The sequence below is a fragment of the Coenobita brevimanus genome, chromosome 31 (genome assembly GCF_032717465.1).
Source record: "Coenobita brevimanus isolate Jiangsu-jjx chromosome 31, ASM3271746v2, whole genome shotgun sequence".
NCBI lineage: Eukaryota > Metazoa > Arthropoda > Malacostraca > Decapoda > Coenobitidae > Coenobita > Coenobita brevimanus.
Window position 1 is genome coordinate 26,695,680 of NC_136984.1, and position 108,363 is coordinate 26,804,042.

Here is a 108,363-nt window from a genome sequence, read left to right on the forward strand (position 1 = left end):
AGGTATAAAAAATAATGTCACTGTACTGGATACAATGTCATCATATTCACCGTACAGTGTTTTAACTCCACCAGTAAAAAAGATGCATTATTTTTTTTTTTTTTTTCTGCTCCCAGGTGATCATACCTTATCTCTCTACTCTTCTCACGTTAACTTGGCATAAAATTACCAACTCTTCAGCGTGGCTATTGACTTATAGCAATGGATTATCAACAGAATATGATGCCAGCCATGTAGAAGTGCTATGAAAAGGATGCCGAGCTGTATCATTTTTTATTGTCATTGAGCTGCGTGAAATAAGCTGCAAAAGGGCTAATATCTGGGCCAAGTTAAGGTGAAAGGACTATAGTGGTGATGGAGTTAATGAGGACTATATATAACCCTCTTTAGTTCAGAAATTCTCCTAATCTGCAGAATATCGTCTAAATAAAGGAAAAACGAAATTTACGTGAAACATTTATAGTCGCAAAGATATTACTGGTGATGTCTTAAGTACTTACTAACCTAATTACTACAGTGCAATAACTACATTATATGCTCTTCTTGCCAGGTCTAGACGACCTTAGCAACCCTAGAATGGATTATTGAACAGCAAGGTGTCAGATGTGGGTTTCATACATCACTATGGCTTTTATTTTATTTTCATTTATTTTCATTTCTCTACCGGTTGAGTAATGGACTCAAGCTGAAAAAGTTTATTACTTGAAAAATACTATTCATCGTAGCTCATAATGGGTGAGAACTGCTGATGCAGCATTTTCCCCCTCAAAATTAGGTTACGAAATTTAGTATAATCCCCCCCCCCCTACATTTGTACTGAATTGCTGACAATTGCCAAAACCGTCTGGCGGTTGAGCCCAGCCTACTAATGTATTGGTCTCTGAGTCACTCATTATAACCAGGAGAGAACTGGGCCAGACTGGAGCCCACAGGGCGGCTCCAACAATCTTTCCCTGTGTCTAACTGGATGCTAGGCGATGTGTTCCAGGGATCTAAACCATATTCAGATAGAGTCTTCAGTGAAGTTTTTATAAATACTTTAAGATTCTTTGCGAATACGCAGTCAGATTCTTGAAATAATCTATAGGATTGTCTTCAGCCATTCATGTTCCTTTCAAGGCCAAGAGCACCAAAGGGTCAGGCAATACACAGCTTGGCTTTTCTAGTTACAGGGATGAGAGAAACAGCCACAGTGTAAGCTTCATTATTAACCACATTATTTATAGTATACATTTTTTATCATTATTTTTCCAGGAACAGATGGATCGTTTCACAGCCTGCATCAATGGACTGGAATAATTAAGGACAAGAGTAACACCTTCAGTCCGATGACGTATTTTGCTGTGTATTCTTGTTGTCTTCAGACGATTTTATTCAGCTGAGGTTGACAACCACACACACACACACACACACACACACACACACACACACACACACACACACACACACACAAACTACGTCACGATACAGGATGCTGAAAGTCGTCTCTCCCTGGAAGACCTTCGACTGGATTCAACATAGTTCCCTGCACATCCACCCCTTCCCCTTCACTACCACTAGGTCATATTTTATTCTTGACACCTCCAGACGATTTTACTTAATTTGGGAAGGACGTGTCTTAAGGAAGGAGTTAGAGAAAACTAAGATCTAACTCTCCTTCCTTTTGAACAGTCTCTCCAAAAGTTATATAAAATCATGTGGAGGGAGGAAGAAAAAATATGGATTACCTCATCGTTTGTGAAGTGTGTAAGATAAAAGGATTGTTCTTAGATATATCCAGTTCTTTAATATTATAGCCAACTTTTTTTTCCTTTTTTTTGCTTCTCTATAAGTCTGATTGGATTAGGTAATTTTCCTACTTGCGTGCTTCCTCTTTGCACATTTTTAGATCCTAGATCGCCCATTGCTTACAACGGATGAAAAAAGTTAGGGTGATGATCATGATGATTAGCCAGAATTCGTTATATATTTGTCGACTGAAATGGAGGAAAGAAGGGAGGTTCCATAATAACAACAACAACAACAATAATAAATAAAAATAATAATAATAATAAGATAATGATGATGATGAGGAGGATGAAGATGCAGATGAGGATGAAGAATCCCCTGCACACACCACACAAGTCTGTGTATTTCTTCATCTGCTCCTCCGTATTACTTCCCAGCCAGAACTAATCTATCACGTCCCTCAGTCTAACGACGTTTAATATTTCTAAATTTTTTTTGCTACTTTTTTTTACAATTTTATTAAGCTTAGTGGGAGAAATAAGATTGAGAAGGAGTTAAGAAGACTGTTTACAATCCCTTCACTACGAATGGTTTCTCCAGAGTTAAGATAATCGCTCAGATGTTAACAGGAACCAAGTAAATAGATTTGGGCTTACGTTGAGGGATAAATGAACTAAATCTATGATAAATTTCTGACCAAGGACATATAGAAGGTAAAATATAATGGTCTGTCTAGTATCATCTTGAATTTGTGTGTGTGGTGGTGCTGCATTCTTCTGTTGCTTTGCTTGGAGTGTTCCTATGTTGTTTAACAAATATAATCTTATTGCAGTGCTCATGTGGGTATTATTTTCCTTACTGACTAAAACTCTTACAAAAATTATTGTAAGCGCACGCACGTGTGTGTAATAAGATAGAACCTGCTAGGATATGTACTGAATAATCAGGACACGTAATTCAGAAACGAACATGAGGAACTAAGTACAAGGGAGCCATGACTCGTACTGTACTGCTAAAACTGCCGATGACACTGTGGACAAGTCTTCAGTTTTGGACAAAAATTTCTAATGCACATATTAATGGTACAGTGTCTAACCTTTCTGTGTTGTTGCTGAATGAACGCCGTAATGTAGGATGCAGGTTAATTGCATCTAGCAGTTACAGTGTTCCATAAATAGCTGTCAGTGACTGGAAATCTGAATCTTCGACCTACAGTATTAACCCCTCAGAACCGAGTGACTTATCTTGGGGGCTATTCTTCGTGCTACAAGACTTTTATTACACTCATTTGGGTTTGTCATACTGAAGCACTTCATTATAGCTATATTTAGGTTTTCTTGCTCAAAAAGGTCATCCTCAACTGAGTAAAATCTTCGGGAAATGGCAAGAATAAACAGAAAAACACAACCCCTGCCTCATGTGTTAACGATAGGGCCGTGAATGTCCTTGGGAATGTTATGGTTAAATGGCAACAGGTATAGAATGCTGAGTGTAAGATTTATTTGATATAGATGTCATGTTCTCAGGACTCGCCAGTGCTCAGTGATCCCTTTGTATCAGTACGCATAAGACACGATAGAGGGAGGACCTGGCACGATGCTTCATCTAACCAAAATAACATGACCTGACCTAACCTATCCTGACCTGCCTAAAATTAACCTAACCAAGCATAAAACAGCCTAACCTAACCTAACCGAAACAATCCCAGCCAAACCAAACCTCAGCTAACTTCCTTAACCAAGCCCAAAATGACCTAACAACTTAACTGAAACTTCTAATTTAACCAAAACTAACCAAGCCAAACAACCTAACTTAATTCTCCCTGTAATTACAGTATGCCTTCTAAAAACAACCACTGACTCTCTCTCTCTCTCTCTCTCTCTCCACACACACCCACACCCACACCCACACACACACACACACACACACACACAGGTAGATAGATAGATATATAGGCAGACAAATAGACAGACACAGATACAGTATTAATATTTCCAGATTTTTTTTTTTACCTTAATTCAGGCTCTTTCAGTAAGAGGGTTAATGAAGGCTATCATAACTCTTGTCACTCTACAACTCTGATGAAAATGGTCTGACGGCAGCAATAATATAATATTAAGGAGAGGTGGGTGAGTTAATGCCAGGTCTATCCAGATGTAAGCCACCTGAGTCTTAGAACTGCTGCCACCTTATATTTTTTTCTCCTTTATTGTGATTTTCTTTGTATGTGCTTGGGAATAATATTATATGTCGTTAGTTACAACGATAGGAAAAATTTTTAGAGTCACCCATATAACGGTGTCTTTTCTATTTTGCTATGTAGAGGTTAGATACAGTTTTCATTGACCTCTTCACTACCAGGGGGTTCTACAATATAGAGTATACTCAATAATCTCCATCAACATACCCATATCCTACACCAAGCCTTCATTCTCCCATCATCCCCAGACATCACGTTTTGCTCCCCAAACCTCGCCCCCACAACATCCTGGAGAGTGGTCAGAACCCTTGGCACTGACCACCTCCCAGACATCATCACTACCAAAACCAGAATCACCACAGCTGGCCACAGACACATATGCGCTAATTATAAGAGAGCCAAATGGGAGGCCTTCACAACTGAAACAGAACAACACTTTGAAACATTAAACAGTACATCCATCACAATCATCAACATCGCTGTGCACACTTTCAATACAGTTACCCAAAATGCAGAAAAAAGACACATCGCTAGAGGCAACAGAAAGAAACAACCCCAACATCACACCAGAAATTCAAGGCCTCATCAGTCAACTAGACACATTACGACACTCCCCAGCACCCCATACTCAAGACACTGCATAACAAATACAAGCACTCAACACTCATATCAGAAATAAAATATAAGAACAGCAAACACTAAATTGGAATAATTATCTCCAAACACTTGATCACAAAACAAACACTAGCAAATTCTACAAAACACTAAACAGCATCACACTCTCCAAAAGCAACACTACAAAATCACACGCTGCTCTCACAACAGCAGACACCATACCTTCAAACAAACAAGCAAACACCTTCATCAATCACTTTTCACATGTCATCTATCTAAACCCTCATCGCGACTACTGACGTATCATTGGACACAACAGACAGTTCCCCACAGACCCAGACTTCGCACCTTTCACTTACAACAAGACGAAGTACATCATTAGCAACCTTAAACACTCATCTGCCCGTGGACCAGACAACATAAGAAACATCCACCTTAAACACCTTTGACCACAAGGCATAAAAGCACTCATCAACATATCAAACTGTGGCTTCTCACATAGCGTAATACCCAACATCTGGAAGCATGTCACTATCATCACTATCCCCAAACCCAATAAAGACCCCACGTTACCTTTCTCACACCATCCTATCTCACTCCTCTGCACCCGTTCCAAAGTCATTGAACGACTGGTATTACAACTAGTTACACCTCACACACCCTAGTCCCATCACAACATGGTTTTAGGCTGCCACACTCCACAAACACTGTTCTTACAGACCTTACACAAAGAGTTTTTGATGGTATCAATTCAGCTAGGCCACCATATAGAACACTCCTAGTCACACTAGACATCAGCAAAGATTTTGATGCCATCCCCTGCCACAACCTTACAAACAAAAATATTCAACACAAATATGCACAATAACACAACAAGATGGCTAGCTAACTATTTAGCAGGAGATGTGCCATATATATATATATATATATATATATATATATATATATATATATATATATATATATATATATATATATATATATATATATATATATATGGCAAAAATTTGAAGCCCATTCATATGTGACATACTTCGGCGACCCCACTTTTCAACACTTTTCAGCTGCTCTTTCATACAGGAAAAAAAAAAAAATAAACTAGAGGCCCCCTCCGCCTGGGGGATTCATACAAGCCGCGAACCAATACACATCTAGCGAGGCTCGGAATATAACCTTGACCTTGACGTATTTTCAGCAAATTCGAACTCGTAGGAGATTTTCATCCCTACTACACACCGTAAAACATAGTGATGATAATTTGAAGCCCATTCATATGTGACATACTTGACTTACTTTCACCAATTTCGAACTCGTGATCCCTTTTTTTTTTTTTTTTTTTTTTTTTTCCCTACTACGCTCCTGTAAATTTTTGTGATGATATCTTGAGCAGTTGCAAAAAATATCTTCCTAACACACACACACACACACACACACACACACACACACACACACACACACACACACACACACACACAAACCGAAAACAACGCCAGCTTCGCTATCGCGGCTGGTAATGAGGCACTTCTTGGCCTTAGAAGTGTTGTCTAGTCCTGGCTCAGTCTGTATACATTTTTGGTGGTAAATTGACCAACGGTTTTTAAGATTTTACAGAAAGAATGGAAGTTGTGTCTTTCAGCAAAGTCCTCATAGCTGGAGATCAGGAACTCTAACAATTATAGTCTTCTAGTTATTATTAATCTCCAGCTATTACCATACTGTAGGTGGATATCTTTTTATCCATCATTATTTTCGTTAATATTGATCTCCACCTATTATCATAGGTGAATATCATTGTTTTCATCATTCCTTTTATTATTATTATTATTATTGCTGTTGTTGTTATTGTTATTATTATATTTATAATTATTATAATTATAAATATTATTATTATTATTGTTATTATTATTGTTGTTATTATTATTATTATTATTATTATTATTATCATTCTTTTTCATCTTTTCTTCTTCTTCTTATTCCGTCAGTTTTCGTCTGCGATTTTCATCCTACTTAGGGATGTACAGCACCATGCCCCTGTTACACTGACTCACTTTCAGTGACCTTGTCCTACTTTTCAAGGTATATAACAGTTTCAAAGATAAAAAAATTATCAATTTTCGTCATCAGCTTACTTCAAAACTATTATGATTATACGAACATGGAAGGAAATTCCGTGATATACAAGTAATTATTTTCTAAACATTTGTTTGGAAAATTCTGAAGGTCATTCATGCGTGATGTTACGATATTTGGGACCCCCCGACTTTCAACAATTTCCAATTGTTCTTCCATAAACAGTAAAACAAAATATAAACTAGAGGGGAACTCAGTGGAGTGCATCGCTCCGACAAGGGCAATGTAATTTCTAAACTACTCTTCATAATGGTTAAGCTTTCCTATCATTGTTTAGGACGTTGCAAAAAGTGTTTTCCGGATCCAGAATCTGTAATACTATCCAGATCGGTCTCAAAAGTTAATCGATTGTTCCCTGGGACATGGACTATCTACCCACAAAATTTGGTCCAAACTTCACTTATAGTTTTTGAGTAATCCTGCGAACAGACAAACTAACTAACTAAGAAACAAACAGGGGTGAAAACATACTCTGTCGGAAAGACTGAGGCACTTCTTGGCCCTTGAGGTTTTCTCAGGTCCTAGGCCAGGTGTGTATTCTTTATGATGGCAGTTTGACCAATGGTTTCTGAGTTATCCCAAATAACAGTATTCTCATATGTGAAGATCAGTAACAGTTCCTGACAGTTACAATGTTCTAGTTATTATTATTATTATTATTATTATTATTATTATTTATTAGTCCATCACTTCGATTTCCATCATGCTTATTAAAGATGTGCAACACCATAACCCTATTACACTAACCTATCTCCAGTGATCTTGACCTACTTTTCAAGATCATAGGTCCAAAAATGCCCATAAATCATTAATTCTCCACCTCAATTTACTCCGAAACTATTCGAGGTACATGGACGCTGAAGGAAATCCATTGAAAAGTTTATTTTCCAAACATCAGTACGAGTACGAGAAAAAAAAATCCGAGAGTCATTCGTGCATGACGTAACAACATTTTGAACACCACAGTTTCCGATACGTTTCATTTTTTTTTTTTTTTTTTTAATGCAGGAAAAAACAAAACATAAATGACACACTTCTTTGACCTTAAAGTTTTGTCTGATCCTTGACCAGATTTGTATATATCTGGCGGCAGTTTGACCAATGGTTTTTCAGCTATTACAAAAAACATAAAATCAGCTATTTCCTCATTGGTGGGTATCAGTAACTGTCTCCTACAGTTAATCAGTCTTCTAACTGATCTCAACCTATTACCATAGGTGGGAATCTCTGTATCTATCTTCATTTCTATTATTATTCCGTCACTTTTTGTCTCCAATGTTCATAATACTTATTGAGGATGTACAGCATTATGGTCCTATTACCCTGACCCAATTTTAGTGACCTTGACCTATTTTTCAAGGTCACAGGTAAAAAAAAAGTGAAAAAAATCATGAAGTTTGAACCGCAGTTCACCACAAATCCAAAAGAAATACATGAACATGGATGGAAACCTTGTGATAAAATTGTTTCCTATTATTAGTGTGAAAAAATGAAGGTCATTCATGCGTGACATTACGGTATTTGTGACCAGGACTATTTACCAGGACAGTCTACCAGGACTGTCTATATACCAGGTCTATACACTAATGGTGGCAGTCTGACCAAGGGTTTTGAGTTGTTACAAAAAACATCATTATCTTAAGTGAAGGAAAGTAACTGTCTCTGACAGTTACAGTTTTAACGTTAGTAGTAGTAGTAGTAGTAGTAGTAGTAATCTCTGCCTACAAGACTATTGTTTTCACTGGTATTATTATTCTCGCCTCAGGGTCTCACAACGATTCAAGGAGAATCGGAAACTGTGCAAGGAATCTGAAAGGTCCAGGTTACGTGTCCTGACATGGGCCATTGTGATAGAAAAAATCCAACTCTCCCCAATGAGGTTAAGGTTATTGTAAGAAATTATAGCAGAGACATGCATTCTTCGACACCTTTGTCATATCCCTTGTTGAAGTTACACAAGAAGTTGCCTTAGGGTCTTCAGATCTTGTTTATAATAAACATATCTTACAACAAGGGAAAGCTTCCTTATTATGGTAACACAGTAGAAATGCATAAGTATCAACATTCTGGCCTCACACTCTCCCGATGATTGCAGAACCGGAGACTGCGCAAGAAATTTGAAGGGCCCCGGCTATGTGTCCTGGCATGGACCATTGTTGATAGAGAAAAAAATTTCAAATCTCCCCAGTGGGGTCAAGGCTACTAAGAAACATTAGGTGGAGACTAGCGACTGTCAGTAGGACAGTTACAGAGTTCTAGCTATTGTTATCATCTCTCCCGGACGGAGTCGGACGACGTATTGTTTTTGATCAAGTTTGTTTCTTTGTTTACCTCGTCCAGACTGAGTCCACGAAAAATTGTTTTTGGTCGAGTTTCTTCATATGTTAGCAATATTATGGAAAAACAGCTGAATGAAATTACATGAAACTTTCAGGATAAGTGGGCACTGGTCCCAAAAGAAAGTAATTAAATTTTCGAGGTAATTGAGTTACCATTAAAGGTCAAAATCAAGGTCACGGATTTTCAGAGGGGTATAACTTGAAAACAGTTGAAGACAGAGATACTTACCATTATGAACATACAGGAACTCGTAATATGAACTTTCATTTGGCGCCAAGACCTCTGACCTTGAATGATCTTGAAAGGACATACTCAAGGTCATGGATGTTCAGGCGGCTATAACTCGAAACCGGTTGAAGATTACTGTTACCTAGATATGGGAAGTCTCAAATGGGCTTTCATGTGGTAGCATAACCTTTGACCTTGAGTGACCTTGATAAGTCAAATGCGAGATCACGGATTTTCAGAGGGCATAACTTGAAAACATTTGCGTTGTTGTTGTTGTTAATACTGAAACCTCCACCACCCTTCTCACCACCATGTGCAGTACACTCCAACTCAACCACCACCAAAACCCTCGCATGACCCCAACCTAACACTCTGAGAATCACCACCGTTCAGTTCGGAAAAATCTCCACCTAATCTCTCTCAGCTCCTCAACAGACCCTTCACCTTCTCACCCTCCACCTTACCCCACTATCACCCCTCCGTTCACCATCCCAGATCTCCCCCTACATCACTATGACCATCACCATCTCCCAGTACATCACTATCACCACCACCATCTCCTTTATCACTGTCACCACCACAATCTCCCCCTCCATCACTGTCACCACCACCATCTCCCCCTCCATCACCATCACCACCACCATCTCCCCCTCCATCACCATCACCACCACCATCTCCTCCTCCATCACTCTCACCACCACCATCTCCCCCTCCATCACTGTCACCATTACCTCCCTCACACGACCTTTCCAAAAAACTCTAAGACCCACCACCCACCACTTCGCCACTAACTTCCACCACCACTAACTTCCACCACCACTAACTTCCACCACCACTAACTTCCACCACCACTAACTTCCACCACCACTAACTTCCACCACCACTAACTTCCACCACCACTAACTTCCACCACCACTAACTTTCACCACCACTAACTTCCATCATCACTAACTTTAACCACCACAATGAACACCACTATATTCGACTATTACTAACTTCCACCATTAATTTCCATCACCATACACGATCTACTAACACCACCACCACCTGTCATCACCTTCACTACTTCCACCAATACAATAAACATCAACATCACTATCACCAACTCCACAATCACCACTATCCTCCAACCTCCACTATCCTCCACAACCTCTCAAGTCTCTTCCAAGTCCAACCAGATAATGTTCCGTTATGTTCCTTAACCAGAACTCCAGAAACGGTGCTTCACTCTGGAGATGTTCAGCAACATGGGCGCTACCATGGCGAACTTCTTTCCTCTGTACCGATGTGTTGCCTACAAACTGGACTGGGTAAGACCTCGTGCTTCTGTTGGTATCTGCTGGATTACCCCCGGTTACTCACTCATATACAGCCTAAAATTTTTACTCTTATTTTTTATCTTATTATTAACTCAATGACGATTTTTTTTTACTTCATGACTGCTTTTTAACCCAGATTTTTTTTTCCCATGACTGTTTATTTATCCCATGCCTACTTTTTTTTTTTACCCCATAATCCTATAACTGTATGTTTACTCAATTACTTTATTTTATTCCATGACTATTTTTTACTCCGTGACTTTTTTACTTTATGACTTTTTCACTACATGACCATTTCTTTCCCCATGGCTATGTTTGTTACCTATGAGTGTTTCATTATTCATTCCAAGACTTTTATTTTTTTCAATTCAGGAAAGAGTTCTGTCACCTTTAAACTGGACAGCGTGATATAAATTAGGTGTACCTGTATAATTGTGTATATATCTTTGTGCAACACAGTAATCTATTCTTTAACTCCGTCGCTTTCTCTTTCCTAAACTGAATAAAATTTTCTTTAGGTATAAAAAATAATGTCACTGTACTGGATACAATGTCATGATATTCACCGTACAGTGTTTTAACTCCACCAGTAAAAAAGATGCATTATTTTTTTTTTTTCTGCTCCCAGGTGATCATACCTTATCTCTCTACTCTTCTCACGTTAACTTGGCATAAAATTACCAACTCTTCAGCGTGGCTATTGACTTATAGCAATGGATTATCAACAGAATATGATGCCAGCCATGTAGAAGTGCTATGAAAAGGATGCCGAGCTGTATCATTTTTTATTCTGTCATTGAGCTGCGTGAAATAAGCTGCAAATGGGCTAATATCTGGGCCAAGTTAAGGTGAAAGGACTATAGTGGTGATGGAGTTAATGAGGACTATATATAACCTTCTTTAGTTCAGAAATTCTAATCTGCAGAATATCGTCTAAATAAAGGAAAAACGAAATTTACATTAAACATTTATAGTCGCAATGATATTACTGGTGATGTCTTAAGTACTTACTAACCTAATTACTACAGTGCAATAACTACATTATATACTCTTCTTGCCAGGTCTAGACGACCTTAGCAACCCTAGAATGGATTATTGAACAGCAAGGTGTCAGGTGTGGGTTTCATACATCACTATGGCTTATATTTTATTTTCATTTATGTTCATTTCTCTACCGGTTGAGTAATGGACTCAAGCTGAAAAAGTTTCTTACTTGAAAAATGCTATTCATCGTAGCTCATAATGGGTGAGAACTGCTGATGCAGCATTTTCCCCCTCAAAATTAGGTTACGAAATTTAGTATAATCCCCCCCCCCCTACATTTGTACTGAATTGCTGACAATTGCCAAAACCGTCTGGCGGTTGAGCCCAGCCTACTAATGTATTGGTCTCTGAGTCACTCATTATAACCAGGAGAGAACTGGGCCAGACTGGAGCCCACAGGGCGGCTCCAACAATCTTTCCCTGTGTCTAACTGGATGCTAGGCGATGTGTTCCAGGGATCTAAACCATATTCAGATAGAGTCTTCAGTGAAGTTTTTATAAATACCTTAAGATTCTTTGCGAATACGCAGATTCTTGAAATAATCTATATAGGATTGTCTTCAGCCATTCATGTTCCTTTCAAGGCCAAGAGCACCAAAGGGTCAGGCAATACACAGCTTGGCTTTTCTTGTTTGAGGGATGAGAGAGACAGTCACAATGTAAACTTCATTATTAACCACATTATTTATTGTATACATTTTTTATCATTATTTTTCCAGGAACAGATGGATCGTTTCACAGCCTGCATCAATGGACTGGAATATTTAAAGACAAGAGTAACACCTTCAGTCCGATGACGTATTTTGCTGTGTATTCTCGTTGTCTTCAGACGATTTTATTCAGCTGAGGTTGACAACCACACACACACACACACACACACACACACACACACACACACACACACACACACACACAAACTACGTCACGATACAGGATGCTGAAAGTCGTCTCTCCCTGGAAGACCTTCGACTGGATTCAACATAGTCCCCTGCACATCCACCCCTTCCCCTTCACTACCACTAGGTCATATTTTATTCTTGACACCTCCAGACGATTTTACTTAATGGGAAGGACGTGTCTTAAGGAAGGAGTTAGAGAAAACTAAGATCTAACTCTCCTTCCTTTTGAACAGTCTCTCCAAAAGTAATATAAAATCATGTGGAGGGAGGAAGAAAAAATATGGATTACCTCATCGTTTGTGAAGTGTGTAAGATAAAAGGATTGTTCTTAGATATATCCAGTTCTTTAATATTATAGCCAACTTTTTTTTCCTTTTTTTTGCTTCTCTATAAGTCTGATTGGATTAGGTAATTTTCCTACTTGCGTGCTTCCTCTTTGCACATTTTTAGATCCTAGATCGCCCATTGCTTACAACGGATGAAAAAAGTTAGGGTGACGATGATCATGATGATTTGCCAGAATTCGTTATATATTTGTCGACTGAAACGGAGGAAAGAAGGGAGGTTCCATAATAACAACAACAACAACAATAATAAAAATAATAATAATAATAATAATAATAATAATAAGATGATGATGATGAGGATGAGGATGAAGATGCAGATGAGGATGAAGAATCCCCTGCACACACTACACAAGTCTGTGCATTTCTTCATCTGCTCCTCCGTATTACTTCCCAGCCAGAACTAACCTATCACGTCCCTCAGTCTAACGACGTTTAATATTTCGAAACTTTATTTTTTTTGCTACTTTTTTTTACAATTTTATTAGGCTTAGTGGGAGAAATAAGATTGAGAAGGAGTTAAGAAGACTGTTTACAATCCCTTCACTACGAATGGTTTCTCCAGAGTTAACATAATCGCTCAGATGTTAACAGGAACCAAGTAAATAGATTCGGGCTTACGTTGAGGGATAAATGAACTAAATCTATGATAAATTTCTGACCAAGGACATATACAAGGTAAAATATAATGGTCTGTCTAGTATCATCTTGAATTTGTGTGTGTGGTGGTGCTGCATTCTTCTGTTGCTTTGCTTGGAGTGTTCCTATGTTGTTTAACAAATATAATCTTATTGCAGTGCTCATGTGGGTATTATTTTCCTTACTGACTAAAACTCTTACAAAAATTATTGTAAGCGCACGCACGTGTGTGTAATAAGATAGAACCTGCTAGGATATGTACTGAATAATCAGGACACGTAATTCAGAAACGAACATGAGGAACTAAGTACAAGGGAGCCATGACTCGTACTGTACTGCTAAAACTGCCGATGACACTGTGGACAAGTCTTCAGTTTTGGACAAACATTTCTAATGCACATGTTAATGGTACAGTGTCTAACCTTTCTGTGTTGTTGCTGAATGAACGCCGTAATGTAGGATGCAGGTTAATTGCATCTAGCAGTTACAGTGTTCCATAATAGCAGTCAATGAGTGGAAATCTGAATCTTCGCCATACAGTATTAACCCCTCAGAACCGAGTGACTTATCTTGGGGGCTATTCTTCGTGCTACAAGACTTTTATTACACTCATTTGGGTTTGTCATACTGAAGCACTTCATTATAGCTATATTTAGGTTTTCTTGTTCAAAAAGGTCATCCTCAACAGAGTAAAATCTTCGGGAAATGGCAAGAATAAACCGAAAAACAACAACCCCTGCCTCATGTGTTAACGATAGGGCCGTGAATGTCCTTGGGAATGTTGTGGTTAAATGGCAACAGGTATAGAATGTTGAGTGTAAGATTTATTTGATATAGATGTCATGTTCTCAGGACTCGCCAGTGCTCAGTGATCCCTTTGTATCAGTACGCATAAGACACGATAGAGGGAGGACCGGGCACGATGCTTCATCTAACCAAAATGTCGTGACCTGACCTAACCTATCCTGACCTGCCTAAAATTAACCTAACCAAGCATAAAACAGCCTAACCTAACCTAACCGAAACAATCCCAGCCAAACCAAACCTCAGCTAACTTCCTTAACCAAGCCCAAAATGACCTAACAACTTAACTGAAACTCTTCTAATTTAACCAAAACTAACCAAGCCAAATAACCTAACTTAATTCTCCCTGTAATTACAGTATGCCTTCTAAAAACAACCACTGACCTCTCTCTGTCCCTCTCTCTCTCTCTCTCTCTCTCTCTCTCTCTCTCTTTCCACACACACACACACACACACACACACACACACACAGGTAGATAGATAGATATATAGGCAGACAAATAGACAGACACAGATAGAGTGTAAATATTTTTAGAATGTTTTTTTTTTTTACCTTAATTCATAACTCTTGTCACTCTATAACTCTGATGAAAATGGTCTGACGGCAGCAATAATATAATATTAAGGAGAGGTGGGTGAGTTGATGCCAGGTCTATCCAGATGTAAGCCACCTGAGTCTTAGAACTGCTGCCACCTTATATTTTTTTCTCCTTTATTGTGATTTTCCTTGTATGTGCTTGGGAATAATATTATATGTCGTTAGTTACAACGATAGGAAAAATTTTTAGAGTCACCCATATAACGGTGTCTTTTCTATTATGCTATATAGAGGTTAGATACAGTTTTCATTGACCTCTTCACTACCAGGGGGCTCTACAATATTGAATATACTCAATAATCTCCATCAACATACCCATATCCTACACCAAGCCCTCTTCCTCCCATCATCCCCAGACATCACGTTTTGCTCCCCAAACCTCGCCCCCACAACATCCTGGAGAATGGTCAGAACCCTTGGCACTGACCACCTCCCAGTCATCAACACTACCAAAACCAGAATCACCACAGCTGGCCACAGACACATATACACTAATTATAAGAGAGCCAAATGGGAGGCCTTCACAACTGAAACAGAACAACACTTTGAAACATTAAACAGTACATCCATCACAATCATCAACATCGCTGTGCACACTTTCAATACAGTTAATGCAGAAAAAAGACACATCGCTAGAGGCAACAGAAAGAAACACAACCCCAGCATCACACCAGAAATTCAAGGCCTCATCAGTCAACGAGACACATTACGACACTCCCCAGCACCCCATACTCAAGACACTGCATAACAAATACAAGCACTCAACATTCATATCAGAAATAAAATATAAGAACAGCAAACACTAAATTGGAATAATTATCTCCAAACACTTGATCACAAAACAAACACCAGCAAATTCTACAAATCACTAAACAGCATCACACTCTCCAACAGCAACACTACAAAATCACACGCTGCTCTCACAACAGCAGACACCATACCTTCAAACAAGCAAGCAAACACCTTCATCAATCACTTTTCACATGTCAGCCATCTAAACCACCATCGCGACTACTGACGTGTCATTGGACACAACAGACAGTTCCCCACAGACCCAGACTTCGCACCTTTCACTTACAACAAGACGAACCACATTATTAACAACCTTAAACACTCATCTGCCCGTGGACCAGACAGCATAAGCAACATCCACCTTAAACACCTTTGACCACAAGGCATAAAAGCACTCATCAACATATCAACCTGTGGCCTTCTCACATAGCATAATGCCCAACATCTGGAAGCATGTCACTATCATCACTATCCCCAAACCCAACAAAGACCCCACGCTACCTTTTGCACACCATCCTATCTCACTCCTCTCCACCCGTTCCAAAGTCATTGAACGACTGGTATTACAACTAGTTACACCTCACACCCCCTAGTCCCATCACAACATGGTTTTAGGCTGCTACACTCCACAAACACTGTTCTTACAGACCTTACACAAAGAGTTTTTGATGGTATCAATTCAGCTAGGCCACCATACAGAACACTCCTAGTCACACTAGACATTAGCAAAGATTTTGATGCCATCCCCTGCCACAACCTTACAAACAAAAATATTCAACACAAATATGCACAATAACACAAAAAGATGGCTAGCTAACCATTTAGCAGGCAGATGTGCATATGTGACGTTTGCCAGTCAGTCATCGAACATCAGAAACTTCACAGATGGCATCCCCCAAGGATCTGTTTTGTTCCCTACTCTCTTTAACCTATACATGCACAACATACCCACACCCCACACACCACAAATACACATAGCTTCCTATGCAGACGACATAACACTTACATGTACACACCAAGACGCAAACACAGCGGCACACATTCTCCAACCTTACCTCAACACACTTCAGGAAAGGTTCACCACAAACTGGCTCAAAATAGCTCCAGCCAAATCTACAGTCACTCTTCTCACAAACTGGACAGCAGAACAGTCACATTCCACACCTTACAATAAACAACACTCCCGTACCACACATACACACACACACACACACACACACACACACACACACACACACACACACACACACACACACAATCCTTGGTGTAACATACAATACATCAGTGTCATTTAAACAACACATCACAAACATTAAAGATAAATTTACACCAAGACAGCGCCTTAAGGTCACTTGCCCATGCAACATTTGAACACAACAAAGAAACCACCACCACAGTATACAAATAATATATACTTAAAGTAATGAATTATGCAGGCCCTGCTTGAACTTCTAACCTCACTAAAACACACTACAACACTCTACAGACCATACAGAACAAGGCCCTAAAACTAGTCGCAGGGTGCACAGCTACTACAACCACAGACTACCTACACCATGAAACCAATGTCCTCAAAGTCAAGGATCATCTAGACATGAGAAGCACCCAAATTCTAGCTGCAGCCTCCAGAACCCCACACCATCCACTACACTACGTGGCAGCACATCCACACACACCAAGGAACATCAAAACAACACTCAGCACACGATATCATACACCAATACTGTTATCTCTTCCCCCTCGCCCACCTCACACAAGCTTCCAGAAGGATATCCATACTCAGATCACTCGCTGCTCCATTCAGTCACTTAAAGAGAACACAGAGCTGCAAGCACGGCCTCCTGGTATCCACCCTTCTGAATCCTATATCCCTCGTGAGGACAGGGTCCACCTGCCCAGGCTGAGTTGTGGGCATCATCCAGCCCTCTTGAGTTTTCAGAAGAGGCTGGATGACTCTGTCACTGATACCTGTTCAAGATGCAACACAGCACCCCATACTATTAAGCACATTATGGAACACTGCATTGCACACAATCACCTGCACCAACAAAACAACATACACTCCTTGAGAGCTCCGTGGGAAAGCCCGTTCTCGGCCGTGGCCTTCCTTAGGAACTCGGGGGTGTTTGGCCAGACTGCCTAGGGAACAGCTACTACTATTACAGTACTAAAGTGAGCAGTATTGACGAGGAGCGTACATGTGGTGGTGCTGTGCCCCTGGATGTAGCAGCTGCGGCGTCCACCCGGGAGCCAAACCTCATACTAACCTGCACTTCACGTGGAAGAGGTCCTAGTCCAATCCTGGTGAGGTGCTGTCTACTGAAAGGAGTGCCATATCCCTCCACGATTTATGTACTGTACTGTTTTTGTAGGACGGTCTTACAGAAGCAGTAGCTTACCTGTGGTCGATGGGTCTGGTAGGCCGAACATCCTGGGACTAAGCAACAACAACTAAACTGAGTGAAACAGTGTGTCACCAGCAAGAGTATGATGTAAAAGGACGTTACTGTACTGACGGTGTTAAAACAGAGAAGTTGGTGCTAACCCTACCCTGATGCTAGGGGGCCAAATACCATCATGTTATTAACTCTTCTTATTTTACTCCTAATATTACTACTACTACTAATACCAATAATGCTTCTTCTTCTTTTCTTCAGAAGCATTTTTTCTTCATATGTGGTTAATTAATCAGGTTTTACCTTCAGTAATATTTAAAGACAACCCCTTCAGTACCATGGCTTTCGTTATGATCCAATTTCATTCGGCACTAATATTCAACTTTGTATACCTTGAGGTTATATTATTACAGCAAACAACCAAAAATGTGTCCTGAACTGTGCATTAAAATATATTACCTAAAGAATTCTACGTCGTTTGCACATGGATTTATATATATCTCTGTCACGAATTGGCGCGATTCTGTATCTAAACAAACTCGTGACATTGAACTTTGGTGGAAAACCACTAATTCTAGTGGAATTTCCACTGTTTATCACTCAGTTTAACCGTCCCCGTATTCACCCGATCGGGAGTGTTTTCAGAACATTTTTCACTGTTTCATAAGTGATCGTCCTTGCACGTGACATTAGCGCTTTCGCTGAGTGATTTATTATGGGTGTGTTTCACTCACTTTCTTTCCGTTAGCCGTTAGCAGTTAGCGGCTGGCGCCAGCCCTCACCTCGTTTGTTTGAATTCAGTCAGGATTAAGACGTCGATGAGTGCAGGTTCGTTTGGGCCCAGTGTGGAGCAGTGCTGCCATTGTCCAGAGAGTTCCTGAATCTCCACTTAGACAGTGATTCGGCGTAGAGGTTCAGCGTGTGTGGCAGCATTCTTCCTAAGTAATGACGTCCAGTTCATTCCACTCAGCCCCCTTTTCTGACCAGTATTTTCCTTTCGTTTTTCCTAGGCTTAAGGGTTTAGCTTTTGAGTGAGCGAGTGAGTGTGTTCTCCTTTTTAAATTCATTTGAGACTCATGTAACGTAAAATTTATTTCATTGTAATTAATAAATTTATAGTTCTTTTACTTGAGCTTAATGTAATGTAAACTCGTGTTTTATTTCTCCACATTAAGCTTATTTTAGTTACCGCTCCTAGTTTGTACAACGCTTTGTATTATTCGTAACTGGTACTTATATCGGTACACGGCTAGCACTAAATATCGTGCCACCGCTAGCACCAATAAAATGTATCGTCGCACTGCTGGCCACCAATTTAATGTATCGGTACACGGCTAGCACTAAATATCGTGCCACCGCTAGCACCAATAAAATAATGTAGCCGTTATGGAGTAGCAGTTGACTACATATTAAGTGTTCTGCTGTATAGTATAACTAGACCACCGTGTTGGATCGACGACACTGTCTGCAGTACACGTCAGCTACTCGCCGTCACTGCCCAACACTTCCCACCAAAGGTCCTCTGCCACGAGAAGGTGGAAGCTGGTCTGTTATTAAGTGGTAGCGTAAGGTGACAGAAATGAGCAGATTAAATCTCTCTTTATTGGGTACAGAATAATATAACTGCGACCCGAGAGATATGTAGGAGCGACACCACCTCCCTTTAAAACTGTAAAACAGCCTCTGACACTGTACAGTCACCGAGCGGACAAGGGCGCGGTGCTGAGGTCAGCTAAAAAGTGAGGTGCCGAGCATTACATATACTCTGGACTTATGCAAAAAGTAGATGTAAATGACAACTCTACTAGCACATTATACACCTCTATAAAATGGTATTAAGTACATTCACATATACCAACATAATAAATGGTTCCCCAGGACTTTACACTTATGCACTTATTCAGATATCTTTTCACTTCTCCTAACCTTCATTTTATAATTGAAACAGGGTGGCCCTTGTGGTCTGCCATCCACCTTCTTCCTATACCACAGCTAACAGCGAAATGATATTTGGTTGTTCATCATTCATACTTCATTACACACTGTTAATTATGACTGAACAGCTTTAAAAAATTATTATGTAAAATGTGTGATACTACACCTTCATATGGAAAAAGATGTTGACACCAGAACATCGCTCGGCCACACCATTGACGTCCTCGTCGACATTGTTGTCCTAACTACCGTGTAGCCTAACCAGAGTGTAGGGTAGCTAACTATTCAGGAACATCCACTTGCAATCCGCGAGTACAGACACGTGGTATCAGTGGGTTCCTTAATTGGCGCCTTAAATAGTAGCCTAAAACACAAACACAGGACAAGACCACAATAAGTAGAAGACCAACGCCAGGATCAAAATAGGAAGGAGAAAGGTATGAAGGAAGATAGGACTGTACATAAGGCTCTAAATCAGTCCTGTTCAGGTGGGAGAGGAAGGTAAGCTCCTTTAATACATGAGACAGCCTGTTCACATTCAAGGAAGTAACATTGAATGAAGGTAAAAAGGGTCGTAACTGGGATGAGAAGTTCACTGTCAGAGCTAGATGATGCTTGCTAGGCAGAACTGCTATCTCTTTACTGTGTAACTCACAAAAATCAGGTGCAATATAGTACCCCTTTACTGTAAGGAATTGATTCTGTGAGGCACAAATCACAGTTACATCCTCTGTCTCAGGAAAGTAAAAGTACTGTTTCGCATGAATATGAGCATGGAAAACTGACTTCAACTGAATGGGTTGGAAGGTGCAACGTTGCAGTGCAGAGGAAGTATTTGTGTCCAACAAGGCCCTCTTACACTCCTCTACCTTTAATGGTACGACGACAAAATGGAAAGCAGGACATACATGGAGATCAAGAAATGAGGCCTTACACTTCTCAAATTCATCCACAGTCGTTTCTGCTACATATTTCTTGTCATCTGAGACAACTAGCACCTCTGAACCCTCTTCAATAACAACAAGTGTATTATTAGCAGTAGCAAAAGGGAAGGAAATGAACCGCCATGCCTGGTATGTTACAGCATTCCTCATAGGTACCAATATCAGGATGCCTTCATGGGTCAACTTCTCATCCCAGTTACGACCCTTTTTACCTTCATTCAATGTTACTTCCTTGAATGTGAACAGGCTGTCTCATGTATTAAAGGAGCTTACCTTCCTCTCCCACCTGAACAGGACTGATTTAGAGCCTTATGTACAGTCCTATCTTCCTTCATACCTTTCTCCTTCCTATTTTGATCCTGGCGTTGGTCTTCTACTTATTGTGGTCTTGTCCTGTGTTTGTGTTTTAGGCTACTATTTAAGGCGCCAATTAAGGAACCCACTGATACCACGTGTCTGTACTCGCGGATTGCAAGTGGATGTTCCTGAATAGTTAGCTACCCTACACTCTGGTTAGGCTACACGGTAGTTAGGACAACAATGTCGACGAGGACGTCAATGGTGTGGCCGAGCGATGTTCTGGTGTCAACATCTTTTTCCATATGAAGGTGTAGTATCACACATTTTACATAATAATTTTTTAAAGCTGTTCAGTCATAATTAACAGTGTGTAATGAAGTGTGAATGATGAACAACCAAATATCATTTCGCTGTTAGCTGTGGTATAGGAAGAAGGTGGATGGCAGACCACAAGGGCCACCCTGTTTCAATTATAAAATGAAGGTTAGGAGAAGTGAAAAGATATCTGAATAAGTGCATAAGTGTAAAGTCCTGGGGAACCATTTATTATGTTGGTATATGTGAATGTACTTAATACCATTTTATAGAGGTGTATAATGTGCTAGTAGAGTTGTCATTTACATCTACTTTTTGCATAAGTCCAGAGTATATGTAATGCTCGGCACCTCACTTTTTAGCTGACCTCAGCACCGCGCCCTTGTCCGCTCGGTGACTGTACAGTGTCAGAGGCTGTTTTACAGTTTTAAAGGGAGGTGGTGTCGCTCCTACATATCTCTCGGGTCGCAGTTATATTATTCTGTACCCAATAAAGAGAGATTTAATCTGCTCATTTCTGTCACCTTACGCTACCACTTAATAACAGACCAGCTTCCACCTTCTCGTGGCAGAGGACCTTTGGTGGGAAGTGTTGGGCAGTGACGGCGAGTAGCTGACGTGTACTGCAGACAGTGTCGTCGATCCAACACGGTGGTCTAGTTATACTATACAGCAGAACACTTAATATGTAGTCAACTGCTACTCCATAACGGCTACATTATTTTATTGGTGCTAGCGGTGGCACGATATTTAGTGCTAGCCGTGTACCGATACATTAAATTGGTGGCCAGCAGTGCGACGATACATTTTATTGGTGCTAGCGGTGGCACGATATTTAGTGCTAGCCGTGTACCGATATAAGTACCAGTTACGAATAATACAAAGCGTTGTACAAACTAGGAGCGGTAACTAAAATAAGCTTAATGTGGAGAAATAAAACACGAGTTTACATTACATTAAGCTCAAGTAAAAGAACTATAAATTTATTAATTACAATGAAATAAATTTTACGTTACATGAGTCTCAAATGAATTTAAAAAGGAGAACACACTCACTCGCTCACTCAAAAGCTAAACCCTTAAGCCTAGGAAAAACGAAAGGAAAATACTGGTCAGAAAAGGGGGCTGAGTGGAATGAACTGGACGTCATTACTTAGGAAGAATGCTGCCACACACGCTGAACCTCTACGCCGAATCACTGTCTAAGTGGAGATTCAGGAACTCTCTGGACAATGGCAGCACTGCTCCACACTGGGCCCAAACGAACCTGCACTCATCGACGTCTTAATCCTGACTGAATTCAAACAAACGAGGTGAGGGCTGGCGCCAGCCGCTAACTGCTAACGGCTAACGGAAAGAAAGTGAGTGAAACACACCCATAATAAATCACTCAGCGAAAGCGCTAATGTCACGTGCAAGGACGATCACTTATGAAACAGTGAAAAATGTTCTGAAAACACTCCCGATCGGGTGAATACGGGGACGGTTAAACTGAGTGATAAACAGTGGAAATTCCACTAGAATTAGTGGTTTTCCACCAAAGTTCAATGTCACGAGTTTGTTTAGATACAGAATCGCGCCAATTCGTGACAGAGATATATATAAATCCATGTGCAAACGACGTAGAATTCTTTAGGTAATATATTTTAATGCACAGTTCAGGACACATTTTTGGTTGTTTGCTGTAATAATATAACCTCAAGGTATACAAAGTTGAATATTAGTGCCGAATGAAATTGGATCATAACGAAAGCCATGGTACTGAAGGGGTTGTCTTTAAATATTACTGAAGGTAAAACCTGATTAATTAACCACATATGAAGAAAAAATGCTTCTGAAGAAAAGAAGAAGAAGCATTATTGGTATTAGTAGTAGTAGTAATATTAGGAGTAAAATAAGAAGAGTTAATAACATGATGGTATTTGGCCCCCTAGCATCAGGGTAGGGTTAGCACCAACTTCTCTGTTTTAACACCGTCAGTACAGTAACGTCCTTTTACATCATACTCTTGCTGGTGACACACTGTTTCACTCAGTTTAGTTGTTGTTGCTTAGTCCCAGGATGTTCGGCCTACCAGACCCATCGACCACAGGTAAGCTACTGCTTCTGTAAGACCGTCCTACAAAAACAGTACAGTACATAAATCGTGGAGGGATATGGCACTCCTTTCAGTAGACAGCACCTCACCAGGATTGGACTAGGACCTCTTCCACGTGAAGTGCAGGTTAGTATGAGGTTTGGCTCCCGGGTGGACGCCGCAGCTGCTACATCCAGGGGCACAGCACCACCACATGTACGCTCCTCGTCAATACTGCTCACTTTAGTACTGTAATAGTAGTAGCTGTTCCCTAGGCAGTCTGGCCAAACACCCCCGAGTTCCTAAGGAAGGCCACGGCCGAGAACGGGCTTTCCCACGGAGCTCTCAAGGAGTGTATGTTGTTTTGTTGGTGCAGGTGATTGTGTGCAATGCAGTGTTCCATAATGTGCTTAATAGTATGGGGTGCTGTGTTGCATCTTGAACAGGTATCAGTGACAGAGTCATCCAGCCTCTTCTGAAAACTCAAGAGGGCTGGATGATGCCCACAACTCAGCCTGGGCAGGTGGACCCTGTCCTCACGAGGGATATAGGATTCAGAAGGGTGGATACCAGGAGGCCGTGCTTGCAGCTCTGTGTTCTCTTTAAGTGACTGAATGGAGCAGCGAGTGATCTGAGTATGGATATCCTTCTGGAAGCTTGTGTGAGGTGGGCGAGGGGGAAGAGATAACAGTATTGGTGTATGATATCGTGTGCTGAGTGTTGTTTTGATGTTCCTTGGTGTGTGTGGATGTGCTGCCACGTAGTGTAGTGGATGGTGTGGGGTTCTGGAGGCTGCAGCTAGAATTTGGGTGCTTCTCATGTCTAGATGATCCTTGACTTTGAGGACATTGGTTTCATGGTGTAGGTAGTCTGTGGTTGTAGTAGCTGTGCACCCTGCGACTAGTTTTAGGGCCTTGTTCTGTATGGTCTGTAGAGTGTTGTAGTGTGTTTTAGTGAGGTTAGAAGTTCAAGCAGGGCCTGCATAATTCATTACTTTAAGTATATATTATTTGTATACTGTGGTGGTGGTTTCTTTGTTGTGTTCAAATGTTGCATGGGCAAGTGACCTTAAGGCGCTGTCTTGGTGTAAATTTATCTTTAATGTTTGTGATGTGTTGTTTAAATGACACTGATGTATTGTATGTTACACCAAGGATTGTGTGTGTGTGTGTGTGTGTGTGTGTGTGTGTGTGTGTGTGTATGTGTGGTACGGGAGTGTTGTTTATTGTAAGGTGTGGAATGTGACTGTTCTGCTGTCCAGTTTGTGAGAAGAGTGACTGTAGATTTGGCTGGAGCTATTTTGAGCCAGTTTGTGGTGAACCTTTCCTGAAGTGTGTTGAGGTAAGGTTGGAGAATGTGTGCCGCTGTGTTTGCGTCTTGGTGTGTACATGTAAGTGTTATGTCGTCTGCATAGGAAGCTATGTGTATTTGTGGTGTGTGGGGTGTGGGTATGTTGTGCATGTATAGGTTAAAGAGAGTAGGGAACAAAACAGATCCTTGGGGGATGCCATCTGTGAAGTTTCTGATGTTCGATGACTGACTGGCAAACGTCACATGTGCACATCTGCCTGCTAAATGGTTAGCTAGCCATCTTTTTGTGTTATTGTGCATATTTGTGTTGAATATTTTTGTTTGTAAGGTTGTGGCAGGGGATGGCATCAAAATCTTTGCTAATGTCTAGTGTGACTAGGAGTGTTCTGTATGGTGGCCTAGCTGAATTGATACCATCAAAAACTCTTTGTGTAAGGTCTGTAAAAACAGTGTTTGTGGAGTGTAGCAGCCTAAAACCATGTTGTGATGGGACTAGGGGGTGTGAGGTGTAACTAGTTGTAATACCAGTCGTTCAATGACTTTGGAACGGGTGGAGAGGAGTGAGATAGGATGGTGTGCAAAAGGTAGCGTGGGGTCTTTGTTGGGTTTGGGGATAGTGATGATAGTGACATGCTTCCAGATGTTGGGCATTATGCTATGTGAGAAGGCCACAGGTTGATATGTTGATGAGTGCTTTTATGCCTTGTGGTCAAAGGTGTTTAAGGTGGATGTTGCTTATGCTGTCTGGTCCACGGGCAGATGAGTGTTTAAGGTTGTTAATAATGTGGTTCGTCTTGTTGTAAGTGAAAGGTGCGAAGTCTGGGTCTGTGGGGAACTGTCTGTTGTGTCCAATGACACGTCAGTAGTCGCGATGGTGGTTTAGATGGCTGACATGTGAAAAGTGATTGATGAAGGTGTTTGCTTGCTTGTTTGAAGGTATGGTGTCTGCTGTTGTGAGAGCAGCGTGTGATTTTGTAGTGTTGCTGTTGGAGAGTGTGATGCTGTTTAGTGATTTGTAGAATTTGCTGGTGTTTGTTTTGTGATCAAGTGTTTGGAGATAATTATTCCAATTTAGTGTTTGCTGTTCTTATATTTTATTTCTGATATGAATGTTGAGTGCTTGTATTTGTTATGCAGTGTCTTGAGTATGGGGTGCTGGGGAGTGTCGTAATGTGTCTCGTTGACTGATGAGGCCTTGAATTTCTGGTGTGATGCTGGGGTTGTGTTTCTTTCTGTTGCCTCTAGCGATGTGTCTTTTTTCTGCATTAACTGTATTGAAAGTGTGCACAGCGATGTTGATGATTGTGATGGATGTACTGTTTAATGTTTCAAAGTGTTGTTCTGTTTCAGTTGTGAAGGCCTCCCATTTGGCTCTCTTATAATTAGTGTATATGTGTCTGTGGCCAGCTGTGGTGATTCTGGTTTTGGTAGTGTTGATGACTGGGAGGTGGTCAGTGCCAAGGGTTCTGACCATTCTCCAGGATGTTGTGGGGGCGAGGTTTGGGGAGCAAAACGTGATGTCTGGGGATGATGGGAGGAAGAGGGCTTGGTGTAGGATATGGGTATGTTGATGGAGATTATTGAGTATATTCAATATTGTAGAGCCCCCTGGTAGTGAAGAGGTCAATGAAAACTGTATCTAACCTCTATATAGCATAATAGAAAAGACACCGTTATATGGGTGACTCTAAAAATTTTTCCTATCGTTGTAACTAACGACATATAATATTATTCCCAAGCACATACAAGGAAAATCACAATAAAGGAGAAAAAAATATAAGGTGGCAGCAGTTCTAAGACTCAGGTGGCTTACATCTGGATAGACCTGGCATCAACTCACCCACCTCTCCTTAATATTATATTATTGCTGCCGTCAGACCATTTTCATCAGAGTTATAGAGTGACAAGAGTTATGAATTAAGGTAAAAAAAAAACATTCTAAAAATATTAACACTCTATCTGTGTCTGTCTATTTGTCTGCCTATATATCTATCTATCTACCTGTGTGTGTGTGTGTGTGTGTGTGTGTGTGTGTGTGGAAAGAGAGAGAGAGAGAGAGAGAGAGAGAGAGAGGGACAGAGAGAGGTCAGTGGTTGTTTTTAGAAGGCATACTGTAATTACAGGGAGAATTAAGTTAGGTTATTTGGCTTGGTTAGTTTTGGTTAAATTAGAAGAGTTTCAGTTAAGTTGTTAGGTCATTTTGGGCTTGGTTAAGGAAGTTAGCTGAGGTTTGGTTTGGCTGGGATTGTTTCGGTTAGGTTAGGTTAGGCTGTTTTATGCTTGGTTAGGTTAATTTTAGGCAGGTCAGGATAGGTTAGGTCAGGTCACGACATTTTGGTTAGATGAAGCATCGTGCCCGGTCCTCCCTCTATCGTGTCTTATGCGTACTGATACAAAGGGATCACTGAGCACTGGCGAGTCCTGAGAACATGACATCTATATCAAATAAATCTTACACTCAACATTCTATACCTGTTGCCATTTAACCACAACATTCCCAAGGACATTCACGGCCCTATCGTTAACACATGAGGCAGGGGTTGTTGTTTTTCGGTTTATTCTTGCCATTTCCCGAAGATTTTACTCTGTTGAGGATGACCTTTTTGAACAAGAAAACCTAAATATAGCTATAATGAAGTGCTTCAGTATGACAAACCCAAATGAGTGTAATAAAAGTCTTGTAGCACGAAGAATAGCCCCCAAGATAAGTCACTCGGTTCTGAGGGGTTAATACTGTATGGCGAAGATTCAGATTTCCACTCATTGACTGCTATTATGGAACACTGTAACTGCTAGATGCAATTAACCTGCATCCTACATTACGGCGTTCATTCAGCAACAACACAGAAAGGTTAGACACTGTACCATTAACATGTGCATTAGAAATGTTTGTCCAAAACTGAAGACTTGTCCACAGTGTCATCGGCAGTTTTAGCAGTACAGTACGAGTCATGGCTCCCTTGTACTTAGTTCCTCATGTTCGTTTCTGAATTACGTGTCCTGATTATTCAGTACATATCCTAGCAGGTTCTATCTTATTACACACACGTGCGTGCGCTTACAATAATTTTTGTAAGAGTTTTAGTCAGTAAGGAAAATAATACCCACATGAGCACTGCAATAAGATTATATTTGTTAAACAACATAGGAACACTCCAAGCAAAGCAACAGAAGAATGCAGCACCACCACACACACAAATTCAAGATGATACTAGACAGACCATTATATTTTACCTTGTATATGTCCTTGGTCAGAAATTTATCATAGATTTAGTTCATTTATCCCTCAACGTAAGCCCGAATCTATTTACTTGGTTCCTGTTAACATCTGAGCGATTATGTTAACTCTGGAGAAACCATTCGTAGTGAAGGGATTGTAAACAGTCTTCTTAACTCCTTCTCAATCTTATTTCTCCCACTAAGCCTAATAAAATTGTAAAAAAAAGTAGCAAAAAAAATAAAGTTTCGAAATATTAAACGTCGTTAGACTGAGGGACGTGATAGGTTAGTTCTGGCTGGGAAGTAATACGGAGGAGCAGATGAAGAAATGCACAGACTTGTGTAGTGTGTGCAGGGGATTCTTCATCCTCATCTGCATCTTCATCCTCATCCTCATCATCATCATCTTATTATTATTATTATTATTATTATTATTATTATTATTTTTATTATTGTTGTTGTTGTTATTATGGAACCTCCCTTCTTTCCTCCGTTTCAGTCGACAAATATATAACGAATTCTGGCAAATCATCATGATCATCGTCACCCTAACTTTTTTCATCCGTTGTAAGCAATGGGCGATCTAGGATCTAAAAATGTGCAAAGAGGAAGCACGCAAGTAGGAAAATTACCTAATCCAATCAGACTTATAGAGAAGCAAAAAAAAGGAAAAAAAAGTTGGCTATAATATTAAAGAACTGGATATATCTAAGAACAATCCTTTTATCTTACACACTTCACAAACGATGAGGTAATCCATATTTTTTCTTCCTCCCTCCACATGATTTTATATTACTTTTGGAGAGACTGTTCAAAAGGAAGGAGAGTTAGATCTTAGTTTTCTCTAACTCCTTCCTTAAGACACGTCCTTCCCAAATTAAGTAAAATCGTCTGGAGGTGTCAAGAATAAAATATGACCTAGTGGTAGTGAAGGGGAAGGGGTGGATGTGCAGGGGACTATGTTGAATCCAGTCGAAGGTCTTCCAGGGAGAGACGACTTTCAGCATCCTGTATCGTGACGTAGTTTGTGTGTGTGTGTGTGTGTGTGTGTGTGTGTGTGTGTGTGTGTGTGTGTGTGTGTGTGTGTGTGTGTGTGTGGTTGTCAACCTCAGCTGAATAAAATCGTCTGAAGACAACGAGAATACACAGCAAAATACGTCATCGGACTGAAGGTGTTACTCTTGTCTTTAATTATTCCAGTCCATTGATGCAGGCTGTGAAACGATCCATCTGTTCCTGGAAAAATAATGATAAAAAATGTATACAATAAATAATGTGGTTAATAATGAAGTTTACATTGTGACTGTCTCTCTCATCCCTCAAACAAGAAAAGCCAAGCTGTGTATTGCCTGACCCTTTGGTGCTCTTGGCCTTGAAAGGAACATGAATGGCTGAAGACAATCCTATATAGATTATTTCAAGAATCTGCGTATTCGCAAAGAATCTTAAGGTATTTATAAAAACTTCACTGAAGACTCTATCTGAATATGGTTTAGATCCCTGGAACACATCGCCTAGCATCCAGTTAGACACAGGGAAAGATTGTTGGAGCCGCCCTGTGGGCTCCAGTCTGGCCCAGTTCTCTCCTGGTTATAATGAGTGACTCAGAGACCAATACATTAGTAGGCTGGGCTCAACCGCCAGACGGTTTTGGCAATTGTCAGCAATTCAGTACAAATGTAGGGGGGAGGGATTATACTAAATTTCGTAACCTAATTTTGAGGGGGAAAATGCTGCATCAGCAGTTCTCACCCATTATGAGCTACGATGAATAGCATTTTTCAAGTAAGAAACTTTTTCAGCTTGAGTCCATTACTCAACCGGTAGAGAAATGAACATAAATGAAAATAAAATATAAGCCATAGTGATGTATGAAACCCACACCTGACACCTTGCTGTTCAATAATCCATTCTAGGGTTGCTAAGGTCGTCTAGACCTGGCAAGAAGAGTATATAATGTAGTTATTGCACTGTAGTAATTAGGTTAGTAAGTACTTAAGACATCACCAGTAATATCATTGCGACTATAAATGTTTAATGTAAATTTCGTTTTTCCTTTATTTAGACGATATTCTGCAGATTAGAATTTCTGAACTAAAGAAGGTTATATATAGTCCTCATTAACTCCATCACCACTATAGTCCTTTCACCTTAACTTGGCCCAGATATTAGCCCATTTGCAGCTTATTTCACGCAGCTCAATGACAGAATAAAAAATGATACAGCTCGGCATCCTTTTCATAGCACTTCTACATGGCTGGCATCATATTCTGTTGATAATCCATTGCTATAAGTCAATAGCCACGCTGAAGAGTTGGTAATTTTATGCCAAGTTAACGTGAGAAGAGTAGAGAGATAAGGTATGATCACCTGGGAGCAGAAAAGAAAAAGAAAAAAAAAAGAAAAATAATGCATCTTTTTTACTGGTGGAGTTAAAACACTGTACGGTGAATATGATGACATTGTATCCAGTACAGTGACATTATTTTTTATACCTAAAGAAAATTTTATTCAGTTTAGGAAAGAGAATTAAAGCGACGGAGTTAAAGAATAGATTACTGTGTTGCACAAAGATATATACACAATTATACAGGTACACCTAATTTATATCACGCTGTCCAGTTTAATGGTGACAGAACTCTTTCCTGAATTGAAAAAAATAAAAGTCTTGGAATGAATAATGAAACACTCATAGGTAACAAACATAGCCATGGGGAAAGAAATGGTCATGTAGTGAAAAAGTCATAAAGTAAAAAAGTCACGGAGTAAAAAATAGTCATGGAATAAAATAAAGTAATTGAGTAAACATACAGTTATAGGATTATGGGGTAAAAAAAAAAAAAGTAGGCATGGGATAAATAAACAGTCATGGGAAAAAAAAATCTGGGTTAAAAAGCAGTCATGAAGTAAAAAAAAATCGTCATTGAGTTAAAAATAAGATAAAAAAATAAGAGTAAAAATTTTAGGCTGTATATGAGTGAGTAACCGGGGGTAATCCAGCAGATACCAACAGAAGCACGAGGTCTTACCCAGTCCAGTTTGTAGGCAACACATCGGTACAGAGGAAAGAAGTTCGCCATGGTAGCGCCCATGTTGCTGAACATCTCCAGAGTGAAGCACCGTTTCTGGAGTTCTGGTTAAGGAACATAACGGAACATTATCTGGTTGGACTTGGAAGAGACTTGAGAGGTTGTGGAGGATAGTGGAGGTGTGGAGGATAGTGGTGATTGTGGAGTTGGTGGTAGTGATGTTGATGTTTATTGTATTGGTGGAAGTAGTAAGGTGATGACAGGTGGTGGTGGTGTTAGTAGATCGTGTATGGTGATGGAAATTAATGGTGGAAGTTAGTAATAGTCGAATATAGTGGTGTTCATTGTGGTGGTTGAAGTTAGTGATGATGGAAGTTAGTGGTGGTGAAAGTTAGTGGTGGTTGAAGTTAGTGATGATGGAAGTTAGTAGTGGTGGAAGTTAGTGGTGGTGGAAGTTAGTGGTGGTGGAAGTTAGTGGTGGTGGAAGTTAGTGGTGGTGGAAGTTAGTGGTGGTGAAAGTTAGTGGTGGTGGAAGTTAGTGGTGGTGGAAGTTAGTGGTGGTGGAAGTTAGTGGTGGTGGAAGTTAGTGGTGGTGGAAGTTAGTGGTGGTGGAAGTTAGTGGTGGTGGAAGTTAGTGGCGAAGTGGTGGGTGGTGGGTCTTAGAGTTTTTTGGAAAGGTCGTGTGAGGGAGGTAATGGTGACAGTGATGGAGGGGGAGATGGTGGTGGTGAGAGTGATGGAGGGGGAGATGGTTGTGGTGACAGTGATAAAGGAGATGGTGGTGATGACAGTGATGGAGGGGGAGATGGTGGTGGTGAGAGTGATGGAGGGGGAAATGGTGGTGGTGACAGTGATGGAGGGGGAGATGGTGGTGGTGACAGTGATGGAGGGGGAGATGGTGGTGGTGACAGTGATGGAGGAGGAGATGGTGGTGGTGACAGTGATGGAGGGGGAGATGGTGGTGGTGACAGTGATGGAGGGGGAGATGGTGGTGGTGACAGTGATGGAGGGGGAGATGGTGGTGGTGACAGTGATGTAGGGGGAGACTGTGGTGGTGACAATGATAAAGGAGATGGTGGTGGTGATAGTGATGTACTGGGAGATGGTGGTGGTGATAGTGATGAAGGAGATGGTAGTCGTTCTAGTGATGTAGGGAGGTGGTGGTGATGATAGTGATGCTGGGGGGGGATGGTGGTGGCCATAGCGATGGAGTAGAAGATGGTGGTGATGAAAGTGATGTAGATGGGGATGGTGGGGACAATAATGACGGAGGGGCAGATGGTTGTGGTGACAGTGATGGACAGGGCGATGGTGATGGTCATAGTGATGTAGGGGGAGATTTGGGATGGTGAACGGAAGGGTGATAGTGGGGTAATGTGGAGGGGGAGAAGGTGAAGGGTCTGTAGAGGAGCTGAGAGAGATTAGGTGGAGATTTTTCCGAACTGAACGGTGGTGATTCTCAGTGTTTGGTTGGGGTCATGCGAGGGTTTTGGTGGTGGTTGAGTTGGAGTGTACTGTACATGGTGGTGATGGTGGTGAGAAGGGTGGTGGAGGTTTCAGTATTAACAACAACAACAACAAGAATAGTAACAAGTCGTGCCAGGCACAACAAACCTCGCTTGATGGCAGCTATTTTACTGCTCTTAAATACTGACTAGTTTCTGCCATTTAGTGTCAGTGCACAATTAAAGTCTAAGTAATCTCGCAAATGTTTTCAAGTTATGCCCTCTGAAAATCCGTGATCTCGCATTTGACTTATCAAGGTCACTCAAGTTCAAAGGTTATGCTGCCAAATGAAAGCCCATTTGAGACTTCCCATATCTAGGTAACAGTAATCTTCAACCGGTTTCGAGTTATAGCCCCCTGAACATCCATGACCTTGAGTATGTCCTTTCAAGATCATTCAGGGTCAAAGGTCTTGGTGCCAAATGAAAGTTCATATTACGAGTTCCTGTATGTTCATAATGGTAAGTATCTCTGTCTTCAAGTGTTTTCATGTTATACCCCTCTGAAAATCCGTGACCTTGATTTTGACCTTTAATGGTAACTCAATTACCTCGAAAATTTAATTACTTTCTTTTGGGACCAGTGCCCGCATATCCTGAAAGTTTCATGTAATTTCATTCAGCTGTTTTTCCATAATATTGCTAACATATGAAGAAACTCGACCAAAAACAATTTTTCGTGGACTCAATCTGGACGAGGTAAACAAAGAAACAAACTTGATCAAAAACAATACCTCGTCCGACTCCGTCCGGGAGAGATGATAACAATAGCTAGAACTCTGTAACAGTCCTACTGATAGTAGCTAGTCTCCACCTAATGTTTCTTAGTAGCCTTGACCCCACTGGGGAGATTTGAAATTTTTTTCTCTATGAACAGTGGTCCATGCCAGGACACATAGCCGGGGCCCTTCAAATTTCTTGCGCAGTCTCCGGTTCTGCAATCATCGGGAGAGTGTGAGGCCAGAATGTTGATACTTATGCACTTCTACTGTGTTGCCATAATAAGGAAGCTTTCCCTTGTTGTAAGGTATGTTTATTATACACAAGATCTGAAGACCCTAAGACAACTTCTTGTGTAACTTCAACAAGGGATCTGACAAAGGTGTCGAAGAATGCATGTCTCTGCTATAATTTCTTACAATAACCTTGACCTCATTGGGGAGAGTTGGATTTTTTCTATCACAATGGCCCATGTCAGGACACGTAACCTGGACCTTTCAGATTCCTTGCACAGTTTCCGATTCTCCTTGAATCGTTGTGAGACCCTGAGGCGAGAATAATAATACCAGTGAAAACAATAGTCTTGTAGGCAGAGATTACTACTACTACTACTACTACTAGTAGTAACATTAAAATTGTAACTGTCAGAGACAGTTACTTTCCTTCACTTATGATAATGATGTTTTTTGTAACAACTCAAAACCCTTGGTAAGACTGCCACCATTAGTGTATAGACCTGGTATATAGACAGTCCTGGTAGACTGTCCTGGTAAATAGTCCTGGTCACAAATACCGTAATGTCACGCATGAATGACCTTCATTTTTTCACACTAATAATAGGAAACAATTTTATCACAAGGTTTCCATCCATGTTCATGTATTTCTTTTGGATTTGTGGTGAACTGCGGTTCAAACTTCATGATTTTTTTCACTTTTTTTTAACCTGTGACCTTGAAAAATAGGTCAAGGTCACTAAAATTGGGTCAGGGTAATAGGATCATAATGCTGTACATCCTCAACAAGTATTATGAACACCGGAGACAAAAAGTGACGGAATAATAATAGAAATGAAGATAGATACAGAGATTCCCACCTATGGTAATAGGTTGAGATCAGTTAGAAGACTGATTAACTGTAGGAGACAGTTACTGATACCCACCAATGAGGAAATAGCTGATTTTATGTTTTTTGTAATAGCTGAAAAACCATTGGTCAAACTGCCGCCAGATATATACAAATCTGGTCAAGGATCAGACAAAACTTTAAGGGCAAAGAAGTGTGTCATTTATGTTTTGGTTTTTCCTGCATTAAAAAAAAAAAAAAAAATGAAACGTATCGGAAACTGTGGTGTTCAAAATGTTGTTACGTCATGCACGAATGACTCTCGGATTTTTTTTTCTCGTACTCGTACAGATGTTTGGAAAATAAACTTTTCAATGGATTTCCTTCAGCGTCCATGTACCTCGAATAGTTTCGGAGTAAATTGAGGTGGAAAATTAATGATTTATGGGCATTTTTGGACCTATGATCTTGAGAAGTAGGTCAAGATCACTGGAAATGGGTTAGTGTAATAGGGTTATGGTGTTGCACATCTTTAATAAGCATGATGGAAATCGGAGCCGGAAGTGATGGACTAATAAATAGTAATAATAATAACTAGAACATTGTAACTGTCAGGAACTGTTACTGATCTTCACATATCAGAATACTGTTATTTGGGATAACTCAGAAACCGTTGGTCAAACTGCCATCATAAAGAATACACACCTGGCCTAGGACCTGAGAAAACCTCAAGGGCCAAGAAGTGCCTCAGTCTTTCCGACAGAGTATGTTTTCACCCCTGTTTGTTTCTTAGTTAGTTAGTTTGTCTGTTAGCAGGATTACTCAAAAACTAAAAGTGAAGTTTGGACCAAATTTTGTGGGTAGATAGTCCATGTCCCAGGGAACAATCGATTAACTTTTGAGACCGATCTGGATAGTATTACAGATTCTGGATCCGGAAAACACTTTTTGCAACGTCCTAAACAATGATAGGAAAGCTTAACCATTATGAAGAGTAGTTTAGAAATTACATTGCCCTTGTCGGAGCGATGCACTCCACTGAGTTCCCCTCTAGTTTATATTTTGTTTTACTGTTTACGGAAGAACAATTGGAAATTGTTGAAAGTCGGGGGGTCCCAAATATCGTAACATCACGCATGAATGACCTTCAGAATTTTCCAAACAAATGTTTAGAAAATAATTACTTGTATATCACGGAATTTCCTTCCATGTTCGTATAATCATAATAGTTTTGAAGTAAGCTGATGATGAAAACTGATAATTTTTTTTATCTTTGAAACTGTTATATACCTTGAAAAGTAGGACAAGGTCACTGAAAGTGAGTCAGTGTAACAGGGGCATGGTGCTGTACATCCCTAAGTAGGATGAAAATCGCAGACGAAAACTGACGGAATAAGAAGAAGAGGAAGAAAAGATGAAGAAGAAGAACAGAAGAAAAAGAATGATATTAATAATAATAATAATAATAATAATAATAATAATAATAATAGTAATAATAATAGTAACAACAACAATAATAATAATAATAATAATATTTATAATTATAATAATTATAAATATAATAACATTAACAACAGCAATAATAATAATAATAATAATAATAATAATAATAATAATAATAAAAGGAATGATGAAAACAATGATATTCACCTATGATAATAGGTGGAGATCAATATTAACGAAAATAATGATGGATAAAAAGATATCCACCTACAGTATGGTAATAGCTGGAGATTAATAATAACTAGAAGACTATAATTGTTAGAGTTCCTGATCTCCAGCTATGAGGACTTTGCTGAAAGACACAACTTCCATTCTTTCTGTAAAATCTTAAAAACCGTTGGTCAAATTACCACCAAAAATGTATACAGACTGAGACAGGACTAGACAACACTTCTAAGGCCAAGAAGTGCCTCATTACCAGCCGCGATAGCGAAGCTGGCGTTGTTTTCGATGTGTGTGTGTGTGTGTGTGTGTGTGTGTGTGTGTGTGTGTGTGTGTGTGTGTGTGTTTGGAAGATATTTTTTGCAATTGCTCAAGATATCATCAAAAAAATTTACAGGAGCGTAGTAGGGAAAAAAATAAAACAAAAAAAACAATCACGAGTTCGAAATTGGTGAAAGTAAGTCAAGCTCTGTGTCTGTTACCACTATAACTTCGCAACCGATCAAGATATCATCACAATGTTTTACGGTGTGTAGTAGGGATGAAAATCTCCTACGAGTTCGAATTTGCTGAAAATACGTCAAGGTCAAGGTTATATTCCGAGCCTCGCTAGATGTGTATCGGTTCGCGACTTGTATGAATCCCCCAGGCGGAGGGGGCCTCTAGTTTTTTTTTTTTTTTCCTGTATGAAAGAGCAGCTGAAAAGTGTTGAAAAGTGGGGTCGCCGAAGTATGTCACATATGAATGGGCTTCAAATTTTTGCCATTTATATATATATATATATATATATATAATGGGATTTTCTTCCATGTACATATGTTTACTTTCGAATAAATCGAGGGTGGTGAATTCATGATTTGTGAAAATTTTTAGACCTGCGACCTTGAAAAGAAGGTGAAGGTCTTTCAAACTGGGTCAATGTAATAAGGTCATGGCGTTGTACACCCACGCACCAAAGTTTCTGTACTCCCCCTGGTTGGAAGGAAGTGGAAGTCAGGGTTAGAGACAGGGCAAGCGAACGGACACCCGTGAGTGGTAGTTTGGTACTGAGCTATAAGGAGGATGGTGAGAAACTTAATGATCTTGGATTCGAAACATTTCCATGCTATTCACCTGCAAAACACTATGGTTTCGTAACATGTACAGCATATATTATACAATAGACTATGATATCACGGAGTCTTGTTAAACGAGGTCCAAACACAAGCCATCTGTTTCGGATCCTCATCATACAAATGAAGCACCGAGCCAATTTCACTGCAGTCTGCATCACGGAGGCTAACACTGGACAAAGTGAGGTTTAGTTTGTTTTTTGTTGGTATGCTGACTGATCCAAATTTATTTATAAAACAGAGCTCAGTACTGGTATAGTCAGTCCGGTTGAAAATTTTGTAATGTGTTGCCATAAACTGTCATAACACATTGTTGTTCTTAATGCCTAATTATTATAGCCATAATGTTAACATGACATTAACAACTGGGAAAAGGAAGACGTTATATTAATGTCATGTTAACATTATGACTATGATAATTAGACATTAATAACAGCAATGCATCACGACAGTTTATGGCAACACATTACATAATTATCAGCCGGACTGACTATATCAGTATTTGGCTCTATTTTTTAAATGAAGTTCCAACAAAAAACAAAATGAACCTCACCTTGTCCAGTGTTAGCCTCCGTGATGCAGACTGCAGTGAAACTGGCTCGGTACTTCATTTGTATGATGAGGATCCGAAACAGATGGGTCGTGTCTGGACGACGTATCACAGGACTCCATGATAACGAAGTCTGTGTTATAATATATGCTGTATATGTTACGAACGCATAGTGTTTTGCAGGTGAATAGCATGGAAAGGTTTCGAATTCAAGTTCATTAAGTTTCTCATCATCATCCTCTTAGCTCAGTACCAAACTACCACTCACGGGTGTCCGTTCGCCTGCCCTCTCTCTAACCCTTACTTCCACTTCCTTCCAACGAGGAGGGTACAGACACTTTGGTGCGTCGCTGTACATCCTCTAAATGTTTGGTGATAATCGGGAATGAAAAGTGACGGAATAATAATAACAACAATAATAATAATAATAATAATAATAATAATAATAATAATAATGATAATAATAAAAAATATATTATCCCTCTTGTCGTGGGTATATAAACTGATCACATATGTATCATAATCTTCATATGTTGTGGCTCAGTCTGCTGGTGTGGGGAACCGAGACTTTGGTTCCTCTGTGAAAATTAGTGACAACGATGGACGTCATGAACATAAAAACAAAGGTAATAGAAATCACGAAAGGCGTAGTGGGAAGTAGAAAATTAAATTTGATGAACACAGCATAGTAATGCTGACTGAGCCGTCCCCGGAGGAACCGAGTAATTGGTGGGCAATATTTGGACAACCTTGCATGAGAATTTGTGAAGAGGGTAACAATCATTAGTATTAATCAATCCTATCTCCTCGATGATGGATTTTGTGTGTTTATTCCTGCTGAGAGAGAGAGAGAGAGAGAGAGAGAGAGAGAGAGAGAGAGAGAGAGAGCTAACTTACCAGTCACTGTTGTTGGGAAGCTCTCTACATAAATATGGGAACTGAAGAGCTCAGAACATTCGTGAATATAACCAGGCAGAGCCTTGACGGCCTGATCGTCCAAGTCACCGTGGAGCGTACTCAGGATCTGTGGAAGTAATTATAAGAAATCTTAAGTATTTGGACATAAGGGTGCGTCCTGGTTGCAAGCGGGCAGTCGGGGGCTGGCAAGAGTGAGGACGGCTGGTGCTTTTGAAGTCACGCACTCGAGGCGAGTCTTTGGGTGTTGCCATGGCAACGTCATCACACCACCCTTGGTAACTGCAGTCGGCACTATGTATCTACTTTAACTAATGCCAGACGCCTCAAGCATGTGAGGGGTGACCACAAACAAATCGCTTTCATGTCGACCTGTCACCCGCCATTTCACTGCCCTCCTCCCAGCTCACATCCCCCTCTCTCATATATTTCTCCACTCCATCCCTCTATCTCATCCTCAACCTCCCCCTCCCACTCCACCCCCTAACTCACTCACATACACTCTCCTCGTTAGTCTCTCGCTCTCCATCATCTCCACATGGCCAAAGCACCTCACTGTATTCCTCCTAATGCTGTCTGTCACATCAGATCCACACCACAATGCTCCTTCACTTCCTCATTTGTCAGTCTGTCTATCCACGTAATTCCAATTGCACCCTCAAATAGCTCATTTCCACTGCTCTCACTCGTGACTTGTGTCCTTCCAACATGGTCGAAGATTCACTTCCATACGTTAGAGCTGATATCACAATATTATCTTACCATGACATTTTTACTTCCATGCTCACTTTCCTATTCCTTATCACTGCTTTTAAAGAACCAGCAACTATTCTTCGTTGTTGTACCCTTTCATGGACTTCATCCTCTCAACTTCCATCCCTACTCATTACACTAACCAAGTACTTAAATGCACTGACATTTTCCATTTCCTCATCATCCAACCTCAATGTACATTCACTGACTTCATTTCTCTCGAAGACCGTAACTTTACTCTTCTTCACATTCACCTTTGAAATCCGTTTCTTACACACTCTCCCAAACATATTCACTAAACCTTGCATTTCCCCTTCTCCTTCACTTAACAACACAGTATCATCTGCAAACAACAGAACAGGAAGTTTCCAAATGCTTATCTATCTCTCATTAGGGCCACTCCAAAATCCATTGCCCTAAGTTGTATCTCTTTTATGACTCCATCCGTACACAGATTGAACTACCATGGAGACCTGACACACCCCTGTTTCAATCGAACATTCAGACAGAAAAAAATCACTCAGTTCACTGTCTACACGTACTGCAGCCTTAGCACCCTCGTACATACTCTTCACGGCATTCATTAACACCCCCTTTACTCCATATATTCCTAACATTTTCCACATTCTTTGTCAATCCACCCTGTCATATGCTTTCTCCACATCCATGAAGGCTGCATACAACTTCTTTCCCTTCTCTAGAAACTTTTCCACCAAAGACTTAAGGCTGAATATCTGATCTACACAACGTCTTCCCTTCTTAAAACCTCCCTGTTCTTCTCCAACTAATTCCTCTGTTATTTCCCTAACTCTGTCAGTAAGTGTCCTGCCATACAGATTTCCTGATACACTAAGAAGACATATGCCTCTGTGATTACCACACACTTGTTTTTCCCATTTTCTTTTGTACAGGAGAATAATTATACCTGACATCCAATCCTCTGGGACTCTACTTTCTTCCTAAGCCAGTGTGCACATCTTCCATATCCATTCTTGCGTACGTCTCTCCCCCATGCTTAGCATTGCATCACACACTCCGTCAATTCCTTGGGCTTTTCCCATTATGTCTTTCTCAATTGCCTCCATTACTTCCATCCTAGTGTTCTCTTCTTCTCTTCTTACCTCCTTCTTTCTCCCAGCCATTTCCTAGCTGCTTATACTCACATTACTTTCATTCTCTATGTTTAACATTTCCTTAAAGTGCTGTCTCCATCTGCTCACTTTTTCTTCCTTCTCCACTATCGATCAGCCATTTTTATCTTCCATTGCCCTACAAACTTTTTTATTACCCTGTATAACTCTGCCTCCTTCCAGAGCATTTTTTCACATTCCCTCTGCTTTACATTCAAATTCCTTCCAACTTCCTCATCCACTCTCTTCTTACTCTCTTGTACTAATCTTTTCACGATCCCTTGCATAAAAAAAAAAAAAAAAGCAAATGGCATTCCTAAGAATCATTGCTGCTTGAAAACAGTATGCTGGAGCACAAACTGTTTCCTGAAAAAGACATCTTTCCCTAAATATGGTTTACACCAGCAAAATGTGTTTAATTATCGCTTATCAATACAGCCAGATGAGTATAATTTTGGTTTTGGTATTACAACAAAATTTAAGTATAATGAATGTAACCTAGACAGTTTTTCAATAAGGCAAAACAGATTACTAAATCTGTATTCATCCTACTGTACAACATGATCATTCAAGAAGGAGTAGGGTGCAACAACTAGTCCCGAAGGTGATGTGAAAGAAAATCCTGGTAATGTGGCTTTCCAACTCATCAGAAAAAGTGTTACACAATAAACTGACAAAAAAAAAAAAAAAATGAGAGAGCCGTTTGCAGAGTACTTCTGCTCAGATCATTCATTCTCAAAGTGGTAACTATGGCCCCCAAGAGGACCACGGCAGGATTTTTTTGCGGGCCATGGTGGGCTGGTGCAAGTTAACAAAGGGTGGGAGAGGGTATGACAGACGTTTGCAGAGAGAGGAACTCAGAGAGAAGGGTGGTGGAGGTGGGAGTGGGAATGCATTAATAAAGACATCATATCTTTCCTGCACAGTTCTAAACAGCAACAAGATCCTCACCAGTAAAACCCGTAACCACTGCATAAATTATCACTGTTCTAGCAGGTTTTGTATATGTAACTTATTCTTGTTCCAATATCTCTTCCAAGTACTAATCAGTAGATTCTTTTTCTCTGATAAATCCTCGCAGTAACCTTGGATTTCAGAATGCCGCGGAACATTATCTGCATAATCTGCTCCGGTAGTTTCACAGGATCCTTTTATACGGACTGCACCTTTGTTTGCAGGATGTGCAAACTATGTCAGAGCCTGGAAGACAAGCTGACCGAGGCTACAAACAAAATTAACAGCCTGACCTAAAAAGTTGATGTGCTGGAAGAATTCATTGCGAGTAATATCGGACACACTGCAGAGGATAATGTCACTGCTAGGCCAACTGCAGTCCAGTTTGATCCTCCTCCTCCTGCTGTAGTTACTTCTCCCCCCACCGTACACAATGAGTTCCAGTGCAGAATGGTGCAAGGCTTGCAAGGAAAAGGAGCATCATTCCAGTAACAACATACAACAAGTTTCAGATTCTCTCAGAAGTAGAGGAAGAGCCCCATGAGGTGCGGGTTGTGGGGGACTCCATCATCTGTGGTCAGTTGGCTGAATTTTGTGGCAGAGCTCTCTCTAAACGAAAGCGTTTTTTGTATCCCAGGTGCAGGAGTAGACGATGTAACGGAGACTGTGAATGATGTCTTTGAGAATGCGGAAAATGACAGCCTAGTTATCATTCAATCAGGTAATAATGATGTCGTACGGACCCGATTAGAGGAGCTAATAGCGAAGTACAGCAGGATGATTTGACCCTGCAAGGAGAAAACTAACAACATCTTAATTTCAGGAATACTCCCAAGGATTGGTACAGGGAATGCCTTCTTCAGTAAAGCATTTAGTATAAATAATAGGGTCAAGTCACTGCCTGCAGGAAGGAGTTGAGTTCATCTACACATGGAACCAGTTTTACGAGCAGTGAACACAATTTGCGAATGATAGAGTACACTTGAATGCCATTGGTTCTGCCCACCACGGTCGTTTGCTTAGTGATGAACTAAGTACTTTCTGGAGAAAAAACAAGCATCAAGGGAGGCAAACGTAGATGTCATACGATCCGATGAATCAATAAGTATTGGAAGCTTCACACATCAGAAAGGAAAACACATTAAAGCTCTTCTTGTAAATGCACATTGTCTGCGTAATAAATTTTCTGATTTAGAGGCCCTTGTCTTTACTGAAGATTATGACGTAATTGGTATAACAGAATCGTGGCTAAATACTGAGCAAAGCGATTTAGCAGAGTTTTATTTACCAGGCTATCACATTTTTAATAATGAAAGGAATAATCGAGCAGGGGGCGGTGTGTTGTTATACTGTATATTAAATCATGATTTCTTCAAGTCGTAATTACCAAGCCATGTATTGAAAACGTAGACACTATTTATATTCAGCTTAGGAATGAATCTTGTCATAAAATCACACTTTGGTTAATATATCGACCACCCGGTCAGCCACTCAACATCGATAATGAAATCTACAATAAAATTGCCGAAATATCTTGTATGCAATGCACTGTAATATTTGGTGATTTTAATTTATCAGTTCCAAAATGGGGAAAAGCGCTATCCTCACACACCGGGTTAGACCTATATACAAACTTGCAGGAAAGTTCTCTGTATCAATTTGTAAATTATCCGACACGTGGATCTAATATCCTAGATCTTGTCTTAGCCACATCAGAAAATGTCGTGAATAATGTTACTGTAGGAGAAGAATTTAGTACAACTGTTCATCGCACAGTTACATTTAACATTAAAATCAGTGAAGACAAAGTCAGGGCCAGTTGCAAGAAAGTGCCTGACTTTAAGATGGCAAATTTTAAGAAATTATACTCAATTGTTGGTGCAGGTAACTGACATCTTATTGCTGAAACTTTAGATATCAATGACGCATGGAATTATTTTACAGAAACCCTCAACAGTGCCGTCAGGTTATGTATTCCAATGCGCAACAGAAGGCCTGCCAAAAATTCTAAACCCAAATGGTGGAACTCCGACAGTAAACATTTTCTGGAAGCAATAAGTAATAAGAAATTTCCTTTGTAAATTTCTCTTTCTTTGTGGGGAGGTGTTACATAGCCTATGATTTCATCATCCTTTGTATAATTCTAACGTACAGTATGCTGCATGTTTGATCACGATTCGCCTCGTGGCTTCCATAGTGCGTGTTCTACCTCACTCCCCCCTTCCCCCCCTTATAGTAGAGTAAGTCGTTCTTTCTGCTGGTCAGAGCAGGAGTGTCAACTCTTTGTCCCCTGTGGCTTCATTTGCGCGTCCTTATTACAAGTTGTATCAAGCTCTGCCGGCCCCTATATAATGAGCTCAGTCTCTGTCTGCATCAATTGCCACTTAGATCTACTCATTTGTTCACATCTCTGTCCTCCCCTGTACAGTTGTTATTATTTTTGTGAGTGCTCAGGAAGTCTCCAACCATCTAGCTGCTGTGTAATTTGAGTATAAGTGTTATTACATTTTTTCTTGTACTGTATGGCATAAGGTGTTAATTCGTAGGCCTAGTGAGGTTTTTGTGATTCCTGTGTTTTAGGTGTCAGCCATTATTAATAATATTTTGTATCTGTAATAATATATTTTGCATTAACTGAGCATTATCTGGTTTTCTCATTTTATCAGGGCTGACTTAGATAAATTTACTCTTGCCAATATCGTGTTAATAGAGGCTATTGCAGTTAACCATATATTTAACCTGTTTTTTGCCATTACATTATCCTTATGAGTCCTGAATGTTTAGTTGTTAGTTTGGGCATTAAACTTTAACTTGTAATTTTACCTAACTCTTTTGTTTTGAACCTGGAACTTTGCGGGACAGTAGTGATTTTGGTGTTCTCACTTGAAGTGTTCATTATCTCTCTCTGTTCCGTAACAATATTCATTAACATTACAGAGCCAATAAAGACATTAAATCTATTGGAGTCACTGGTCTAAGCAACTCTCGACCACATTAGCTTCGTAATCCACACCCGCCAGAGAAACAGCGCTGAGGGCTGATGATTTTGTGCTGCTGAGGCATAGGAGTGCAGACCTCAATGGAAAATGAGAGTCGACATCTCATCCAGGCCATTACAGAATTCTGTGGTTGATGCTGCTTCTGAGAAAGAACCTCTGCAGTCTCAAGTAGAATATCACCTCTTCGGAACCCATCCCACCTGATGCTGCGAACACAAGGGGAGTGAATCAACCGTGGTCCACATGTTGGATCCTTTCTTGATAGTTTCCTTTTTTTTTTTTCTTGTTCATTCCTTTTGTGCAGCCTCGAGAGACAGTTCACGATGACAAGCTGCCATAGGATCAAATATCCCAGTGTCGAAGAAAGCCCTTTGCCCACGTGTCCAGAAACCTAGAGCACTGACATCTACTCTTGCATCATTTGATGTATTTGCTGTTCTGTGGGTGAAGTGCTCACCGTCTAGGGATAGCAGAGCTGGTTCTATGGTGACATCATGGCATATATGCTGCAGCATTTTCGCATTCAGGTAGCGTACTTCATTGTGTCAAATGCAAACAAAGCCTCCAGTCCCGTAAACTATTGCATGGTTTGCATCACAGTCCCACAGGCTCAGTGATGAGGTTGGATCTCTATTGGCCACTCATATCTCAAGGCTATGGCACCAATAAAATCTTGTTTGTTGAAATGGAAGCCTTTTGCCTTGAGAGGCAGGGTTGCCAGCCAAGTCGATGCCCCAACCTCCTGTGCCATTTCAACACTACCACACTGGTCTGGTGTTAGGTGTTCGGTTAGGTGCTGCAGCTGGTCCTTTTCTTTTGTTTCTCGCTCCTTGCTTTTTTGTGTCTTTATGCCTTTCTGTCTTTGGTGGTCAATCTCACTCATCTCAACCTGAGCTCAAATCTTCTGTGACACGGATTCGGTGAGCCTAAGTGAATTTCTATGTTCATAGTATGCCATGGCTGCTGGATTTATAATGCTGAGGCCTCCCATCCTGGGTGATAGTGCTTGAAATTCCCTCTCTTGTGGTGTGGGGATGTGGCCATTGGTCAGTGATGGGAGGAATGAATCCCTGATAGCGTCTTCCAATGGTTGCCGCAGCAACTCAATGTCTGCCATGGTTCGCATCACGAAGATCTACTTGTGTTTTACTCCATATGTAAATACGCTCTATGCTGCATGAGGTTCTGTTTCTGCATGGCTGGATAATACATGAATTTCTTCTACCCATGTCTTTGCCTTATTGCTTATGTATTGGTCTTTGAACTCTTTAGCTTCAATCAAAACACCTAGATGCCTCTGACCTTCCTTAGTTACTATCATATTTGTGCCTCTAAAGGACTTCTGTGCATCTTGATAGAGCTGATTTCATAATCAAGATGGTCTTACTTACATTATGGTAGTAACCTATTTCAGAGCCATGCGATGTTACAAAGTTCCACCATTTCCTCACATTCTTCCACTATGCCAGTACCTGTAAGATCATCTGCATGGGCCATTGTTTTACATTGGTGGACTCGTACTTGGTCTGTTGTTGCAGTGGTGTCATAGCCAGGACGTACATAGCCATGGCAACGGGGTTCCCATGTGTAGTTCGTTCTGTGGATTGGATTACGCTGACATCATAAGCAGCTGTCTTACTCACACTGTAGAGTTCTGGCTGTTCTTTGTTGGTGTTTTCCACATGTTGTGCAAATGCTGGGCATTTAACCTTGATGTTGTGCAGCATTGCCTCCCGGTTGATGGAATTAAATGCATTTGAGGCTGACAGTCTTCTTCCTCATATATTTTCCTCATAGAGTTAGCTGTTGCCTCATGTCCTGCCTGCTGGCCTGCACACACTTGGAGGTTGCCAAGTGCCTGCTTAACATCATCTTTTTTATGCATTTTCCTATAATCCGTCATAAGACTTCGCCCACCCCGATGGGAGTACATCCTGGATTCTTATCAAGAGGGACTAGTCTGCAAGCCGTCAATGCTTCAATGCTGTTGCACTGACTTGAAGCCAGCTTTCTCGCCAGTGAGGCAATGGTGTTACACAGGTCTGTTGCTGCTTCCCCAAACCTGATGTTACTGATGATTACTCGTCAAGATTTTGCATCCAGGCCTGCCCCTCCCTATGTGTGCACTGCCTTCCTCCACACTATGTCTCCAGTTATCCTGTCATATATGACAGGATTGGGTGGAGTGTAGTCCCGTCAAGCTTTGACTGAGCACTTGCTTGTCGTGCTGTTGGGTGTTTTGCCTTTAGTTGTTGCAATGTTTTTTCTGTCAGGCCAAGTACTCCGTTTGGCTATTCAGCTGACAGGAATCTTATCACCATCGAGACCCTTCCTTATCTCATCTTGCTGCAATGAACCCTAGCCACATCATTGGTGTTCTGGTTTCTTCTGCCAGAGTTGCTTATTCTCATCTGCCAGGCCTTTGCTTCGTCAAGTAGGTTGTCAGTTTCACATCTCTTCTATGTTTCAGCCCGCCTTTGGATGGCCTTACTATTTTCTGCAATGCTTGCTCTTGGGCGGGTTTTGTAAAGGAAGAAATGTGGTATCAGTGCAAGGACCTTAAGAGAGAATGAGGCAATGGGTGAGTTATTGCTGTAATTTGCTATTAGGTGAGTAATTTCCTCGATCATGTTAATTGTAGCATTGCATTAGGGAGGTTCAAAACGGTTACTTGATGACCATCCAACAATTTCGTTACATGTTATGCCCACCCAGGTTACTGCATTTTCTCTGGATTTGCCCATCCAGTATGTGAGATGACCTTCTCACATAGACCTGTGAGGCTGTTCTGCTTCCTCGTTGTTTGTGTCACTACCGCTCTGGGGACGTATAATACCTAGCTAATTCCCTCTTTCATGCACTCCTCTGTGGTGGTCTTCATCCTAAGTTTCATTTCTGTCATAAACTTCCTGATGTTCCTCATCCCCAACATCACTACAGTTCACCAACCCTTGGTGATTTAATTCACCTCACACTTCCATATCTTTGGCATCAAGACATATATCCCTATCCCTCGTTTCACCATGGGGTCTTACCACCACGCATGTCCGTGTGATCATGTACATTGTCTGTTACTGCCTCGTTAATTTCTATGTCATCATTCGGTCGCCTGCCATGTTGAAAGCCAAGTTCTGCTTCTGGTGGGCTGTGATTCCCTAACACATTCATACAGAGAGGTCCCAGCCTATAGTATGTACACGACGACCTGTTTGTTGCTCATGAACACCTGATACATTTATGATGTCCGCTGGAGCATTGACAACAATACTGTGGCATGGCCATGGTGTTCATAATGTTTTTATACTGCAGTATGGTATTAATTACAATAATTATGGCTACTTTTTATAGTACTTTTACTTGGAAAGTAAATCTAAAGTTACTAGAAATACTGTCTTACTGTTTGGGGAGGCAACTACAACAACAACAACAACTGCTACTACTACTACTACTACTACTACTACTACTACTACTACTACTACTATTACTACTACTACTACAACTTCCACAGTATGTCCGCTGAGAGGGTGCAGCGATATTCATCCATACTTAATATTACATTTTACAATAACACAGTTACAACATTTATGAACAGTTGTCATGGCTTTGATTTTTTTTTTTTTTTCATGTTATTCACTCGAATTTCATTGTGCAGCGTCTTATAATTGTAGTGAAGATAAAATTATATACATTCAGCATTACCTACATGTGAACCACTTCAGTACAATGGCGATATATATATATATATATATATATATATATATATATATATATATATATATATATATATGGTTGGTTTGTCCATTTCTTACTGTAACACAGCAAAACTGGAGCATTGTAGTGCAATTTTTGTTAGAGCAAGGTACTGCTATAAAGCACTACCTTGAAGAATAAAACAATTTCCAGTCCAATTGGGCTACTGGTTCCCGAGTTAGGATTCATTTCTGGCCTTTTGACATCAAGTAGCTTTGGCAGCCTTAAGGCTGATCACTTTCTCTGTGGACATTGAAGTCACCATAACACAGCCTATTTGACATGAGAAGCAAGGCTGCAATAGGGTCATCGGTAGACATCAGGAAAGGCATCTGGTCATAATGCTACATTGGTAGACATCAGGAAAGGCATCTGGTCATAATGCTACATTGGTAAACATCAGGAAAGGCATCTGGTCATAATGCTACATTGGTAGACATCAGGAGAGGCATCTGGTCATAATGCTACACGCTCCAAAACCTAAGTCCTCTACACAAGGGCAATGCCTTAGCCCTTATCGACAGAAAAGGACACTGCATAAAACTGAAAAAGAAAATAATCCTATGTGTGTTTTGATGTCTAGATGTGGCAGAATGACCGGAAAACACTGCCAAAATTAGGAGGGGTACCGTACATACTGTACTGTATACCTAGGGTGTTCTTTGGGTTCCAATTTTTTTTTTTTTTTTTTTTTTTTGCATGTTTCCCAGCTGAAGAGGACATTTTGCCAGCCGAGAGAGATTTGCAGATAGAAACAGGGGATATAACCTTGGAAGAGGTAGCAAAATCTATAAAGGAGTTAAAGAATTTAAGGCCCCAGGAGAGGATGGAATATTTCCTGAAATGCTTAAGGTGGAAAATGATGAGTTGATGCATACGCTTTTGAAACTTTTTAATGTGGCTTGGGATAATGGTGGAATTCCAGATGAGTGGAAAAATGGAGAGATTATAAAAGTACCAAAAAAGGGAGATTTAAGTGTGTGTGGCAATTGGAGGGGGATAACTTTGACACCTGTAATTACAAGTCTTTTCCAAAATCTTGTTGAACAGAATAGAGCCAGTAATTGATAAAATTTTAAGAGAAGAACAAGCGGGATTTAGAAAGGGTCGAGGCCGTAATGATCAGATTTTTATCGTAAGGCATCTAATGCAACAAGCTAATGAGATGAAAATGCCACTTAGTATGTGTTTTGTGGATTTTGAAAAGGCGTTTGATAGTGTTTCACTTGGAGCTATGTTTAAAATTGAGATTCAATGGTATACCAGAAAAATTTGTAAATATTATTAGAAGCCAGCATGAAGGTACTTTCTGTAAGGTAATGGTGGGTGGTTCTTTGAGTGATCCAATTGAAGTTAGGTTAGGAGTGATTCAAGGAGGAGTTCTTTCGCCATTGCTGTTTGTTTTGATTATTGATTATGTTATGAGAAAGGTTGTAAGGAGAACAGGTGCAGGAATTAACTGGACAGAAAATAAGAAGCTGATGGATTTGGACTATGCTGATGATATTGTACTGATTTGCGGAAGTATTTACGAGATGCAGAGGGTGCTTGATTGTCTGGTGGAGGAAGGAGAAAAAGTGGGATTGGTAATAAATTGTGGAAAGATTGAAATTATTAATATAAACGTGGAGAACCAAATCGATTGTGTAATTGGGAATAATGTGATGAAGAATGTAGAAAACTCTAAATATCTGGGAACGATTGTATCATCTAATGGATCATTAAACAATGAAATTGAGGAGAGGATTAGACAGGCTTGGCGAGCTGTTGGAATGTTGAAATCTGTTTGGAATAATACTATGCTTTTGGTACATACTAAAGTGAAAATTTACAGGTCCATGGTTAGACCAATTTTAATTCATGGGCATGAGTCATGGTACAGTACAATTGCAACTGATCAGAAAGTATTAGGATTTGAGAATAAAATACTGAGAAGAATTCTTGGGGTAAAGTGGCAAGACAGAGTTACAAATGCAAGAGTAAGGGATATTACGAGAGTGGAACCAGTTAATGAATATGTGAGACTGTCTCGCTGGAAGTGGCTGGGGCACATATACAGAAAAGAAGGGAGTTTAATACAGGATGTGCCAGACTGGAATGCTAGAGGAAGAAGAGGTAGAGGTAGGCCGAGAGAAACCTGGTTGAGGACAATGAAAAGAGAAGCAGGAGAGGAGTGTTGGTGGGATCTGAAGGAGCTGGCAAGAGACAAATGTTGGTGGAGAGAGTTCATCGAGGCCCTATACATCCCGTGAGGTGCTACAGGAAATTATTGATTGATTGACTGATGTTTTCCTTGGTGTTAAAAATTATTTTCGATATTCCTGTGTGTATTTTGATGTCTAAGTATGAAAGTGACCGGAAAACACTGCCAGATTAGCCAGAGGTACTGTACAAATTGGTTAGGTCTAGGTTGGTGGTTGGGTTTAGGTAGGGTCTAGTTATAGTAAGGAGGATATTGTTCATTATCCAGACATTGCCACTACCTGGACATGCCTTTGGCTCTATTACGTCTGATAATTGAGGGACTACTGTATATATATATATATATATATATATATATATATATATATATATATATATATATATATATATACCTAGGCTGCTTCCCCCAAGGAAAGGAAGGTAGCCGAGACAGGACGACACACTCTCCATTTACTCATCCATTCAAACACATTCATTCACATCTTAGCCCCAAAGGGGAGAACAGACAGATCCTCACCGCACCACACCGCACAAGGGTCAACTGCGCAATGCAATCAGTGACATCCGCAGCAGGGCCCGACAGCAGAACTGGTTTACCCCTGCCACATCATAACAGACCCATCCCCTTACCCGCACCTGACCTGACTAGCTGATCAGACCAAATGCGGGAGAATATCCCCTCAGGGCTGCGTCATCACTTATTTATTCACAGTTTCTCTCCATTTATTTCTGTCACGCACAGCCACTCTTCCTTGCTCAACAGACATCCCTCTCGCATCCAGCGCTCTCTTCACACTGTCCATCCGTCCTATTCGTGGTCTTCCTCTCAGCCTTACACCTCTCACATCAGATCTAGTTATCTTTTTCACCAATCGCTCATTATCCATTCTCTCCATATGCCCAAACCATCGCGACACCCTCTGCTCAACTCTACCAGCCATCTCCCGAACAACTCCAGTTCTCCTTCGCACTTCATCATTTCGCACCCAATCCATTAGCGTCACTCCACACATACTCCTCAGACACCTCATCTCCATTACATTCAAACTTTTCCTCTCTGCTACACCCATATTCCATGTTTCAGCCCCATATAATGCAGTCGGTACCACAACACCCTCGTACAGCCTTTTCTTTACATCCATTCTAAGCGAACGACATTTCAACACTTTTTTCATTCCTCCCAGCACCTTTCCTACTTCATTTATTCTAAACTTCACTTCTGCATCTATTCTTCCATCCACAGCAACATGTGACCCTAGATATTTAAAACAATCTACCTCCTCAAGCAACTCACCATTCAAAACTATATTCATCCCCTTACCATCTATCAACCTCGTACACTTCATCACTTTACTCTTATTCTCATTTACTTTCAAATTCCTCCTTTCACACACCCTTCCAAACTCCTCTACCAACTGTCTCAATCTCTCCTCTGAATCAGTCACCAGTGCAGTATCATCTGCAAACAGCAGCTGCTTCAGATTCCAATCTCCACCATCAACATTTACCAGACTCAGACCAGCTAAAACTCCTGCATTCACCTCCCTTACAACACCATCCATGTAAATATTAAACAACCAAGGCGACATCACACATCCCTGTCGCAGCCCCACTCTCACGGGAAACCAATCACTCACAGCATTTCCCACTCTTACACATGCTCTACTATTTACATAAAAACTTTTCACCCCTTTTAGTAACCTACCATCAAGTCCACACAATCTTAAAACAGTCCACAAAGCCTCCCTATCAATTCTATCATACGCTTTCTCTAAATCCATAAATGCCCAAAACACATCCTTGCCTTTCGCTAAATACTTTTCACACACTTGTCTCACAGCAAACACCTGATCAACGCATCCCCTCCTTCTCCTAAAGCCACACTGCTCATCACTAATCACTCCCTCTGTACCCTCTCTAACTCTCATAATTAACACTCTACCATACACCTTACCTACAACACTCAACAGACTTATACCCCTAAAGCTAGTACATTCATACTTATCACCCTTGCCTTTATACAACGGGACCACACAAGCACTTGCCCAGTTAATTGGCACCATACCTTTCTCAAAGCACACATTCAACAATCTTACTAACCTGTCAACAATAGTCACTCCACCACCCTTCAGGCATTCCACAGCACACCCATCCATACCTGCAGCTTTCCCTGTTTTCATCTCCTTTACTGCCTTCTCCACTTCCTCCTTCGTGATCAAAGAATCATTCAACTCTCCCAACACATTTATTCCTTGCATCCTTCCATCCGCCACAGTCTCATTCACCCTTTCCTCCTCTACATTTAACAATCTTTCAAAATACTCTGCCCATCTCTTTCTTACTGCATCCATCTCAATTAACATCCTTCCATCCTCTGCTTTTACTCGTTCTTCCTTCCCAGACTCTCCCTTTCGCACCCTTTTCACCTCCTTCCAAAACATTTTCTTATTCTGTTGAAAAGTCTCTGTCAGCCGCCTACCCCACCTCTCATCTGCTGCCACTTTAGCATCACGCACAGCCCTTCTCGCTCTATTCCTCTTTTCCTTATACCTTTCATGTGACATCTCATCCTTCCTCTGCAGCCACACTTCATATGCACGTCTCTTCTCGGCCACAGCCATACTTACTTCCTCGCACCACCATTCACTTCCTTTTCTTACACCACCACCCACACGTCTCAAACCACACACCTCTTCTGCATGCCCCACCACAACACTCTTAAACAACTGCCATTCCTCCTCCACACTGCCATTTTCCTGATCTTTCAGTGCGTTCCACTCATCTTTCAATTTCTCCTGATACTCTATCTTTTTCTCTCTTTTATCCAACTCACTCACTTTCAAAACCTCCCTGCCACACCTAACCCTCCTAGCTCTCACCCATCTCTTACCTCCTCTTAACTTTCCTTCTACCAGGTAGTGGTCAGACATACCTCCACCCTCCCCTCTCAGAACTCTCACATCCAACAATCTTCCTATTACATTCCTAGACACAACCACATAGTCCATCAAAGCTCTATCAACAACCCTTCCACCCTCCTGTCTCACCCATGTATACTTATAAATATCTTTCTTCTCAAACAGCGTATTCCCAATCACCATCTCTCGCTTAACACACATCGCTATCATTCGTTCCCCATTTTCATTTCTTCCAGGCACACCATGCATACCAACTACACCTTCAACTGCTACATTTCCCACTCTAGCATTCAGATCTCCCATCATTACCACATTCACATTCGCTCCAAAACTCTGCAGACACTCATCAACATCATTCCAGAAAGACTCCCTCTCTTGTTCATCCCTTTCACTACCAGGCCCATATGCACTCACAAACACCCACAACTCACGTTCAAATTTCGCTTTCACCCACATCAGTCTCGATGACACCTCCTTCCATTCAGTCACACACTGCTGTACTTCCGGACTCACTAACAAGGCCACACCTTCTCTTGCCCTTCCTCTATCAACACCTGACAATCTTCCATTCACACTTCCAAACATAGATTCCCCCTTCCCTTTCATCTTCGTTTCACTCAAAGCTAACACATCCAACTTTCTTCTCACAAACATTCTCCCAATCTCCTCCCTTTTAGCCTCAATTGTACTACATCCACGCACATTCATAGACCCAATCTTCAGGGTACGGGGATAACTCCATCCCCCATCCCTTTCTCTGGCCTGTCTCTTTTTAGGAACTCAAAAACAGAGGAGGGGGTCCCTAGTATTAGCAAGGATTGTCCTACCCACTTTAAGCCACTTTATTTCATACGCTACATAGATGACACGTTTGCCATTTTTAGGTCCCCATCTCATGTGCCCTTGTTTTTGGATTATTTAAATTCTAAACATGAAAATATACATTTTACCTGTGAAACCGAGCAAAATAATAAACTTCCTTTTTTAGATATTTGTATAAAGATGACACAAGGAGCTTTGACAACGTCAATATACAGGAAACCAACACATACAGGATTAACCACTAAATCTAACTCAAACGTTCCCCTCCAATATAAATGTAATTTAATTCACTAGGGCCCATAATTTATGCTCCTCATATTTTTCTCTACATAATGAGCTACAGTTTCTGAGGAAAACCCTGTACCAAAATGGATTCCCGACTAAGTTTGTAGATAAGTATATCGGAATACAGCTAACTAAATTCAGAACTACTACTTTAAAAGTAATTCACACAGTTGGGAAAGCTAAAGTTCATTTTTCCCTACCGTATTTAGGTCCTAAATTATATTTTTTACGTAACAAGATAAGCAAACAAATTCACGACTTATCCGCAGATATCGTTGAGGGTGGTGTTTAAATCTCCCCAAAACCTGTCTCAGTGCTTCATATTTAAAGACCGTGTCTCAGATGTCCTGCAGTCCTCGGTGGTGTATCAGTTTCAGCGTGGTTACTGTAATGCAGCCTATATTGGTCAAACCAAGATCCATCTAGCTACCAGGATTGCTGAGCATCAGGGAAGGTCTCATAGGACAGGACTCCCCATCTCGAAACCATCGTACTTAGCGGTTCGAAACCATTCAGAATTGGAAAGTCACCCTATAAACCCTCTCAGGCACAGTCACACGATTCGCGTGACGTGGTGTGCATTGTGAAAAAGCAGTCACTCGAATTGCGTGGTTTAAGCACAAAAATATTCATCAGAAAAAAAGTTATCGGCCGATTTGCGTGATTTTTTTATGCGTGATAGCGCCGCCAATACTCCCTGGAGGTAAGTCATTGGCAACGCTGCATCGCTTTATCTACCTCAACCCGCTCTCTCCAACCTCAGTCATTGTCAAGTAGTCAAGCAGTGGGTGTGACAGCTCGCGGTTCCCTTTAAATCCTCCATTATTCTCCCCCTCTCACCCGAGGCAAAGGCCCCTATTGACTCAGTGAGATAATACATTGTATGTGAACATATAGTGACATGATATTGTCGATGGAACATAAATATATGTATTGAAAAGGAATTCTGGCCATTAGCAATCATTGGCCCTTGGAGACAGACGCATGGTCAGTGTAGCAGGGTTTTGCCACTCCGCCCCCCCGTAGGCTGTATGACGTGAGTGGAAATACGTACATAAATGAAGCCAAGGCCTAAATATATATTGTGTGAAAGGTACTGTGGATGGGATGGTGAAATTATGGAGCCAGCAAGTGTTACGTATGGCGTAGGGCCAACCCGGAAGTCGGGAGAGGAGAATTGTAGTGGTGTTTTATGGCTTGAATTATTGTGATTCTGATCGTGTAAATGCGTATGAAATTGTATGAAATATACGTAAAACATGCTGTAAATGCGTATGGAATTTTATGAAATATACGTAAAACATGCTGCGAGCTTCCGTGAACGAGTGTGGTGTGTGCCAAAAATAGCGTTGCCTCATACTCTCAGGGATAAAATGACGGTATAATGCAGTCACGAGCGGAATATTTGCCGAGGTTGTGGTTGATGCATTGTTTTAGTTATGTATTTGTGTCTGATATCGTGTGAAATGCATGTGAAATGTGCCGTATGTGCTCGTGAATGCATAAAAGTTAGGATGTGTAACAGAGGTTAGCAATAGTTTAGCGTCACATGTGAAGGGGAAGGTATGGACGCCTACGAAAACGTGATGTAATTGCGCAGGTACTGTACGTTGATGTGACCTGTAGTAATAACTTGTGCTTATTATATAATGTACGTGAAGTGTGCAGCGAGTGTTAGTGTACGTGCGTATCCTTGATTAGCGATAGTTCAGAGGAAGGTGAGCTGGGCAAGGTATGGACGCCTACGAACGCCGGAGGTAATTGCACAGGTAATGTACATTGATGTGACCTATAGTAATAACATGCTTATTATATAATGTACGTGAACTGTGCCGCGAGTGTTATAGTACTCTCGCAGCAAGAATTCTGTTCAGGGTGTGAGAGAATGTGGAAATTCCCCAAGTGCGACATTGTAATTTTGACCACCAATTTTAGGATTATCACTTTGTCTCCCTGTGAAATGCACGTGAAATGTGCCGTATGTGCTCGTGAATGCATAAAAGTTAGGGTGTGTAACGGAGGTTTAGTAATAGTTTAGCGTCAGGTGTGGAGGGGAAGGTATGGACGCCTCCGAACACGTGAGGTAATTGCACAGGTACTGTACGTTGATTTGACCTGTAGTAATAACTTATGCTTATTATATAATGTACGTGAAGTGTGCAGCGAGTGTTAGTGTACGTGCGTATCCTTGATTAGCGATAGTTCAGAGACAGGTGAGTTGGGCAAGGTATGGACGCCTACGAACACGTGAGGTAATTGCACAGGTACTGTACGTTGATGTGACCTGTAGTAATAACTTATGCTTATTATATAATGTACGTGAAGTGTGCAGCGAGTGTTAGTGTACGTGCATATCCTTGATTAGCGATAGTTCAGAGACAGGTGAGCTGGGCAAGGTATGGACGCCTACGAACACCGGAGGTAATTGCACAGGTAATGTACGTTGATGTGTCCTGTTTGTGATGTGCCACTTTGTGTAGGGGATTGCTTTGAACGGTTCCATACCGATCAAAGTATTCCCTAGTGGAATGCACACACACACACACACACACACACACACACACACACACACACACACACACACACACACTAACACACACACTCTCACACACACTCACACACACACACACACACACACTAACATACTTACACACTCACACACACTCACACACACACTCACACACACACACTAACACACACACTCACACACACACTAACACACACATTCACACACACACTAACATACTTACACACTCACACACACTCACACACACACACACTCACACACACACTAACACACACACTCACACACTCACACATACGCTCACATACACACTAACACACACACACACACACACACACACACACACACACACACACACACACACACACACACTACATAACTCCTCATCTTCAAATCCCTGGTCTAACTGGATCAACACCCCTGGAGGAAGTGAGTTCTGCAAATTTTGTTGATATATATAATAATCTATTACCATTACCTCTCCAGTTTTCAGACAAATAACCATTTTCTCCTACAGATTACACATATGAAAGAAAGTAAATCTCCACAGCAGTAACTATAGAAGAGTTATGTTTATGTGTAGTAGGTTATAACAATAGGAAAACATCCATGGAAGATGTAACAGTCTGTACAGATAGGGGGAAAAAAAGTTGGTAGCATAGTCTTCAGGCAGGTGTGCAAGGAAAAAACAGTGTGTGTAAAAGTTGGTAGCGATCGGAAGAGTAACCTCACTTTGTCGGCCAATTACTCGAAAACTATTAGACTTATCGATTTCCTGTTACAACCATCATCAATACCACTAAAGTCTACGTATGATCAATACCCGAATGTAAGCTTTTGGTAGCGTTTTTTGGGGGGAAAGGCGAGGCAAATGTTTTTTTTTTTTTCCTCGCAGTTGTTATCAGTGACAAGCGCTCGGAGTACTAACCTCACTTTGTCGGCCAATTACTTGAAAACTATTAGACTTATCGATTTTCTGTAACAACCATGATCTATACCACTAAATTTTACGTATGATCAATACCAAAATGTAAGCATTATATTACGTGTTGTGCGAGAAAAGGCGGTGGAAATGAGTGTCTCTTCGCGGCTGTTACCATTGAAAAACGCTCGTAGTAATACTCTCAGTTTGTCGGCCAATTACTCGAAAACTATTGGACGTATCGATTTCAAGTTTGAACCATGATGAAGAGCAGTAAATTCTACGTATGTACAATACATAATTATGTAATATTTGTGATAAGAATTCGTTGTTACGTAGACGGGAACATTACGTACGCCGTGCGTGCATCACGAAAGTCAATCACGGACGGAGTGCCTAGTACTTTCTTTCGATTTACTCGAGAACTATGAGGCGTATGGGGTTCTTCTTTGAGATGGGGAAAGCTGGTGAATTTGGGCATATTACTATGTAATAAAAACATAAGGTGCCTGGGAAAACTTAGCTATCAGAGGTCAGTGAATTTTTTCCGAAAATGGCTTCCAGTTTTTGGCCATTTTCTCGAAAAGTATACATCGTATCACAACCGGATTTGTTTCGTTAGAAAGCTGATGAAATTCTCTATAAAAACTTTTTAGATCATTTTCCTGTATAATGGAAAAAACATTCAAACGGCGATGTTGGGAAGTGAAAAAAGGTTCACTCTACCATGCTTCCAGGGCTAATAACTTTTTTTTTTTTTTTTTTTTGGTGTTTTCCTGTGTTTTGGTCCAGTTTATCAGATAGAACAAACATAGATGCCTACCTTGAGAAAGGTTTGATGGGAATAAATGGATTTTTGGGTGGCGTAAGTAAGGCAAGAATGTGTTTCATACGCCCAAATTTGCCACACGCGGGCTCCCGGGCCAGACGGCTTCCTCAGATAAAATCGTGAGCCAGAAAACTTACTGAAACTTATCGTGCGCGAGAGGGTAAATAGTCGAAACTTTCGAATTTTGTTCACTGCACGGGATGACTTGACGAGAAAATAGCGGAGTCTCTACTCACAGCAGAGCTAAGAGCATCCCTTGGCTCACACGACTTCTCTACAAAGTTGCTCTGTTTTTAACTGATAAATTGTATATATTGTAATTCATGTAACCTACTCTGTTCCGTGTTATTTTATATTTGTTAGTTTAGAGTAAGGAAAGTATATACTGGTTTACTTATTATTTTTTTTTTTAGGTCTGAAAATGGTTTGTGTATGAAACCAAAACGTCACCAATAAATCACGTATATCATCATGCTGGTTTTGCTGCCATCATCATATATATATATATATATATACATATATATATATATATATATATATATATATATATATATATATATATATATATATATATATATATATATATATATATATATATATATATATATATATATATATATATATATATATATATATATATATATACATACAGTTGTGAGGAGAACAGGTGCAGGAATTAACTGGACAGAAAATAAGAAGGTGATGGATTTGGACTATGCTGATGATATTGTACTGATTTGCAGAAGTATTTACGAGATGCAGAGGGTGCTTGATTGTCTGGTGGAGGAAGGAGAAAAAGTGGGATTGGTAATAAATTGTGGAAAGACTGAAATTATTAATAAGAACGTGGAGAACCAAATCGATTGTGTAATTGGGAATAATGTGATGAAGAATGTAGAAAACTTTAAATATCTGGGAACAATTGTATCATCTAATGGATCATTAAACAATGAAATTGAGGAGAGGATTAGACAGGCTTGGCGAGCTGTTGGAATGTTGAAATCTGTTTGGAATAATACTATGCTTTCGGTACATACTAAAGTGAAAATTTACAAGTCCATGGTTAGACCAATTTTAATTTACGGGCATGAGTCATGGTACAGTACAATTGCAACAGATCAGAAAGCATTAGGATTTGAGAATAAAATACTGAGAAGGATTCTTGGGATAAAGTGGCAAGACAGAGTCACAAATGCAAGAGTAAGGGATATTACGAAAGTGGAACCAGTTAATGAATACGTGAGACTGTCTCGCTGGAAGTGGCTGGGGCACATATACAGAAAAGAAGGTAGTTCAATACAGGATGTGCCAGATTGGACTGCTAGAGGAAGAAGAGGTAGAGGTAGGCCGAGAGAAACCTGGTTGAGGACAATGAAAAGAGAAGCAGGAGAGGAGTGTTGGTGGGACCTGAAGGAGATGGCAAGAGACAAATATTGGTGGAGAGAGTTCATTGAGGCCCTATGCATCCCGTGGGGTGCCACAGGAAATTATATATATATATATATATATATATATATATAGATATATATATATATATATATATATATATATATATATATATATATATATGAGCCTCAGTGGTAGAGTGTGCGTTTCGCACGCTGGTGAGCGGGGGTTCGCCTCCCGCCAAAGTTGTAAAAACTTTGGGAAGCGTTCACCAAGCCACTTGCTACTTTGGCGGACACAAGAGTTGCTGTGGTTGAACCAGTGTCGCATACTAGTATGCTTGCACCCAATCGGCTTAAGGCGGGCCGATTACACTTGGTTCACAGACTACACACACATCCAAAGCCACTACAACACTACACTCACAAGCACTTCTCACCCTACATATAGTCTCTACCAGAAAGCCTAATCCACTAGGTAAAGATACATTGGCTGTATCGTCCCTGCTCCGGTAGGGATAGGCCGGTCCTGCAGTGGACATCAACGGCTGATGATGTATATATGTATATATATATATATATATATATATATATATATATATATATATATATATATATATATATATATACTGTATATATATATATATTCTCTATCTATTGCCAGACATCATAATCCCGTAAAGGGTGGCCATATGACACTGAGTTATTTGTTTTACAGGGAGGGGCACTAACCCTCCACCAACCCACTTGTTGACACGTAGGGAGCACGTATGGTTTGGTTATATGGTTACCACCCAGCGTTGTAAATGGTTTCTTGGCTTACAGGAAACCATTTGGCTTGTCACTCAATGTAAAGCCACCTGTAAAGGAAAGAAAAGGAATAAGAAGTGACAGGAAAGATGGGAGAAATAGGAAGAGAGGAGGGCAGGCACAGAAAAAGAATGATAACAGCTAAGGAAGTACGCAGCACTACATCAAGTGAGTGGATGATGGTCGCCACCACCTACCACAATATATATATATATATATATATATATATATATATATATATATATATATATATATATATATATATATATATATATATATATATATATATATATATATATATATATATATATATATATATATATATATATATATATATATATATACTTGTAGATGTTTTATTGATAAAGACTTTGCAGAAATACCAAAAAGAATATGAAAGAGAATCAGAGATAAGCAAATAACCATAAAATAATTAATTAATTACAAATCGCCAGTGGAGCATCTCTGGCGGTCAGAGAAATGTTTATGAATGGACAGATGCATCAGAACCATTATACTTAATATAGATTCAAAGGCTTTTGAATCACAAGAGATGAGACTGTTTTGGTGACACCAACATGTTTGATTGATAGAAGTATGGAAGAAATTTTCCTGGCGATGCAACAGGCACTGTTAAATACCGCTGGATTTCATTGATTACGACGCAAAATAAACAGGAAATAGATACAATGATAAAACTAAAGTAAAAACTAAAAATTAATCAAGTCATTAAACATTAAATACAAAAACAAACATTGAAAAACAGCCAAAAAAAAATTAACATACAGTGGCGGTTACCCTTCTTAGATACAGGCTGGATGAGAGCAAATTTCGAGAGAGAGAGAGAGAGAGAGAGAGAGAGAGAGAGAGAGAGAGAGAGAGAATGTGTGCTGTTTGAATGAAGGTAAATGTACAAGTGACACAACAACCTGGGAAAGTTTATACATAATTCCAGGTTGTCAGGCGTTTAACAGGCTTAATTATTAAGGTAAGGACAAAAAAAAAAAATCGTGAAATGTGTTACCTGGCTGCAATTGTCCAGCCGAGACTGGCAAAACTCCATCGTCCTTGGTTTATCGCACTGAGTTAGTGCTGGGGAGAGGAAGGAAATTATTGTGAGATTGTGACACATGAATGATGTGGCAGTAAATATTGCTACACACCAGCATAACCCTGCGTAACCGTCTCTCTCTCTCTCTCTCTCTCTCTCTCTCTCTCTCTGTCATTGTTGATATTTAAGCACTCCCTTAGAAATCTACGCAAAACTAACATTATTTAAAAAAAAAAAAAAGCACCATTCAGCAGCTCTCCGTCCACACCATACATACGCAAAGCGTTCCATATTCCTTCCCTATTCACCCTGTCATACACCTTATCCAGATCCATAAATGCCAAAAATACCGTACATTCCTTCACACTTGGATTCTCCACTTTCTCAGTGTAAATATTAATTTTGATCCACACATCCCCTACCACACTTGAGCCAGTATTACTGTCAGTTAAGGAAGCCCCCTAGCACCTTTTAGTTTATTTTTCCATACGACACAGTAATAATCCTTTGTGTGTTATTTTTGCCATCCATGATGGTGTTTAAAAGAAAGTACAACATAAAAGGCAGCAGTAAGGCTAAGTAAGGAAAAAAATCACTAAGGAAGAGGTATTACGGAGCTTCCTTCATCGTGGAGTTTACGTATCTTGAAAACACACTGTTCGTCACTAACCAGACATTCTGATATATTCCCCACCTTTCCCCTAATTATTCTTCCAAATAAGATTCCTAAATATACTCACCAGGGTAATTATACTATATTTTTATTTATACACACTTCTTTCACCTTTACTTTTGCACAGGGGCATAACTAAGGCATTCTTACACTCCAGTGCTATATTTATTTAGTTCTAATTTCTAGTATAATCCCTGCGAAGTATTTATGCCACTCTCCCCCATACACTTAGACCCGTGTTCCCGTATGTTGAGGAAGCTTACTAACACCTTTTTCTAAGTGATTTATTTTGTGTATTACACCTTACTGTCCTTCTCTGTCTTACATAAAACTGTTTCAGTATCGCCATAATCTGTATAAGTAACGTATGAAAGGATATTAACCAGCCACATCCAAAAATATATCACGACGGAAAAGGTATTAGGGAGGTTCATTACCCGACGAGAATATGAGCACATGCCACATCAATACCTGCTGCATTTACGCTGTTTAATCTCATCACAGCATTAAAACAAACAAACAGACAAATCCTACTCACCTAACTCCCAATCAAACAGGTCCCTGAGATTAAACTTGAATGGACTATCAATGTGACAGCCCATGATTGCCGTCTCGTTCGTTGGTTCAGAGGCTGCCGTCATCATCATCATCATCATCATCATCATCATCATCACCGGAGTCAGCAGTGCCTTCATGTTGGACGATTAAGCAGCGACTTTTCAATCTGTAGAAGAGTTAGGTTGACTTAGGTTAGTCAGGGTAGGTTAAGTTAGTGTGGTTGGGTTAGGTGAGGTTAGTGTGGTTTGGTAAGGTTTGGTAAGATTTTGTTAGGTTAGGTTAGGTTAGGTTTGTTTAGGTCGGGTTAGTTATGTTAGATTAGGTTTGTTAGGTTCGATTAGTCAGGTTAGGTTTGTTTGGGTTTTTTTGATGTACTCAATGCAAGATCACTCTTGCCTCAGCCAGAGATATGTGCCATGTCAGCCATCAAGTTTGATGAAATAAATGTTGATATGGGCGCTGTGGGAACCGGGTGCAAAGGTGAAGAGTGGAGTCTATAAGCAGATGAATGAACAGAGTTAGATGTATAGCTTAGAAGGTAACTGATGAATGGAAGGAAGAATGTCGGTGATAGGACAGAGCCCTGGGGAACACCACCATCGTTGTCACTAGAAGAAAGGTGGTCGTCTTTAACAGCAGCTATAGAATGATCAGAAAGGAAACTAGAGATGAAGGCACAGATAGAAGGATTGAAACCATAAGAGGGCAGTTTACAAATTAAATATTTATACCAGACTCAATTGAGAGCTTTGCAGATGTCAAGTGCAATGCCAAAGCTTTCGCCAAAGTCCCAAAAGGAGGAAGACCAGGAATCTGAACGGTAGGTGGGATCGCCTGTCCCTGGCGGAACCCATACTGACAATCAGAATGAAGGTTGTGATAAGAAAGGTGCCTGGATCTTTTTTGAACTGACTAAAAAACATTAGATTTATAAAATATTGAAGCAGTTGACCGAGAGTTAGAGGGGTGGAAATGGCCATCCTTCTTTAGGACTGACTGAATGAGAGCAAACTTCCAGCAAGAAGGAAAGGTACGAGTAGACGGACATAGGCGAAAGAGTCTACCTAGGCAGACTGTAAGCACAGAAGCACATTCCTTTAAGACAAAAGTAGGGATCCAATCAGGCCCATATACCTTGTTAGTACTGAGGCCAGTGATGGCATAATGCACATCAATTGAAGAAATTTTGATATCAGCCATGAGGAAGTCAAAGGGGGGAAGTGATGAATCGTCTAATGTGGAATTTATGAGAAAGTCTGAGCTAAGAGTTTTTCATCATCAGTAGAAGAAATAGCTAGAGAGTCAACACAGAAGAAAAGAGTAGGGAAGGGTGGTGAAGTAAAGTTGTTAGAATGATTTTTGGCAAGGTGCCAGGAGAAGAGGGAAGAAACTGAGTTGGAGAGATCGGAGCATTTAGTACAAATATATATATATATTTTTTTTAGGAGAGCAAAGGACACAAAGCATGACTCTGGGCAGAAACATAAAAAATATGAGATTGGGGTGGGATGGGTCCGTTGCCTTTTGTAGGCCCTTTTCTTCTTGCAAACAGCATATAACAAGTGTGATTAAACCAAAGTTTTTTTGCATTAGTCACAGGATAATAGAAAGGACTGTATGCTTCCATGCCCAGGAGAATAACCTCCGTAATGCACAAGACACACTCAGATGGCTCTAGGCCGTGGAAACAATGATCATTCCAGGGAAAATCAAAGAAGTAATGACTGAGAGCCTCTTGATCAGCAGCTCCAAAGTGCCAAATCCACCACTCCTTGGGAGGGTCGAGATGCCTCATTGGAGGAGTAGGACAGATTAAGGTAATAAGGTTGTGATTGGAGGAGCCATCAGAAAGAAAAGATCAACAGAACCAGAAGAAGGAATAATTTTATGGAAAATCACAAGTATGTTGGAACTCTCTCCAAGGCGGTCAGATATACAGGTAGGGTGATGTACAAGCTACTCTAGGTCATGTTCACCAGGTGGATCAGTGAAAGGAGAGCCAAACATAGTGGGGAACACTGAAATCACCTAGAATGGAGATTTTAGAGAGTCTTAATAAGTATGAGAAAGTGAGGTTTAGAGGTAGAGAAATGATGTTCAACAGAGAGAGGCTTAGTGAAAAGGCCGCGAATGTTGTAGAAATGATTAGGAAGGGAGTCAGACAGTGATCTGAAGAATCTGTCTTGACTGTCACTGGGTGAGGGGCGGGTGTTGGGCTTTTATGGCCCATCTTCCCCTGTGGGAACTCCAAGGCTGGGTGTTGATATGCCATTTTATTTTTAATTTACAAAAGGAAGTGTAGTGTGTAGTGTGCATGTAGTTTGTTGTTGACAGTTGGAGTATACAGTATAGGAAAGTATGCTTGCCTACTCTCTTTGCTACTGAAACACTGAAAAAGTTCAGCCAATGGCGATGGTCAGATGCTAGTCCTAAGGGCTGATGAAACGGGAGTTTCAGCTCTCCCTATCATCAGCTTTCCATTCACCATGTAATTAATGTACACAATATGTCAAGTCGTAAAACAGCCGTGTTGTGACCCATTTGTGGGATGATCAGGTACTAATGACCAAATACATTCAGTTAAATGGCAATACTTTCTTATTAATTGACTCCTTCAGTAAATAATTTACTGCATATATTGTTCTGTGCCATAGAGATATAGCCGGTGTTTACTATAATGTACTGACAGGAAGATTTTATATATATATATATATATATATATATATATATATATATATATATATATATATATATATATATATATATATATATATATATGCATATATTTATATCCTGCGGTCCTACGGACCCAGGTACAAGAACTGTTTAAGGATTTGAATTTCATAAAAATCAGACATTACTGATCTCCCAGAAGACCCGCCGACATGTAAAAATACCCCCGCTAATACCAATACTTCAGTCCTGTATGAGACAGCCCTAGAATGTATTCAGTATGGACGGTGGGTGTTAGCACCGAGGTTGTGATATGCAGAAATGTTTGATATGTAGGAGGACCACTTGGCCTTGGAAGCAGGCTGTGAAGAGTATCCCCAGAGTCGGACATATTAAATATATATATATATATATATATATATATATATATATATATATATATATATATATATATATATATATATATATATATATATATATATGTCATTGGAGCCCAGTGTCCCCAGTATTGGACAGAACTGGGAACTTTCAAATCTGAATAAAAGTAGGGAACCCCCGGGTAGGGACCTGTGAGCTTCACGAATATGAGCCGATAGGCGGTGGGCGTTACGCTTAGTACCCTCCCGGTACAGTGCCTCGCCCAGCAACTCTGGGATCCAATGGGATATATATATATATATATATATATATATATATATATATATATATATATATATATATATATATATATATATATATATATATTATGTGTCCGACTCTGGGCAAAGGCTTCAGAGCCTATATCTCGGGGGTAGTAAGCCTATCCCAAGGCCCAGCAGTCCTTCTACACCTCCACATGTCACCACTTCGGCACTAACACCCACCGTCCATATTGAGTACATGCTAGGGCTGTCTCATACAGGACTGGTGTATTGGTATTAGCAGGGGTACTTTTACGACATGTCGGCGGGTCATCTGGTAGATCAGGAAAGTCTGCTTTTATGAAATTAAAATCCTTAAACTGTTCCCTGCCCCAGCCGGGATTCGAACCTGGGTCCATCAGGACTGCAGGCCGCCTCTCTACCGATATATATATATATATATATATATATATATATATATATATATATATATATATATATATGCTGTGTGACAAGCCAAATGGTTTCCTGTACACCAGGAAACTATTTACTATGTTGGGTGGTAACCATATAACAAAATTTTGGTGCCTGCTGGTTTAGTGAGTAATTACGACGCTCCAATCGGATTGAGCCAGTGAAGATTTATATCCAAGGGGTGATTGGGGTTTATTGCTCACATAGTACCACTCAGGGATGAGGAAGGCTGGTCACTTTCATCTTACATGTCAGAACTAACTTGCCTAGCCCCGGGTTCCTTCATTCCTCACGGTGTGATGTAGGATTGGATGATGATAATGATGATATATATATATATATATATATATATATATATATATATATATATATATATATATATATATATATATATATATGGAGCCTCTGTGGTACAGTGGTAGAGTGTGCGTCTCGTACAGGGTTTGCGCCCCACCAGGGTAATAAAGTTTGGAAGTTTTCACCCGGCCACGTACTACATTGGCGGACACAAGGGGTGCCGTGGTTGAACCAGTGTCGCATACTATAAAGTCTGCTTGCACCCAGTCGGCTTGTGCGGGCCGATTACACTTGGTTCACAGACTACACACACATCCAAAGCCACTCCAACACTACAATTACACTTGCAAGCACTTCTCACCCTACATACAATCTATATCAGACAGCCTAAGCCACTTGATAGAGATACATTGACTGTATCGTCCCGACTTCGGTCGGGATAAGCCGGTCCTGCAGTGGATACTCAAACGGCTGCTGTTGATGATATATATATATATATATATATATATATATATATATATATATATATATATATATATATATATATATATATATATATATGCAGAAACTTCACTTCCTCGTGAAGACATGAATGGAAAATAACCACAGGCGAAATGAAAGAAGCGACAGTGAATACTTTCGTGTATTACATCTTCAGAGCGATTCAGAAATATCAAGAGCGGAGGTCTTTTATGAACACCCGCAGCAGCTAGTGGCGTACGAAACATATATCTATCAATCTCTATGTATGTATCAATCTCTCTCTCTCTCTCTCTCTCTCTCTCTCTCTCTCTCTCTCTCTCTCTCTCTCTATATATATATATATATATATATATATATATATATATATATATATATATATATATATATATATATATATATATCGAATTTCACTTACGCGATCTGACTACATATGACTTATAATACATGACAAATATTTAATAAGTTAATTTAATAATTATAATTGCAGATGTAAGTTAAAAATTCAAATACCACGCCATTTACACACACACACACACACACACACACACACACACACACACACACACACACACGTTTGCGTGTGTGCGTATGTATGTATGTAGGTGGGTACTTATATTTACTGGTATATCCACATACCTTCATAATGTAAAAGATGAAAGGATACTAAAATAACCAAATAAATCTTGTAGTGTTGTACTGTGTAATGTACAGGTAAGGGCAAGGCAAGAAACTACATTATAAATTACGGTATGTATGGAATAAAGTTCATGCAGGCTTTTAAAATTGGCTAAATATGCACTTTATATTCCACTATGTAGTGAGAGCCGGGAGGAAGCTGAGGCAGAGCTTGAGAGATGGAGATATGCACTGGAGAGAAGGGGAGGAATGAAAATGAGCAGAAGCAAGACTCAGTACATGTGTGTAAATGAGACAGATGACAGGGGAACCGTGAGGCTGCAAGGTGTAGAGGTGGCAAAGGTAGATGAATTCAAATACTTGGGGTCAACTGTACAAAGTAACGGAGAGTGTGGTAGAGAGGTAAAAAAGAGAGTGCAGGCGGGATGGAGTGGGTGGAGAAAGGTGACAGGAGTGATCTGTGACAGAAGGGTCTCTGCAGAAATGAAAGGGAAAGTTTATAAGACTGTAGTAAGGCAAGCCATGTTATATGGAATGGAGACAGTACCACTGACAAAAAGACAGGAGGCACAGTTGGAGGTAGCAGAATTGAAGATGTTGCGTTTTTCACTAGGAGTGACGAGGTTGGACAAAATTAGAAATGAACATACTGGAGGGACAGCACACGTAAGTCAGTTTGGGAACAAAGCTAGAGAGGCGAGACTGAGATGGTTTGGACATGTGCAGAGAAGAGATGAGGAGTATGTCGGGAGGAGGATGCTGGAAATGGAGTTACCAAGCAGGAGAAAGAGAGGAAGGCCAAAGAGAAGGTTTATGGATGTAGTGAAGGAGGACATGCAGGTGGTAGGTGTAAGAGAAGAAGATGCAGAAGACAGAGTAAGATGGAGACGGGTGATCCGCTGTGGCGACCCCTAAGAGGAAAGCCGAAAGGAGAAGGTTCCACTATGTTCATCCCATCTTTTTGTGTAAATTAGCTAGTGTGAAGTTCAAATCTTTCTGTGAAGAAATTTGTTTCAATGGATGGGTTTGTATTACAGTGGTAATGTGTCTGTGTGGATTAACCAACCACGCACTCAGTTGCCTACGGTGCATAGATGTCTGCAATTTACAAATTATCTTTGTACGCATGTTAGAAGCTATACTTACCGCTCCAACAGTTATTTTAGGACATATCCATAGCAAACTATTGCTCAGCAGTCATGAAGAGCAAACGTCTTTGTGTTCAATAATGGAATGAAAAGCTTGTGCATTATGACATCCAGTTTACTGGGTATAGTGGACCACCACATCATCCCGATGAGTAGGGATGTGTGCAGGGGTTGCTATGGTAACCACGCAAGTGCCTCGCCTGCTAAGCGAAGATGGCGTAGTTCACAGAAGTCTCCACTATTTATGATTTTTTTTTTTTTGGTTAATATTAGGACCAAAAATTACCGGTGTTAGAATCTGTTTAAACCAAAATTTGTCAGTAGAGTAATCATCAGCAACATTTTTTTTTTTTTAAATATAAATTACAAACAAAATTGTGTACTGGTGGCAACAAGTGTCTGGTAGTGCACTATGTGGTGATTAAGCTGAGCATCCATTCCTTGTACTGGGTGCTGTTAGGCCACACCGTGAACACTATTACAAAATTGGTAAAAAAAAAAAAAAAAAAAAAAAAAAAAAACAGGGAGGGTAAATGCCAAAAATCTGCCGACAGAGGGCAGGTGAGTCACACTCCAACTTCCCCCTCCAGAGCACTGGTTTGATTATCGGAAGGACCCAAGGTTTGCAGCTTTGCTTAATTTCATGCCTTGGCTAATGTTCCAATCGTCCTGCTGTCATGTATAGGAACAAAACTGAATTGAAAAGGGGAGGCCTTGCAGATATATGAGGTACCATCTTAGATGGCATGAACCATGGGACCCCATAGAGCAGAGACGTCAAACTGGTGGCCCGCGAGCCACATCTGGCCCTCAGAGAAAGAATGGCCTGTGATGACTTAAGAAAAAATGAGAAATAACAAAAGGAAATTCCCCCAAATCTGCCATACGATCAAATGAACAAATATCACAGCACTGTTAGAAAATATTTATAATAATTTGATTGACAAATATATAATCTGAATAATTTATTGGTGAACAAATATGTTACAAAAATGATATTTAAATACCAATAACTTGAAGCAGAAGCCAGTCCCACTGGAAAGGTTAGAAGACATACAAAACTTCTCTGAACATTTGAATAGGGTGTGCCTTTGCCATATTATACAGCGTGTTTGAAAACGACACCATCAAATCCTCAGGGCGCAATATGTAGGGAACTATAAATGAAAACATCTAAATAAACATACCACTAAGGAGATAAAGGCAGTATTAAAATGTAAATGATTCCAAGCCCAGACCATGGACGGATATAGGCGGCACTTGTCCGAACACAGATACACGTCTCTCCTTCTTCACCCCCCCTCTCCCCCCACCGACACACACACACACACACACACACACACGTACGTATGCACGCGCGCGCGCGAATATTGCTATTAATATTATTATTGTTGTTATTGTTTCTGTTGTTGTTTTGTTATTAGTTGCAATAATAGCATAGCCTTTTATTATCATTATCACCAGCATAATCATTCCGGTACTATTATGAGATATCAATTTTATAATGGATATCATCTCTGAAACTACAATTGGCTGAAAGTCATACATAATATTAGGTTAAGAAAACCTATATTTTTCTCCACCCTTATACAGTATGTGTAATTATTTTCTAATGTGTACAGAATCATGATACATACAGGGTAATTTACAATAAATGTTCGAAATGTCTTCCCCCAACTTTAATGCAGATTACAATAGTCTGACCACAGAGTCCCACAGGCACCTTGGATGCTGTAGAGCAAGTCGTCGAGTCTGTCAACTGGCGTTTCATACACGAGCTGTTTCAAATGACCCCACAGAAAATAATCAATTGGGTTTGGGTCTGGTGACCGCGCCGGTCACGAAACTGGGCCGCGACGTCCAGTCCACCTGTCATGGTGAATTGTGTTTTAAAAATCGCGGACGATGTTGCTTGTGTGTGCAGGTGCTCCATCGTGCACGTACCACATTCCTCTTCTTGCCGACAAAGGTACGTCCTCAAGAAGCAATGGCAGGTCATTCTCCAAAAAAGAAAAATATACCTGACCTGTTAAATGACCATGGAGAACACAGGGGCTTATTACATAATCCATTATTCCACAACACACATTGAGAAAAAACTCCACTCATGCCCCCTTGACTCAGTAATGTGTGGATTTACTTCATTCCACACATGCGTATTATGAGCGTTGAATATCCCAGTCCTAGTCGTCCTAGTGAAGCTTGACTCATCAGTGTACATAACCTTTTGTGGGAAATCATCATCCTGCCTTACGTTGCCTAGGAACCACTCACAAAACTGCTGACGAGCTGGACAGTCTTCTGGGGTTAGAGCCTGAACCCTTTGTATGTGGAATGGATGTAAGAGTTGCTCATGTAGAACCTGCCACACTGTGGAATGGTTTGCTCCTAAAGTCCTAGCGATGTTCTGTGTGGTTGTCCTAGGGTTCTCTCCAACAGCTTCCAGCACTTGTTCATCAAAATCCACTGTTCGAACAGACTGGCCCCGTCATGTATCAGTCAATCGTACACGTAGGTCATCAGATTTTCTCAGTCTCCTATCTATGGCATTAAATGTGAAGTAAGGGTGATGTCGATGAGGGTACATTTGTTCGTAGAGGCGCCTAGCTTCTCTGCTGTTGCCGTATGCAGCACCGTATGCCATGTGCTTATCGGTCATCTCCTGGTATGTGTACCTCTGCATGGTGCCAAGCTGCCAGTGTAGGGAAAACATTAAAACTTGATATAATTAGACTCTCAGTGCGGTGATGCATGTTGTATTTATTCCGGCTACACTCAGACGGTTTTATTCAGCTCTGGAATGATCTGTCAGTTAAAAGGGTTAACTGAGATATTCTGCAGCCTTATAATTACTAGGGGTCTTTCCTAAATTGAGTAAATCGTCTAATAGTGGTCAAAATATAATGACAAGGACGTTTCTCGTATTGAAAGGAGAAAGCATCCAGAAATATTCATTTAAGATTTATACTGTGTTTTATAAGGCTCATAGGACTCAAAGGGTATTATGTAAATGGATTTAGGCTATATTTAATTATATGATTTAGCAGAGAGAGAGAGAGAGACCAGCATGGTACATGAGGCAGAGCTCGGGTAAGTATGATACACATTAAATTTATAAAAAATTTCATCACGTCCTTCACCTTGCAAAGCAAAGTAAAAGACCTCACATTCTGCTTCACGTCTCAAAGAAATGCTTACAACACCGATGGCTTACGTGCGTTGACATAAAGAAACAGTAGCATTTTATCTAGAAAATTGATCTAATGGCACTCCCATATCATTAAGAGGTGTCCATTGATGATGTAGAGAACAAAGGTTCACACACAATAAAGAGGAAAGAAAAACACCGTGAGGGTGTGATGGAGTGATGTCTGGTCGTTAGACACCGACTTTAGTTTCCTTTCTTGCTGTGTAAAAAGCGTTGCCAATTTTGTAGCACATGTCTTGCTACGAGATTGCTACGTTTATCCATAGTGTTGCTATTTTCAGTAACTCTAAGATGTTTTCTCTTTTTGATGGAGTTTCATATTGTGTAATGAAGGTTCAAGAAGTATGTTTGGTGTAATGCTAGGTGAAAAAGGCCCGACTCCTCGATCCTAGAACACCTAACGTGTAGCGGAGTCGTCTTTCGAGACCAGGGCTTAGTGCAAAAAAAAGAGAGGAAGGACGCAGAAACTCCAGGCAATAACCTTTACACGTATATTACCAGTCAGACACAGGACAAAAACAGCAGATATCACAACATAATATGTGACAGAAAATAAAAACCTTAACCAGGATATTAGTATCTCGCAGGATACTGGCTTAACAAGTACTGATGGCAACACTAATTTTAGTGCACAGATATACAGGGAACACAGGACTGCGCCGTGCGTGGGAGCGCGGGAGTGATTCTCACACGGGGGGGGGGGGACGAGGGGGGACGCGCGGAACAGAGTTATAGTAATATTGGGAGGGAGTAAGTAGTATTAATTCGAACTTAGTATTTTCTGATAGCAAAGGGATTTTGACAATTGATTCTATTCCTCATCCAGGTTCTCACGTACACACTAACTGCTGGGAGGAGATTCTTAACGGGAGGGTGGCGAACACTGGGAATTCACTGTGTTTATGGTAATACAAGCGGGAGAATATTGTTAACACTTTTTCTCTACTGTTTCCTGGTAACAAAGGACATTTGTATATTTTACTATAGAGAATCTCTCGGGGTAGTAGTCTTACTGATTTTCTACAAGGGCGTCACTCGTGAGTCTGATTCACCAGAACTTAGTTTCTGCACTCGTCCTTTTTCATCCGCCCGTGATTTCACTCGCCCCGATATTCAACATACATCAAGTCACTGTATCACTGTTACACTTATTCTGGGGCAACGTCACACTTAGCATAAGTCACTTAACTAATTCTTGGGCAACACCACACTTAACATAATTTACTCATATAGTGGGGGCGGCGGGGAGACACGCCGGCGACAATTCTGCCGGAATAGGGGCACCCCCGAGGGAGGGCGTGCCGAGAGGTCACGGGACGACTCGCAGGGGCGTCCTCTCTCGTCCAGGGCTGCAGGTGGCGAAGGGGCCCGTAATCTCTGGGCTAGGTACAGGAATGTGGCCCTCATGACTGGGGCCAAACAGGTCCAGGAATCTCTGGCTCAAGTCTCGGCCGAAGGTGGAGGTCATTCGCCGTCTCGGGGGCGTGGAGAGATCACGCCCGGGCGTCCTGGGGAGGGCCTTGAGTAACTGAGGGCTGCGGCCCCCTGAGTCAAGGGGCGCCGTCAGGGAGGGGCTGCGGCACCGACCTGAGCTAGGGTCCGTCAGATGGGTCTTCTCCAGGGCCAGGCATAGGGAGCAGAGGCCAGGGGAAGCTGTAGGGCCTCTCAGGGGTCCTTCAGTGCTGGAGGTCCGGGCTCTCGTCTCACGTTGGGGCGATGACACTTCTCACACCTCTTTCTGGCCATGGAGCCCGGCTATCGGCCGTGGCCGCCCAAGGGCGCAACTATGAGGCACCAAGGCCCGGCTACTGGCCATTGCCTGAGTGGGGGAATCAGCGCGCCTCTGGACACCTATGGAGTGGCTATCGGCTGTCTGATGAAGGTGGGAGCGGCTACAGGCTGTCTCCTGCAGGAGGGAGGGGGAGCAGCTGCGGGCCGACTTGGAGGCAGCATCTTCAGAGCGGCTATCGGCCGTCTGACGAAGGCAGGAGTGACTACAGGCCATCTCATTCTGCCGGAGGGAGGAGTGGCTACAGGCCGACTCGGGGGCAACACCTTCGGAGCGGCTACCGGTCGTCTGACGAAGGTGGGAGTGGACACAGGTCATCTCCTTCTGCCGGAGGGAAGAGCGGCTACAGGCCGACTCGGGGGCAACACCTTCAGAGTGGCTACCAGCTGTCTGATGAAGGTGGGAGCGACTACAGGCCGTCTCCTTCTGCCAGGGGGAGGAGTGGCTACAGGCCAACTCCTGCAGGAGGGGGTGTAGGGCAGGTGCAGGCCATCCCTGGAAGAACACCTTCTGATGAAGGCGGGAGCGGCTACCGGCCGTCTCCTGATTACCCTCAGGTCAGTGAGACACCAATTCCCTTACGAGGGGCAGGCGGCTACCGGCTGTCCCAAAGAGGAAGACAGCTTCGGAGAGGCTACAGGCACACTCCTGTTGAAGGCGGGAGTGGCTACAGGCACACTCCTGTTGAAGGCAGGAGTGGCTACAGGCACACTCCTGTTGAAGGCGGGAGTGGCTACAGGCCAACTCCTAAGGGGCGCTGTTTGGAGCTGGATAGGCAGCTCCACCCCGATCTGATCTGGTGGTCCCACTCCCCGAAGGTAGTGTCATCTTCCAGCTAGGGCGACGGTGTGGCGGCTGGGTGCTATAGGGGTGCACGGCCCGGGCTGACTTATGCCGTTGTCGCACGGCATCCCGTGGTTCGGCTGCGGCTACTCCGTGGGGTCCGGGTGGTGATGTCGGTAAGTTTCTGGGGGCACTATGCTGTAAATCATGCATTTCACCACTATGCTCTAAATCATACATTTCACTACTCTCCCCCTGGAAAAAGTCACGTCCCCGTGGCTGGAGGTGGTATACGTGAGTGTCGTGGGTGGCGTACACAGGTTGGAGGTACTGTAGAAGGGCCTACCAGGCAGCAGTGGAGTGGTTTCCTTCCTGCTCCGTGTCACAGATGAGGGAGAGCATGGAGGTGGTGGGGGAGGAGCAGAGGAGGCTTAGCAGGTGGTGTGGTCCATGGAGCTGGTGGTTCCTGCCGAGGGTAGGCGCCCATACTGCCCATCGCACTTTCATCTTGCTTGGTGTTGCTGCTGGTGTGGTGTGGTGCTGTATGCTCGACACCGAGGTAGGGGTTGGGTTTTGTGCCATGGTGATGTGGCGTAGAGTCTCTGGGGAGTGTAGGTGGGGGGGATTTGTGCTTGCTGTATCATGACAGTGTGAAGTCGAGGGGAGGTGGGTGGTGTAAGAGAATGGGTGTATTGGGCAGGTGGGCAAGAGAGGCGGCCTGAGCAGGTGGTGGTGGTTCTGAGGGTGGGAGTGGGTGGGGAAGTGGATGTGCAGGGTGGGCGGGGTTGGGTAGTACTGGCTGCTGTGCAGGAGGGGGGTGCGGTGGGGGGTGAGGCCGTCGGAGTGGGCATACGCAAGGGCGATGGGCAGAGGGCAGTGGTAGTGGGTTGCGGTGAGGGTGTGGCGGCGTGAGCGGGACACATGGGGCTGGGCAGGGAGGGTGGGGCGGCGGAGGGAAGGGGTGAGGAAGAGCGAGGGGAGGTTGGTATGGCGGGTGAGATGTCAGGTGAAGAGTGGCGGCTGGGGAGGCTGAGGCGGTAGGGGGGAGTGGAGGGGGAGGGCGAGGAGGAAATGTAGCACTCGTACGTGGAAGTGGAGGATGGCGCGGGAACAGGGGGAGGTTGGGGGTGTGGAGTCGGGGTGGCAGGGGCAGGCTTGCGGAAAGGGCGCACATGGCGGTTTCGGAGGGTGCGCGGGGTGCAGTGATAATCCACGACAACCTGGTAAGGGTTGGGGACGCGGGTGATTGTGTGAGGCCCCGTGAAGCGAGGGGCGAGTTTGTGGGGGGTGGGAAGTTGGGCGATGATGACGGTGTCGCCCGGGCTGAACGGGTTGGAGGCTGTGTCGGGGCCGAGGTCTAAACTTTTTTGTAGGTGGTGCAGTCGGCCCTTCAGAAGGTGCAACAGGTCTGTAGTGGGAGCGGAGGCAGGTGGGTACAGGTGTTGGCGTAGTGGTAATAGAAGGGGGTCCTCACCGAATATTCTTTCATGTAGGGAAACCCCGTCTTCTCGGGGGCAGGAATTCATACCCCACTGAACGATCTTCACATGAGCCGGCCAGTCGTCGTCTTTCGTAGCCTCGATGCACATGCATAATTGATTCATGAGAGTATGATGGCTACGTTCACATACTGCGTTCCCTTGTGGCCAGTAGGGAGAGAAATGGGAGATTTTATACCCAAATGTTCTGGTGAGTTCCTCCCAGATTTTCCCGGAGAATTCAGGGGTATTATCAGAATGGATGGCCTGAGGGATGCCAAAATAAGGGAACACGTGTCAGAGAAGGGCATCAGCGACAGTGACGGCATGATGCCCTTTAGCTGGGCAGGCTACTACAAATTTTGAATATGTGTCCACAAAGGTGATCACATATTTATAATCAGATCTGGGAGGGAGGTGGCCTACTACATCTATCGCCAGGAGTTGCCAGGGCTTGTGGGCGATGATGTGGCCCGAGGGTCTGGCGGTCCGGGTGGTATCTTTTCCCGGTGCACAGGTGCAGCAACTTTGAATGATTTCCTTGGCGAGGGTGGAAGGGTTTGGTGCCCAGTAGGTGTCGTTAAACACTTGTAATAATTTCTTGGTGCCCAGGTGGATGCCGTTATGGGCATGAAGGTGGCGCAGGGTGTCACACGCCACATCAGGGGTCAGGAGGATATGCCCAGACGGGGTTAGGAGGTTGTCACCCTGTCGGCATAGTTTGGTGAACAGGTGGGCGGGAATCCAGGGGGGCCTCTCCTTGCGGTGCCATAGTTGTAGGAGGTCCGGGTCCGGCTGTACCACGTGGATAGGGAGGTGGGAGAGGGCATCTGCATTGGTGTGGAGTTTCCCGGGCCTATAAGAGATTTCATACTGAAATTCCTCCAGGGTTTCGCGCCACCTGATGAGTTGGGCATTATGGGAGTCTGACTGGCGTAGCCACTGGAGCGACTGGTGGTCTGTGATGATCATGACCTGGATCCCGGAAAGGTAAGCCCTAAAATGTTGGAGGGCCCAAATTATGCCGAGGCATTATCGTTTGGTCATGGCATCATTTTTCTCAGCTGGATTCAAGGTGCGACTGGCACAGGCGATGATGTGTTTCCAACTGGCTTGTACCTGGGCTAGTATGGCGCCTATGGCGGTGAGGGAAACATCGCTGTAGAGGCGAAAGGGGAGGGCATAATCGGGAAAGGCTACAATGGGGCAGAGACGAGCCTGTCTTTTAGCTGTTGGAAGGCAGCTCGCCTTTCTTAAGTCCAGATGAACGGCTCCCCCTTCCTGGTCAGATCGTGAAGAGGCTTTGCAATTCGTGCAAAACTCTTCACGAAGCAACGATAGTAGGACGTCAGTCCTAGGAGGGCATGAACGCCGTGGACATCCTGGGGTGGGGGTATGTCCGCTATGGCGCGGAGCTTGTCGAGGTCCGGGGAGATTCCTGCCTGGGAGATAACATGTCCCAGGAACAAGACAGTCCTGGTGGCCAGGACACACTCAGAGGGATTGAGCTTGAGACCTGCCTGGCGAATCCTAGTGAAGACTCGGCGGAGGCGCTGCAAGTGGTTGGCCCAGGTCTGGCTAAAGATGATGACGTCATCCAAATAGGCCAGACATATCTCCCAGGTGAGGCTGCTCAGAACAGATTCCATTAGCCTGGAGAAGGTGGCAGAGGCGTTGCAGAGGCCGAACGGCAGGACATTGAATTCATAATGTTTGCCGTTGCTCGTGGAAAATGCCATCTTGCCTCAGTGTTCTGGATGTACAAGGACCTGCCAGTATCCAGACTGGAGGTCAAGGGTGGAAAACCAAGATGCCCCGTAAAGGGAATCTAAGGAATCGTCAATTCGTGGGAGGGGAGTGGCATCTTTGATGATGACGTCAATCAGGTGGTGGTAATTGATGCAAATCACATCGTGCCGTCTTTCTTCTTTACTAGAACAACGGGGGAGGACCAAGGGCTGGTGGAGGGGGAAATGATGCCGGCCTCCATCATTTCACATACCTGGCAGTCCTCTTCCTCCCTTTGTCAGGGATTCTTTCATCGGGAAGGCTGTCTAATGGGTGGGCCTGTCATGTGGATTTCATGTGACAGGTATGTGGTGTGCCCTATGTCTGCTGGTCCTGTCGCAAACAGGTCCTGGAAATCCAGGAGGAGGCGACGTAAGGTGTCTGACTGCTGGGCGGAGAGATGGTTTTGAATGGGGGGTAGGGGGGCAGGGAAGCGGGAGGAGGATTGGGCACGGGGCTCAGCTTCCTCCATCTCTCCGATGACGAGCCCTTTTGGGAGGGGAAGGGGGGAAGGGGCAAGGTTAGCGATGCGGACGGAGGTGTTGTGTGGAGGGAGAAAAGTGGGAGATAAAAGGAAAGCAGAAAGGTCTCCCAGCAGGAGGAGGGGGGGAGAACAAGACAGAGAGACCGGAGGGCCAGTTAAGGGGCACCCAGGCCTCATGGTGGGAGGGAATGATAACAGCGGCAGAGACGGTGGCAGGGAAGGAGGGGGTTGGTGAGGGGGGGGCATGGGGGGAGGAGTGGAGGGTGGAGGGAGGGGAGGAGGAGGGGAGCATGGGAGGGGGGTAGGGGGCGAATCTTCCGGCCGAGGCCGTGATGTACAGGTGCAAACGGCCTGAGTGGGGTGGGGTGGGGGACAGAACTGGAGCTCCTGGTAGCGGCAGTCAATTGTAGTTCTGAGTTTTTGGAGTAGGTCCAGTCCTAAAAACCCGTTGTAGCTCCGGCAGGAGGAGTCGAAAACAATGAATTGATGTCGGGTGGACACCGGCTGGTGGGTGTCGACCCGTAGGGCCCGAGTCTCCTCACGGATGGGTAGGGGGCCATCCCCCGCGTCCACAAGGTGAGTGGCAGTGGGGCGGAGTGAGCCAAAGGTCGATTTGTGGCGGGAGAAATAGTGGCTGCAAAGGCAGGACCTGGCTACTCCCGTATTAACTAGCAGTCTGGCCTTCACGCCGTTCAATTTCATCTTGTGGTACACTGGGGGGCGATACTTGGGGGTAATGGCCCCCGCCACCGTGGGTTGGTGTGGGGACGGGCCCAAAAATCCAGTTGTCTGGGGCTTTCATTCTCCTGTTCCTGCTCCTGTTCTCCTGGATGGGGCTTGTCAATGAGTGCCAGTTCATTTTCTGGGGCCTCACCTTCTAAAGAGGACACCTTACGTGAACCCGGGGCCATGGTTCTGCGGCGGGCAGCTTTAAGCTGGTCCAGTATGTCATGTAGGGGACAGCAGGAGCTGCAGGCTGTGAATTCCCACGGATTCACTAAGATCAGATTCGGATTTTCCCGAGGGGCAGGACGTCGGCGGGAGGGGTATGCCCTAGGCAGGCTGGGCGCCAGGGTAGAGCTGGTGTGAGGCAAGGGTGGACATGGCATGGTCGGGGGAGCCGGGGGTTGAGTGGGAAATTTCTTTACCACATTAATTTGCTGGGGAGTAGGGCAGGCGGTCAGGAGGTGCTGTATGAGCTGGACATCTCTATCCATGTCTCCAGTTGGGTCATGGATTGTAAAGTGTTGTTTAACAACACTCGGAATCACTCTTAGCAGAGTGTTAAACGTATGCTGATCCCGGGTTTCCTCATCTGCCTCCGGGTAGACAGCAGTAACTATGCGTCTTGCCTGCATCAGGGTATTATCTAAATCCCCGTCAAATGAAAAACTATCCAATTGGGATAGAGCCACCACTCTCCCTAATGATGGGGTGATGGCTTGAACAACGAACTTTGTAAAGTTCTGCCAGGTGAGCTCCGGGACGATTTTTGGTGTTATGTTCACCGCCGCTTTGCCCAATAGTGGAAGTGTGACTGCAATTTTCTGCTGGTCATTATCAAAGCCAATATCCAATAAGAGTTTGATTATTGCCAGATACGTGTGAATATCGTACTGGTCAGGGTCAAACTTGGGTAACTATACATGTGGTTTAGTTGCCATTTTGCCAAATATTTCCTCACTACCTCTCTTCTACGCCCAGGTCAAGAACCACCTCTGGCCACAAGTGTAATGCTAGGTGAAAAAGGCCCGACTCCTCGGTCCTGGAACACCTAACGTGTAGCGAGGTCCTCTTTCGAGACCGGGGCTTAGTGCAATAAAGAGAGGTAGGACACAAAAACTCCAGGCAATAACCTTTACACGTATATTACCACAGTCAGACACAGGACAAAAACAGCAGATATCACAACACAATATGTGACAGAAAATGAAATCCTTAAACAGGATATTAATATCTCGCAGGATACTGGTTTAACAAATACTGATGCCAACACTGTCATTTTAGTGCACAGATATACAGGGAATACAGGACTGTGCCGTGCGTGGGAGCGCAGGAGTGAGTCTCACACGGGGGGGGAGGGGGGACGAGGGGTGATGCACGGAGGGTCAGAACAGAGTTATATTAATACTGGGAGGGAATAAGTATTATTAATTTGAACTTAATATTTTCTGATAGAAAAGGGATTTTGACAATTGATTCTATTCCTCATCCAGGTTCTCACGTACACACTAACTGATGGGAGGAGATTCTTAACGGGAGGGTGGCGAACACTGGGAATTCACTGTGTTTATGGTAATACAAGCGGGAGAATATTGTTAACACTTTTTCTCTACTGTTTCCTGGTAACAAAGGACATTTGTATATTTTACTATAGAGAATCTCTCGGGGTAGTAGTCTTACTGATTTTCTACAAGGGCGTCACTCGTGAGTCTGATTCACTAGAACTTAGATTCTGCACTCGTCCTTATTCATCCGCCCTTGATTTCACTCGCCCCGATATTCAACATACATCAAGTCACTGTATCACTGTTACACTAATTCTGGGGCAATGTCACACTTAGCATAAGTCACTTAACTATTTCTGGGGCAACCCCACACTTAACATAATTTACCCATATAGTGGGGGCAGTGGGGAAACACGTCGGCTACAATTCTGCCAGAACTGGGGCACTGCCAAGGGAGGGCGTGCCGAGAGGGCACGGGACGACTTGCAGGGGCGTCCTCTCTCGTCCAGGGCTGCAGGTGGCGAAGGGGCCTGTAATCTCCAGGCTAGGTACAGGAGTGTGGCACTCATGACTGGGGTCAAACAGGTCCAGGAATCTCTGGCTCAAGTTTCGGCCAAAGGTGGAGGTCATTCGCTGTCTCGGGGGTGTGGAGAGATAACGACTGGGTGTCCTGGGGAGGGCCTTGAGTAACCAAGGGCTGTGGCCCCAAGAGTCAAGGGGCGCCATTAGGGGGGGGCTGCGGCACCGACCTGAGCTAGGGTTCGTTAGATGGGTCTTCTCCAGGGCCAGGCATAGGAAGCAGAGGCCAGGGGAAGCTGTAGGGCCTCTCTGGGGTCCTTCAGTGCTGGAGGTCAGGGCTCTCATCTCACGCTGGGGTGATGACACTTCTGACACCTCCCTCTGGCCGTGGGGTCCGGCTAATGGCCGTGGCTGTCCAAGGGCGCAACTATGAGGCGCCAAGGCCCGGCTACTGGCCGTGGCCTGAGTGGGGAAATCAGCGCGCCTCTGGACACCCATGGAGCGGCTATCGGCCATCTGACGAAGGTGGGAGCAGCTACAGGCTGTCTCCTGCAGGAGGAAGGGGGAGCGGCTGCAGGCCGACTTGGGGGCAGCACCTTCGGAGCAGCTATCAGCCATCTGACGAAGGCGGAAGCGACTACAGGCCATCTCCTTCTGCCGGAGGGAGGAGCGGCTACAGGACAACTCGGGGGCAACACCTTCGGAGCGGCTACCGGCTGTCTGACGAAGGTGGGAGTGGCCACAGGCCGTCTCCTTCTGCTGGAGGGAGGAGCGGCTACAGGCCGACTCGGGGGCAACACCTTCGGAGCAGCTACCGGCTGTCTGACAAAGGCGGGAGCGACTACAGGCCGTCTCCTTCTGCCATGGGGAGGAGCGGCTACAGGCCGACTCCTTCAGGAGGGGGTGTAGGGTGGCTATAGGCCATCCCTGGAAGAACTCCTTCTGACGAAGGCGGGAGTGGCTACCGGCTGTCTCCTGATTACCCTCAGGTCAGTGAGACACTGATTCCCTTACGAGGGGCAGGCGGCTACCGGCTGTCCCAAAGAGGAAGACACCTTCGGAGAGGCTACAGATACACTCATGTTGAAGGCAGAAGTGGCTACAGGCCAACTCCTGAGGGGCACTGTTTGGAGCTGAATAGGCAGCTCCACCCCGATCTGATCTGGCGGTCCCTCTCCCCGAAGGTAGTGTCATCTTCCTGCTTGGGCGACGGTGCGGTGGCTGGGTGCTATAGGGGCGCACGGCTCGGGCTGACTTATGCCGTTGTCGCACGGCATCCCGTGGTTCGGCTGCGGCTACTCTGTGGGGTCCTGGTGGGGATGTCGTTGAATTTCTGGGGGCACTATGTTGTAAATCACGCATTTCACCACTATGCTGTAAATCACGCATTTCATTTGGTGATACAATATATTCTCATTATGTAACTCATCACATGTTATGATTGTTATTTTATGCTCTCCTTACACCCCTGTTTCTGCTACATAACTATTCACGCATGTATTTTACTAATGAAGCAACATAGGACATATATTACATGGCATTTTTGTCTTAACTCTTATTGCTCTATGGTGTCGTTTTCAAACACCTTGTATATTATACCAATATTATTTTCATTCGACAGGTTTCCAATTCTATATGGCACATTTAAATTTGCATGCACCACCCCTAGATGATGGGTGATTTATAGCATGAGCGTCATCTCACTAAAGGCAATTTTCCCTAAAGAGCCTGTTTTCAAACCTTCATATCAGGGAAAGTACAGCAGGTAGGGGAAAAAAATAAAGACCATACAATTCACCAAATCTTCTTGCGAATGAAACCATCCCCAGGTCGGCTGGTGGTCCTGTCGATGAGTAAGAACGTGAAGAAGATGAGTATGAGTAAGAACGTGACGAAGATGAGTAATCTTTGGCATCTGAGGCAGGTTGTCACCGTGGGTCAGCGCACGGCCATGACTTAAGCTCGCTGATGCTCAGAATGGCCAGCGTTTGTAACACTGGCCCAGCAGGGTGTGTGCTTGTAACACTGGCCTTCCTTCCCCCTCAAGATTTTGCCATTTTGTTACACATATACTCCACTTCCCATCTTCAAAGCTATTGGTTTGAATCATCGCCCTATACAAGTGGCTCGTCTTTTGTTTTCCGGCCATAACAGAGTGACAATTTGCAAAGCTGGTGTGTGAAGGAACTCACACAGATGCAATAAGAAGGTAAAAATAATAAATATGTACTAATTTTCCTCTGACTGTCCAACAACGTTGCAGTTTGTATTCACTTTGAGAGCGAAGTAGTAGTACTTATGCTATACCTGAAGGTAGATGCTTGTACTAAAGTTTATGCAGTTTGGCACTGTTGTGGGGCATGGTGAAAATACATACCTTAATACATACATTCTATATCACTTATTCTACTTGCACTTAATATCACATTTACAGTTCATTTTACAAGTTTTGCATAATAAATCTGTGGTAATGAAAAATACAGCAATGCCACAAAAAAAGGTTATTTTCTTCAGGTGCAAATCTGGTTTTCCTTTATTATTTTTATGCTGACTCAAGATACTTACAACAACAACTTCACATTTCAGGTTTGCACTTACATTGTCACTTAGAAACTACTCTCAAAGAAACACATCAATTGCACTTCATTCTCTGCTATTTACCATCTCCCACACACCTGTGCTAAGAATTTGTGCTCCAGGTGATACTCAAAGAAATACTATCTGGACAAAGTGGCACCTTGCACTCCTGGTATTCACAGTGCATTTCCTTGCTTGTCTTTGCCCGATGTTTTGTTGTTGCGCAGACGTGACATCACCTGTAGACCACACATCCAACAAGTGATTGCCCCATGTGCACAGGACAGTGACGTGCCAGGTATTGTGTGCTGACCAAGCAGTCTGCCATTGGTGTCTGATTAACCGTCCTCCTTGGACTGTGTTCTGAACATTCGCATACTTTGCAAAGAGCTCTCATGCAAATTCTCTCTTAAACTCGTATAGAGAGAGGCCCTTACCCACAGCCTTCCAGAAAAGTATGAATCTGTTCACAATGGTGATATCAAGAAAGTGCAGGAATGCCTTCTAGTTCCACGTGCATGATTTATGGAGACAGTCTCACCGATCTGCATGTTGGACTTATCAATGACCCGCATGTTGATGTTGTAGTTACTGACGGCATCTGGCTTAGGCATGGGTTGCCCAGTCCTTAAGTCGGTCTTGTCTGTGTCCTGCATAATCCTCTGGTGAACCGAGGAAAGCATGTTCACTTTTCGCTTTTCATGCCAGTGAACGGCCAACATGTTACCACATTTCCGGGTTAACTATGCATCTTTCTGTCTTCACAGGAAAGGCTGGAAAATTTTTCCTACTGGCACAGACAGTCCCACAGGCTCCAGTGCCATGTTCAAGTAAGTAGGTCGTCAGTGCCGGGGAGGTGTAATAATTATCCATATACAGGATGTGGTTTTTGCTGAAGTTTCTGTCCATCAGCATTTCACCGCTGCAGAAAACAAAAAATAAATAAATAACATGGGGATCATCACTGGGTATATCCACATCTATAACCAAGTATACTATTACATCTAGTGCATATCCAGGCTGGCAATCACACAGGACAAAGAACTTTAGAGTAAAATGGTGACGCTTAGAAGGCATATACAGTACTATATAAACGCTAGATGTTTCCTGAAGAGAGCAAGCGACTCGTCGATAGTCACTTTCTGAAACGGCCAGAAAAGCCTAATGGATGACTCCTTCAGCTTGGTTGAGATGGGCCTAATCTTCCACAGCTTGTCATTGAGTGCAGGGCCATAATTATGGCCGACGTGGAGGAACTTCAGTATGGGTATGTAGCTGTCTTGGGCCATATTATTCTCAAAGACAGGTGTGTGACTGATTACGTCCACTGACCAAAAATCGTGGATCACATCCTTTTTTATGTAGGCCATTGCCATAGTCAAAGCGAGTCACACATACATTTCCCCCACCTCCCCCGGCTGCAACTTTTTCATTTTTGCACTCTCACTGAGACACCTCCAGCCAGCATACTAAGATAGTCTGGTGGATGTTGATCTCATACACCAGGTACTGCATTATGGAAGTGGTAAAAATGGCTTGGAAAAATGACAGGATGTTCCTGCCTGCAGGTACTCCGACTGTGCACCTGCCCCTGTTGCGTCAAAGGCGAGAAGGCTGGCTGGAAACCTTCCCCTTCCTTCCACACGAAAGTGTCCAGCCAGCCTATGCCGGGCCTGCTTGGCCGTGATGGTGCTACCAGGCCGTCTTGCAGCACCACATTCATTCCCACACCTACAGGCACAGGGACGGCCATGGTCATGCCAACAGGCAAAGGGGGGAGGGGAAGGAGAGGTGGAGGTGGAGGTGGGGGAGGGCAAGAATGATGACTCATTTGAATCGGGGACTTCCTGAAGCGATGCTGGCTGGTCAGGCTGAACACTCGGGGCCAAGGCTGGCCGAATCCCCACATGTGAGGGGCCAGGCTCTGGGGATATGGCCCTTGAAATGCTTGGCTTTGGTGATGAGAGCTGGGACAGGGAGAGAATGACACACTTCATGGTCACGTGGTGGTGAGCCACGGCAGCAGCATTTATGTTGAATCTGACATCCATGTTCATCATTATCCCCCACTTTCAACTGCTCCTGACTTATAAGTCGCATTGTCGGAGGTGAATGCATCGCTATCATAGGCACTCTCAGCCTTCTGAAACACTGTGAGGGTCGTTTCAGACTTTTCAAAGCTGGCAGGGGAGGTGGCACTTGAAACTTCACCCTCAACATGGTAACTTCCTCCTTTTTTCCAAGGAAGTTTTGCTATCACTTAAACTGGACGCAGTCATGTCCAAAGCACACCCTTTCGTTGTATCCTTCGACAGGAGTTTTGCATGGGTGGATGAGGCAAGGGGCCCACCTGAGGCGGGGATGGAATTGGACATGGAGGAATCAGAAGACATTGCACCTCGCCCAGACAAGTCACGAAACAGACTGAACAATGCTTGTGCGTGGACGGGGGAGTCTCTCCCAACCCTTTGGTTGCAAGATCAAACATGAGTCAGTTCAAACTATGGTGGGAATGAATTTGCAGCATATGCTGACAACAGGCAGCATCTGTCCACCTGTATTGTAACGGCATATCACATCATCCAGCGGGTAGGGGTTAAGGGAATAATTTATAGTACGGTGTGCAAATATAGTTCATTAATCTGATGGAAATCTGGAAACAGTGTTTCCTATTTTCATAAATTTGGACGGTGTGCAAAATGTAAACACACTGGTCTAGGTTCCCAGGAACACACGTGCCACAATTTTGGGTGAGTTGATGCTTGCTTAACTGTTATTATCTAACTAGGAACTATTATTTTTACTTGATCTAAAAAAATGTGGATTGGAAGGGAAACTGAAAATATGTTATAAATTAAACCTTGAGGTGTAAACCATGTTTGTTTTTAAATAATGTATAATATCTCACTTCACTGTGTGGTTTATTTATGCACATGTGCTGATTTCAATAAGGTTAGGTAGACTTGCTCCTCAGACGATCAACAGAACTTAAATGTGGCCCTTGGGAAGGATTGAGTTTGACACCACTGACATAGAGATACATAGGGCTCCACCAAATATATATACTGAATATGGTAGCACAAAAATTACATCTCACCAGAAACAATGTGGCAGTGAGGTTATTTGCCACAATCCCACCGACCAAAAATGAATTCTACTGTTACCGATTACTCAGGTGTTCCTACTGAATCATCGTCTACTAAAGGTCCAACCGCACTGCCCCATGAGTTTATGGGCAATGTGCCACTGAGAGTGAGTAGGCACTGTCCCAGCAAATCAAAGACTGGAACATCAAACAAACTGAAATCCATGAAGATCTACACGTACAATGTAAGAAGCCTCACGGAAGATTACAAATTTGATATCTTAATGACTGAATTATAAAACATTAGTTGGGATATTATGGTCTGAGTGAGATCCACAGAAAAGAAGAAAAATTAATTCCACTCCCAGACAACAACCACCTACTTTACTCCAGAGGCAGGCAAAATGAAAGAGTTTGAAGTGTAGGATTTTTAATCAACAAAAATATTGCAGAGAACATTGTTAAATTCAGCAGTTTATCTGACAGACTAGCATGGATTATAATTGTCCAAGGCAAAAGATACACCCTAAAAGTAATACAAGCATATGCACTGACTTCTCAAAGCTCACAGGATAGAAGAGAAACATTCTATGATGACATCTCCCAGATTAGGGATGAATAAAAGACCACATATATTATATTCATTGGAGACCTCAATGCAAAAGTTGGCAAATCGAAAAATGGGGGAACATGTACAGGAAACTTTGGAGTGGGAGAAAGGAATGGCAGAGATGAAATGGTAGTAAATTTTGCTGAAATGTATAACATGAGAATAATGAACATAATCTTTCACAAAAGAACAGTGACAAAATGGACCTGAAGAAGTCCTAATGGAGAAACAAAGAATGAAATTAAATTCTTTATAACAAATGAGAGTCTGAGTCTGGTGAATGCTGATGGTAGAGAGTAGAATCTTAGTCAGCTGCTGCTTGCAAATGATACTGCACTGGTGACTAATTTGGAGGAGAGACTGAGACTTCAGGAAGAGGAGTTTGTAAGGGTGTGTGAAGGGAGGAAATTGAGAGTCAATGAGAATAAGAGTAAAAGTGATGAAGTGTGCAAGGTTGGCAGATGGTAGGAGGATGAATGTAGTTTTACATGGTGATTGCTTGAGGTGATAGAATGTTTTAAGCATGTATGGTCACATGTTGCTGTGGATGGAAGACTAGATATATACGTGAAGTTTAGAATGCATGAAGTAGAAAGGTCACTGTTAGGAGTGAAAAAAGTGTCTAGATGTCGTTCTCTTAGAATGAATGTAAAGAGAAGGCTGTATAAGGGAGTAGTGTACCGACTGCGTTATAAGGTTCTGAAACATGGAATATGGGAATACCAGAGAGAAAGAGATTGAATGTCATGGAGATGAGGTGTCAGGGGAATATGTATGGAGTGACACATATGGATCGAGTGAGAAATGATGAAGTGCGAAGAAGAACTAGAGTTATGCAAGAGATGGCTGATCTAGCTGAGCACAGAGTGCTGTGGTGGTTTGGGTATATGGAGAGAATGGATGAAGAGTGATTTGCTGTGTGAGGTGTAAGGCTGTAAAGAAGACTGCGAATAGAATGGATGGACAGTGTGGAGAGAGCGTTAGATGCGAGAGGGATGAATGGAGAGAAATCTGGCCTGATCAGCTGATCGGGTCATGTGCAGGGAAGGGGATGGATTCATTACAATATGGCAGAGGCAAATCAGCTCTGCTGTTAAGCCCTGCTGTGGATGTCACTGGATGGCACTGCGCAGTTGACCCTCATGTGGTGTGGTGCGGTGCGGTGAGGAGAGGTCCCTTCTCCCCTTAGAGGCTGAGATATGAGTAAATGTGTGTGTGTGGATGAGTGATATGGTGGGTCTGTCGTCCTGTCTCGACTATCCTCTTAGGGTGAAAAAGCCTAGTTATATAGACAGATAGATAAATAAGAGTAATAAGATCACAAATGTCACAGTTATCAACAAAGTAAATATAGGAAATGACCATAGAATGGTGGGTTGCACAGCCAGATTAAATTTCAGAGTTGAAAGAAGGAAACTGACTAAAAGTAAAAAATATATATATCCCCACTATAAGTAAGCGAAAACAAGGCAGCTTTTCAGTTAGAAATAACAAACAGATTTCAGGCTCTAAACTGTGCTGAGTGTGACACTGATGAGTAGAGGCTAACAAAAATGTTAAGAGAATCAGCGAAGGAAGTAGGGAAATCTAATACAACCAAAGCCAACAAGTATTCAAAAATGACCCTCGAGCTCCTGAAAAGAAGAAAGGAGACGAAAGCAAAAACAAAGATGAAGTAGACAGTGCGAAAATAATTAAGCTTATCAACAAGAGATAGAGAGAAGGAAAAAAAATCATGGCTCAAATCAAAGAAACCTTCAAAAAAGGAGAACGTCTGAAACAGGTCCGAAGTAGAATGGCACTAGTAAAGCAACAAATTCTATCACTGAAAGACAAAAACGGAGAAGTCATTCAAAGCAGAGATAGGATGCTGAAGAGAGATGAAGAATTTTTCGAAGACCTGTATGCATCAAAGATAAAGGTACCGATAGCTAACTTTTCAGTTAACACAAGGGAAGGCCCAAGAATAAGATGAAATAGTATCAGGTATACTGTCGGATGCAGGAGTGGGATAAAACAGGCTCATCCAATCATTTCCTTAGTATATAAAGCAGAAGAAAATTCCCAAAGTATGGTGTAATGCAACAGTTACATTGCTTATAAAAAAGGTGACTCAAAATATCTATGTAACTATCGACCCATTAGTTTATTACCAGTTATTTACAAACTCTTCACTAAAGTCCTTACCAGCCAAATAATAAATAATTTGGAAGAAAACCCACCTCTTGAACTGGCAGAATTCCGAAGCGGGTATTCGACTACTGATCATGTACACACATGGAATCAGCTAACTGAGAAAACTATAGTATATAATAAACCACTGTGCTTAGGTACTGTTGATTATGAAAAAACTTTTGACTCAGTGGATCGCATAGCAGTTATAAATTCATTGCAGGAACAATGAGTAAAGGAGAACATTGAAAAAATGCTGGAAAGATATATAGAGAGGGAACGCTACGGTAAAATTACACAGACTAAAAAAAAAAAAAAATCAGACTAAGAAGGGCGTGCATCAAGGAGATACAGTTTCACCAAAGATATTTACAGCATGCCTAGAAAGTACTTTCAGAAAGTTAGACTGCGAGAACAAAGGAGTAAACTATCTATATATATATATATATATATATATATATATATATATATATATATATATCTATCTATCTGTATACCTAGGCTGCTTCCCCCAAGGAAAAGGAGGTAGCCGAGAAAGGACGACACACTCCCAATTTACTCATCTACTCAAAACACATTAATTGCATCTTAGCCCCAAAGGGGAGAAGGGACAGATCCTCACTGCACCACACCGCATGAGGGTCAACAGCGAAGTGCAATCAGAGACATCCGCAGAAGGGGCCGACAGCAGAGCTGGTTTACCCCTGCCACATCATAATAGACCCATCCCCTTACCCGCACCTGACCTGATCAGCTGATCAGGCAAAATGCTGGAGAATATACCCTCAGGGCTGCATCATCATTTATTCATTCACAATTTCTCTCCATTCATTTCTATTACGCACTGCCACTCTACCATACTCAACAGACATCCCTCTCGCATCCAACGCTCTCTTCACACTGTCCATCCATCCTATTCCTGGTCTTCCTCTCAGCTTTACACCTCTCACATCAGATTTAGTTATCTTTTTCACCAATCGCTCATTATCCATTCTCTCCATATGCCCAAACCATCGCAACACCCTCTGCTCATCTCGATGAGTCTCTCCTGAACAACTCCAGTTCTCCTTCACACTTCATCATTTCTTACTCGATCCATACGTGTCACTCCACACACACTCCTCAGACACATCATCTCCATTACATTCAAGCTTTTCCTCTCTGCTACACCCATATTCCATGTTTCAGCCCAACGCAGTCGCTACCACAACACCCTCATACAGCCTTCTCTTTACATCCATCGTAAGCGAACGACCTTTTTTTATTCCTTCTAGCACCTCTACTTCATTCATTCTAAACTTCACTTCTGCATCTATTCTTCCATCCGCAGCAACATGTGACCCTAAATACTTAAGACACTCTACCTCCTCAAGCAAGTCACCATTCAGAACTATATTCATCCTCCTACCATCTACTAACATCATACACTTCATTACTTTATCTTATTCACATTTACTTTCAATTTCCTCCTTTCACACGCCCTTCCAAACTCCTCTACCAACTATCTCAATCTCTCTTCTGAATCAGCCATCAGTGTTGTATCATCTGCAAATAGCAGCTGCTTCAGATTCCACTCTCCACCATCAACATTCACCAGACTCAGACCTCCACCTAACACTCTTGCATTCACCTCCCTTACAACACCATCCAAATAAATTAAATATTAAACAACCAAGGCGACATCACACATCCCTGCCGCAGCCCCACTCTCACGGGAAGCCAATCATTCACAGTATTTCCCACTCTTACACACGCTCTACTATTTACATAAAAACTTTTCACTCCTTTTAGTAACCTACCATCAAGTCCATACAATCTTAAAACAGTCCACAAAGCCTCCCTATCAACTCTATTACAGTCTTTCTCTAAATCCATGAACGCCCAAAACACATCCTTACATTTTGCTAAATACTTCTCACACACCTGTCTCACAGCAAACACCTAATCCACGTATCCCCTCCCTCTCCTAAAGCCATATTGCTCATCATCAGTCGCTTCCTCTGTACCCTCTCTCTCTCTTAATTAACACTGTAACATACGCCTTACCTACAACACCCAACAGACTTATACCTCTAAACTAGTACAGTCATACTTGTCACCCTTACCTTTATACAACGGGACCACACAAGCACTTGCCCAGTCGATTGGCACCATACCTTGCACAAAGCACACATTCAACAATCTTACTAACCAGTCAAGAATAGTAACTCCACCACCTTTAAGACATTACACAGCACACCCATCCACATCTGCAACTTTCCCTGTTTTCATCTCCTTTACTGCCTCTTACACTTCCTCCACCGTGATAAAAGAATCATTTAACTCTCCCAACACATTCATTTCTTGCACCCTTCCATCTGCCAAAATCTCAGGCTCCCTTTCATTCAAAATACACCGCCCATGTCTTTCTTACTGCATCCATCTCAGTTAACATCCTTCCATCCTCTGCTTTTACTCGCTCTTCCCTCCCAGACTCTCCCTTTCACACCCTTGTCACCTCCTTCTAAAACATTTTCTTATTGTGTTGAAAATTTTCAGTCAACCGCCTACCCCACCTCTCATCTGCTGTCACTTTAGCATCACGCACAGCCCTTCTCGTCCTATTCCTGTTTTCCTTATACCTCTCATATGACACATCATCCTTCCTCTGCAGCCACACTTCATATGCACGTCTCTCTTCATCCACAGCCATACTTGCTTCCTCGCACCACCATTCATTTCCCTTCTTACACCACCACCCACTCGTCTCACACCACACAACTCTTCCGTATGCCCCACCACAGCACTCTTAAACAACTGACATTCCTCCTCCACACTGCCATTCTCCTGATATTTCACGGCGTTCCACTCATCTTTCAGTTTCTCCTGAAACTCTGTCATTTTCTCTCTTTTATCCAAGTTACTCGCTTTAAAAACCTCCCTGCCACACCTAACTCTCCTAGCTCTCACCCATCTGTTACCTACTCTGTGTAGATCGAGAAAACCTAAATCATTTGAGATTTGCAGATGACATTTTCCTAATCTCAGAAACAGCAGAGACGTTGCAAAAAAAATGTTAAATGTCCTTATCAGAGAAGGTTTTAAAGTAGCGCTAAAGATGAACCGGAGTAAAACTAAAGTATAATCCAAATACACCAAGGAGCCTCATCAAAATAAACAAAGAAATTCTTGGGGAAGTCGAGAAGTACAGTTACTGGGGGAAATACTATACCTAACGAAAGGCCATGATAGCGACAAAAAAAATACTCATTGCAACTGAATGGAAAGCTTTCGGCAAACACAGAGACATAATGAAACGTAGCCTGCCATTACGTATGAAACGAATAGTATGAAATGAATACGTAATCCCACGTATGACATACGGCTGTGAGACCTGGAAACTGACAAAATTGGTGGAATATCAACTAATGCGTTCACAAAGAGCAGTGGAAAGACACTATTCGAAATATCTTTAAGAGACGGGAAAAGATCAACGTGGATGAGAGGGCAGAATAAAGTCAATGACATTATAGAATTTATAAAGGAACTGAAATGGAGATGTGCAGGTCATGTGGTAAGATTAAGGGATAACCGATAGAGCAATAGACTGAATGACTGAACTCCAAGGGATTGTAAGCGTAGCAGAAAAAGGTCGACAGATGGTGTGGACGATGACACAGAGAACTTTTAGGTATCTGGCCGGAATTGTGCAAGGTCTGGTCGCTCTGCTAAAAACAATTTCATTCGTGCTAAATACTCTCAACTCTCCAACTTGACTTCTTCCTGCTCCTTCTGGAACCTTGCCAAAAACCTTTCTAACAACTTTACCTCATCATCCTTCCTTCGTCTTTTCTACTCTGAAGGCTCTGTACCTATTTCTTCTATTGATAAAGCAGATCTCTTTGCTCAGACTTTCTCCTCCAGTTCTACCTTAGACGATTCCGGTGCTGTTCCTCCATCATTTCTCCCCTCTGACTTTCTCATGGTTGACATTAAAATGTCTTCAGCTGGTGTATTCTCCGCCATCACTGGCCTCAATACTAACAATGCATATGGGCCTGATGGGGTCCCTCCTGTTGTCCTCAAGAACTGTGCTTCTGTGCTTACACCCTGCCTAAGTAAACTCTTTCACCTTTGCCTATCAATTTGTACCTTTCCTTCTTGCTAGAAGTTTACTTTCATTCAGCCAGTCCCAAAGAAGAGTGACCACTCCCAACCCTCTAACTATCGCCCAGTTGCTTTAACATCTTGAGTCTCAAAGGTTTTCATGTCTATTCGTAAGAGAAAAATTTTAAAGCATCTTTCCTATCACAAACTTCTTTCTGATCGTTAGTATGGGTTCTGTCAAGGACGCTCAACTGGTGATCTTCTCACCTACCTTTCAGACTCCTGGTCATCCTCCTTTCGGGACTTTTGTGAACGCTTTGTCATTGCACTTGACATCTTAAAGTCTTTCGGTCGAGACTGGCATAGATCTTTAATATCCAAACTACCCTCTTACTGTTTATATCCTTCTGTCCGTGCCTTCATGTATAGCTTCCTTTCTGGTCGTTCTATAGCTGCTGTTGTAGACGGCCACCGTTCTTCTCCTAGATCTATGAACATTGGTGTTCTCCAGGGTTCTGTTCTATTACCAACTCTCTTCCTTTTATTCATCAATGACCTTCTAAGCCGTATATGTAACCCTGTCCACTCATACGCTGGTGATATCACCCTTCACCTTTCCATTGGTTGCTGCAACGTCCATCTCAGCAATTACCTCAGTAATCAAGGGATGAGGCTTTGGCACACCTAATGTCTAACTTGGCTCGTATCTCTGACTGAGGTAAAAATAATCTTATTTTTAATGCATCAAAGACTCAGTTCTTGCATCTATTAACCCGACAAAATCTTCCACAGGAGTACCCATTAATGTTTAATAATATCCAGCTCAATCCTGCATCATCCTTGAACATGCCTGGCGTTTCATTCTCTAGGGACTTATCTTGGAAAGGCCATATTACATCTCTTGTAAAATCTACTTCCAAGGGATTAGGTGTGCTAAGCTGACGCCGTACCTTCTTTACCCCTGCACAACTGCTGACTTTATACACGGGTTTTATTCGCCCCTGTGTAAAGTACAACTCTCATGTGGGGAGGCTCCTCACATACAGCTCTTCTCAATAGGGTGAAGTCAAAGGTTTCTTGTTTCATCAACTCTCTTCCTCTTACTGGCTCCCGTCAAACTTCTGTCTCTTCGCCGCGCTGTTGCATCGTCATCTCTTTTCTATCGCTACTTCAATGGTCACTGCTCCTCAGAACTCTGTGTTTGCATCCCTCCACCTTTACGGCGGGTGCGTGGCACCCTTCTAGCAACAAACTCTCATCCCCTTTCTGTCCAGATCTCTAATACAAGAGTTAACCATTACTCCCAGTCCTTCATTTATGCAACATGTCAATTCTGGAACTATCTCCCTCAGCCTGTATTTTCTACTTCCTATGATCTCCAATCATTCAAACGCAGTGTGTCCAGGCATCTCGAAATGAACGAATCTTAATTTGGCTCCGATTTGTATTTTTTTTCTTGCAAGGAACGGTTTGCTGGTTCTTAGCCTTTGGTTCCTTCTTTCTTGCATAAAAAAAAAAAAAAAACGTGGCATAAGTTTGCGTCAAAAATTTCATGAGAAAGGCTGGAGGAGGCCTTTGTTCCTTTAGTTGACTTGCACTGACTGATGATAATATACTGTATATATATATATATATATATATATATATATATATATATATATATATATATATATATATATATATATATATATATATATACAGGAAGAGGATCATCAGGCAGAACACAAACATCGTGGCAAAGTTAGGCTCTTTATTTGCTGACGTTTCGGAAAATACTTATTCCATCTTCAGAGCAAAATCTACAATCGAAAAATATACACAGTTAAGATTTTTATATGTTATAACGATCAAAACAAGACTAAAAACATGAAGGTACAAAAACGAAGTCCATTAAAATACCGTGTTCGTAAATCAATAAGTAATAAAACCTAAAATGAATGAGGTAGGAGTAAGAAAGCAAAACGTAACCTAACCTAACCTAACCTAACCTAACCTAGGTTTAAAGACGAGTGGTTGTAACCTAATTTATTTTATTTATTTATTTTTTTCCTTGTTTGTTTTTTCAGATCCAAACACCCCGACCTATTCCAGTGCGGGTGGGAGAGAATTTCATCTCTTACGGTCACGATGGTTGACAAATTGATTATATGTAAACTACATGTAGAATAACATCGTGCTGTAAGGCACCCTCATCTGTGAGGGGCTCGAACCCACCTCGCCACAGCAGGTGTAAAAGAATTGTGACCGTGATGTAATTACAGAGTTTTTGTTTTTAGATCCACACATATGCTGAATGAAGTCGTCTAAGGTAGTAAGGTTAAAAAAGGTCATAGGAGTTATGTGTCTGACTCCATTAGCCAGAGAATGTTTTATATATTTTACTCCTGTTATCTGCAATTGTATTCTATACATTATTTTTACTCTCTCAAGATGACTTCATTCTGTTTAGGAAATACTTTTCGACCATGAGAGTCTATAGATTTCAAAAAATACTTCAGTACAAAATGTCCCATCTAAGAGTAATACAACTTCTGTAGTAACATAACATTCAGAAAGGATTGGAAGAGTAAATGGTTGTCGAAGTTAGGATTTTTTTTTTTAATAAAGTTTTTCTGGATCAGTAATGTAGCAGAAAATACAACATTATAATGTGGGGATTAAAAACAGTCTCCACTAAAATCTCTTACTTGTAGATGGAGGTGAGATGAGCAGAGAGGCAACTGTTTTGAGTGCTGAAGTGCTCTTCACTTCCCGCTGCTTCTGTACCTGGTGAGGCGTGGAACACAAATGTGCTCTTACCAACTGGGGTGATCCAAGGTGGTACAAGGGAAGGGGTGGTGGTGGACCTCCCCTCCACCTCCCCCCATCTCTCTCTCTCTCTCTCTCTCGAGTGCATTTCCATACTATTACTACCACCGTTAATTTGATTAGGCGTTTAATATTTCTTAGTTTTATTAAAAATAATCTCCTCCTCCTCCTCCTAATCCCCCTTCTCCTCCTCATCATAACCTACTCTCTGCTTTACTACTACTATCGACACGCGATTTTATGCAGGCTAGGGAACACTTTGTAAATGGTACTTATTAACTGTCTTCCTCTGTCTGTATTTCCTTCTTCCTATGACCTCTAGTCTTTTAAACGCAGTGTGTTTAGGCATCTCGAAATGAATAAATCTTGAATTCGACTTTCTATTATTTTTTTTATTTTCTCGGGAAGGAAACAATCTTGAGGACTTAAGGCCTATAGTTCCTTCTTCCTTGCATAATATATATATATATATATATATATATATATATATATATATATATATATATATATATATATATATATATATATATACATACTCTTAATAACAGAACAGAGGAAGGAAAAACAAATGAATAAAACAAAAATAATCCATACACCAGATTACTGGTGTCCTCTGTTCATAAAATATCTGTAACAGTTAGACTTGAACAGCTGTGGGTTGAAATTTGGAAGGAAACAACTCTGGAGACGCGAGTTCCAGAGAGATGCAGTACGGGGAATGAAAGAATTCTGATAGGCAGAAGTTCTGCAATATGGCTGAGTGACAGTCCAGTCATGAGCGCTACCAGATGCCCGTGTAGCACGAGGGAAGGCATGGAGAGGTGGCACCATGGACGCAACTTCGTCTGAGCATTTGCCATAAAAATATCTGTAAAATAATGCAAGGGAGGCAACATTCCTTCTTACTTGTAGGGGAGATAGTTTATTTGTAATGGCAGGGTTGTTAATAATTCTAACAGCCTTGTTCTGAATTTTGCCTAGTTTTTGTAATGCAACCTCTCCACTTCCATTCCACAAGGGTGAGCAATATTCAAGCTGAAAGTGCACATGACTCTTATAAATTATAGTTAACTGCTCGTCAGTGAAGAAGTTACAGTCTGTACATTAATCCAAGTTTCCCTGAGGCGGTTTTAGCAAGTGATCTAACATGAGAGGTCCGGCTGAGGGCATTGATAAGTGAGACGCCGAGAATTTCAATACTTTGGAGATGTGAATATTAGTAATACTGAAGGTAATATACGAATCTGGCAATATTTGTCTATTAGTAATTGTATATATTTAGTTTTACTAACATTAAATGAGACAAGGTTGTTTTGTCCCCATTCACTGATCGCAGATAAGTCTTGATTTATGGTTATGGCTGTACTGAGTTGAGACATAGAAATATTAGTCTTTGTAAACGGGTGTCTGAGTGTGAATGAACTATGTAGTGTTGAGTCATCTGCATATGAGTGGATGGGATTGTGGGTGACAGATAAGAGATCATTAATTTGAACCAGGAACAGGGTTGGGGCCAGAACTGATCCCTGCGGCACGCCGGCGTTAATTGAGTGGAAATTGGAATATGCATCATCTACTTTTACTCTTATTTTCCTGTCACTGAGATATGAGGAGATCAAAGGAACAAAAGATGTTAGTCCATAGCAAGGGACAGCAGGGAACGGTGCCATACTCTATCGAAAGCTTTAGAAATATCAAGGACTACTGCATGGGTTTCTCCATGTAGGTCAATTGACTGATGGATGGTATGAGTTAGGAGACTGAGTATGCCAATGGTGGATCTTTCGTGGCGAAAACCATATTGTCTATCACCAATTAAGTTGTTGGATTCAAGATGTTTAACAATGTGCTTATTAATTAAAGTTTCAAATACCTTACCAAGAGAAGATGTGACTGCTATTGGTCTGTAATCAGAGGAGTCAGAGGAACTTCCTTTCTTCGGAATTGGGTGGATATTGGCTACTTTCCATGAATTTGGGAATGAAGAAGTACATATGCATAGTTTGAATAATTTAGCTAGAACAGAGGCAAGTTCAGGCGAACACTTTTTCAAAACAATTGGCGGAATTCCATCTGGGCCTGGAGCTTTGTTGGTGGGTAAATTGTCTAGGATGTATTTTACGTATCTTGTCTGTATTTTAAGTGGAACATTTTCGGGAGAGTCAAGTTCTAGTACTGGGACGTTCCAGCTGGCATCGTCTATGGTAGAATTTCTGGCAAATGTACTGGCAAAAATATCTGCTTTTGCACGTGGATCATGTTGTCATCTGAAGATTTCAGTGGGGGAATGGATGATGATTTAAAGTTATTATTGAAAGAATTAAGAGGTGGCCAGAATATTCTATTGTCATTAGGGTTGTTAAGTAGCACTGATGCTTGCTTTTGAAGAAAGATTGATTTAGCTAGATTTATTACAGCTTTTGCATGATTTCTAGCAATTTTAAATTAAGAAAGCGATTCAGATTTTTTTTTATATTTTAAGTAAGAGTTATATGCTGATGACTTTTGGGCTGTTGCTCTGGCACAGTTGTCATCAAACCATTTTGGAGAGTTCGATCTTTTAGTGAACTGTTGACTTGGTATGAATAAATCCATACCAGTAAGTATTAAGTCGCAAATGTGGGACTGGGTAGAATTGGGATCATTAGAGAAGAAAGACTGCCATGGAATGTCAGCAAGATAATTTCTAAATCCATCCCAGCTTGCCCTCTCAAAGTGCCATCGGGTCACCCTGACAGGTTCAGAACTTCAACAAGTACTGATTGTCCCAAGGCGAATAAAATCGTCTGGAGGCGGCATAAATACAAATTACATCCTCTTTCGAAAGTATTCAGATGGCAGAGTTTATAACTTCTTGGTAGAAATTATGCTCATTTAGCGAACCTGTGTTTATTACGTGAATACACACCTTCAGATTAAACAGAATTTCAACACGTGCCCGACTGTCCTGAAAAGGCTCAGGCCGGTCTGAACTGTTTATTCTTTACTAAAACAATAAAATGAATAAGAGCAACAATAATTATAATGATGATGATGATGATCATCATCATCATCATAACAACAACAACAACAACAACTGGAGCGGTGGTGTCTTCGCCGTGGCTCCACCCCACAGAGGCTGGCAAAGCGGAGGAGGAGGACATCATAGGGGCCAAACCACCACAAACCCGAGAACGTGGGAGTGGCTTCGGTCGCCCAGGCAAGTACCACATCTTTCAACACAACACAACAACACAGTTTTTTCTACATCGAGAAATGACTCCCTGGCTGTCAATCTAATCCACCCCAACCCTTATATCTATCATAGGCTTCTCCTGCCCCTTCCCTCACGTACACCCACACCTTCTCCTCCCCCCCCTCCGTGCTGCAGCGCCCAACACACATCGTACACACAGTAACATTCTTCAAATAAACATAGATGACATAAACACCAAAAAACAAGAACTCACACAATTCATCAAACAACAAAACATACACATTGCCATCTTACAAGAAGCAAAACTACGCAGAACACACACACACACACACACACACACACACACACACACACACACACACACACACACACACACAAAGCTACATTTCATAATTTCACCACCATCAGACAAGACAGGTCTGATGGCGGTGGCTGTTGACTCATCACCTAGATCACCAATCCATCAACTTTTCAGATACTAGTGCACACACAATATCACTTCTCACCTCAAACGACACTACAGCAAAAATACAATGAATTAAAATACCCACTGGCAACAAATTACACAGAACACTTGCCAATCCATACATTTCCCTCCCAAATCATCCCCCACAGTACCACACAGTTACTCTCCTCAAATACTGTACACCACATCACTAACATACCCAACATCATCCTGAATGGTGGTTTCAGTGCCAAGGCGTCGGCCTGGCATGTGAACAACCCTGACAAAGACAGAGGGCTGGTACAACAATCCCAAACAGATAATCTTTTCATCCTCAAAAATCTCCATCAACATACCCATATCCCACACCAAGCCCTATTGTTCCCATCATCCCCAGACACCACCTTTTGCTCCCGAAACCTCGCCCCCACAACATCCTGGAGAGTGGTCAAAACCCTTGGCTCTGACACCTGCCAATCAGTATCACTACCAAAACCAGAATCACCCCAGCTGGCCACAGTCAAACGTACACTGATTATAAGAGTCAACTTGGTGGCCTTCACAACTGAAACAGAACAGCCCTTTGAAATATTAAACAGTATACCGATCACAAACATCAACACCACTGTGCAGACTTTCAATACAGTTATTCAAATGCAGACAAAAGACACATTCCTTGAGGCAACAGAAAGAGACACAACCCTCAACTTCACACCAGAAATTCAAGGCCTCATCAGTTAACGCGAAACACAACAACATTCCCCAACACCCTATACACAAGCCGCCGTATAATAAATACAAGTACTCAGCACTCATATATACGGTGGCTGAATCGGTAGAGAGGCGGCCTGCAGTCCTAATGGACCCAGGTTCGAATCCCGGCTGGTCAGGGAAGAGTTTAAGGATTTGAATTTCCTATAAGCAGACTTTCCTGATCTATCAGATGACCCGCCGACATGTCATAATAATACCCCCGCTATTACCAATACACCGTCCTGCATGAGACAGCCCTAGCATGTATTCAATATGGATAGTGGGTGTTAGCGCCGAAGTGGTGACATGTGGAGGTGTAGGAGGATTACTGGGCCTTGGGATAGGTCACTGCCTCTAAGAAACAGGCTCTGAAGCCTTTGCCCAGAGTCGGACACGTACAAAAAAATAATAAAAAAAATAAAGTATCAGAACGGAAACACTTAATTGGTATAATTATCTCCAAACATTTGATCACAAAACAAACACCAGCAAACTCTACAAAACACTAAACAGCATCACATTCTCCATCAGCAACACTACACAGTCACAGGCTGCCATCACAACAACAGACACCATACCCTCAAACAAACAAGGGCAAACACTCTCGCCAATCACTTTTCACATGTCAGCCATCTAAATCCCCATTGCGACGACAGACGTGTCATCCAATGCAACAGTTCCCCACTGACCCAGACTTTGCACCCTTAACTTACAACCAGACGAAGCGTCATTAGCATCCTTAAGAACTCATCTGCCTGTGGCCCAGACAACATAAGCACCTTGGACCACAAGGCACGCAAGCAGTCACCAACATATCAAACAACAGCCACTCACACAACATAGTACCTAACATCTGGCAGCATGGTACTGTCATCAATAGGCTATTCGCAAATCCAGCAGAGACCCCATGTTACCTTCTGCACACCGCCCCATCACACCCCTCTGCACCCCCTCCAAAGTCACTGAACGACTGCTATAATATTTAGTTACACCTTACATTCACCTAGTCCCATCACAACATGGTTTTAGGCTGCTACACTCCAAAAACACTCTTTTTAAAGACCTTACACAGAGAGGTTTTGGTGGCATTAATTCAGCTAGGCCATCATAAAGAATAATCCTGGTCACACTAGATATTAGCAAAGCTTTTGATGCCATAACCTCACAAACAATATATTCAGCATAAACATGCCGGAGAGTCATCGAACATCAGAAACTTCACAAACGGCGTCCCCCCTACTCACTTTAACCTATACATGCACGACATACCCACATCCCACACACCACAAATACACATATCTTCCTGTGCATATGACATAACTCTTACATGTACACACCAAAACGCAAACACAGCAGCACACATCCTCCAACCTTACTTCAACACACTGTACGAATGGTTCGCTACAAACAGTCTCACAATAACCCCAACCAAATCTACAGTGACCTTTCTCAAACTGGAGAGCAAAACATAGTCACATTCCACACCTCACCATAAACAACACTCCCCTACGACACACACACACACACACACACACACACACACACACACACACACACACACACACACACACACACACACACAAACGCAATCCTTGGTGCAAAATACAAATCTTCAATGCCATTTATACAACACATAACAAACATTAAAAATACATTAACTCCAAGACTCAATGCCCTGAGGTCATTTGATTTGGACACAACAAAGAAACCATCACCACAATATACAAACAATATATACGCTCAGTGATGAACTATGCAAGCCCTGCTTGGGCTCTAACCTCACTGAAACATATTACAATACTCTACGGACCATACAGAACAAGGCCCTAAAAATAATCACAGGCTGCACAGCTACTACACCCACAGACCACGTACACCTAGACATTAAAGTCATCAAAGTCAAGGATCATCTAGACATGAGAGGCACACAAATTCTTGCTGCAGCCTCCACAAACCTACACCATCCACTACACTACATGGCAGCACATCCACACACACCACGGAACATCAAAACAACACCCAGCATACATTATCATACACAAATACTGCCATCTCTCCCACCTTGTCTGCCTCAGACCAGCTTGCAGAGGCATATCCATGCCCAGATCACTCGTCACTTCATACAGTCACTGAAAGACAACACACAGCTGCATGCACGGCCTCCTGATATCCACCCTTCTGAAACCTACCTCCTTCTTGAGGACAGGGTCCACCTGGCCAGGCTGAGATGTGGGCATCATCCAGCCCTCTTGAGTTATCAGAAGAGGCTGGATGACTCCGTCGCTGACGCCTGTCCAGGATGTAACACAGCACCCCATACTATTAAGCACATTATGGAAGACTGCATCGCACACAATCACCTACGACAACAACACAACATACACTCTTTGAAACCTCTGTGGGAAAACCCGGTCTCGGCAGTGGCCTTCCTCAGGGACTCGGGGCTGTTCGGCCAGACTGCCCAGGGAACAACTACTACTTCAACAACAACAACAACAACAACAACAACATTGAAAATAATAATAATAATAATAATAATAATAATAATAACAATAATAACAATGATGATAATAATCTATCTATCTATTGCCAGACACCTTAATCCCATAAGGGGTGACCACAAACAAACCACCTCCATATCGCGCTTTCCCCCACCATTTCATTGCCCTGCTCGCAGCTCACACCCCCATCTCTTATATACCTCTCCACTCACGGCTGGATTAAGCATGTGGGAGGCCCGGGGCCCGCTTGGAAGGGAGGCCCGGGGCCCGCTTGGAAGGGAGGCCCCCTTTCCAACTCCCCCAATGGCATACACCACAGACTGGTAACCTAAATCCTAATATATAAATAGGACACTTTTGGTTAGGAAATACTGAACGGGGACTATTCATCCAATGCTGTAATATGTAATGCATAAACACGAAATGAAATGAACACAAGTTGCTCTGGTGGGAGGCCCCCTCTTGGTGGGTGGCCCAGGGCCCGGGCCCCTTGGGCCCCCCCCCTTAATCCGGCGGTGTCTCCACTCCATCTCTTCATCTCATCCTTGGCCTCCTTCTCCCTCTCCCCCCCCATCCACCTCACTCACATACACTCTCCTTGTCAGTCTCTCACTCTCCATCCTCTCCACATGGCCTAACCACCTCAGTGTGTTTCTCCTAACGTTTCCTATCACATCCACATCCACACCACAACCCTTCTTCACTTCCTCATTTGTCAGTCTGACTCTCCATGTGACTCCACAGACTCCTGTCAAATAACTCATTTCCACTGCTCTCACTCTTGACTTCTGTCCCTCCAACAAGATCCAAGCTTCATTTCCATACGTTAGAGTTGGTATCACAAAACTGTCATGTAGTAACTTTTTTCACTTCCATGCTCAATTCCTTGTTTCTTATCACTGCTTTCAAGGAACCAGCAACCTTTCATCCTTGCTGTACCCTTTCAAGCACTTCACCCTCCAAACCTCCATCCTTACTCATCACACTACCCAAGTACTTTAGGGCACTCACATTTTCTATTTCCTCATCATCGAACCTAACTGTACATTCACTGACTTCACTGTTTTCGATGACCATAACTTTACTCTTCCTTACATTCCCCTTTAGATTCCGTGTCTTACACACTCCGCCAGACTCATCCACCAAGCCTTGCAGCTCACCTTCGTCTTCACTTTACAACACAGTATCATCTGCAAACAACAGTACAGGGAGTTCCCAAACACTGCCCTCTTTCATTATGGCCATTCCAATATCCACTGTCCTATCTTGTATCTCTTTTACAACCCCATCCATATACAGATTGAACAGCTATGGAGACATGACACATCCTTGTTTCAATCCAGCCTTCAGATAAACAAATTCACTCAGTTCACTATCCACACGCACTGCAGCCTTAGCACCCTCATGCATACTTTTCACAACATTCATTAAATTCCCATCTACTCCATATAATCTTAATACTTTCCACAATCCTTGTCTATCCACCCTGTCATATGCTTTCTCCAAATCCATGAAGGCCGCATACAAATTATGTCTCTTCACTAGAAATTTTCCACTAAAGAGCTAAGAATGAATATCTACAAAACCTCTTCCCATCCTAAAACCTCCCTGTTCTTCTTCAACTAATTCCGCTGTTATTTCCTTAACTCTGTCAATAAGTATCCTACCATATACTTTTCCTATTACACCAAGAAGAAAAACATAATAATAATGATGATAATGGCGACAGAGTTGTGATACCCACTCCAATGTATGGAAGCGAATCTTGGACATTGTTGGAAGGACACAAGTCAAGAGTGAAAGCAGTGGAAATTACTTATATTTGAAAGAAGCATGCGGAGTTACAAATGCCCAAAGAAGTGATGATCCAATTCCTAGTACCTTTCGCTCAGGAAGTGGTATCTGGCAACTACCACAGCTTACACTCATTTTTTTTTTTTTTTTTTTTTCGAAATTGAGGCAAAGCTGCACTTGACAGGCTGGTGATGATTGGCTGAATACAAGTCCGAATAACATCGTTGTATTTTAAATAATTACCAGTAATGTGAATCGAAACTTAATAACTCAAATACAACGATGTTATTCGGACATGTTGCTTTCTGCTAATCATCACGAACTTGTCAGTGCATCTTCTGGATTTAAAAAAAAAAAAAAAAAAGTATAGTTATATTTCCTATATCGCACACCGGAAGGAGCAATATTTAGTTAAACACCAAAAAGCAGTATATAAGTGTTTTTACCGTGTGTATAACATCTCACATTACGTGAAAGGAAACCACATAATAAAGTTGAGGTTTAGCCGTATGGGTGAATGTGAAACGCACAGTCTGTCGCTCAGTGGTTTCAAGGTTAAACGCGGAGAAACTCTCGTAATACTTATTTTGCTTCCTAAATCAACACAACTGAAGGAAAAACGTCCCATAAAATAAAACCCACTGGTAATGTTAATATCGATATCACGAGTACCATCAAAACAAAAATAAACACCCGAAATTATATTATTATCCACATTTACATCTCTGTGCGGGATGATATTTACGCGGGAAAACAAAGCCGTGAACATTGTAAGTAGGATGGATCGTCGACACTAAACTAAAACCTCTCAGTGCATGCCCATAACTACCTTGAGGAAGACGAGGCAGCCGCCTTGTATGGCATCTCCTCTCTCCCTCACCTCCTTTAGCAGCCTGCTCAATCCACCCCCACCCCAAAGTCCAGGGACTTGTTCTGATCGCGTTCATAACTTTAAACTGATCCCTGCCATCCTCAACCTGCAGTGCTTGTGGGTGAGTCATCGGCAGTGGATCAGTCCAACTCAGAACATACAACTGTAGCAACATTTTTGAAAATTTCCGAGTTACTTAAATTTAATCTGTTCAAATTCACCTGCAATTGCATTACTTGGTGCTAGGGCTAAAAAAAAATAATAATAATAATCCAGGGGAGCATGCCCCCGGACCACCCTAGCAGGGCTGTGTTCGCCTCGTCTGTTTTCAAGTCCTGGTTACAGTCCTGCAGTGTGAGCAAATTATTGCTCTTTAATTTACAAATATTCCAACAAGACAGATATCCCGGCAGCTTAAAAAAAAAAAAAGGACAGTTAACGGACAGATGAGATATAGAGAGGCAGAACATAGAAAATTTGCCAAGTAGAGCCCCTCATTCCACACAAGACTAAGACAAATTATTACATGTGGCCAAGAACAACCCCAAGCCACCTGTGCCGCCATCAAGCAAATTAATCTGCCGGTACTCAGTGAAGTCAGTGAATGAAACCAGTGCAATTACAGTATGAGGAGAAAATTGGTTATTTATAATCACACGATATAATTTCAACATGTAATAAAAAATGTAGGGCAGTTTCAAGAAAGAACTATAGAGGGAGAGGGACAGTAAAAAGCAAGAGTGTGACAATGAAGAGAACTAAACACAGAAAGCACTGTAGTAAAGAAAAAAAAAGGGGGGGGGAGGGAATCGTGACAAAGGCCGAGACACATCCACTCCCATCCATAGCGTGGTAATGACTGACGTAAGCAGTGTTGCCAGCCAAAATTTATGAAATTCCCAATACTGTTCATGAGAAAATCCCAAGAATTCCCAAGGATACAAAACATGATATTCAACTTAATTTGCGATATAACAAAAGATGGTTTACATTACCTCATTAATAATTAATAATATTGATCTAAAACCATCTTGTACCACAAATAACTTACCCTGAAGAGAATTATTGCAGAAAAACAGATTGCAGCTCATCATCCTTTCCTTCATCAATACCTTGGGTACCTTCCTGTTCCCCCTTGCTCAAATGTGCCACATTCATCCTTTTTGCCTGGAGTTCTTTCTGTTTTTGGCAGTATAATGTTTTCCTGCATTATATACGAAGCTTTGGTTTTCTGTAGTGTCCTGTTCTGTGCTTTGTCACAATTGGGAAACATTTTCCCCATTAACTGCATCATGTGATCTGCTTGTGAAAATGGTGTGCCGTGTTCAGCAAAAAAATCAAGAAAGCAAGAGCTCTGCATTTGCAGCCATATTGGACAGAGCTGGTTCACTTCTTTTCTTCATGATCTAATCAATGCGATCAATGTTTTTCTTGTAAGCCACATTCATTACATGTTTAACAGATGTTTGATGGTTTTAGAGCAGACTTGTTACAGTTTTTAAGAGTAGAATCACACACATTGCATATAACTGAATATTTATCTGTAGCAACGTTGGGT

At 42.1% G+C, this 108,363-nt stretch overlaps 1 protein-coding gene across 1 annotated transcript; it reads right to left on the reverse strand.

Moving 5' to 3' along the window:
• Positions 1-28,685: 28,685 nt before the first annotated feature.
• On the reverse strand, positions 28,686-97,210 carry LOC145395433 (uncharacterized). The gene is made up of 6 exons (XM_080269033.1): positions 97,125-97,210; positions 63,280-63,465; positions 62,042-62,109; positions 38,717-38,843; positions 31,206-31,309; positions 28,686-29,412 (listed from the first exon to the last, which is right to left on the reverse strand). Exons 2-6 carry the CDS (start codon positions 63,434-63,436, stop codon positions 29,368-29,370), a joined length of 501 nt encoding a protein of 166 aa, XP_080125159.1. The 5' UTR covers positions 63,437-63,465; positions 97,125-97,210; the 3' UTR covers positions 28,686-29,367.
• Between the last annotated feature and the right edge of the window lie 11,153 nt (positions 97,211-108,363).

Coding starts and splice junctions, on each gene's coding strand:
- LOC145395433 (XM_080269033.1), bottom strand. CDS start 63,436: ATGAAGGCACTGCTGACTCCGGTGATGATGATGATGATGATGATGATG. Junction 62,110..63,279: donor CCTGTTTGATTGGGAGTTAG/GTGAGTAGGATT, acceptor TCCTCTCCCCAG/CACTAACTCAGTGCGATAAA. Junction 29,413..31,205: donor TTGCCTACAAACTGGACTGG/GTAAGACCTCGT, acceptor TTATTTTTCCAG/GAACAGATGGATCGTTTCAC.